At 52.8% G+C, this 134,014-nt stretch overlaps 3 protein-coding genes across 9 annotated transcripts; all 3 read left to right on the forward strand.

The window, feature by feature from the left end:
- The first annotated feature begins 8,989 nt into the window (after window positions 1–8,989).
- Window positions 8,990–71,552, forward strand: PIK3R5 (phosphoinositide-3-kinase regulatory subunit 5). 6 transcript variants are annotated; one of them, XM_087751157.1, is made up of 19 exons: window positions 8,990–9,111; window positions 43,293–43,402; window positions 51,860–51,960; window positions 53,428–53,496; window positions 54,266–54,404; window positions 56,943–57,012; window positions 58,479–58,653; window positions 59,204–59,357; window positions 59,880–59,963; window positions 61,146–61,905; window positions 62,005–62,158; window positions 62,342–62,467; window positions 62,719–62,844; window positions 63,672–63,765; window positions 65,038–65,114; window positions 65,647–65,740; window positions 67,228–67,310; window positions 67,518–67,630; window positions 68,663–71,552. In XM_087751157.1, the coding sequence occupies exons 2-19, from the start codon at window positions 43,306–43,308 to the stop codon at window positions 68,802–68,804; spliced, it is 2,658 nt and encodes an 885-aa protein (XP_087607283.1). In that variant the 5' UTR covers window positions 8,990–9,111; window positions 43,293–43,305; the 3' UTR covers window positions 68,805–71,552. The 6 variants fall into 6 exon arrangements, with proteins under 6 accessions (XP_087607283.1, XP_087607288.1, XP_087607286.1 ...); XM_087751162.1 differs by having other exon boundaries at window positions 67,521–67,630; XM_087751160.1 differs by lacking the exon at window positions 8,990–9,111 and adding an exon at window positions 11,314–11,334.
- A 13,352-nt stretch (window positions 71,553–84,904) lies between these two features.
- On the forward strand, window positions 84,905–123,139 carry PIK3R6 (phosphoinositide-3-kinase regulatory subunit 6). Of its 2 annotated transcripts, XM_087751221.1 has the most exons (21): window positions 84,905–85,081; window positions 85,185–85,361; window positions 98,801–98,933; window positions 102,131–102,214; window positions 103,349–103,440; window positions 105,839–105,907; window positions 106,394–106,526; window positions 107,872–107,941; window positions 108,350–108,533; window positions 109,323–109,470; window positions 110,686–110,772; window positions 111,228–111,684; window positions 112,365–112,464; window positions 113,243–113,365; window positions 113,869–113,979; window positions 115,561–115,651; window positions 116,364–116,434; window positions 116,681–116,771; window positions 117,255–117,325; window positions 118,426–118,538; window positions 120,186–123,139. In XM_087751221.1, the coding sequence occupies exons 3-21, from the start codon at window positions 98,921–98,923 to the stop codon at window positions 120,340–120,342; spliced, it is 2,265 nt and encodes a 754-aa protein (XP_087607347.1). In that variant the 5' UTR covers window positions 84,905–85,081; window positions 85,185–85,361; window positions 98,801–98,920; the 3' UTR covers window positions 120,343–123,139. The 2 variants fall into 2 exon arrangements, with proteins under 2 accessions (XP_087607347.1, XP_009461497.2); XM_009463222.2 differs by lacking the exons at window positions 84,905–85,081; window positions 85,185–85,361 and adding an exon at window positions 93,555–94,009.
- Window positions 123,140–126,951: 3,812 nt separating this feature from the next.
- MFSD6L (major facilitator superfamily domain containing 6 like) lies at window positions 126,952–130,097 on the forward strand. Its single transcript, XM_009463365.2, has one exon. The coding sequence runs from the start codon at window positions 127,077–127,079 to the stop codon at window positions 129,075–129,077; it is 2,001 nt and encodes a 666-aa protein (XP_009461640.1). The 5' UTR covers window positions 126,952–127,076; the 3' UTR covers window positions 129,078–130,097.
- Window positions 130,098–134,014: the final 3,917 nt, after the last annotated feature.

Below are 134,014 nucleotides of genomic sequence, written 5' to 3' on the forward strand. Positions count from 1 at the left end.
AAGGTTTGTGAGATGCTCTTACTCACAGTTTGCTTTCCCCAAAGCTCCCGGCATCCTTTAGAATCATAGAATCATTTAGGTTGGAAAAGGCCTTTAAGAGCACCAGGTTCAACCGTTCACTTGCACCGCTCCAGAAAAGCCCTTAAAGCACAAACTTAACATTAAACACATGGTCGAAGGCATGTTGAAGTCAATGAGATTTCAGCAGTGGCTGATGTGCTGCAGTGGGAGCGGGATTCCCAGCACGGGAGGGTCTCGCCGCCCGTGGGAGGTTTCCCCTGGGGATTTTGCATGCCGAGGGCATGTGCTGGGGGCTGCTCAGGAGATGGGCACCGGCATTTCCCTGCCTCCTGCAACCCCTGCCTATTCCCAGCCACTGTCAGGTCAGGTCCTCCCCAGACCTTTGCTGAAAGCGTCTCTGGCTGATGCTGGCATCAGGACTTTGTCCTTCCAGATGAAGCAGGATGGCCCCAAACCTTTCCCATCGAAGACAGCAGTGACCTCAAAAGGCATTGCTGCTACCTTGGTCTCTCCTTTTACCTGGCTCACCTGGCTCTGTGCAGCCAGGTTGCTCCTGAAGGCCGTCGGGGCTATCCCTGCGCCGCAGAGACCTCCCCTGGCTGCACAGGCCAGCTCTGCCCTGCTTTGGGCTTCTTTTGGGCGGGTTGGGTGGGATGGCGTGTCCAGAAGGTGAGATCTCTGTCCCATTTTTGCCATCTACCCGAGGGTGAGATAAACCCTGCCTACAAACACCGTTTTCTCCTCACCGCTCATCTGGGCACATAATTCAGATGCCTGCAGAGGACGTTGAGTTTGTCACCTGGATAGGTGACCGACCCAGCTGATCGGGGCAAATGTCCCTCTCCCAGTTCAGCTTATCTCAAGATACATCTGCAGTGGATTTGCATGGGGTGGCTATTTTTATTTAAAACAAACAGAAAAAAAAAGAAATTCATGAAAAAAAATCCATCGAAGCTCACCCTGAGGCCCTGCTGCCATCTACCGGGGTCTGAGCACCGAGGGACCCACGCCAGCCCCGGGATGGGGACAGGGCCTGCCGGGGCAGAGGGGCCCTCCAGGGTGCTGGGAAGGGGGGGAAGCTCCCGTCCTCGCTGTCCTGGATCAGGCCCTCTCCTGCTGCAGGCTTATTTGGGAGCAAAACCGCTGGAGAGCCCCAGCAGCCCCAAGCATCCCAGCTGAGGAGTTTGGCTGTCCCCTGCTCCTCCAGGCTGGGACTTGCAGAAGTATTTTGGCACCTGTATTTAGGGAGGCAGCTCCCGAGGGATGCAGGCACCTGTGGTTTCTACTCACTGATCTGATTTTCCGATTTATACCTGATGCCTTGATTTTCTATCATAAAATGTGCTTCCAAAAGGTGCCTCTCCCTTTGGGCAACAGGGATGACAGGGACGTGGGCACGGCTGGGTGGGCACTGCCTGGAGGACCTCGTGGCTCCCCGGGGTGGCAGGGCTGTGAGCCAGGGAAGAAGCAGAGACTGCAGCTGCTCCAGGCTTGCAGCATCCTTCGAACGCTGCCACCTCCACAGCTGGATGTGTGGGCTGCCCGGGAGCGCGGCACCAGGCCTGGGGGCAGCACCGCACATTGTTCATGTGCAACCAGCTCTGGCGGTTTCCCAGAAGGTTTATTCAGCCCCGTCATGACACGGAGCAAGGCCCAACTGGTTACGGCCATGTCTTCAACTTCCAGTGCCCAGAATAAGATCCCAAATCCAGGCTTTGACACCTGAAGGCATTGATCGCTGCTGAGGGGTTCACCGGGAGCTGTGATGCTCTGGTGTGTGGAAGGTGGTGGTGGCTCTGGAGGCTCAGAGGTGGCTGGGACAGAGGGTGCTGGGCTGAGGGTCCCCATGGTCACAGCTATCATGGTTCTCATCATCTGCACGCCATCTCTCTTCCAGGCTGGCCCCAGGAAGGCTGCTGGAGGCAGAGCCCTCCCTGGGAAGGTGCTCTCCAGGGGTGCATGGCCCAGCTGGGTGCAGCCAGGGCCTGAACTGCCCCCCGAGCGGTGCTCAGCCCCAGCCACCGCTGCAGTTCTCCGGGAGGACACAGGGTGGAAACCTCAGCCCATGCGAAACCTGCTCCCAGCCCCGGCTCCTTCCCAGGGCTCTGCCCCTGCCCGGGGCCACCTTGCCCGGGCTCCTTATGGCCCCGGGGGGATCCAGACCAGGCATCACCCTGCTGCAAAGCCCTGGGGAAACTGAGGCAGGAGAGGAAGAGCTGAAATATGAGGAACGGGGTATTCCAACTTCGGGAGAGAGGTTTTTGTTCAGGCAAGGTTGGGACAAGGCCAGCTCTCTGCATGTAAGCGGACTTTTTTGCAGCAGCATCTCACCTCAAGGAGTCATTGAGCAAAGCCAGGATGCAGCAGGCAAAAAGGTGGCAGCTGAGCATGCACAGCCGATGCTGGAGCAGCTGAGCATCTTCGCCTGCTAAAATGTGCTCTTGTGCAAGGGGGCAAATACCCACCAAGGTGAAAGGAGAGGCACGATGAGGGATTGTGCAAACCAACCCCCTGCTCGGCTGGGTGCTGGGGAAGGGTCCCCATGGTGCTGCATCCCATCTGGGGGCTGTGGCTCAGGATACAGCAGGCGAGCAAAGGGCTGGGAAATCCAGCAGCGCTGGGGCTGCGTGCTTGCGGGAGGACCGAGCCACAGCAGATATTTTGACACAAAGAAAAGGTCGTCACGGAGCGTGATGAAGCGGTCCTCTCCATACCCCACTGGCAATAAGAGAAGTCATGGGACTCATTAGCATCAAGGAGGTTAGGACTGGCACTGGGAAAGGCTTTCTAGCAGTAGGGACAGAGCCATGCTGGCATTGCCAGGGATGCTGCAGGTCCCCTGTCCCCAGCAGGCTCCAGAACAGGGCAGACAAATATCAGGGATGGCTACGTAGCAGTTCTACCATGGTGCAGGGAACGGTCCCTTGCATCCAGCTGTCCCCTCGGTTTCCATCCCAGCCATGATTTCTGCATCCCTTTCTTGTCCTTCCCTGTTTCTTCTGTAGGAAAAGAGCTCCCCGTCCTCTTCCACAGCTCTGCCTCACCCACTGCCAGCTACAAACCGGGTCTTGGAAAGAGCACCGGCTGCTTGCATCACGATGCACAGCTCACTTGGAAACCCAAACCCCAGCGTGATGTGGCCGTGGGGGCAGGAGGAGAGTGCGGCTCCTTCTCATACAAGTACCGCTATAATTGTTAATATTACAGTGGGGAAAATGTTTGCTTTTACTGCATCAAAGTTTTACACAGACTTTTACTCACCTCGCTTCTCCCTGTGACAAGCATGGATGGCTTCCAGCAAGCATCCCTGTGGCTTTGAGCATGCAAAAGTCAGAGACTAGAATAGAAATGGCCCTGAGGGCTGCAGGATGGATCAACCTGCTGCATCGCCCTCTCACAGGTGGGAAACTGAGGCGCGGAGGGCTGAGTGACCTGCTCATGTCCCCCACGGCATCAGCGGCAGTGCAGGGAGCTGAGCCATGGTCTCCCAAGACCAGGATCAGCCTTTCTCTGTGGAAGAAGGCACCTGAGAAAGGAGGTGGAAGAGAGCCAGGAGTTAGCGTGGGTTTGGTCCAGGCACCCCAAGCTCTTGCACAGGGCAGGAGAACAGAAAAGTGTAGCTCAGACAAGCGTTCGCCTGCCGAACGTGTGACAGCTCTGGAGCCCTTCCACCCCCACGCCGGCCGGAAAACCTGCAGCGCTTCGCCAGAGTGGGTCATTTAAGGTTATATTTTTACCTCCCGCATGGGAGGTGGAAGGGGATCATCTGGGGTCAGATCTGCCATCACTGAAGTCTATGGCCCATTTTCGTTTCTCAAGGGTCGGACTCAGGTGGTGTTGAGCAATCTTTCAGTATCCTTTGAGTTGTACCAGAGAAATGAAAAACACAAGTAGTGGGGGGAACCAGTGAGAAAAAGCAGGTTCCCTTTTCAGGGGATCCTGCTTCCCCTTCCCTCTGAAGCTGCGCAGGCAGCGGGGAGAGGCCGCAGAGCCGCTCTGCCGGGGCTGCGAAGCTCCGTCATTACGTGAACATGGGGAGAAGGAAGTAATGAGCACACCTAGAGCCGTGGCGGCTGAGCCTCTGCAGCCACGGGCACAGCAGCACGCGATGGCCTTGGCGTCCATGTAAGGACAGACTTAGCCAGCCCGAATCTGGGGGAAACCCACAGTCAGGACAGCAGTGAAAGCATCCCAGGAAGATGAGCCAGATGCAGTCTGCAGCCGTTGGCCCGTGCCTGGACCTGATGCCTTCATGGCATTTTTGGCGAGCTGAGTTACCAGATTTCCAGTGTGTGGCTCGGTCTGAGCCCAGCAAGGACACCCCAGCACCTCTCTGCCTGAGAGGGCAGCCTGTAGCTGGCCTGTTTTGCTCTCTCTTCCTCCCCATTCCCTGGATGATGTTCAGCTGAGTCCTGCATCCCGCTGCCTACTGCATCCCGGGAGGTGCTGCCAGGCTCCTGTGCAGTTTCTGTGCCTCCTGCCCAGGTCTCCAGACAGCAGCGTATCCATGGGGAGGGCAGCGGGCCAGGGTGGATTTGGGGTGAGGGAGAGGTTTCAGGGCAGATGTGGACCCGCATGGGGGAATTTGACCTGGCCAAGGGAGATCACAGCCCACGGAGGGAGAGTTTCTCTGCGCGGCCACCTCTGCAGAGGTGCTGCCCGGGGAGAGGGGACCTTCCACCGGGCTTCCTGCGAAGGGTCAGCAGGGCCAGAGACACAGCGCCTGCCTGCAGAAACCCGGTGGAAAGAGGGGGAAGCCTGCGTGGGATTTTTTGGGCACTTCCCAGCTCCTGAGCCTGCTGCTCCCCCCTTGTTTAGACACAGGGACCCCTTTGCTGGGTAACAGATAAGTGAGGAGCACTGACTGAGGCAATGCCGCCGTGTGAAGGGGTTACCCCGGGTCAGCTTTGCCCCACGGCCTCCCAGCACGTGAGAGGGGCCCAGCAAGGAGAGAGCTGGCGCTTCTGCAAACCCCTGGGGAGATGGGAGGTTGCAAAAGGAGCTTCCTCCCCGCAGGCTGCAGCGCTGGCTCAAGCCGCCAGCAGAGAGGCAGGGTCCTCACCGCAGCCGCAGCGCTCCTCTGGGGCAGCGTCCCCATCCCTGCTGTCCCTGAGCTGGATGGGAGCTGCTGCTGGAGGGGCTAAGGAAAAAAAATCTTTGAAAAGATGCATTTGCAGAAAGTGGTAGTTGCTTGGTTTGTAACCTCACAACATTAAAGCCTTTCCTGGTGTTGCTGTGGAGGATGTGGAGATGGAGAGCAGGAGTTTGTGAGCCCTCCGACGACAAGCTAGGCAATGAGTCTTTACCCACAGGCTTCTTTTCTGCCTTGATTTTAAGCGTTTTTGTCAATGGGACATTCCCAAGTGAGCTAAATACTCTGACTGACAGCCATCGTACCCTGAGCACGATTCTATGTTCGGCCTATAAATATGGTGTTCTAAGCAGAAATCTGTATTGCGAGATTTGAGACAGAACTCTGTTCTGTCTGGGAGCAAAACGCAAGTCTTCCAGGTATTTATCATAGAAATCTGGAGGTACTCCACTCTGCTAAGCCTGACTCAGCAGCACGTTGTTGTTCAGGAAAATGTATATGTATATGGTACAAATACAGGTTTTAGAAATGTGTTGAGTAGAGAGGAATGGGAATGTGACCGTGATGAATTTCTGAGCATCTCTGCGAGTTAGGGGTAAGTCCCATTTTCAGCAGCCATCTAAGAGGTGCCTTTGTGCTGATTTGGAGGAGGAGGAACCAAAATAAAAGCCAGGCAAAGCAGATTTGGGTTTGTGAGTTCACATTCCTGGAAATGAAAAAGGATTTGACTGAAGCTGAATGACTGGTCTCATGGGAAATGTTTACAGCCCGTCGCCCTCGTGCACCCCAGTCCCTTTGCATACATCGGAAACCCGATTTGCTTAATGTTCTCTATGGAAATCACTTTTTATCACTAAAGGGGGCTTTGTGTGGCACGCACTTTCCTCTTCTCCTAACCCAGTGTTTCCACAAGTCCTTCTGCAGTTGCTTGTGGAAAATTTTCACTTGTACCTAAATAGTTTCCAGTCCTGTATGGGCTGTTGAGCATCCTTCGGAGCAGAGGTGGTGTCTCCTGGGTGCGTGGAAGCAGTGATGCGGCCAGATCTCTGCCCTCTGAATTTGCACGGGCGTGGGCCTTTCTGCCCAGTTAGCTGGAACTCGCAGTTGGGTATTTGGCTCTTTTTATCTTGTTGCATGAGTTGTGGAAGGGCAAACAAGATGGGGTGAGCACGAAGGCAGAGCAGTGCTGACAGCTCACGCGTCTCTGGCGCGAAGCTTGCCGGTCGGAGCTGGCAGGTCCCATGTTTTTCCTGGCAGAGGGAGTTTACCCCAGGTCAGCGTTTCGCATCCTGTGCCACTGGCGTGTTTACTCCAGTACCGAGAACCCGAAGGTCTAAATAAGCGTGTTGTCAGAGCGCAGCCTCAGCTTCCTCCTCCCCTCGAGGAAGGAGCCGAGCTCCGGAGCCGCGCAGCTGACATGCGCCCAGCCGGCTGGAGCTCCTTTGGCTTTGGCATCACTGCCGGTGTCACCGCAGCCACTCTGAACGCAACCTCGCCGCGTGCATGGGAGCGACTTGGGCTGTATTCCCTGCTCTCCCTGTGGCCCCTAAAAGCCACCTGGGATCCCTTCCTGCTGCCCTGCTGTCACCCCACAGCGTGGCACCATTGTCCCCAGGATCTCCTGAACTCAAATGAGAAAAACTGAGTGATAAGGCGGAGCGCAGCGCCCTGCTCCCAGGAGCTCCCACGAGCACGCTGGTGTCAGCAGTCCTTGGGAGGTGCCTCTGCTCTGGAGCCCTTTCCCTGAGGTGGCTGCTCCAGCCCGGTGGCCACCACGCTGCTGTTCGTCATTCTTGTCCCTGCAAGCTGCAGCCGCCTCCTTGGCGACGTCTGGGGCACGGCACGGCACGGCACCTCCCTGTGCTCCTCCGCTTCCTTCCGCCGGCATGAGCCCCCTGAGCCACCATTTTTGGTAACTTCCTCAGGCCGCAGCACGCCCAGGGGAGCAAAACAAGCAGCTCACAGTACGTCAGGTGGGGAGGGCATGGGACGGGAAGGGACACGCCGCAGCTCCCACACCCAGAGAAGTTTGGCCCCGGCAAATTTAGCCCCTCTGACACATCCCGATTCCTCTGGTTCAGAGTTGCACCTGAAAAGCTGGGTCTGAAACCAGGAGGTGGGAATGGGGCAGAAGGGGTGGGAAAGATCAGGTTGGCATCCCAAAAACTGAACCCAGTCTTTAAAGTTTGCGTGAAGAGCCCAAGCCAAGGAGAGGCTGCGGCACAAAGCCTGCTCCACCTGCATATTTGGCTATTTTGTAGGATAGTGCCTCGGGGCAGGTGGCACCATGGCATAGACATGAGACTTTCCCCTTCCTGCTATTTTTGCTGCCGGAGGATTTCTTCTGAATTGCTGGTGGCCGCTCAGCTGGCGATGGTCGAGCCCACGTCCCCCCTCCGCAGGGGTTTCACCTGGCACAGGGCGCTGCCTGGCACTGCAGCCGGGGCTCTGGGCACCGGTGTCCCATGCGGTTTGCACGGCGGGTGGTTGTCTCAATGGGTCACCAATTAAAGGGGATTTTGGTTCTGACTGGGTTTGCTTTTTTTAAAATTCACTGGAATCTCACTGCGAAACCCACATCTATTTCAGCCCCCGAGCAGCTTTCGAGTCTCGGAGCAACAGTAGCAGCGGTCACTCTCTTCTGAAAAACCGAAACCCACAAAGAAACCCAAAGCCGGATTCTTGCCCTTGCCCATGATATCAGCTGGGCTGGATCCGGCCGCAGGCCCCATGTGGCAGATGGGCCAGCGGGAAGGCCTGGGGGGCCAGCGATCGAGGTGGCACAGGCCCTTTCTCCAGAGCAACCTTGAAGGCAGCAGGAAAAGGCCATTCCCAGGTGCCACCCGAGCAGAAATCAGCAGCATGTCCCCAGCCTGGTGTCACCCAGTCCAGGCTGTGGGTGGCTTTGTGCTGTCGGGGAGGTGCTGAGGGCTCTTCCAGCAGAGACAGGGTAAAGGGCTGCGTAGGGAGGGAAGGAAAACAAGCTCACGTAATACATGGGGTGGAGGCGTGGAGGGAGGGAGAGAGGGATGGGGGAATGGAGAGGTGGATTGCTGGAGGGATGGACAGATGGATGGAGGGAGGGAAAGATGGAGCGGTGGATGGAAGGTTGAGAAGGTGCATGGATGGAGGGAAAGAAGGAGAGATTGGTAGAGGGAAGGGTAGATGGATAAATAGCAGGATGGTGGGATGGATGAGTGGATGGATGGGAGATGGATGGATAGAAGAATGGAGGGGTGGATGGAACAGGTGAATGGCGGAATGGCAGGAGGAAGGGATGGATGGAGGGGTGGACGAGTGGAAGAGTGAAGGGTGGAAGGGAAAGTAGTAGGGGGACAGATGGGATGGATGGATGGATGGAGGGGTGGGTGGTTGAGGGGATGGCTAGCTGGATGAACAGCAGGGTGGTGGGATGGATGGATGGATGGAAGGATGGATGGATGGATGGAGGGGTGGATGGAGGGGTGGGTGGCTGAGGGGATAGCTAGCTGGATGAACGGCAGGGTGGTGGGATGGATGGATGGATGGATGGATGGATGGAAGGATGGATGGATGGATGGATGGATGGATGGATGGATGGATGGGGGGGTGGGAGGCTGAGGGGATGGCTAGCTGGATGAACGGCAGGGTGGTGGGAGGGAGGGAAGGATGGAGGAATGGATGGACAGCTGGCTGGATGATGGACGGCTGGCTGGATGAGGGATGGATGGATGATGGACGGACGGATGATGGACGGACGGAGGCAGGGTGGCTGGCGGGTGGCTGGCGGGCAGGGGAGAAGGCTGTGACGGGGTCCGGCCGGCCGGCGGGGCGGGGCGGGCGGGGCCGGGGCCGGTCAGCGCACCCGTGCGGGGCGGGTCCCGCAGCAGCCCCGCCCCGGGGCCGCCGGTGCCGCCCGCCGGGGAGCGGAGCGGAGCGGGGCGCAGCGGAGCCCGGCGCGGAGCCCGGCGGGGCGCGCCGAGGATGGGCAGGGAGCCCCGGCGGCAGCCGCCCTGCAGGTGGGGAGCGGGGGGTGTCGGTGCACCCGGTGTAAGCGGGGAGCTCCGTATTACCGGGGTGGCCGTGTAAAGGGCGGGGGGGGGGCTCGGTACACCTGGTGCCCGTGGAGGGGGTTCCTTATAACCGGGGTGTCGGTGTAACCGAGGAGCCTGTGCACCCAGTGGGCGTGGGGGTCCGTGTCGCGGGAGGGCACCGGTGTGCCCGGGGGGGCTGGGTAACTTTGGGGTGTCCAGGTAGCAGGAGGGGGAATGAAGCCGGTGTGATGGGGCGTCCCGTGTACCTGGGGACTTCCACTTAAACCCAGCAGTGGGGGTGTCGCCAGCCCCGGGGTGGGGGGTTCCCCTTGCAGCCTGGGAAGGGGGCACCCTGCACCGTGTCTCTCTCGGGGTCCCCTTGCAGCCCAGCGTGGTCTGTGGGCCATGGCCCTGGCCAGGAGGAGCCGGTGTCACCCCGTGGGTGGGGACGGGGCCCTGCTGCCGTGACTCATTTCTGGACTGCGAGCTTGTTTTCCTCCGTGCCGCCCCACAGAGTTGCTGCTTGGGGCCCAGGTGTGGGGCCCTGCCCGGCCCCGGGGGACCACCCTGCCGTGCCTGGGTCCCCGGGAAATCCCGGGGGCTCTCCCGCACCCGCCTGGAGTTTTGACAGGGCCGCTGGCGGGGGTGGCAGTGAGTCACTGGGTGTCACTGCCGCAGGAGCTCTCCTCGCCGGGCTGGAGGGACCCAAGGGCCACGAGTTGCCTGTTGCTCCCGTCACCATCGGCCGGGTCCCCGCAGCCAGAGGGGGTGGAGGTGTAACCCCTGGGAGGGCTCTGCTTTGGCAACAGGATGTGGTTTGGGATGTGACAAGCCCAGCGGCGTGTCATCCCTCCGGCATTGGAGTCTGGACGCGCGCCAGCCCTGAGATGTCACCGTGCCACTTGGTGCACCAGCCTGTGCTGATAGTTGTGCCTGTGAAGGAGCATCTTCCATCAGGTGCTTCTGTGGCCTTACGGTGTCACCAGTGGCTCCCATTTAGTGGCCAGTGCTGTCCGGAGGGTGCCCAGACCCAGCCTGGCCTCCTGCTACGCTCGCTGCTGCAACAACCTCCCCGAGAGGATGTTTAGCTGCTTTGGACCGTGTAAGCCCTAAGGGAGGAAAAGGCTAGGCTGATTCAAATCACTAACGAAAGCGGGAGAAAAGAGATTTCAGACCTTTGTTTTCATGTTTATTAAAATCTCACTGCTGTCACCCCAGCACCCGTTGACTTTGCTAATGGCATGTTTTCGGTGCTGCTGCTACTCTCAATGCAGCGAAAACGTGCTCAGGCAGCTGCAGGCTGGTGCTGCTTACCCTCCTGGTGAAGAGGCTGATGCTGAACAGCTGCAATTTCTTTAGTTTTTCTATTTAGATTAATTTTCTACATCTTGGTTTGATGCAGAGCCTGCAAGCTCCAGAGATATGCAGGATGTCAAAGCTTTAATTTTCGTGTGTGTCAGAGGGGTCCGTTTTTTTCTTTTCTTGTTCAGAGCAAAAACTTGGATGAAGTTGCAAATTGTTTCCGAAACATGATTGCAAAGTGTTTTGGAGCTTCGGGTGTTGCTCAGATTAGAGCTTAAACCTAGAAAGATGAGAAGATAAAGCACGAGAGCCTAGGGGCGGTGGTTGCAGTGGTTACATCCCTCAGCTGCAGTGACTCCGTAAGGCTGGAGGGCTCGGGCAGTGGCTGGGTGCATCCTTTGGAGCTGGGCTGGGTGAGGCCCTGCAGGGTTCTGCAGGGAGGTGGCTGGGCAGCGCAGAGCCAGCTCTGCTGCACTGCGAGCCAGGGGTGCGTTTGGTCCAAGGCTGGCTGCAGCCTCCTGATGTTGTCCTGCCGAATTGAAGCGGGGGGAGCTCACTGGTCTGCCATCACTCTCCTGCTCTCTGCAGCTCCGTAGCCCGGTCGGGGTGAGAGGAAAGGGGATGAAAAGTGTTGGAGGTGCTTGTATGGCGGGAGGAGCTGTAATGCCAGCGTGCATTGATGTGGGGTAGGTGGTTAGGGCTCCTCACCGGCAGCCCCGCGGCTCTGGTGCTGTAGGGTGGTGCAGCGGGGCAGTCCCTCCTCCCCCCTAGAGATCAGGGCACCCCAATTTGGAGAAAAGCAAACCAAAACTGTCGCCTTGTGCCTTTTGCTGAACGTGAAAATGAAGACATGAATTTTGCACCGAGAAAGAAGAACTGAATCTAGATGAAAGCGTTGGCAGAGAGGTACCATGCGCTGCTGCGGCGGGGTGTGCTCCCCGTGCTGCAGCAGCCCTGGGGGCTCAGGGATGCCAAACGCGGCAGCGACTTTTCCGTCGGCACGGTCCTGCCGCTGTGGCGGGGACCAGGCCGTGACACCCGCTCGGTGGCATGGGGACCGCTGCGGCCTTGCCATGCTGCAGCTCACCTGGGGTAGTTTCGACTTCTCTTTTTTGGGTGACTGCTGAGCTGTTCCTGGCCTGACGGGGCTGCCCATTTTTGCATTATTATTTTGCAAGTGGAAAATTGTGCATGAGTTTGGTGGGGGAGAGCCGCTCAGGTGAGTGCCCCAAGGTTGTTTTTGAGCAATGGGAGGCTCCTGCTGCGTCTCAACACTGCTCCCATCAGCGCTTTGAACTTGTGCTGGGCAGTAGGTGAGAGGATGGGGGACGAGGTTCTGATGGAAACTATGCCCCCCTCCCTGGGCATCGCACTGCAGCCTGGCAGGTCTTCCCTTGCTGCAGCTCTGCACTTTGCAGCCATGCTCAGCTGGGGAGGTGTTTTGGGCTGGAAATGTCACTCCTGACTGCAGTGTAGGAAAACATAACCTGTGGATGCAATCCAGGCTCCATAACTGCAGTTCATGCGCCTTCCCACCTTTCCACAAGACTTCCCTTCCGCTTCCCTAAGAGGCCCGGTATTGCAGGACTCCCCATAGTTGCCTTATCTCTCACGGCCGGAGGCGGTGTGGGAACATTTTTGTCACCGGTCCGCTGCCAGCCCTTTTTTTGTGAGGGTCCCACCCATCCAAAGCCATCGTCGGGGGTCTTCAGGTGACCTCTGCGAACCACCCACGGTTGCGTCCACCTTGCGCTGTGCGTGTTGGGTCGGGGTTGTTCACCCTCCCGAAAGCACCACCGGTGATGTGGGAGTGATACAGCCCGGAGGGGTGGACAGGACCCTTCGCCAGCACTCGCTGCTGGCACCGAGCCCTCTTCACCAGCCTCCTGGGTGGGAGACTGGGGACTGGCTGCAGCTCCCGAGTGCCTTTCCCAGCATGGAGACCAAAAACCGATGTTCCTGTTTTTCTGATCTCGTCTTTGGCCGCCAATTAGCACGACGTGAGAACTTGTCTCCCCGATGACGCGCCTGTGTGACTCCTCAGATGCTTTAATTGCAGGGTTTTCAGCAGCCAGAGTGCGATGAAATGGTAATTGTTGTGATTGTATGCTGTGCGGTAGCTAAAAGACGTGGCTCTTTGGCGAAGCTTAATTAGGAAATAGGGACACTGTTGGGAATGGCTCTGCGATGCGATTTTCCTAATGAAAGCTACTGAATAGGCAGCCTTGTAATGAAGAACAGGCTCACGAGGGGCACTGCCAATTGCTCTTCTCTAGTGTTAATTTTGTATTTCCTCCCCATTGTTTCTAATACCCTCTTGGAAAAGCTTGAAGATAAAATGCTTTATTTTCTTGCGCCTCGTATCCTGTTTGGCAAGCTGCGATTATAGCGTGTGCATCTGGAATACATGAGTGGCCAGGCATGAGCTCCTTCAGACTTGTTAATCTCTGATTTCAAGCTCTGCCACTGAAAAAAAAAAAAAAGCAGCAGCCACTTCGGCTTGCGGTCGGACGATCCGCTCCCTCGCTGGCGTGGTGCAGTGGGAGATGCTCGGCTGAGTTTGCAGATGCATAGCTGGAAGAAAGCTGGCTCCGTCGAGTGTGAAGGCAGCGTGATGCTACGGGAAGCGCGGTTTGTTTGGAAACAGCGTGGCGGGGTTTCGTGTTCAAGGCTTGGCTGTTTTTGTCTCAGATGTTCTCTCCTTGCAAGCGTGATTGCTGTATTTAACCGTAACCTGCTACATCTGAGAGTTCACCCAGGTTTGAGTCTCCTGCTGGTAAGACAGAGCCTGGAGGCCGGATCCTGCCCGGGGCAGCTGTGTGGTTCAGTGCTCCCACCTGCGCTGCACCATTCCCGTAACGGGGCTGGCGAACCCTCCGGTGCGTGCCCGGGGAAGAGCGGGCTCCAGCGCTCCCTCCCCAGCTGTGCCGGCCTGGCTGAGCAGTGAAAAGGGCTGCAGATGTTTTTTGCCAACAGATGAGAGTACGAGCCTCTTGCTGAGTTAAAAGGGGACTAGGAGAAGGCTACCTGGCTGGGTGGGGCGGTCCTGTGGCACTGTGACAATTTTTAATGACTCTTGGTGCTGCAAGGGAACCGTCTGTATTTGTAGGAGAGACAGGGATGGGGCTTGGCTTTCCCTCAAACGCTTTGTTTCATTGCCCAAAATTCCCGCAGTGCTTGGGGTGAGAGCAGCTCGGCTGCTCCTAAAATGCTGCTGGTCCTTATTTTGGGGTGGGTTTAAGCAGAAGTGAGCAGAGCCTGGCGTGAGCAGCTCATGTGACGAGGGCTCCTGGGAACGGCGGGGCACGCTGGAGCATCGTCCCCCTGGCACGCTGCTTACGGCTGCCCGACGCTGCTGTGGCCGAGCAGGAAGAGCTCAGCTTCGACCCGATCTTGTGACTGTCCTTAGCAGCTGCTCCGGTAGGGAATTCGTCATCTTTTTTTATCCTATGTTGGAGGGTTTTGTGCTGTAACATCAAGGTATTTTCAATATTGTGTTAACGTCTGTTCCAGTGCAGCACTGCCTGGATGGGTGTACAGCTGGTGTGTGCACGCTTTAGGAAAGACGGTGTTGTCTTGAGCTTGCAAAAGTGTTTTTCATCCCTTCCACAAAGGCCCATTCTTTGTTGTCTCAAATTAGGATGAAACGCTTCCCCTTTCAGCTGCTTCCCCCATCGCTCTATGTCTATTTAAACCCTCGGCTCAGAGGCTTCTCTGCAAACAAGCTCTCATCCTTTCAGGTGGCATTTCCCTTTTCTCATTGTTTCTGGCAATCTGTACACGAGAAACTTCACAAATGTTTCTTCATTCTCAGTGTCTTTGTGTTGATAAACCTTGCAAATCGGTACACACACCGTGTGCAGCCTCCCACCGCCCGTGGCTGCGTGATGGAGTTACGGAGGCTTTGCAGTTCAACCGAGCAAACTGCAGCCTTGCAGACCCAGGCTGGGCAACATCCCTGCTGCTCCTCATCCGTCTGTGTGAATCCTGCTCATCTGAGAGGGTTTCTGCTTCAGGTTTGCCTCCCTGGATCAATTAGCTGGATTGCAATCAAAGCCAACAAGCGTAACGTTCCCAAAGGACTGCTCATTTAATGCAAATTGTTCCCAGGTTGATCTGGCTGCCTAATCCTTTAGGGAACTTAGGCGGAGTTGAGGAATGGCTACACGGGTCTAAATCCATGTCGGCTGGTACAGAGCACACCTGGAGCCTGGAGACTCCCTTCGTGGTAGGTCCTGAGCTGCCGGATTGTGGCGCTGGGTTTAGAAGTGATGGCAGGATAGCGAGTATTTAACAGCATCCCGGCTACTCCCTGTGGTCTCCAACCAGAATACCACCGTGAGCGTGATGCTTTAGGATGAAGGGAGTAGCCTCTGACTCTGTGGAAACTGGGCACCTGCAGTCACCATCCTGCCAGTTCCCAGGACCTCAGCTCCTAGTGAAGAGCTGAGCCAAGGTTCTGGGCCTGTTGGGATGAGGGCCCCATGTGCTGTGGTGCTCCTGCCCATCATGGGAGGAACCGGGGGCTGGAAGGGGTTCAGGCTGCGTTTGCTGCATGGGCTCTTACACCCCTTGCTCCTGTGACTGGGGGGATTTGGAGACCAGCTGGTCGGGGCTGTGCCAGCCTGGCTGGAGGCACTTCAGGGATGGGGTGCTCTCAGTGTCCCTTGCAGCTGTCATGTCACCATCAAATGTAGTCACTGTGCCAGGGAGAAGGGAGGGAGAGTGGTGGATAGGGCCTTCACGTGAAGTGGATACCTTTCAGCTTGTCTTCTCCATGGCTTTTTGGGCTGATAGGGATGTAGCTCTGGTACTAAGCCAGGCCAAAGGATGGTCCAGCTCAGGGTCCTGCCCTCAGCCAGGGAGAGCCCAGGGGCTTGGACCTCACTCGTTGTGATGGGACTGCCCGGAGCTCTCCAGTCCCAGCATCTTCCCTTTGTGCAGCCTGCCCTTCTCCACATCTGCAGGGTTTGGCACATCTGGGATGCAGTGGTGGCCTGAAGAAGAAGAAGGTGGCTCTGCCTCAAGCAGAGCTTGAGCCTGCTTCTTCCTGAGGTGAACACAGGGTTTGGAAAGGTTTCATGCCCTAGGCTTGTCATTCCCCTCTCAAATGGCAAGTGTGCACGCTGCTGTGATATTTCAGTGCTGTGGGCTGTTTGAAGATGCTCGGGGGCTGAACAGCCTGGTGGGGTTGGCCACTGCTGGTCATCCCACTGTTGGATGGATGCCCACCTCTCCTTGGTCTGTCTCCTTGTTTGGAGACTTCCTTTCTTCTCATCGATTATGATGGTGGTGCTGTGGTTGTACCGAGTCCTCTGGTCAAAGTGGGGCTCACACCCTTCTGTGAGCTTTGGAAGTGGGTGTGAATCACAGTCCCGCTTGCCCTTGGCCTGACGGTGATGGGGATCAGCCAAAAACGTCCTTGCCATCATCTGTCTTTTGTGGTGCTGCAGCCAGCGGTGCTGGAAGTAAATTGAAGGTTTTGGGCAACCAAGCCAGGGACTGAAAAGGCTCCTGGGTTCCCAGCAGGGCCTCCACAATGGCAGGAAGCAACTTCTAAAGCTTCCTTTGGATACGCAGGGCCTTGGGGGAAAGATTTACTTGCTTGTTTATGCTGTAAGTTAATCTATTTAGTGGGTTTGGCATTAAAGCTCACAAAAAGCCCTCTGAAATGGTCATGCTGCTTGTTTGTAGTGCTTTGTCTCTCACTTACTTTGTTTCACAGCTGGAGTAGTTAAGCAGAGACAGAGCCAATTGAAATCTCACGTGTAAACTTGTTTTTCCGAATAGGCTGAAGAAATTAGCATCAGCTCTCGCTGTCCTTCATCGCAAGGGAGCTGCGGGGGGAAGGCAGCGTGGGGCAGAGGTTGGGGTCCCCTCTGGGAGGGACCCTTGTTTGTGTGTGCTCTGTGCCACTTCGCTTGGTTGCAGGATGGGGATGGTCCCTGGCCCTATTGAGGCTAATAGATTATTTTGCAATAGAAAAAAAAAAAAAAAAGGAAAAAAAACCCAAACCAAACCCCCAAAACCCCAGCACCCCTCCCTGTGAACCTGTGTAGCAGAGTAGGGAGCAACATGACATGTTTTTTTGGGGGGGCAAGAAGTCTTAGGAAGAGTTTGGAGAGGCACAGGAAAGTGCTGGGTCAGTGGAACAAAGAATAGCTGATGAGAATTTTTCATGATATCATGGTATCACTGTTTCCCTTCGCGTTTGATGCTATCCTAAATATGATGGTGCCACCCACGTGTAACCTTGCACAGTAAAAATGGATTTTCCCCAAGGGCAATGTCCAAAGAAGCCCCGTGTACACAGCAACTGCCGTAGAAAGCACGTGGGACAGGTGGAGGTGAGGTCTGTGCCCAGAGGTAGTAGGTGCACCTTCAGCCTCAGTGAAGTCTTCAGCTTAGGAGGGATCTCGGCACCTGCTATGTCTGGGCGTGGACCTCAGCCCCAGGTGTCCCATATGCTTTTGGGAGGGTGTCTGCTGCTGAGCATGGAAATACCTGGAGTCTTGTCCCCTTTGTCCCACGTGAGTGGCCGTAAGACCCCACCAACAGGGATGTCTCCTTGCGGTCTGTCCCACCAGGTTGAACAGCCACCCTAGGGAGCATTGGGAGGAACCATTTGACGCTCTGCTGTGTCCTTCACTTCCTTCTTGGCAGAGTCAGCTTGGGCTGCTGCCTTTATTTTGGGAAACACCTTTTTTTTTTTCCCCTCTAAATTATGCATTTGCTGAATTTTTTATTTTTCCCCTGGTCCTCTCCTGTGACACACAGCCACTTCTGCTGAACTTCCACCTTCCCTGAAGAGCAGCCCTGGAGTTTCCATTACACACTGCTGACGGCACCCAGCACCCTGGTGGGCTGTGCCAAACACCATCGCTATCTCCAGCTTAAATCTTCTTGGGGCTTAACTTGGCACTGAGCTTGTAATTGGCTGTGGTGGTGGGTGAAACTTTAACCTTCACTGTTGTGATAAGGCTGATAAAGCTAAAATTAACTCTTGCATCATGTGGCGAAGGGTTTTCATAATTGGTGCCAGGAACAAGTACATTTCCTCTCTGAAAAGTGAGTATATATAACTGGTCTTTTCTTACTCAGATCAGGTATGTGTCATTTCTGTTGTTTTTTGAGGAGAAAAATAGAGGCTTTTCTTACCCTGGCTGAGTTTTGCCAAACCCACATAGCCCGTTGAGTGGTTGTGGATGGGGCTGGGGTTGCTGATGTCCTGGGTCATCTCTCCGCACCCATCGCAGGCTGGCTGAGAGCGGTGGTTGGATGTCAGGGAGGTGCGGAGGTGTTGCTGGCTGTGTGGCACTGGCAGCAGAGCTGCTATTGCCAATGAGCGCGAGAGGAGATGGGCTTGGCTCTGTGCTCCTGGCCAGAAAGCGAAGCACGGGCTGCTGAAACCTGCCAGCCTTAGTCTGGTGTGTCGGAAGGTGAGCAAAGTGTTAATGGAGGGGAGATAAAAAGAAGCACGGGGTAGGGCTGGATTTTTTTTTTTTTTTTCTTCATTTGGTATTTTTTAGGAAGTTACTGGTCAGCGTCAAGATGTACTTTACAATGGTGAAATCTAAGAAATTCCCACAGGCCTCATTAGCTGTTCATCTGCCTCGAGGCAGGAGGATTGAAAAGGCAATGGGGACGGAGGAGCGCAGGACTGGAAGGGCCAGCAGGACTGGAAGGGCCGCTGAGGGTCTCTCCCTGGCCTTGGGGCAGAGACCACTCTACCTCCGTCATTTGATTTGAGTCTTTTGCTGCTTGTTCTGCCTTCAAGGACATGGGCACAGATAATTCTCTTCCTCTTTACAGTGGCCCTTCTGTGATTGCGTTTATCCCATTTCCCATCCCCAGCAGAGCAGGGCGTATTTTCTCCCTGCCTGTCAATTTGAAGCTTGTCTTTCAGCATCTTCAGGAATGGGACTTTCGCAGTTTCCTTCAGAAACCGTTGCAAAAAGTAATACACCTTATTCTAACAACATCAGGGAGACACATTCTTCCCTCTGCCTTTCAGTTCCCAAAGCCTGACACTTGAACAGTTCGAGAGCATTACGGGAGCTAAAAATAACAGAATATGGAGATGAAGGGTGCAGCCCGTGTTTTTAGCTGGAGGTGGAGATGAAGGCAGCGTCTTGCCAATGGTAAGCGCATCTCTGATTGAAAGAACCTGCAGTGAGTCACTGGGGTTGCATACAGAGAAATGTCTTTTTGGAGAAAGAGAGAAGGTACCATTGCAACTGTTCTTCTCGGTGATGGCTCGGTGGGACTAATTTAGAGATTCGTATTTCTCGGCATCAAAATACATCATGGCTTTAAAGGGGGTAGCAAGCGGAATTCCCCTGTTATCTGTTTGTCAAGAATACACTAGATGCTGTCCTGAAAAATGATAAATGTAAAAAAGAACATTTTAAAAATAAGTCAAGAGGAAGTCTCAGTTTGCAGAATGGGTGGTAGGGAGGTTTGCAGACAATTCTGTGCTGGACACTATTGTACTGTTGTGGTTTCGGTTTCCCCTAAGTGTTGCTGGTCTAATGCTGGTCCTGGCCTCCGCGTAGCTGCCCCGTTCACATTGCTAACCTTGCAGCAAGGGAATCACTCACTCACAGAAAGTCCCAGAATAATTTGCAAGTGTCTTCTGCTTGTATAAGTCTGCGATGCATTGCAGGCTACTTCTGTTTCTTGAGGAAATGCATAGTTAGTCTAAAATTCAGGCCTGAATGTGGAAGCAACAGACCTTCAAATGACTGGTTTGAGCTCAGGTCAGTTGGGATGCAAAGCTGATGCAAAATGTTGTGATCCTCACTCAATTACTGTTGCATATCTGTCTCTGGGAGGTCCCTTGGCTTCCTAAAATCTACTACTGGTCTTCTCAGTGTCCAGTGTTAAGAAGGATAGGTGCTGTGCCCCCACTGCAAATTTGGTACCCGAAGGGCTGAACGTGACACCCACAACTGAGGAGCTGCTGCTGTTCTTATTCTCTCCCACCAGTTCCTATGAGACCCCAGGACTGGAAAAGGGGTGTCCGTTGTTTTCACCCAACACCTTCACGTGCTGCCAGCGGTGCTGATGGGGATGGTGGTAGTGATGCTATGAAACCGGCATGTACTTGTCTTTAATCCAGCTCTTGGTGAACTTGGCTGGATTGCAATTTCCAGGTTGCTCTTAACTACACGTTGCTGAGGCTCCTTTTCCATTACTTTATCCAATTGCAGCTATTACTTCACAGGGACAGACTCTGGAAGGATCAGAGGGATTTTGAGGGATATGAGTGCCAAGAGTCTCATGAGCGGCACATGGTCTCCATGAAGCTGATCCCATGGTATCCCCTGCAAATGAGGGAGATGGTGGTTCATACACATCATGCCAGATGCCCACTGCCTTGTTTCTGTGATCACCTTGTTTCTCTCCAATAGCTAAGAATTGCCTGGGGGTTGCCGGCGCTGCCCTCAGCCCTGCCACCTCCAAGGCTGCTGGTCCACATTCAGGTTTTGGCTACCTGCTGTGACTTCCTGGCTGAAACTAGAACTGGTGCGTTGCTCTGGACTTGTCCTGGTGTGGCCAGAAGTTGAGCCTGGCTGCAAACTCAGCCCCGGGTGCTGTGGCAAGAGCCTTCCAGCTCTTGCACTGTGTTTTGCAGTATGCTTTACTATGGTATCTCTGGTCAGGCTTAGGAGGAGACTGTCTTTCCTGCTTCATAAAGTGGAAATAAACTCGTGGAGCTGGAGTCTAGTCAGTAATATTGTGATGAGAAGTTCATTACCAGGATGATAACATGATGGCGATTTCACTCTGAAATCACTAAAATTTTGTTGTGGTTGCATTTTGTACATTTTAGGGGCAGCCTCACCTGCTTGTCTAACTTTTTCTTATTAAAAACTGATTGAAAAAAAAATGACTCAAGAGAGGAGAGCCAGTGACAGCCCCAAACAGCAGCATTCGTGATGATCCTCCCACGGGTGGTTGCATGCTGGAGCCTCGCTCCTCTGCCATCACTTTAAATCCTGCTTGTGTCGGTCAGCCTTAGCAGGTTGGGTAAGAGACTGCGTATTCCCCCCAGGAGTGATGGGTGCTTGGGTTTAGGCACAGTTCAGTTGACGACTTCAACAACCTCAGCTGAGGGTCCGTGACTGGTCCTCTCACTGGTGCTGGGAATTTTGCTACTGACTTTAGTAGCTCCTCATGTCTCTGGCCAAAGAGCTAGTGCAGCTTTGGTGTGGAAATGAGACCTTCGCTGCCTTGTCCCACACGTGCTGGGCTGTTGATATCTATGACTATCTGTTGCTAGCTCTCATGTGCTCCAAATAACTGAGTAATGATGCATTTATTTTCTCTTATTTGTCTGTGTTTTCTGGATTAGCAGTACTCTAATGTAGTTCATCTGTGAAATAGCCCCATAAAATCGACCTTAGGCAGTTTTAAAGCGCACACTCCATCTTCAAAGGTGGAAATAACTCTCTGTTTTTACAGCAGAGACTTTAAAGTGGCACGCTTGTAAACCTTTCTTGGATCGGTGGTTTATTGAGAGCTGCTCGTTCCAGCTTCTGGCACTCTTCCTCAGAGCTTACACCTGGCTGTCCAAAAGTGGAAGTCTAGCGAGGAGTCCTGGCGATCTTGAGCAGACAAAGTCACTTGCAAAAATGTTGGCTTCTGCTTTTGTTTGTTATGAATCAAATTTGGGGGTGCAAGAAGTGAAAGCTAAACTAAGTGAGTCTATTGCAATTTCCGTGTTCCCTTTATTGCACTATCTGAGCTTCTTACAGGCTTTGAAACGTTTGGTTGTGCAATTGCTGGGTAAGGAAGGAAGTGTGATTATTCCTACTTTGCATGTGGGAAGCAGCTTAGGAGAATAAGGATGGGAGTTGTCTTGCTTAAGGATGCCTGCCTAAAAATTTAGGCCTCTGATTTAACTTAGTCTGCAGGCTCCTCCTGAAGAGGGGTTCAAGTTGGATGGGATGAGCTGACCTCCACACCAGGTGCTCACTCTATCTGTAGATGTTGATTTGCTTAGAGGTTCACCTCATTTTTGCATAGGTAAAGTTGGAGGCAATGAATTCTACCCCTGGAATGGACCCAGTGTCACCATGGAGCTTTACAGCAAAGCAAATAGTTGATGTGGGTTCTCCAAAGTCAGCAGCTCATTATTTTTGCTCAGTTATCTTGCTTCATGCCTTGGACTCCCATAATTTTTTTTTGGCTCTGGATGATAATCCTGAAGTTGCCAGCCTTAATTACACTGTTGTAACAAACAAGATACCAAGAGTTTTGGCTGGTCTTTACATTGATATGTTGTTGGCTGTGCAGCAGGTTCACAAAGGTATTTAGGGTGTTAGAGGCTTTCTTCATTTCGCTATGCACTTTGGTGTGCTGGTAAGAGCCTTTGTGGGCATGCCAGCAGGGCTGCTGGTGGTTCAGGGTGTTCAGAGAAGAAGGTGTAAACCACTCTGGCAGCAAGTCTAACTGAACAGTTGTCATGCACATGAATAAGCCCCTTCTGGACCTAAGCACAGTGCACCTGACCTGGCCATCAACCAGCTCATCTGAATGCTTGTCATGATCAAGCATTTTGTAGGCAAGTAATGGCACAGTTTTCTTCTTTAGATGGTGGTATCGACTTGCTGTCAGCCTTGCATCCCAGAGTGGTTCTCCCTCTCTGAGCAGCTGTGCTTTGGGGATTCTTTTGGAGGGGAACTGATTTATCCTGCTTAATCCACTCATCTAGCAGGGTTGTCCAGCTCAGTAGTGGAGAAGCCTGAGTGATAGCTTCTCTTGGTCCATTGCTCTGAGGTTGCAGCTGGGTCTTGCTATTGATGCTGTTCTCTGCATGCAGTGGGAAGTGCGGGAAGTCCTGTCGCAGCCTGACTTACTCTGACGCTTCCTTGCCAGTAACTTTTACCCAGTGGAGGAAGCTCTGGAAGAAGAGGGGATGGTTAGGGTGGGGTCAGGTTATGAACTTCTTGAGGAACGACCTAGATGGCTTGGAAAGTGAACTTGCCTATCTGCATGACCAATCAACTTAAAACTTTCCCTAGTCTTAACTAGGCATTCAAAAAGGCAGCTCCATCTCTCAGATTCAAGGTACCTCTGCCATCTGAAAGGCTGAAGCTGCGTGTGCCTGTTGAGGAGCATGAATGGCCACTGATAGCAAAATGCAGACAAATTTTCTTAGTGGTTTATCCCAGAAGAGCAAATGTTGACCACCCTTTATTTTCTTTTCCCCAAGCCATCAGACTTCAGGACAACGGCCTTGCAAACCCATGAGTTTCCTTCTAGGGATTGACTCAACATGCCTGTAGAGCCCCCACCGAGATTTGCTGTCCATGAGGATTTGGTGCCTCTCAGAAAGTAAATTTTCCCTGTTTGTTCTGGGGAGATGCAAGCCTCTGTGCTCAGAGCCCCTAAAGATGGTAGATCTTGTGATAGCTCTTGTATGTCCTGTTTTCTCAATAACTCCCAACAAGGTGTAAATTATGGATGTTGTGTTTTGACCTTGTGACTGTCAGTATGCATCTCTCTGCTAATTAATGCACTGTAATTCCTGTGCTAGCAGATATTACCTCTAAAAATATCTAGAGGTGCCTCTCTGGCGATAAGGCTATGGCAATAAGTTTTAAGCAGGGAATACGTTAAGACCTGATCTGCTCTTTAGCTGTGCTGTAGAAAGCTTCTGGTAATGGGGCTTATCAAACTCCCTTGGGAAAGGGAGGCAGGAGATTTTGCCCTCTAAATGGGAATAACATTTCCGTTGGTGTCAGCAGAAACCCAAGCTATTATGCCTGTAAGGACAGCCTTCTATGTGTGGAGTGATGCTTGAATCTGCCGTCCAGGCTGGGAGGCAGAGCCAGGCTGCTTGGGGGAGTGTAAGTCCCGGCCTCCGTGCCCACACTGAGCAAATGGGGGGAAACCCTGGTGATATATGGTGGAAAGAGTCTTTCCTTCAGGTGTTTGTCAGTAGTTGGTTGGTACGTAGCTGTTCCTCTAGCATCAAGATGGGAAGAATCCAGCCCCATGAATGTGCGGGGAGGAGCGGACCTCTTGGTTGCTCTGGATCTGCTCTTTCCCCATCACAAGACAGTGCTGCATGGCTGTGGGAAGGGGCCAAGGGAACTGACCCCCTTCGAACAAGAAGAGAGGACCCCAGGATTGCTCAAACCCAGCCTAGCCATGTGTGTCATCATTTAAGGGAGCACAGAAGGTCATGGCTTGGACCTGGACTGCTGCTTCCACATGTCTTTCCTTCCCCAGCCTCTCTGTTGCTGAGCCGCACGCCCTGCTTTGGTATCTTGCAGCCTCACGAGCACCAAGGGGTTATTTCTGACCGGATCATTTGTGTGTGGTCTTTATTTTTGTATTTTCTTGAACACGACTGTTGAGTTTCCTGGAACTGCTTGGCCCAAACCAGAGCCTTTTGCATGTTAACAGCCTCACAGCTCGTTTGCGCAGCGTGGCGGGTGCCACGTGTGGCTCTCGGATGTGGCAGGAGAGTGAAATCATTGTCCAGAATAGGAAACAGTGGCACAACTTCCCCCCGGCTCCAGAGCACTTCTCCTTTTGGCACCAGCGCGCGGGAAGGTGAAGTAAGATCTCTGTCGAAAATGCAGAAGTGCACGTTGCTCTTGGAAACCATTTCAATGGGCCAGCCCACGGCGGAGCCCTTGGCCTCGGCTGGTGGGGAGGGGTATGTTTTTGCGCAGATGGATTCAGCCCCATGGCTTGTGGCTTCCTCTTCAGACGGGAAGTCTACTCGGTGCGTAACGAGAGGCAGAGGATGGGTGGGCTGCAGGCTCTGCAGTCTTTGCTCCAGAGAGTTGCCTTCTTCAGTTCTTCTGCCCTTGGAAGCTAGCAGTCCGTGTCCTTGCTTGCCCGTGCGTTGTCTTAAACATCAGCCCTGCTCGTGGCAGGTTGCTTAATCCCACAGGATTATTCCCACTTTCTGTGATGGTTTGTCTCGTGCTCCCAGAGAGGGAGAGCCATCGTCCAAGCCTGCGCTGTGCTTGTTTGGATGTTGTTGGCTGTTTGCAATGGCTGCTGCTGGGGAGGGACTGAGGCTGCCGGGGTTTTGGCTGGAATTTTCTTTGACCTCATTTGATTACTGAGTCCTGTGTGCTCAGTAGTAGGGCAAAAACACCACAGGGAAAGTAGCTTATGCAAAAAATACCTAGAGCCAATACATTTCCAGATACACAAATGACTTTTCAAGGTCACACGGCAGATCCTGCAGTAGACCACAAGCCTCACTCGCAAAATCCTTGAGAACGACTCAGCCGTGGCATAAGGCAGCTGATGGGCTGTGCGAGGCCATGGGGGGAAAGTAGGCGTGGACACGTCAGGGAAAGCAGATGTGGTTCAGGGCACGCTATGGATGAAGACGACTGAGGGTAAGTCACTCTGCCTCTGTGGGCTCCTGGGTCCCACATACAGCCATAGCAGATCTTTCCTCCCCCAGACTGTGCTGGGCGCAAGCATTGCTGCTGCTGCAGCTCCAGGGGCTTTGGTGCATTGGTGGAAGGAAGAGCGTGCACCCCCATGAGGAGAGCAGCCTTTGCATCTTTTACCCCAGCTCTGCTCTCTGCTGGAGCACGATGTTCTCCGGCTATTTAGAGGGTGAGGTTGGGAGGGGCTAGAGGAAAAGCTGGGAGTGTTGTCTAGAGAGGAGGTGCTGTCATGAGGGAAGTGTCTGTAAGTGTTGGCAGTGACAACAGGCAGAGCGGAGCGGTTGTGAGTCCAGCACTGCAGCTGGTGCAGGACCTCCGTCGTCTCTTCCCAGATCTACCAGGGGCTTGCCCTGACACCTTGGGTGAGTTACTTTTTCTTCTCTTGGCTCTTTTCAGCCCTTTTTCCTACCAGTGGCACATTGGAGCAGCGAGTCTGCGTGTTTGGGGCCATAGCACAGGCTGCCACCACCATTTCTGTCAAGGAGGGATGTGAAGGGGGGCAATCCACAACTGACAGTGCTGGGCTGCAAGATGTCCTAGTGCAGATGTGTTATTCCTCTAAACTGTGCTTCCTCTACTTGAGCTTTCTGCAAGAAAAGGACAAGATATGATTATGGACTATATACATACACACCCACACCCCAGATGTAAGAAGTTTGTAGCCCTGGTTAGAAGTGTCTGGCCAGTCCTGTGTGCGTCACTGACATCTTCCAACATGCAAATGGAGATCAGCTGCTGCTGGAGGACTGAACTTCTACAAGTAGGACTGTTCCACTCCATGCTGAAATGGCCAAACCCAGGCCATGGGCTAGAACATGCTCGATTTGGGCAGATCATAGAGTATTTTCAAGTTTTGCCTGTCTCGGGATTGCTAATATGAGAAGCTGTGGTTCAGCTTCTGCCACTTGCTTGGTTGGGTTGTGAATCTCAAGCCATGACAAACGGCTGCAGCTTTCTGTCTGAGTGGGTGGGGGTAAGCTCCAGCATGAGGAGTATCTCCTCAACTTGAACTGGAGCTTTTGTCTTTGAAAGCCAGAGCAAAACCAGAAGAGCCACCTCCATCCCGTTGTGGCAGTGAAGTCCACGTGAGCGTTGCTGTCGGTGTTTCTGCAGGGCCAGATGTCCCAGCTCTCAGTGTAGCTGCAGCAGGGTTTGTGTCGGGCTGTTGAGCTGCTGTGGTGCACGTTAGGTTGCAAACAGGCAGAGCAGCTCTGCCGTGATGCAAACACAGTTATTTGGACTGTTTAGACACTGTTTCTTAGTATTCAGATTAATGCTGAAACTGCTGAACTTCTAAGAGGACATGTCCATTTGTGATGCTATGAAGGATCATGGACTTCTAGCACTAAGTGACAAATGTTGGATCACTTTGACAGTAGATTTAAACCCAGATCTCTTGTATCCCAGCAGGCAGCTTCATCTGCAAAGCCGTTCTCTCCTTGCCAAGGATGCTGCAATGGTTTAGGAGTGGTCCTAGGAGTTGAGAACATCAAAAAGATGAAGAAAAGGCTTTGTTTGACACCAAAATTTTCAGCGGAGAACAGACATTTTCGTGTATACGAACTGAATTTTTTCCCCAAACCAAAACAGGAGGCAAATGCACACACCCTGTGTGCCTGCCTCCTGCCAGCATCCAAGACCCCGGTGAAGGCGCCGGCAGGGGAGGTGGCAGCCTGGAGCGGGTGCTGCTTGGGTCCCCTTCGGCGTGAGCATCTTGTCTGCCAGGTGATGAGCTCTTATGGGAGTGAGAAGCTCTTCCAGCCTGGGGGGTACCTGAAAGTTCGATGTTTCAAAGGTTTTTTTTTTTCTTCCGCAGCTCTAATTTTAATGGCGGTGCTTGGGATAAGTACTTTGAAGCCTTAATTGCAATTATGAATCTTCCTCTGTTCCCAGGTTTCCCCTAATTGGCTTCCTGTGAGAATTTACAAAGATGGTAAAAACAAAACTGCTGTTTTTGTGAGGGAGTTGGTAGCGTGAGATTCCTGAGCCCAAATAAAACTCAGCTCAGCCGAGACTTCTCGTGCGCTGCTGTGCAGTGCTGTAATCAGACCCATGGCCAGACGCTCACAAGGGTGGCATTATATAAAACGTAAGCTGATTTACATGCTTGCATTTTGAAAGTGCTAATCTATTTTGATTTTTATTCCCCCCCCCCCCCTTTTTCTTTTCAGCCTTCTCTAATCTTCTGCGATCTCTGCCAGGTTCCCAGCTCCTTTGGCTGGAATAGGCCCCAGCTAAATCCTTTATCTGTCTATTTGGCAACCCTGGGCGAAGTAGTTAGCAAACGAACGGCACTTTTCCTGGCTCATTAATTAGATTTACTGAGCTGAGTGGTTGCTGCTGCCGCTGCAATAGTCTGGGCAAGGCAGTTCTGTTATTTTGTTTCTTAGGAATTCGAGTTTTAAAAAAATAGAGTTCCAAGGCAGTTCTGGTGCTAGCGGTTGAATCCGCGGCTCCCCTGCGTGCGCTGCCATTGAGGACACGTGTTTTTCTCATGCGTAGCTTTATTTCTGCAGTTTGCTGCTGCTTGAGCAGTTCTGATGGTGTGTCATTGTTTTACTGCTTGAAAAGTTTGAGGATGGCTATCTGGTATTCTACTCTTGAGGTGCCCGTGGCAGGATATCTCGGTTAAGGCAAGTGGTTCTTGTGGGTTAGAAACAATCTCTGCAAAATATTAGTATGTTTTTATGTATAATAAATATGCTTTTTGATATGTCCTGCTCTGCCAGCCTTACCTGCAAGGGTTATAAATGGGATTGTGAAGGCTACATTAGGAAATAAAAATAACAGGATGAAAGAAAATGATGCTTTCACCTTTATCTGCCACTGCTTCGCAGCCAGCGGCTAACGGAGCACGCTGCAGCAGAAGCCCCTGCCTCTGCTTTTGGAGGAGGAAACTGAGGCACAGAGAGGTCACTCACCATGCCATGGCACCGGAGCTCTTGGTTTCTATTGCGGACTTTCGGTTCCCTTTGTAACCACTAGACAACACTGTCTTTTTTCTCGGCTTGATGTCTGAGCAGCCTGGGCAGGAGGCAAGCGTTGGGGGTCTTGTCTTGTGTTGCAACCTGGGAACCCAGTGCCAGGGCGCTGGGGCACCCTGTGGATGCTGATGGATGCTAGCGATGTTGATGTGCTGCTGTTGCTGTCATCCCGTTTCCAAATGGGCAATTCGGACATCGAGAGACCAAGGTGGGGGTCACTCAGCCTGTGTTGGGGACAAGGGGAGGAGAGTCTCTCCAGAGAAAGAATGGGGCAGTATTTAAGCTCCTTGTGTATAGGGCACTTCGTTTGTTGGTATAAACATCTAAAACTAAAATTAATGACTTGCCCATGATTGGATGAGGTGATGCAAAAGACTGATAGATGTGTCTTGTTGCCTTGTGCTCCTCCAGTCCTGCAGATGCACAGGGGGTGGCTCTGCTTTGGCCTCCTGTTCCTCAAGGTTGCCATGGCTTTCCCTATAAAGGGGACATAGAGGAGAAGACTCGAAGTCCCTTTGCCTGCATTCAGTTGAGCATTTGACCCAGGCAGATTTGCAGTGGCTGGCATGGAAGGGGTGCTGCATGCTGTGAAATGCCATCCCGGGAAGGCGATGCTGCTCCTCGCCTGGGCACAGCCCGCAGCGATGGCGGCTCAGTGCAGACCCGTGGCTGCTCCAGACCATGCCCAGTGCAGGGTCTGCCCCGTCGGCTGGTGGATTGGACCTGAGAGGGTCTGGTCCTTCTTTCCTGGTCATTGCATCCCTGGTCACTGGGCTGGGAGCAGTGGGGTGAAGCACTGCAAATCCTGTGCTCATGGAGAGGTCAGTGCTTTTAGCACAGGCTCCCTAAAGCGACTATCCGTGTTAATTTTTATTGTGTTGTGTCCAACAGGAGACAACTATTGGAAGGCTCTGAAGGGAGGAGGATGTTCAGAAATTTTTGAAAGCCAAGGTTGGTGCCAGCTTCAACAGACAGACCCAGACAGGCTGCCTGTGCTGTCAGGCATCTCTCCCTCCAGGAAAGGGCTGGTTTGGTGCTGCGTCCCTCAGCTCCCGGACCCACTTTGCCCCTGCAGCTCCAGGGGATCAGAGGGTGGCTGCAGGCAAAACCAACCATGCATGCTACGTGTACCCTCTCATCTCATTACCCTGCCTGCTAACTCATTTCAATTTGGGCTGGGTTGTGCCTAGGCTGATAGAAAGAGCAAAACCCTATGGTGATTTGGGGCTAGCACCGCTTGTGCTTGCAAAAACTATCACGGTGTGTAGAGACTGCCGCAGTTACTGGAAGGAGTTTTTTAGGCAGAGCTGGGGGAGGAGAGCGAAAATAGCTGCAAAATGTCAGAAAGCTGTGACCAAAGGCAATTCGCACTTAACCCACTTGAGAATTGCCCTCCCAGAAAAGTAGCAATTGTTTATCTACCAAGGACCCACCGCTGCTAGAGGCAAACTGGCTGCTAATTGGTCTTTCTGCTAAAGGCGGAGCGGTCAGGCTGGCTAATTAGACAGTCTTTACACCTCCCCAGTTAATTTGGAGAGTGGAGCATATTCCCAAAGGGAGGTGGGCTTCCCAGGGAGGTGACCCCGTCGGTTCCCTGGGTCTTTTGATCCCTCCCGGTGGCGAGCGGAGAGCTGGCAGATGTGAGACACAAGCTGGAACTCTGTCTGTCAAAATAACCTCACAGTTACTTTGAGTTAACATTTTGAAGTTAAAAGCAAAGAAACAACTCGAAGTCACCCTGGAGGTAGGGGAATAGGTTGCTGCCAGCCTGGGAGCGCTGGGGTGGGAAGCCCGCAGGTCTGCTCCGAGCCTCCCAAAGCCATGGGCTGGCAGAGCAGAGCGGCCTTGCTTTGCTGAACCTGTGCTGTTTCTTTCTTTCTTTCTTGGTTTTTTTTTTTTTTTTCAATTCTTTTCAAAAACACCATCTTGGCACTTCTCAGAAATAAGAAACGGTCCTCGAGTGACCAGCTGAATTCCAGTGTGACCTGAGCAGTGAGTGTTGCAGATGAAATAGAAAGGGTGGAAAAGCTGGGAAAAGCACAGAATAAGCGTGGTGAGTGGGTTTTACAGCAGCTCTGAGGGTGAATGCTCTGGGTTTCAGGTGCTGTCAGGATACTGGCGTGGCCCTTGTCCTGCCACAGTCTTCCTGGGTGACCTGGACAAAGTCACTTTGCCTTTCCCCATCAGCCTCAGTTCCCCATCACTGCATGGCTAGTAGTGTGTTTTTCTTCCTCGGAGGAGTGATTTGAGAATAAGGGCATTAAATAATGTCTAAGTCTGGTGCTGAGGGAATGGGGGGTGAATAATTCCCAAAGATCGTGGCTATTGGGGGGAGCTGGTGCTAATCTGGGCTTTGACAATCAAGTATTTCAGCCTTAGGGTGGTGACACGTGGTTTTTCAAGCACAGCCTGGAAACTGTAAATCTTTTAAACTCTAAAAGCCATGCAAGCGTTGGGGCTGTTTTCTCTTTCTGCAGCTCTCTAATAAAGTGGGATGTGTCCAATGTCCCATCGCAGGGGCTCTGTCTGGACTCATGCCCCTTGCAGGGCTCTGCCACATCACCCCGGTTTGAGGCTGTTCCGGGAGGTGGCTGTGGTGAGCAGGACTATAGGAATCACTGGCCACGGAGGTGGGAATGGAGGAGAAAATCATGGGAAGGGAGAAGTTTGAGGCTGGCACCCATACTGTGAGGGTGCAGATGGAAGTGGGGGGCCCCACAGGCTTGAAACCAAGGTCAGAGTCTTCAGAGCCAGGCAGGGACTGCGTGGAAAGGAGTGCGATTGGGCCACCATGGGTTTTAGGGGCTTTGTCCCAGTTTGCTAAAAATACAGCTTGTCATAGCCCAGCCCCTCCTCAGCGAGCGGCAGGACGTGTGTTTGTGAGCTGCAGCTGGAGGGTAACTCATTCCCATCTGTGCTTGTGGCTTGGGGCTGCGAGGGCTTGTTCTTTCAGTAGCTGAGAGCTGCCGCTGTCGCAGGGTGCGGTCAGCCTCAGCCCTGTGCTGGGCTGCCCAAAACGGGCTCTGAGCCCTTCTCTGGGTCCCCTGGGGAAGGGGATGTGGCTGGCTGTTCTCGAGGGTGTCAGTGCTGCGATGGGAACGCAGGGTAAGCAAGGGGGAGCCTGTTGTATCAGGATCCCCATGTCCTTCAGGGGTGCTGCTGTCTCTGGGGGCTAAAGGGCTTTTTCTGGTCTGCTGGGACCCAAAACCAAGGAGCATCAAATCCCCAAGCTGCCCACGGGCCACCTCTTAGACCACTGTTTGTCCCTTTGTCTTGGTGAGAGGAGAAGGACCCTGGTGATGAGCCCATGAGGGGCATGACCAAGAGGTCTTTGCTAGCAGCATCCTCCTGATGAAGCCCATTGACATCCGCCTCGTGCTTGAGACTCGGAGGAAACCCTGGCAAGTGGGACCACAGGAGAATTTGGGTGCCCATCAGCAGCAGACCCTGTGTCAGCTCCAGCGACACCCCCGTAGTTACCTTTTGCAATGAGGACGCACTTGGATGACAGTTGGCTGATCGGCTCCCTACCCCCAAATAGATGCAGGTGGCAAATCCCATCATCGCTTGAACTGGTCTTCCAGTATGGAGAGCCTGTGGCAGCCCTTCTTCATCCCAGGAAACGTATTCCTGCTGGCAGGCCCAGATTTGGGGGGATTGGACGTGCATGGGGTGTGCCTTCATACCAGAGGCTCCCAAGCACCGTTAATCTCTGCTCCAATTCAGCTTAAAAACAAAGGGTGTGGGGGTTAATCTGATCATGGTTTGCTTTGGGGTTGGGACCTCTGGTTTTTATTAGATAAGAAGATTCAATGGCATGAAGCGTTGGGCTGGTTCTTACTTCAGAGCAATCCCCATGTCATTCAGACCAGGTATCGCCATTGCAACACAATTTTAGAGCAAAGAAAGAAAACAGAGACAAAACTAAAAACAGGAACCAGCAGATAAACAATACTCCGGTGCCACTGGCGCTGAGCTGAGCTCCTTCCTGCTCTCAACCATCTGGCAAGTCAGCGGCAAGGCTCGGGGGAGCCCAGCTCTCCCAGTCGGCTCTTCCCAGCAGGGAAATGATTGAAAAGCTTTTCCATTCATAAAAAAATTTGTCAGGGTGTGAGCTGAGCACTCGGCTCTTCTCCTCCGAGCATGCTCAGCTGGGATGCCCCATGTTTACTGCTCTGACCTGGGGCAAGACGTTTCGCCTGCCTGTGCCACGGGGTTAATGCCTTGCCCCAGCTCTGAGGAAGCCACAAGCATTTCCACAGCGGGTGAAGCGTTGAGTGGCAATGGCCGGTGAGCTCTCAAGGCGCAGGAGCGCAGTCAGCGCTCGGGGTCATAGCTGCCTCAGGGATGCCGGAGGTGGGCGAACCAGCACAGAAGCACCCTTGGTGGCAGGTACCAGCCTGGGTGCTGGTTTTCCTAGGCAGTGTCATTGAAAACTGGTGCGATGCTGGTCCCAGGGAGAGCCGGCTTGGTGGGGGCTTGCTCATTGCAATGTGACCCTAAACACTGGTGTGTGGAGGAAAATGTCTCATTTGATCAGAAATGAGAAGTTTCATTTTTTTCTGGCTTGATTTTTACTTTTTGAATCACAGTCAGACGAGTGCAAACACTGTTTCGAAATGATGAGTCGAAAGGTTTCATTCTGAGTCCTCGAGACCCCCCTCTCTCTGCTCCTCTCCTCGAGCACCCTCCAAGCAGATGCATTTTGCTGAAATCCAGTCCAATTCACTGAGGAATTTGCTTGCCTCGAAACAGTTTCTCCGATTATTTTGTTCTTTTTTGCTGTTTCTTGCAGCCCCGTTTTTACTCCTACTGTGATTTAATTTGTTGCTCTCCTTGCACGCCTTTCTGAAAACTTGACCCTAAAGCAGCATCTCCGTTCTCATCGGGGCTGGTCCCAAGGCCCCCCCACGTGCTGACCCGCAGGTGGGACATGGCAGCGCTGCACCCTTGACAGCCAGTACGCGACGCCTGGAGCACGTACGGTCTTGCTTCTAGCTAGCTGCCGGTGAGCGGTGCGAGTCCTGCTCCTGGTGCTGTAAAACACGTCTGGGACTTTATCAGCTCAAGGACAGCAGATCCCAGAGCAAAAGGCAGCTAAGGTGTGCAGTACGAGGACCCTGCTTCTGCTATTTTTAATTTTTTTCTTTCTTTCTGTGGAGCCTCTATCCCTGAGTCTCCGAAGCAAAATGTGGTTGCAATTTGGAGTTGCTGTTTGTTTGCACCTCTTGGTTTTATTTTTTTGGTGTTCGCAGCGTCTTCATCTCATAAGTGTTAGCCTTAAGCTCTGGCTGCTAATGCAGGTAATCTTGGAGACGGAATTTGGGAAATCTCATTAAATAATTCCCATTTGCAGCAACATGAAGAGCTTGGATGGAGGTGTTTGTGTGGAGCTGACATGTCTTAGGCATTTCTCACTTTGCTGTTGGCTTTCTCTGATCCCCTGAGCTGGGGGTACTTAGTGCCAGCTGAACAGAGCAAAGCTGTACCAGAGGGAGCTGGGGCGATAAACCACTTGTGATTACCACTGAAAAGCGCTGGTACTGCGGGATCTACAGCCCAAAACCCAGTTGCCCTACTTCACCGGAGGTTCAAAATATTTATCCCCAGCCGCTCCGGAAGCCTCTCCTCCTGCAGCTCTGCAGAGAGGTGTTGCTTGTGCGGCAGAGCTGCGGCGTCCATGCAGCCCTGCACCCCGGGTAACCTGCTTCCCGTGACCGCAGCAGTCCCGCTTTCTATGCACGGGGCGTCGTATTTCTTTTTTTTTTCTTGGTGGTGTCGCTCAGGGCTACGTGATGCTGAGCGCTGCCGGCTCTGACGTCACACGTGTGTGTGGAGGTTCGTGGTTGTTCTGTTCCCCTCTCCCTTTCTTGTCCTCCCCCAGGTCTTGCTCCTGCCTTGCGGCACGGCCTCGCAGCTCACTGGGTTCCCCCCTTCGGTGCGTTCGCCCTTCCCTGAGAGCAAAGCATCCATGTGGCCTGTGGTGCCAGGCTGGGAAAGTCACGCTGAGCAATCAAAAGTCAATCCTGCCCTGTGCTGGGGAGAGTCCCTGTCTGGATTTGTGATTTCTAGCCCCCCTTGGCTCCCCTGCCTGCAGCTTTTCTTGGCAGCACGGCCCTGGGGCACACACTGCTCCCTATCTCCAGGTTTTAGCTGACATCTGAGATGCTTTTTTGGTGGGTTTGCTGTTGCAGGCAAAGTACTAGACACAAAATTGATCACCAGAGGCTGCTTATTACAGGAAGCTCTTTTCTAAAGCGGAGACCTTTCCCCTCTGACCACAGACATTTCTTTCTGCTGCATGCTGGTGTGCTGTGTCCATGGTCAGCAGCCTGACAGATGGAGCAGCAGCAGAAGTGACCGTACAGACGTCTAGTTGTTAGGTGAGACTTAACTTTCAAACTGTCTTACAGTCTGCTGCTTAGGGATGCTCTCTGTGCCCTGGCTGTGGACTGTACGAGGGCCACCACTGTGCCTTCCCACAGAGCCATTTTCTTTCGTGAATGTGTACTGTGAATTAATTTGGACTCCTTTCTGCAAAGAAGTGTTTCATGGTCTAAGTCCATGGCTGGGCTCATCCAGTCCAGCTCTGCATAGCCACGAGCTGGGTGGCTGCGTTGCAGCTAATCGCCTTGTGTTTCGTGGAGAGGGACAGGCATGTCCTGGCAGGACACAGTGACCATCTTAGATACCCCTCGGCACAAGCTGAGCAGCCCCAGGTAAGTAGTTCACAAAGAGGTGTCTGAATTTAGCTGTCGGCAGTTTGGTGAGATGAATCACATCTCATGTTTCGATTTCTTGGGCTGGGCTGAGCCCCCCTTCCTGCACCGCTGCCAAGAACCCCACCAGTCCCCGGCCCACCAGACCCGCTGTGCCCGCTGTGGGACCGGACCAGAGGCAGCCACACCTGGACATAAAACCTGGGTGCTGCTTTGCCCCTTTTGCGTGACCTTCTGGAGGTGCTGTTTGATATTAAAAGGACTCCGAAACTGCTTTTGTACGTTAGGTGCTTTCCCTGCTCTGTGGTGGGAGTCTCTCGTTCAGCCCGGTTCTCAGACGCAGTGAGAACAAGGAGCGATCTCCGCGTCTTAGTAAGCTTTCCAGTTCTCACGTTTTCTGGTGTAAATGAGGCTTTGCAGTTCAGCAAGACAACATTGCCCTGCTGCTCGAGGGGGACTCGAGTCCCCTAGTGCTGCTGTGCACTGAAGATCTTTTTCTCAAGAGAACTGCCAGGCTGGTCCCTCTCTTCTTCCCAAGAGAGCATTTACCGCTAATAAATCAGATCTTCATTTCCTACTGTTAGCACGTAGGGACGACCTGCGCCATTCCTGTAGTGCAGTAATGCCCCGTAGCATGGTTATCCTGTAGGCCCAGACGCTGGTAGTATTGCAGACGCCGGTTTTCTTCTTGTGCCATGAGTTTTATCTTCCACTTTACGGTGAAATCACTGTCTAAACCTCTCTTTCCCATTTCACTTCCAAATCCTGCAGTTTTCTCAGAATCCTGCATTATGTGCAAATCCCCCAGCAATTTTAAGGTTGCTGGTTCACGTAATGGCTTGTTGCTCACCTATTACATTAAGACTTTCCACGTGTGCTGCTCCAGCCGTCCCAGCGTAGGGGGCTAATTGCTGTGAAAATCTTCCTTCCAGAGCAGTTCAAGAAATAGGTTGCATCAGTTGCTGGTGGGATCTCCCAGTGAGCAGTCTCATCCTTCCCAGCAGAGTTGCATCCCTGTAGCTGGACACCTCGAATGTGGAGCTTGCCAGTGATGAGCAGCGTGGCTCATTCCTGGCTGTAGTTTTGCATTTCGATGGGATTGCTGAACCCCCCAGACACCCTGTGAGTCCAGGGGGCCAAATGCTTTCCTGTGTTTTTTGTTCAAACCAATACCCAATTGACTTTTTGGTGGTTTTGGTCTTCTGAAAACACACCTCAGTCTCGATGTCTTTATTACGAGTGTGCCACTCAGTGCCTTTCTGTCTGGATGACTTCTCCTTGGCATGTGTTGCTTCCTGCACACTTGTATTGTGGATCCTCACCACCAGACCCCTGAGTCTGCATGGCTTCTTGGAGCTGTTTCTGCTCTGGTTCATTCATTGGTACCCTCATGGCAGCAAATATTCACAGCATTGGCCCCAGCTGTATTTGTTCGCCCCTTAGCGTGCCTTTCTAGCCGTGTGCAGGGTGATCCCGTCCTGCTGCCCCTTCCCAACAGCTGTGTGATTTGTTTACCCCCTAAATCCTGCTCTGGATGTGCCTTGCTCAGAGACCCATCACTGAGGTCTTCACGTCCCACTTTGCTGTAGAGCATAAATGAGATGTCCACATGCCCTTACGCCTCTTCTGTGCCTGCTGTCAAACTAGATGGTACAAGGTGATAAAGCTGGGCTTATACAGACAGCATTAAATTACAGTTTTTTGTTTCAGATTCTCCTTTATGTCCTGGAAGAAGACGCTTAATTTCTGGTGTCCTCTTCCTTTCCTTCCTCCACACCCCAAGAAAAGGAGGAAGGTAACAGAGGGGGATAATATCTCTTTTCCTATTTTTGTTTGCCTGTTGGTTGTATTTTGCTATGTGTAAGGACAGCAGTACCATCATGGGGACCTTGCTGTGGTTCACGTTTGTAATCTGTCCTGTTCCAAGTAGTCTGGCTCCTCGCTTTATAGATGAGAAAAGGGGGCAGTCCCGCAGGGTGCCCAGGCGCTGCTATGACCGACTTCTCAAGAAATCGGACCTAATAACAAATTTTTCAGTCCTATCTCTTGCTCTCAAGCCTGTATCACTACCTGGCAGTGGTAGTGGTGGTCATCTCAGCAAGCCAACATGGCTTGGGTGGGTGAGTAGGTGTATGGGTGGATTTGCAGAGAAGTGGGTGCTGACACCTAAGTGGATTTCTCTTGCATTTGCCCTCCGTGGCCTCATTGGTGGTTGGTTTTGGTCTGTACTTCCATGGCCAGGTTTCAGTAAGGGCTTGGTCTGGGTTTTGCCAGCTGGGTTTTGGAAAAGATTCTCCATGTTGCTTCTCTGCTGCCTGTTCCTCTCTTGGTTTGGGGAGTGGAGACTCCCTGGAGATGAGGTTTTGCAGTCCAAGGAGTGAAGGTCACTCATGGTCCCTGCCATGGTTTGTTGTGCTCTTACTCCTTGGGGTAAGAGCAACTTTCATCCTTGCTCAGCGGGACAGGAATCCGAGGCCCTATAAGGAAGTTGTGTGGTGCTGGGGTGTTTGGATGGTACGCGTTCCTTTGCGAGCACCCTGAAAGGATGTTTGTCAAACCAGTTGCCTCCTGGATCTTTTGATATGCTGCCTTTGTGTGGTTTGAATGAACATCTTATCACCTTCATCTCCCTGCTCTTTGCAGAGCACTTACTTGAGTAGTAAACACACGAAGGCTTAAGTTTGAATCTTAAAAATTGCAGGTTCCTCCCCTTGTTACCTCGATTTCTACAGAGACTTCCTCCAGCTGCTCCCTCTCTCGGCTCTAGTTTCTCTCTTTGGCTCCCATATAGGGTGTAGAGGAGGCAGTAAAATCTTGCAAGCTAAGGATAGTTAAAAACCAAGATTTCTCCTGTAATGTAAGAAGAACAGACACTTTCACTGGAGGAGCAGGTACCATGCGTGTGCTTGCTCCACTGCATGGCACAGCTGTGTATCCAGCTACTCCACTGCAATGGGGATGCATCTCCCAAAGCTCCCGTGCTGCCTGTTGCCCGCTGCCTATTTTGAGGATGAAATGGAGGAGGCAGAAAGCTGAGGTGTAGCTCAAGGGAGATGATGACCTTGCTGGGATGCTTGTATGAGGATCTTGCCCTGAAAAAAACTCTGGTTAGAATCCATTTGCTTTAATTCCCAACTAAGTAGTTTTCCTTCTGTTGCAGCATCAGCCCAAGCTCCGTTTTTTCTTTAGCCTCATCAAGCTTCTTGCCCTTTTCTCCCCAGTGCCCTAAGCCCTACTGCAGCAGCAAGCCAAGTGCTGAGCCACCTCCTCACACTAACCCGTGAGTTAGCATCCCTGCAAGGCAGTCCGTGTCCCTCCACCCATTGCGATTGCCAGCAAACCTGGGCAGCGTGTTCATGAGCTGATCCCGTGGGCAAAGGGGCTTGTTTTTCCTCTCCCGTTTCCTTCCCCGGGATGCTCAGCCAGCAGCCTCAGAACAATCGGGGCAGGAAAGGGCGTTATCCTGCTGTCAAGATACCCAGGGGCTTTCTCTGGTGCTGATGGAGTGGTGCCTTGCTTCCCTGCTGCAGGGTCCCTGCTGGGAAGGTAGAGGACTTTCAGCCAGGTCCTTTCCTGCCCATGGGTGTCTCGAGGAGATGCTGCTGGGCTTTGCTATCCTGGAAGGGGAAATCTCAGCCTATTACGTGGCTGCCTGGGTTTCCTCTCTTGGGAGGAATGGATTAGTGCAGGGCAGGATACTGGCTGGGGTGGTGCCTCCCCAGGGCATCATGATGGAGCTGTCTGGAGTGGGTGGGCAGGGATTTGCCTTGCTGGTTGGATTGGAGGTGGCTGATGTCCCGGGAGGGGGTGGTCTAATTCCTTTCACTACTTTATTTGGGAACACCAACTTTGGACTTGATCTTTGAGCTCCTTCCCTCTGTTCTCATCTAATGGTGGTTGTCCTGGGCTCCACCACTACAGAAGGAGATCAGAGAAGTCCTTTGGATGTTGAAGATAGGACTCATGTGGACCTTAATACAAGAAAAGTGCTCCTCCTTGCAGAAAAGTCCATCTGACTCTCGATTCAGCTTCTCATGTGCCCTGTCCTGACTATGTGGGAATCGCTGGTGACCTTGGTCATCTCCTTGACTTGGCTGCTGTGTGCAGAGGGACCTTCTGCTCCTGGGGCAGCGTCATCTGGGCATGAAGGAGTTGAGGTGTTCTCCTTTGCTCTGATACTGAGCAGGAGAAAAGGCGTGCAAGGTCCCAGGGCAGTGAAGGCAAGTGGGGGAACCACAGTCTGTCCCAGCTGAGTGGAAAGCCCCTGTCATGGAGCTCTGACACCCTCAGGGCTCCCCATGGCCTCGGGCTTCACAGCTCAGCAGGAAAATATATTCCTTTTTGTTGGTAGTGGGTTTTTTTCATATTACTTGAAAACTTTGGGATTTTTGCAAACCTTGTGTCTCAAAGCAGGACAACAAGTGAAAATCTAAAAACAATGATCAGCAAATTCCCTCTTTCCACCAAGGGATAAATGTTTACCTGTTTGATGTTAGTTAACAGGAACATTGTAATTTATCTGTCCACCTTTTTGACTGTGACAAACACAGATGAATGAAGACTTCTAACTAAGCAATCTCAGATGGAAATTCTCCAAAGATCTTGCATCCATGCAAGGTGCTGGGACAATTTCACAAATACTCTTAAGATACTTTCCAAACTGAGCTTTAGTGTGCTAAGCTTTTTCTCACTCACTTTAATCATTATTTTTTTGCCTTGTTAGAAAATTATCAGGTGCCTTTTGGGCAATTGGACCTTCTGAGCGGGTAGGTTCAACTTTGCCCCATGCCCACGATGTTGCTAATTGTTGGCCATTTGTCAAAAACGGGGCAAAACCTTGAGGCAAATTGGTTTCCCTCAGGATGTGGGATTCTTAAAACCAGAGGACTTAAATGTCGTCACCGCTGTGGCCGAGAGTGCTGTAACATTATCCGCATCATGTAATATTAATGAGAGGAAGCCTTGCTTTCTGCCTGACTCGTCCTGGAGCTGTTTGCGAGCCGGCCGCCTCCCTGCACCCCGATCCGTGCGGTTGTGGTTCCCGGGTTCCCAGTTCCCTTCTCGGTCTCTGTCAGTTCCTCTTGCCGCCTCCGTCGGGGCAGTCTGTAGATGTGCCCTGCTGATGGCGAGCGGCCGTCCTGTGTGGGAGAGACAGAGGAAGGTGTTTCTTGGGACGTGCTATGGTAGATGTTTATCTTGGTCAGCTACATGTATGGACCAGAGCGGTGTGAGGTGATGGGGACTCTACCTAAGTGAGATCTAGCTATCTTCTTGCAAGAAGTCCAGTCCTTTCTGACTATGCTGATACTGCAGGTGGCATGGAAGGTAAGGAACGTGCCTGGAGAGCTGGAGACTTGCCTTCTGCTCTCAGCTGTGCCACAAATCACTGTGGGACAGCAGAAAAATTGCTTTACTTTTCCAAACATTGTCTTCTCTGCCTCTTAAATGGTGACTGTATGGTTTGCACAGTGTTTGGAGGCTGCTTTTAAGGTGCGAAGTTACTGGAGAAGGGAAACCAATCTCATCTTGGAGAACATCCAGGGCGCGAAGTCCCATAGCTTGATTTTCGGCTGGGGTCCGATGCGTGAGCGAGGCATGGTGGGATAAAGCCCTTCTGTTTGCTTTGCTCAGCTCTCGCTAAGACTGCAGAGCAGGGGTGGCCGTCGATCTGGCCACACTTTTCCGTACGCAAGAGAGGTAGTTAATGCCTTGTCCAAGGGTGGTACTCAGTCGTTGCCTGAGGACGTTCCTCACAACTACTGTGGTGTCCCCTCTATTCCTGCCTCCTAAGAGCAATATCTCTAGATGCTTCACATAGGGGCTGAACAGATGTGTGGGCACCGTGTTGCATTGCCTGCAGAGCTGCTGTCAGGAGATTTGTGGCAATCCGATGTCTGAAGGTCTCTCGTTATCCTTCCTGCTGTGTTGTCTCAACTGGTCCATCAAAACCCTTCTGTCTTCCCTGGGTGGTGGTTGTGCTCTCTTGAAAGCGTTGCTGACACCTGGGGAGAAGGCAGGGAAACCCACATCTTTTGCAACATGTTGCTCTGCTTGGAAATGTGCAGAGCAGCAGCCGGCTCCGTGATGAGGGTGTCCCCGAAGGGTGCTGGGGCATTACCGCTCACAGCGTTTGCTCCGCGTGTATTGTGAAACATGACCACAGGCAGTTCACCACACAGCGACTGCGCCGTCCCTTCCACCTGCTCAGAATACCTCTGCTACTGGGAGTCCAGCTGGAGGGAGATGATGAAGGGACACATCATTTTTTTCAGAGTTGTTCAACACCCTCATAAACCATTGCAAGCATTGATTAAAAACCTTGACCTCAACACTTGTTTTTTCTTGTGTGTTGAGATGCTTAACAGAGCTCCTTGGAAAGTCTGATTACGTCCTCTGGAACTGTCCCTGCCATGTCATTTTGCTCAGTGTGGGTGGGAAGGAAGGGAGAGTTTGGGGAATAAACAGTCAAAGAGGTTGAAAAATTTCTACTCGGTTGTGGTGGACAAACTCAGTTCTCTCCCATGAAAGATGCTTCCATAAGCACTGCCTTGGGAGAGGAGGTTTAGATTCATGTGTGGTCTGTAGCACACCAGGAAAAAAAACACAAAGTCTTTGTGCTTGTGGTTTGAAAGTTATGGTAATATCTTTGTCATATTTTGTCCTTAAATTCCCTGCCTGTTCTGTGCTGGGATATGAGAGGCATTGGGAAGGGATGGCTGGGCCAGCACGTGGCTTGCCCCGAGCGTGGGGTGAGGAGCGTGTTCCCCTCTGAGGACCGAGCTGTGCTCTAAAACAAGCTGACGTGCGGGGAGGTGTATTTTTGTGAGCTGGGTGTTGTAAAGGGTGCTTATGAGTCATGCTGTGCTCTTAGTCACTGCTTTCCTCTTGCCACAAGTCATGACTAAGGTGCTGATGTGCAGCTTCCCCGCTCATTCAGTCCCCGGCACCACGGCAGAACGTTTCTTGGGTGTTCCTTGTGCACGCACTGTGGATGGATAAAACTTTTGGTGAAGATCATAATAACAGGCTGTGGCAGTGGGACACAAGAGGCAGGAGCCCATGAGCCTCTTTGGGGTAAAGGAGAGAGCTTGCATTTGGCAGGTCAGTGGTTCCTCATTGTGCGTTTGCTTTCACCTGTTTGGAGGCATTGGTGGCTTCTCTCCAGCATAGGAAGGACCAAGTGGTGGGGCTGGAGCCAGCCTTGCCGCTCCCTTGGCTTTTGGGGAGCCCCAGCAGCCGCACATGGCTTTACTGAACCCTTTTGGGGGAGTTGCTTGTAAGTAAGTGTGGGTGGAGGTGGCCACACTGAGTGCACCAAGCGGGGGGACTGGGTGGAACCTCTGCCGAGATCACAGCAGCTTTTGCTCCTGCCATGGTGGAGGTGGGGAGCTGTGATGGGCACAGCCACCACTGAATACCGAGCGTCAAACGTTGTCCAACTAAGCAGAATTAAGCATTTTGGGGTAGTGTTGGGAACCGCATGAGCGTGTGGCATAGGTACAGGAACGTGCTGTCCAGGATGAAAGCAAAGGCCTCCTCGGCAGGTGTTTTTTGTAGTATTAGCAGGTTTTACTTCTTCCTTCTGGATTATTTTTAATGCATTTGTGTTGCCTCTAATCAAAAGGCAAAGAGTCTGTGGGATGAACCCTTCTCTGTGTGTTGGGAGCGGGGAGACACCTACCCCAGGCTGGCACTGCAGGAGAGGAGGGAATCTCTGCCCGGGCACCCTCCTTGATTGCCCATGGTTGGGGCAGATCTGCGAATTAGACCTTCTGGGCAAGTTGCTTTTATTTTCATGGTGTCTCAGACAGATGCATATGGATTGAGTGGGATAAAATCTTCTTCCCCCCAGCACAGTCTCTGCCAGCCCAAGGTTTAGGTTTGTACCCTGAGCCATGGCGGAGAGGTGAGATGCACAGAGCCGCGTTGTGAAAAGGTTGCAGCCAGGCATGCAATCCGCAGTTTCACAATGTCCTCGGATGTTGGGGCTGAGGTCCCCTCTGTATTTTCCTGCATTGCCGCAAGGGCACATGGACCTTTTCTTCATGTTGGCTGCGTGGCAGCAAGGTGACAGTACCGGAGGCTTTCCTGGCTGGTACAAGGTTAGCACTTGGGACTGAGTTTGTGACCATCGCCAGTGGACACTACAGCTGTCAAGGACAATCCACGCCTAACGCAAGGAGTAGGAGGTGGGGCTCTGCCCCCGCTTTTCCCAGGTTGGACCAGATGATCTTTTGAGATTCCTTCCAGCCTGTGCCTTCCAGGCTGTTCTATGATTCCCATCGACCCTGTTGGAAGGTGCTGCAGCTGTAATCTCTTGCAGTGTTATCTTCGATGGAAGCTAACCCAAGATTACCTCCTTGCCACAGACACGTGAGCGAGACTTGATCTGTCCCGCAGACGGAAGTTGTGAGAAGGCAGATATGCCTGCAGCAGGTTGGGGGAGGGTGCCTTGGCCCCACAGCCTCTCGTGATCGGGTCGTGGATGTGTGCGCCTCCTTTTCTTTGCCATGGTTGGGAGGGGTTGGGGGAGCAGAGGGGAAGATGACAGCTAGCAGAGTGGGGTGCATCTCTGGCTTTGGGGTTGGAAAGGGGGACAGGAGGCAGTAACGGGGTGCTGTTTCACTAGGAGCATCTTGTCTGTGCTGCAGAACAAGTGTTGCAGTGCTCTCTTCCTTGCACTTAACTAAGGGCCCAGTACAGTAATTTTCTTCTTTCTCTTTCTTTAGGAGATGAATTAAAATGCAGCACACCACGTGCACAGAGGACAGGATCTACCACGCACTGGAAAGATGTCTACATGGGCTTAGCAGAGATGCTGTCTCCAGCAGATGGGCTGGTAGGTGACCTGTTAACCACGAGCTTGTTGGCCACGAGCCTGACACCTGACAGCCTTGATGGGGTCAGACTCTTCTGTTCTTCTGTCTCTGCATGATCTGCTGACCTACCTGGGCACCTGGGTAAGAGGGAGCTGCTGGTGCTACTGGAGGCTTGGGAGGCTTTTTCTCCCTTCCTGTGTTCAAAATTAGAGGTGGGATCCAATGTAGCCAGTTTTCCTGAGCCTCTCGTTGCAGTAGGAAGATGTACCAAGGTGCTGAACAAGTCATGTTAGGTCTTACGTAGGTAAAGCTCAGCAGAGAAGCTGTGCGCCTTGCCAGTTGTCCATGCATGAGGTGGAAAGAGGAGGAGTCTTCATTCGCCACGAGGCAAGACTCCTTTGTGTAATCAGCCAGCCTCGCCTTGCTTTGATGCGTATAGTCCTCAAAACCTACGGGCGTAATCTCTGCTGCATTGTCAGAAGCAAGTGTGGAGATATTGTTATCGACTTTATTTAAATCTAGATCAGATACCATGGTGGCCATAAAGATGTGAGCCATGTTCAGAGGGCTGCAACAGGATTTGGGATGGCAGTGGTGAGGGCAAAGCAGCAATGAGAAGCAGTAATTTTTGAATGTCGTTTTGACCTATCTTCCTCATACTCACACTTGTAGGCTGCAATTAAATCGCTCCCAAATTCTCTTGCAGAGGAAAGAAATGAAGTGAATTTTTGGGGCTGTCAAATCCAGATTTCCTTTTGTCTGTGCAGATCTTTCAATCCCCTCTGCTTTTCCATTTACTTATAAGTCAAGAAAGAGATGCAAGTGGTATCCTACCTGCTGCCAAATACTGGAGTAATCCCTCTAGCCGTGCCCGTTTCCTCGCGCCCACTGGAGTGATGCCAGCTCCCCGTGCTGTAGCATCACCCTGTCTTGGTTCATGCAGCTATGACCAGGACTCCTGGGTCCTTTCGGTCTCCCCACGTTCTGGGAAACAGGCCCTGAAGTGTGACCTACATTCCCGGTTCCTGGAAGCGCGACCTCGCGTTTGGCACCGTTACAGTGTGTGTCCAGAGGAGTCCACCTCGGCAAGCGATTCCTTGTGCACCTCATAACTCACCTCTTCCTGTAATTATAATTAATCAATTCCTGTGTCACTCACAAACTGCCCTTCTCTAATCCCAGCCCCTCAGCGCTGGTGTTTGTGTTAGGGTAGCCTTTAAAAAATGACTTCATAATTTTTCCAGCTCATTAGCAAAGACAAGACTACGGGGCAGGGGTTGGGTGGTGGTGGGCTCTGCTGGAAGCACCTGTGCTGCCCAGTGATTCCTCATTTTTAATGATTTTCCCCCATGTCTCTGCATGCTGGCTTTCAGTCTTCTTCATGTGGGTTTTGTGGGGTTTGGCAGAATGACCTGGCATTCCTGGGAGAATCTCAGGCGTTTTACACATCAGAAAGTTCCCTTTCATCAACAGCATTTGTGCTGTTGCCAAAAATCTTCAGCGTGACCGGCGAACCCCTTTCCGCAGCGGTTGGTGGCTGTGATGTTAATAGCTTTGCTGTGCCCCGGGCCCAGGGTACCGCTTCTGGGCAGCCCCCGGGGCAGCGCTTCTTGGCCAGTGCCTTCAGTCCTCTTCCATGTGGGCTGTCCAGCCCTGCTGATTTTTTATGTTTGCTTTGAAGAGCTGCTGTTTCACATCCTACCCCTTTGCAGTCGGAGTAGGAAGTATTTTGTTATTGCAGTAACATAAATGATTTAGGGAAAACAGAGCAGAGTGCACAGATATACCTACCCCCCTTCACAGTGTATCCTATTTCTTTTCAAAAACAGAGCAAAAATGTTTTCATATTCTTCTGCCTTCCCTGTGTTACAAGCAATGGTTAAATTATTGCTGTCCTGTGTCAGATCCAGGCTGTTATTTATGGCAGGGCTTTGTTCCTCATATAGTCAATGAATCCCTCCATCTTGTTCTTAACTGTGCAGTAGCCTTCTCCTTTCTCTTTTTTAACTTCTTATATCACTTCTATTTCCCAATTTATTTGCTTTCCCCTCCTTTTTACCATTTCCGTACACCAAAATAACACGCACCACGTCGCAGCTTTTTGGGCTGAGACCTTGCTAGAATTTTGTTCATTTTCAAATTATTTAATGCTTTATTTTCACATGATAATTTTACAGGAGGTTGCTCCAGAGTGGGTGAGTAATCGCTTCCGATGTGTCGTTTTCCCCCCGCGTAAGTGACTGAATAGCTGAGGTCTGTGAAGTCAGCAAAGAGGAGAAGCGTGAGTGCTTTGGCCATCACAAATTTATACCCTGGATAAGCCCGTGGCCGGCTCTGGGGTCTAAACGGAAAGTCTTTCCTGAACTGCAGCGTTTATTGGAGGAACCAAATTAAAATTAATGGTCTCTGAATCACAAAAAGCCCTGTTAGAAAAGTGCCAGGGAGGAGAACCTCCTTTTCCTTGTGGAGACCCTCTTCAGAGAGTTTGCCTTCCTCCATGTTGCTGGAGAGAGATGACAGTCAAATCGGAGCATGCTAAAGGAAGAAAAATATTTTATTTCTGGCTGGTGAGCAGTGAAATGGGGAGCCTTTGGTGAAGGAGAGTGCTGGGCTTGGGTCTGGCTGCTGGCAGTGCTGGGGATGCGGTACTGGGGAGCCGGAGGTGCGCGAAGGGCTGGAGGATGGCAGTGGATGGGGAGCTGCTGGGGGGCTGTAGGGCAGCCTGCTGCCTGAAAGGTCCCCGGGGTGGAAGGAGCCATCGTGTCTCTGCTGCTGGGCTGCACGGGAGTCAGAGAGGATGAAGGATGCCGGTGGGGGAGGATGGATGAAGGCTCTGGTGAGCCAGAAAGGGAGAGGAGTCTTCAATGATACATGTTATGTGATGCTGAGGGAGTTCTGTCTGCTCAGCTCTAACAAAGGGAAGCTTAAGATCCTGCTTGATTGCAGTCATCTAAATACCTTCATGGGGAATGAAGAGAAGTCTGGTCTGGGGATCCTCCAGCTCAGTCACCAAGTAGCGAAATGCAATGTCTGCAATACTGCCAGCTCTAAGCGCAGAATTAAGGTGTGCTGGTTACTAAATCTTGCAAATTTTAACCTTTGAACTGATTTCTCCAGGTTTGTGGTGGGTTTTCTTGCTGAAATCACTGCCCAGGCTGGGGGGAAGCGCTGGGGTGGCTCCAGCCCTGGGAGCTGCCACACGCCCTGCTCAGGGGGCTCTAAGCAGCTGCTTGGAAATGGGAGCTGCAGGTTGGACTCCAGTGTGGTGCAGGATGCGTCCCAAGAGGATGCTGGGACCGTGGGGCTCTGCTGTGCCCTGTGCTTTGGCTACCTCCAACCCCCCTGCTTACGAACTGCTGCGAGTCGGCCCTTCGTCTGGGCAGTCCCTTGGAGAAAACCACCTTATTCTGGTGAGGGTGTAGTGGAAGTGGTGGGAGCAGGTCTGGGGGAGGGAGGAAATGGAGACATCTGCTTTTCACCCCTCCAATCTTGTCGCTTCTGACGGCACTGGGAGCTGATGCCCAGCCTGAGCACCGTGGGCGAAGGCAGCTTGGGCATGTGGTATTTCTGCTTTATTTCTTTTTTTTCCGACTTGACAGTTGCCCCCTATGAAGAGCGGCGGAGGGGAAACGTCAACCACCGAGGTCAGGAAGGAGCCGCTCTGGGAGGACGGTGTCTTGCTGCACTTCTCAGAAAAGAAATCGCGAAGCCTCATCCTTCCGAGGCCGCCCACGGGGCCGCTGCCACCCGGCTCCCGGCACGCTGCTGGCATCTTCATCGATGCCGATAGCGATCAAAGCGAGAGCGTGCACAGCACCAAGCTCCCTCCCGGTGCGGGGGTCTTGGTGCAGCCTCTGCCCAGCGCTGGGTCCCTGCTTGGAGGCTTTGCTGTGGGTTTTGTTCTCCCAAAGGGAGATTTTTCTTTCGGTCTGCATCACGTGGGGCTCAGACTGAGTGTGATGTGCAGGATGCTGGGATAAGCACAGCTTAGTCCTGCTTCTGCTGCAGCTCCATGTGTCGCAACCCCAGCATCCTGCAGCCGGGGCCACGATGTGCTCTGGGCTGCCTGTATTGCTGGCAGATAAATCTGACTCATTCTCCATGTATGAAAAAAAAAAAAAAAATAGTGCTGGGTCGCTGTTCTAGTGGAGCAAAACCGGATGGATGAGCATGAGGGCAGGGTGGATGTAAGCAGTTTTTTTAGCTGTGGGGCTTCCCGCTGCCCTGCTGGGAGGTCTCCGGTTCCTCTTGTGACAAATTCGTAGGATTTACGGGCTGGAAGGTGAAGTTCTGGTTTGTGCTGCCTGCACAAGGTGCATCTTTAAAAGCTGATCTTGACACCTCCAGAGCCAGAGATCACCCCGCAGCTCCCGCGTGGACCGCTCTCCTTTAAGGCGTTGAGCGGTTTGCGTGCGTGATTTTACTTCCCACTTCTCTCGGCCAAGAGGCACCTGCCTGAGCTCTGCAAACCCTGCCTTGGTATGAGTTTAGGTGAGCGAGGTGAAGTGTTTCCCCACCAACACAGGACTTTCCAGTGCTTGCACAACTCAATAGAGAGGGTGTAACGGGGCGCACAGCCCCTGCTTGCAGAGATGGCAGGGAGCACCCCTCCGCTCGCCTAGGGCTGTGCTCTGCATGCAGATTCGGGGCCTCCCTTGCGTCCCATAAAATGTGGTTTTGGGAATTAAAGAGCAAGTGCAAAGTCCAGGAGAAAGCCTGGTTCAAGCTTGCTGCATGCCCTTGGTGCACAGCCTGCCCTCGTCCACCCTGGGACAGGGAGCGTGCCTGGAGTGGTCTGGCGCTGCCGGTTTTGAGCGTACCTGGTACGGTGCAACGAACCCAGCTTGGACTTTGTGCTCTGTGCTGCTCTGACCCGCTGCTGAGTTGTCACTGTGATTTGTGGCCTGACCCAGCGTGGTGGCATGATTCGCCATCGCAGCAAACCAGCAGCGGAGCATCTGCTCAGCTGCGCTGAGACGGAGGAGTGGCTGCAAAGAAAACTTTCTGGAGTTGGTTTCTCACCTGGCTGCAGCCTCTCCCTGGCCTGGGAATAAACCAAGTGCTGCTCTGCAGTTCATTAAAGTCCCCAGGTGCTACCGCAGCACCCAGCTGTGTCCCAGGCGGGTGCAGGACATCTGCAGAGGGACGGAGAGGGCGCTTGCAGGTGGGTGGCTCCTTTCTGCTTTTAATGTCACCTGGGGCTTTTATTCCTGACCTGTGCGCATTAGGAGCATCACCCTCCATGCCCAAATAACCTTTTTAGTCTGGATACAGGGGGTATGGCTGCAGGGACTAACTCTGCTCCCAGCGGTTGGAAAGTGGATGCTCGTGACCTGGAGCGTGTGCGGAGGGACGGGAATTCCTACCCAGGTTGGATCCCCTGTCCTGACTGATGCCTGGCAGTGCCGGACACTTTGCCTTGCTGTGTGGTCTTTGTTTATTGTGTCCAGGATTTCTGAGCTGCATTTTGTGCTTGAGACTATTTTTAGCAAGGATGCAGCTGTTTTGGTGTGTCTTTGGTTAACGCTGCTTTGCCAAATCTAGGAGCTCAGACCCTGGCAGCCTGCTGCCTCCCAGCATTGCTTGGCTTCATTCCAGGGTCATCCCAGTGCCTTGCTGATTATGAGTTAGACAGAAATTCTACTTATAGTGATGTTACTCAAATACACCTGGCTGCATCCTTGTGCTTCAGCTCACAGTTTCTGTAGAAGACCCCAAAATGGGTCAGAAGACCTCAGGTCTAAATTACATTTGTAAGACACTTCCCTGGAGCCCTGCCCTTGTCCCTGCTACCTGCCCGTCCCCCCGGCCCGTTCACAGTGGGTTTGCCCCCGCTCCTCCCCAGGGAAGCAGCCCAGCGCCTCTCCCTCTGCCCCATTCAGCACAGAATAACGCAGCGAGCCGCTGCCGCCGCAGTTTCCTCCTCCCTCGGTAGAAGTGAGAGGAAGGAAAGAGCCCGCGTCTTGCTGGGCTATTTGTATTTGTGGTTATGCTCACGCAGGAAGCGGCGTTCTCCTCGTCTGGTGATGCACCCCGATGGAGCTCAGCTCCGCTGCTCTTGCGGATCCTGCCCCGCACGGCCAGGCTTCGCCCTGGGCAGCCGCAGCGGGGCCGGGCTCTCCTGGGTGAAATGATCCTCGTGCCCGAAGCAGGACGGGTTGTTTCAAGGCACCGCGTGAGCCCAGCTGCTTCTTGCCGAGGTCAGCAAAGCTGCCAGCAGCTCTGACCGCTTCTGCTGAGCCGGTTGCTTTCTTGACTATCTCATAGGTGCTGGAGCTTTCCCTGGAGGATGCTGCGCTCTGGGACAATATTGATTTATTTGAGCAATCTGCTGGAGTCCTCTTAAGCAGAGCCATGGCTTCGTGCCATTGCGCTGGCTTATGGGAGTGGCTCAAAGGCAAACTGGAGCGTCGCTGAATTACCGGGTCGCTGTGGCTGTGCCCTCACTGACAAGATAGCACAATCCAAGGTTGTGCTCTGGGTGTCAGCAAACCCAGCACGATGCTGGGACTACCAGCGGCAAATTAAAAATTGCAACTGTAATTACCAGCAAGTGCATCTGAGCTCCTTGGAAACTTTCCAGCAGGATCTTTCTCCGCTGGAAAATGTTGATTCATAGAAAGGGAAAAGTTGCATGGGAGCGGGGGGGCTTTCCTGTGGGGGAAGGCTCTTGGCCTGTTTTGTTCAGCTAAAAGTTAGGCATAGAGCCACAGAAATAGTGTGGCTCGTGGTGAGCAAATGCTTGTCCGTGGGGAGGACAAGCGAAGGCTGTTTTTGCAACCCGAGCACTAATTTTGCTTGTCTTGGCATCGGCCTTCTCCCAGCTGGACCACAGCATACCTCTCCCTTGGTTTAAATCCATCCTGTTTAACACCTAGAAGGTGTGTAAAGGTGTTTTTATGGCATGTATGTATCTGTGTGATGAATTTGTAGCCTCCACAGCTGGGAATAACTTTTGAGGGACAGACGGTGTGACCTGTAGATTTGTGATGAATGCCGCTGTCCCCTTGCCAGCTCACGGCATTGTTTCCTCCTTGTTACCTCCAACGCGCCAGCCAACACGCATGGGTTGGTGTTTGTTATGTTTCTGTGCCACTTAATAGACCATGTGAGTGAAGAGCGGCTGGATTTATATTTATATTTCCTCTCTGATCGTTAGCCCCACTTCCTTGCAGTGAAAGATGCTCTGTTTCTCTTGGTTTTGCTTTTGGACTGAGCTTGGAAGAGCCCCGGTGCCAGCACCCCCTGAACCCTGCTGCGGGCTGTGGCTGAGCTGTGCGATGTCTGCACTGCGTCTGCTCCTGGTCATAAAATCCATGGCAATGTGGGATGGGGGCGATGCAAACATGGACCCTTCTCAGATGTTTGTTGGGCCGTTTGCTTGAAATTTCCCTGTAACTTTTCTCCACGGGGCTGTGTGCAGTGCCTGGGTCCCTGGGGGGGAAGAGGAAGAGGAGGAGGTGCTAATCCCTCCTTGGACTGCAGATCCTGGTCCGCCGGAGCCAGTGAGCGCTGCCTCCTCCCCCGGGATGCAGGGCTGGGATGAATGGAGGCACCCGGCAGCCTTTGCGCAGATCATTTCCTCTAAGACCATCTGGGAAGTGGCCCTGACCGCCAAGAAAAGCGACGGCCTCGGGAAACACCTTGGGCCATTGTCACCGGTCGGGTCCCAGCAGCGAGAGGCAGATGTCTGGGGATGCAGGCCAGGGGGGTTTCAGTCAACTGGGGTGAAGGACCCTCCATCCCTTTGCACGGCAATTCTCCTCTCTCAGCATCTGGGTAATCTCCTGATGGGATTTTAATACATTTAATGAAAATTTGAAGGTGCTAAGAGATGGAGTAAATGCTGGGCAAGCTTAACAACGAAGCTGATATGAGCCCTGACTGCCGCCATGCTGATGTGATGGTGCACCTCCAGGGCGTGGGGAAGCGGCTCGGGGAGATGCAGCATCTTCCCTCGGGTGCGATGCAGCTGGAGGGGGTTGGATGTGTGCCTGGTGGGGAGCTGAATTTTGCAGCGTTTGAGTGAGTTAATAGTTGGGAGAGTGCATCGGGGGCGTTTGGGCTGGGGGGTGGCAGGGCAAGGGGTCGCACTAGTGGGTTTTCTGTGCTCAGCAGATGGAAGGTGGCCATCCCCCTATGCCACGCACATCCCTCTGGCCTCTGCAGCGGGCACGTGGCAGTGCAGGCATGTCGGCTACCCAGTCTCCCTGGGGGAGACGCATCCAACCCAGCTGAGCATGTTGGGCTGCGTGAGCCAGAGCATGAAGGCACTTGGGTACAAAGCGATGCCGCTGAGATAAGCACTACTTGGCAAGGTTAGATCTGTCCAGAACAAGGGTGTGAGGTTTTTTTCCCTCTGCCGTGATCTGACACAGGCAGCAAACACCTTTGCCCTGACCCCTTCCTGTTGTTCATCCCTCCTGTGGCCTTCTTGAGCGGGGCTGTGAGTGACGGCGGCTCTGTCTCCCCCGCAGCCGGGCTGTGCCTGAACTGCTGGAGCCTGCAGGAGCTGGTGAGCCGAGACGCCGGCAACTACCTCATCCTCGTGGAGAAGATCCTCGGCAAGGCCAAAGAGGTGAGTCGGGGGGCTGCCAAGGAGGGCTGTGGGCTTTGAGATGGTGTCAGCTCCGGGGCTTGCCCGAAGTGGAGTTTTGCAGAGCTTGGTGGGTGATTTTGGGTTGTGGTAAGGTATTGCTGGAGCACTGGCGCTTGGAGGTGAGTGATGCTGGGTTGGCAGGTCTGAAACGCTGGTGGGAGCAGCCCTGTGTATCCTGCCAGCTTTCGGCACATGGGAACTGCAAGGGAAAACCCCAGCTCCAATACCTGCTCTTCAGGCAGCACCACAGATCCATGGGGAAGGGTTTTGATTTCCTAAAGCGCTGCTCGGTGCCATGCAGGGGCAGCCCAGGTCGCAGGGCTGTGCGGATGGAGCCAGCCTTCCCCAGACCTTCCCCCGGCATAAGCTGGGAGCTCCTAGTCCAAATCAGAGCAAATTGAAGGTTTCCTGTTGTTTTTTGATGGAAACTTCGCTGCGGCTCTGCCAGGCTTCCTGCAGGGCCAGGAGCGGAGCTGGGACGCTGGGGACCACGGGCAGGGTTTGCACCGTGACAGTCAGGTCAAGCACAGCGGGAAGGCGAAATGGCAGCGGGGCCGATCGGATCGGCCTGCCGCGGTCCCGTCATGTGCCGGAGAAGCTTGAGGCATCGTCAGTCGAGCAGGGTCACCCTGGGCTGTGGCTGGGAAGACCTCGGAGGAATCCCTTGATGTGGCAGGAAACGGTGATGTGTTTCCTAAATCCTCAGCGCTGGGATTCATGTGGTGGGCTAATTGCTGCCTTTCATTTTTTGGGAAAGAAAGGCTGTTTAGCTGCCAGGCTGCGGAGCAGGTACAAGTTAAGATTAGCACAATTTGATTTAATCCTCTTTTTTTTTTTTTTTTTTTAAATGGCTAAATTGATCTAGTTGCAGATAGTGTTTTATTACATTAGGGTTTACGTAAGGGTTTATTGCACTTTGTGGTGTGCTCATAAACAAGGGAAGACAGTGTCTGCAAGCGTATGCTTGAGCCATCACTATGTCCCTCGGTGAAATAATTCTGCCGGCTATTCACTGGCAAAGGCTGGGACAAAGATAGGTGGTTTGCACCGTGCTCCCGAGCTCTGCAAGCCGCTTGCAGGGGCTGGGCTGCCTGCTTGCCTCTCCAAACTGCCTGCTTTGAGCCACTTTCATAGAATTTCATGCAACTCTGCAAGGATCAGGGGCATCGGAGGGCTGGGAGCTTGGCCAAATCCAGCTTCTCGGGGCTAAAGGCAGAGCAGCAGTCTGTGCTGATCCGCCTGTCCCACTGGTGTGGGTTACTGGGGCTTTAGGGGTTATTTTCCCATGGAGACAAGGGAATCTGCTGGGGACGGTGATGTGATGGTGCGGGTCAGGCACTTGCCTGCGCTGTTGGGGAGTCTGCCCGCACCTCCAAGGATGCTTTTGGGTAACGCTCGTGGTGAGCAGCCCAGCTCATCCCTCTGCTCTCGGGCTGTTTCCTACAGGTGCAGGAGAAGTGCGACTATGACCTCGTAACGCCCCTGGCTCTGCTCTTCTACTATGCGGTCCTGTATGTAAGTCCTGAGGCTGCTGCACGTAGCTTGATCCCAGCCCCCGGGGAGGCATGGGGTGCGGGGCCCCATGGAGCCATGCAGAACAGGCACTGAAATCGGGGTGGCTTTCGTCTGAAACATCACGATCTGCTTTGATCAATTCATCTCAAAAAAAGATCCTGTATGAATCTACAGGGGTCAAGACCAAGCAACCATTGCACAAGCTGAGAGACCAAAAAAATGAACTTCAGTGTTTTTAATCTTTTTATTTGAAGATGAGCTAATCAGAAAGGGAGACGGACAATATCTCTGTGTAGAGAAGGCAAATTTTTTTCATTAGCTTTTATATTTGTGCAAAATATGTGGGCAACGCTAATGAAAAGAAGGAGCAGAGCCTTCACAGGAAATACTTTTTTTATTATTATTATTAGCACAATGCATCATTATCCCAAGGAAATCATTGCTGCCAGATCTTGCAAAAGCACAGGCTGTAATGCGATTCATCTGTGTGAATCTGTGGTTGTTAAAAAGAAATTTATATATAGGCTTTGGCACGTGAGCCACAGCCGGGAGGTTGGGAAGGTACAGAGCGGATGAAGCTTTCTCGGAGCTGTGCCCAGTGGGGATCCTCTCACCCTTCCTTGGGAGAGGACGGGGTGTCACAGGGTGAACCTCTGCTCTGATCCGTTTCTCCTCCTTCCACTTCCAGCCTAAACCCTCGAGTTTTTACGCAGCGCTCGAGGCCCGTGTCCCTGCTCCCTTTCTAATCGGGTCTCCCCGTCCCCCGCAGGCTCCCCACTTCCCACCGGGCTCCGACCTGCTCCTGAAAGCCACCAGCGTATACCACAGCTTCCTGACCTGGCCCGTGCCCTACTGCAACATCTTCCGCGAGCTGCTCACCTTCATCAGCGACGAGCTCAAGGCCCCTGGTAAGTGCTCCTCCCCTGCCGCGGGGTTTTCATGTACTGCTGGCGCTGCTTCCCCAAAAACACCCGCTGCTGCGACCGCCCAGTGTTTGTTCCCGAGCCTCTCCTGGTGTTGCTGTCTCCTACCCCACTTGCTTCATGAATCCCTTGAGCATGGTGTCCATATTTACCTTGTGCATCCCACACCTCAGCCTTTTCAGGAGGCAAGGACCTCTGCCCTCCATCCTCTGGATGATTTTCCCTGGTGGTCCAGCACAGGATGAGACCCGATTCCTCTGGAGCAGCAGGCGGGATGGTGGGGTTGTGTTTTTGGTAGCTGCCTTGTGTGCAAGGTGGTGGGAGCATCCCAGGGACTCTCAGCTCCGGACCAGCGTGAATTAGCAAAACACATAACTATTTCCTGGCTGCCTTTCAGTCTGAGGGGTCTTTTCCATGGCAAAGCACGTGCTGGCTGCTCCTGCCCAGCCCCGGCCTTTGTTCGAGATGCTCAGTTTGAGATGCTCAGTGGTGTAACTGGGGTGATAACAGTGGGTCCATTCATCGGCATCAAGGTGGCTGGAGCCTTCGAGCCTGCCCTTGCGTGGAGATTTCCATAGGGCTGAGGGACTCCCTGGCTCTTTCTTTACAGCCGAGACACTACCTTGTGATACAGCTTTGGGCACGTCTATCGGCAGCAGCAGCGCTCCTCTTAATTAAGGGCTCCTTGTAGATGTCCTGTTGTTCCCAATGGAGCAGCTTTTCCAATTATTTCTAAAAGGCCATTTCTCCTAATCTTCCTGTCTTTTGGTGGCTTATGGAGAGCTGTTATCACACAGAGCAGATTTCAGCCCTTATTTAATCCTGCGCAGGGCCATGGCAGTAAAGACCGGCTCTAAGCGGGACTTGGGAGGCCTCAGATGGGCTGTGGCTGAGGCTGGGGATGCCTCCCTCCTGCCTCAGACCAGGCAGCTGCTTTGGAGAGCCCTGATGGGGACATGGAATGCAGGGTATCCGTCACGGCAGCAACGTCCTGCGGGAATGGGAGCTTGTAGGTGTAGATGGGATGAAAGATGCTTTCAAAGGAACAAAACAAAAAGATTTAAAAAAACCCAAACCCGCTGAAGTGTTGGCACTGGACTGGCTGATTTACTCCCAGTTCAAGGCTCCACCAGCATAAATGGCCCTGGCCACCAGGCAAGGTCTGGCTGGGCTGTTGTGCTGCGTCCAGCCTCCAGCTCGGAGCTGCAGGGCCAGCACAGATGTGGGGCCGCTCATCCCATGCTGCTGCAGCCGCGGACTTTCCCAGCTCCTTCCTGGTCATTTATTGCTGTGACACCGGTCAGGGCTGTGTTTTACAGACCACTGGGAGAGCCCCAGTGCTGGGGATGGTTTGCTACATCCTGCTCTTGTGCCACCATCACCAGTGCCCAGGGCTCTGTGAGCTGGGAACTTTGGTCTAAAAGCTTTTCCCCTCCTACAAGCATATGAGATTCCCCCACCCCTGCCAAAAGATGCTGAGTGGGAGGTGTTGGCCTGCTGGGACTGGGGAGCCCAGTGCTGCCCCTCACCATGGCCTCTCCCCCTGCAACTGGAGCCAAGAACATCAAAAACGTGTCCTCTGCTGGTAAGCTGGCCAGGACCTGATACGCTTGTTGCATGGCCTCCCTGACCTGCGGCGAGGCTGAAGCAAAAGCTTCTTATTGAGACAAGGGTAAATATTAACTGAGAACAAGCTGCTGTCAATATTTGCCAAGAATGCAATAGCTTTTATCTGCAAACTGGGGCTGATGTCTCTGCAAGCGGGGTGAACGCTGCTGTAATCGGAGGGCCTGTGCGGATCAACATGAGCTGCCCATGGGTGCTGGGCCCCCGGTGGGTGCTGCTCCTTGGCTGCTGAGCAGCAGCTGGGGTTGGGATGTTGCTGCCTACAGCAGAAAGGGTGCTGGATCTTGTTGACACCGTAAGATCTTTCCCAAGATGTACCCCAGTCCTTCTGCCTTTTGGGAGTGATGTGGGCTTTGCTGTTGCCACCCAGTCCAGGTCCATCAGACATTGCCCAACGGGATCCTGGGGATGGTCCCAGGGAGGCATCCAGGGACGTGGGCTGCTCATGCCAGCCTCGCTTCTGCTGGGGCCAGGCTGGGCTCCATCTCTGCGGGAGGGAAGGTGGCAGTGACATGCTGTCCTTAAGTGAGATCCAGGGCCTCGGGGGGCTAAAATAAGTGGCAGAAGCTGCTAAATGTCACCCATGCAATTCAAAGCGGATCCCACATCAGCAGTGGGGCAGAAGGGACTGGGGATGGAGCAGCTCTCCCTTCCCATCCTCTGGTTGCCTTCCCATCTCCTTGGCCTTTCACCCTTTCCGTCCCAAGGCTCCCTTGCTCTTGGGCTGGTCCCCTTGCATGTTGCCTTGTCCCCATAAGGACTTTTGGTGCTGCCATGCCCACTCCAGGCTGTGGCTCAGCCAGGTCAGGACCATGCTGGGAGACAAAGTCTATGTGCTCCTGAAGCAGAGTGGTCTGTGGTGGTGCGATGTCTCCTGTCCTCTGCTCTCTCCCCCAGGGATCTCCTTCCAGAGGCTGGTGAGGACGGAGCAGGGGCTGCCTGTGAAGAACTACCAGAGCTCCACTGTGTAAGTGTGGCCATGATGCTGCTGGCATCTCTGTCTGTAGCATCCCCACCATCTCACGCTGCTTGAGCAGCATCTCAAAGGCGTAGCCGTGGGTGCCAGGGAGAAAAGCTGGATAGCGGGCTGAGCTGTGGGAAGGGACAAGGAAAGTGGCTGTGACATTTCCACAGCCATGGGTCTGTGGGCTCCCCATGTCGGTTATCCTGCAACCCTGCTTACTGCAGGGCTGCAGATCTGGGTGAAAACAGCTGGGGAAGGCAAAGTCTCCTCCGCAGGGAGCTGCTGATCTTGGCGCAGGCTGGAGACCAGCCAGGAGATGCTTTGATCTGCGTGTTTGGGAGCCACCAGCAAGAGAGGGGACAGAAGCGAGTCCGTCCCAGTGCAACAATTAATGAAAGCCTTGCAGCTCTGAGTGTAGTCAGACTTTGCACCTTATTTGAGGGCTGAACCTTTCCTTCTGCCAGGGCACCTCATTTGTAAATAGGAAAATGAGCCCGGGCAGTGTGTGCCCTTCCTGGCTGCAGCGCCAGCCCCAGCCCCAGGGACAGTCCTTCGTGCACAGCCACCTCCACTCCGTGCAGGAGGGGTGTCCTGCTGTTCTGCCTTGTCCGCTCATGCCCTGCAGCTCCGGATCTGCACCCATATCCCACCCAGCTGTGCTGGTGCTGCTGTGTTGCTTTCCCACTACAGCTCCCCAGCTCTACACACTTATACTGGTGCAAGTGCAGCCACTGATGACTTACAGCATGATGGCTAGATTTGCATAAAAAGCCCTGAAAATCTGGCACAAAGCTGCACACAAGCTGAACCTTGGCCTTATTGAAAGCTTGTGCCCATTGCCTGAGCTTTCTAGAACCAAGTACGCCAGAGCACATCCTTAATTTAGAGCCGTTTTTGCTCAGTGAGGTGGACTGCTCTGGTTAATGAACGTAAGCACATGCCTACATGCTCTCTGGACTACAGGTTTGGGAATTAAAAGCCTGTGGATGTTCATTTTGTGGTCCGGAGCAAAAATGCAGCTGAAGGATGTGGCTCTTCTTAAAGCCCAGAAGCGATGCTCTGACCTGCACCTTGCAGGGGGAAGATGTTTTGGGGGCCCCTCTCATTTTCTACCCCTCCTGCTTCATTGCATGTGCTGGATGTCCAGTTTGGACAGCTAGCTGCTGGGCTGGAGCCCTGTCTGGGGCTGGTTGAACAAGTATTGGGCTGCTGATGTGGCAGATGTGGCAGGAGAGATGGTGCCGGGGATGTGCCGAGGGGCAGGATGGAGGATGCTCATCCCTTAGCTGCTCCCTGCCCCTGGCTGGCACTGCAGCGGGGGTCTGGCACCCCTGCACAGCCCTGACACCCTCCAGCTGTGACTAATGTGAGAGGACACTGCCATCTAGTGTGAAATTGTCCAAGAGTTTCATTTGCCACCAGCATCCGATCCTGGCTGCCCAGACTAACCACTGTCCCCTTGTCCCCAGGACGGTGCTGCTGCTCAACCGCTCCGAGGTGCAGAGCGAGTTCCTCTCCATCGCCGAGAAGTTGAGCACCAGTGAGCACCCGCAGCACGCCACGCTCGTCCTGCTCCTCGAGCACCTCTACCAGGCCAACTTCGGCACCCGCTGCGACCTGGACAGCCTGCACCACCTCCTGAAGGTAAGGCTCAGAGAGCTTCAACTTCGGTGATGTCATGATGCCACTGGGAGCAGCTTCATGCAGTTGGCTGGTGGATCTCCTGACCAAAATAGTATTTGATTCACAAAAAAAAAAAAGTATTGAGAACACTTCTTGTAGGAAAAATGCACGTCTTTCCCTTCTCAGGCTAGTCCTGAGGTCTATGTGTCTGTTTTGTGAAGTTTGGTGTGGGGGGTAACTCGCCTTTTACCCTTTTATTCCTTTCCCTATCCCTAAGCAGAGAGAGGAAGAGCCCCTGGATTTGAAATGTAGCAAAAATGTTCATTTGAGCAGAGAAACACTTTGCTTTGGTGTTTGGTGGGGACAAAAACTTGTGAAGAAAACCCCTTAGGTTGGTCAAACACGTTTTTTTTTCTTTGCAGAAGTTTTGAGGGGACTTGAAGCAGGTAGGAGGTAGGGGAGGGAGAGAGATTTGCCCAGTGGTGTAGTTAGTGACCTTCCCCAAAGACCTGTGCATTGCCTCTGCGGAGGGATCCCCCTCAATCTCTCATCTTGGCTCTGCTCCCCCCAGACCAAGACATTGGAAGAGCTCTCGGAGATCTATGCCAGTGCCGCTGATGCACAGGAGATTGCAGCCGCCAGCAGCGACCCTGTCCCGGCCCGGGAGCGGCTGCAGTCCGTGCTGTGGGACATCGCCGGCGCTGCATCCTTTCCTGCCATCACGGGTGAGGAACCCCCCCTGCCCCTCTTTCCTCCAGGGTTTTCTACCGCTCAGCCCCTGCAGTGGCGACGAGCTCCCCTGCGCTGCGGGTGCTGGGAGCCAGCCCTTTGAAGTGCAAAACCCTCTTTCGTGCAAAGTTTCAACTTAGTGCAACAACAACTACAACAAAAAAACCACCAACCCAGGTCCTATTTCATAACCGTGCAATGAGCCAGAAGTTGTTTCTCATCTTTCATTAAACAAGCAAAAAAAAAATTCTCCAGCCTTTGTGGGTGAGATGAAAACATCAGATCAGAAACCAATGACAGCAGTCATGTCTGATGGCTCTTAGAGGTGTGAAATGTCCTCTCCTGCCAAGTGCACGTGACTTCACAGGGATAATGACAGCAGCATCAGTGCTCTGCATGACCTGGGCTGCCCAAAACATGTGCATGGGGCGGGCGGCATCTCCCACCAGCCAGGAGAGCTGTCAGGAGTGGTATTGGGGTTCCCTGCAAACTAACTTCTCTCCCTTCTCTCTTCCCAGGCGAGGCTCAGCCCCGAAAGCTCCACACCATCCCCATTCCTGCCGCTCGCTGCTACACTTACAGCTGGGATCAGGATAACTTTGGTAAGCGAGGGGGTCCCCCATCCCTCCTACTGAGACTGCAGCCCTCTGCTCCCTGTCGCAGGGGTGGCTGAGCAGCGTCCCAGCTCCATGTGCAGCCAGGCGTGCGGCACAAACTGTGGCCGGAGCCTGAAGGAGATGGTAACAAATTGTTGGTGGTGATGGGAGAGATAACGCAGTGGGCACCGGTGTCCCCTGGATGGGAGAGGACATGGGCGTCAGCTTGGGCATGATGCCTGCTGTGATCCCGAGCAAAGCCCTCATCCGAGCTGTGGGCACGAGGCACTGGTGGCACCAAAACACGTTGTGCTGCCGGAGACAAATCAGGCAGGGCTTGATCTCCTGAGAAAAGTTGTGCCTTGCATTAAGCTGGAAGAGATTTGTCCCACCCATGTCTGTGGGGATATCGGTAGGACAGAGACCTTGTTTGGTAGAAAGCTTCTCTGCAAGGAGTAAACCTTGCTCATGCCCTGGAAATAATTGTTGCTGGAGAAGACTGACCGCACTGAGATGTCGGGGCTTTGTGGGGTTGAGACCCCTTGGATGTTACAGCTCTTCCCCCACCTGCAGCAGGGATGGCCGAGGAGCCGGTGCCTTTCCCGTGCTCTCAGCCCAGCCGCAGCAGTTTTGCAGGGGAAACGGCGGCTTCCCCTTCTGCTGTGCTTGTCTCTCTGGCTTCCCCATTCCTGGAAGACCTTTTCTGTTCCCGTGAAGGTTTAGTGTTCGGTGTCTGCTGCTCCCAGCGAGCTGGACCAGAGCTCTGGCTTGGGCTTTGCAGCGAGCCTAGCCTTGCCAGGAGGCCACCCCCAGTGGGGCAATTTGGGGTTTGATTATCAAAATACCTTGCTTTCCTCCTGCCCTTTGGTTAAACCCAGATCAGACACGGGCACATTGTGAAAGCTGTGTAGGAAGGAAGCAAAACCCCAACTGGTGTTTGCCTTTCAAGAACCCAAACAGAATGTGACCTCAAGGAGAGAAACATGTTTTGTTTTGCCATCACATCTGAGCGCCTTATGGCAATCTAAAAACCTTCAAGAGGAGGTTTGCAGCTCCTTGTTTGAAACCGTGCAGGATCAAAGAGACCATTGGCCATGCTGTAGTAGTGTCATTGTCTGGGGTCATCATATTTCCAGTGGCTGTGCTGGATCCTGTACCAGACCCGATTTCCCTCCGGTTGCCTTTCAGATATCCTCAATGATGTCCTCAGCAAAGAGTGCAGTGTTGTCGAGCCCATGGCCTCAGAGAACGAGGAGGAGGAGGAAGAGGAGGAGGAGGAGGAGGTGGAAACCGATGGCTGTTCTCCCGAGCGGGACTCGCTGCTTTCCCCCATCTGCACCATTTCCAAAGACTCTGTGTACTCGGCACTGTCAGAGGAGGGATCTAAGCCCTCCCGAGTGTCCCTCTTTGCCACCTCCAAGGACTCCATCTCGGAGCTGACGGTGGTCTCCAGAAAGTCCCTGAAGTCGTTCGTCTCCAGCCTGAAGGACTGCATGGACAGCGGGTACGCGGAGGACAGCGACGAGAGTTCCCTGGACATGGTGGGGAGGCCGGAGCTGAAGGTAGAAAAGACCCACCACAAATACAGACACACGCTGACCAACAAGATCTACAAACTGTTTAAGAGCAAAAGCCAGCTGGTCTTGAGGAGAGACCTGAAGGACTGCTCAGACACGGGCTCGCTCTCACTGCCCCTGCGCCGGGCCGAGAGCCTGTGCACCCCCCAGGCCAAGCACCGTGTCCCGGCGCGCTCCCGGCGTGCTCACTCACTGCCGCAGCACGTCCTGAGCCAGCGGCTGCCGGCCCCGCTCGCCCCGCGGCACCTCAGCCTCCACCGACGGCCCTTCCTCAGCTACGATGAGGACGCCAAGGTGTCCACGCTGCGTGTTGTGGTCTTTGGCTCTGACCGCATCTCGGGGAAAGTGGCCCGAGCCTACAGCAACCTCAGGTGAGCTGAGCGGTGCAGGGGACCTGGCTGCAGGTACCTGGCCCTGCTGGGACACACTGGAGGGTTTGGCTCACCCAGCCCTCTCCCACCTTCTCCTAGGCTCAAGGAGAGCACCTGCCCCTCACTGACAAGGTACTTCAAGCTGCAGTTTTTCTACGTCCCTGTGAAGAGGAGCTGCTTGGCTCCATCGACCCCACTGATGCATCCTTCCCCGTCCCTGGGGGACCCGCAGCTCCGGGCCTCGGCACAGGCGGTAGGTGTGCTGCTCGCTGCGGAGCTTGCGGTGCCACCAGTGCTCTGCTTGGCCCCGAGAGCGGTGTGTGAGCAGGCTGGCAGGGCAGGCAAGGGGAGTGTTGGTGTCTCTTCCACCAGCCCCAAGTGTGGGGTGCGGAGCCTGGGGGGGGCCCTGGTGTGACCCCTGTGTGTCCGGTTTCAGGATCCCACCTTGGCCGGGATGGAAAGCAGCACCAACGACATCTCCCACTACATCGGCATGTTGGACCCATGGTACGAGCGCAATGTTCTTGGGCTGATGAACCTGCCCATGGACGTCCTGTGTCAGGTATGTGCATGGCAGCTGGTAGGGCTCGGCGTCCCCCTTCCCTGAGGTACAGGGCAGCTAAGCAGAGAGCTTTTGCTTAGCACTGGGCCACCGCGATCCTGTACAGCAGGCTGTGCTACATGGACACGGGATGGAGATGAGTGGTCAGGAGGAGGGCTTCCGTCCCCGGCAGGGTGGGATGGGCAGTTCTTGGCATCAGGCTGTGGGTACCACGTATCCCATCAGGCTTGCGACTTATTCTCTCGCTGCAGTCTGCCAAGCCAGAGGCTGAGCCCCAGGAGGACTCCCAGGAGCAGCTGCCCATCCTGGCCGACATGATCCTCTACTACTGCCGCTTCGCCACGCGCCCCGTCCTGCTGCAGCTCTACCAGACAGAGGTAGGCAAAGGGGCTCAGCCCCATCTTGGCGAGAGGGAAAGGGAGGTCTTCTGCCTGTGCCACCAACTCAGGACCTGCCTGTGAAGCAGATGGAGGTATGACACAGCCACCATGTGCTGGTGGGGCAGAACTCAGTCTCCTTTTATCCCCTGGGTGCCTGTGGTGCTTTGACTGATGCTCCTGGCTCAGGGACTGAGAGCATGCAGGGCCTGCCCAGACAATCCTTAAGTCACACAAGCAGTTTTCCATCCAAATACCTTTTCCCCATGACACAAAGTGACTCCTGTCAGTGCTGACACGTTATTCACATCACTGGAAGTCCCTCCAGTGCTCTGCTTTCCAAACCAAGCCCCTTCACGAAGCCTATTTTCCCCGCCCCGCTGTGTGCACAGGGGAGATGTGGTGGGGAAGGTTGAATGCATGGCTGCAACGACTGCTGTGGTGCGGTGGCATGGGACCGGCTGCAGTGGGGCTGTGGCTCGCAGAGTTGCTGCTGTTCATGGGATTTGCGTCGCCCAAAGCGATGATCAGACCCTGCTGTTAGGCTCATCGTGGGTTTTCTTTCCAGTGGGTTGGGGAGTTTTCTTTAAGTGAAAATTAGTTTTCTGGGTTGTTGTACTTGCTGGTGGTCTGTTAAAACAGCTGGAAATGCCCCTAAAGGCAAGTGCCACCCAAGGCAGTTGTTGAAAGGTGTATTTTGAAAACATGAAAGGATTTTCCCAAACTGACCTGTTTTCTGTGGAAAGGAGTGAGGGGGTGAACGTTGCCTGGCTCAGGCTGGGTCTCCTCACCACCATGTCTTCCCTCTTCTCTCCCCTCCCTGGCAGCTCACCTTCATCGGGGGAGAAAAGGTGACCGAAGTCTTCATCCATTCCCTCGAGCTGGGCCACTCGGCGGCCACGCGGGCCATCAAGGCATCAGGTCTGTAGCTGCTGCTGCACCCGCAGCCTCGGGGTGGAGGTCTGCAAACCGCTGGGCTGGGAGATCAGTGGGAAGAGGGGCTGGAGGGAGCGCGGGCTGCAAGAGGTGTCTGAGCCCAGGCTGCACCATGAGCAAAGATCCAGACATCTTTTCACAACTTTGGAAGTGAAGCATCATAGTTCTTGTGTTCCTCTTCAGGACTGAAGCTGTGGCAATGCCTTGTTGTTTTTACTGCCATTAACTCTAAAACGTGTTTGCAATAACACAGCTTCAAGCCCATTTCCTTCCTCTCATCAGCACCTGGCCAAGTGCAGCTCTTCATCTTTTCTTTTTGCTGCTTTCTGTTTTTGCTTTGTCCAGGAGTGTCATTTATAAAAACCCTCTTTCCCTTTCCTTAGTTAACTGGGCAAAGCAAGATTTGTGTGTGTGCTTGGAGCCTTCCTGCAAGGGAGGTCCATGAGCTTTTACACTAGGAATTTATAAAATTAGTAGAGACAAGAAGCAATGGCAGAAGCATCTGCCTGCAGCGTGGTCTCCAGCTCACTCCCTGGTACCAAGGATGACATGCTGTCTGATGCGGTGCAGCTTGCAGAGACATCTCACGGCCAACCAACAATACTGCATTTAAACACGTTGCTTAATTTTTTTAACCAATTGCTTTTCTGTGATCTCGCCTTGTCTCTCTAAACAGAGCTCGTAAAGTATCTTGCATATGAAGTGTCACCACCCCACTCCCCCAAAATACAGGCTCGGCCAAGACCTCTTCCCAATAACTCATGAAACTGCCAATCCTTTCTGACTTTGATTTTTTTTTTTTTCCTTGGGTTGTCTGGCAGCACACCACTTAACATCTGCAAAAAATTATCCAGGAAAAAAAAAAAAGTTAGTAAGTGTCCGGCACAGTATTTCAAGGCTAATTTACTGTGGGCACAAATATGCCCGGAAAAACAGGAGCTTGGTTAGCAATGCGGCCTTTTATTGCTTTGTGTTCTCCCTGGGGCACTGACCCCTCTGCACCGGCTTAGCCAGCATGGCTTTCAGTTTTGCAGAGCTGCTTGTTGTCCTTTGTGTTGAAATTTCTGCACTGGATTAATTGCTTTCTGGCAGCTTTTAAGCCACCTTTTCTTTTTGCCTTTTTGCTCCGTAGCTGTGTTCAGCAAACCATTTTTTTTCCCCCTTTCTGTAGGTACGGAGTGTGCTGCTGTATCAGTAGCCAGCTGAAGGACAGGGATAAAAGGCCTCCGTGTGACATTTGCTCCTTGTTTTGTGCAGGTCCAGGCAGCAAAAGACTGGGCATAGATGGAGACAGAGAAGCAATCCCGCTAACACTACAGATCGCCTACAGCAAGGTGAGGGCACGGGACTTGCACAAAGACAAATGAGGCAGAAAACCACTTCAGCGGTGGGCAAACGTCCCTGAGCTGGGGGCTGAGAGAGGCAAATGCTGACGGCCTGCTGGAGGAGCCTGAATCTAAGCCCAGATGAGCCAAACTCAAGCTAATTGTCTACTTACTGACTAATTGGAGGTGGCTTTCCACTCCTGTTCAGCCCAGTAAAATAGGGAATGTGCAGCCAGTTTCCATAGACTGGATGTGTTCTCAGTGTCACTTTACACTGGTGAACTTCGCTTCCAGGGAGCGATCTTCCGCTGGTCATAGCAGTCCTCCTATTTTGGTGGTTCCTTTGCAGATATTTACTGTTAAGCCTGGGGAATTTTTGTAAATCCAAGGTTAAATGAATTTTAGTGCTTACTCAGACTTTGTCTGTGCAGCTCCAGTTGAATCCAGATCTGAGCTAGTCCAGCCAGATGGTTAGGGGTGGGAGGCAGGGTAGCACCAGCCTGGAGTGTGGCATCTCACGGGCTTTGGTTGGTCTCTGCAGACAGCCGTCAGTGGAAGAAGTCACTGGAACGATGTTGAGAAGGTCTGCACATCCGTCAACCTTAGCAAAGCCTGCAAGAAGTATGAAGATCTAGGTGGGTAGAGGTGGTCTTTGTGGGTTTGCGTGGGGAGCAATGGGAGGGACTGGTGGAGCAAGAGGACAGCGTGCATCTTCTAGCTGGAGCAAAGCAGAGATGTGTGAATGCAGGAGAAGACAGATAGAAGGTGCCTGGGGCATACTGTAGTCCTTGGCTGACCTTATCACCACATCAGGGACGAAGGACATTTGATTTCCCATTGTCCTAAAGCTTCCAGCCAGGGTAATAGGATGTCCATTAGGGATGGAGCTGGGACAGTCCAAACAGCAGGATGATCACTGGAGAGTGGTGCTTTCCAGAACAACACTTGTTTAGTAAGGAGAACGAGAGACAGGTAAAACTGTTGTTAAGTGAAGTAGGACCAAGGGAGGGTGCTTGTCCTGCCGTCCACAGCCGCTGTGCCTCGCAGCCAGCTTTCAGCAGGCTCTCGCTAAGCTGCTGCTTCAGCCTGTTCCTTCCTGCAGCTCAGGGATAGCTGGCTGCCACATGGTTTTGCTTCATAGTTTTTTTTTTCTAATCAGGTTTCCGATGAGGTATTAATAAGGCTTTGAGCCTTTTAAAAGCAGCAAGACTTTTAGCCTGTGTGTGTATTTAGAAGCAATACCTGTTCATTCTTGCTTAAGAACTGCTGTTTTGGCAATCAGACACCCAGTTCTGAGTAAACGGAGGGGGTTTTTAGTTCCTCTTTCCTCGTGTGCTTTGTGTCTGGCAGATGTGTGGTTTGCGAGCGGAGCAGTTGGGGCAAACGAGTGATCTACCAAATAGGAGACAGCTCCTACATGTCCCACAGAGCTCAACCTAAACCTCTATCCCTTCTGTCCCAGCTGTTGCTACCCCATCCATGAAGCCATGCAGACAACCCTGGAAAAAACCCAGCAGGAATTAATTTCTCCCCTTCTCTATATATTTTGAGTTGGGTGTTTCTGCGCTAGTTCAGGAGCTTTGCTTGTGCTGCCTGCGCTGTGGGTTTGCTTCAGGGGGTGTCCTCAGTTCCACGCTGGGGAGAAGCTTCTCCTTCATGAATCTCCTTCCTTCCAAGAGAAACCCAGTCCCCTTGATTGTCACCGTTGGTTTTCACATTCAGCAGTTTGACCACAGGATGTCACTGTAATTCCAGACACAAAAAAGCATCTCCAGGTGGACTGCAAGAAAGGCGAAGCTGGGAGAACTAGAATTTCCTCATGATGATGGGGCAATGTTTTTTTTCTTCCTGTTTAGGTCCTAAGATAGTTAAATGTCCTTTTCTGCTATGTTCGGAAAGCAGTTGGAAATTACAGAGGACGTTTACCTCTGTGTCTCTGGTTTCTTTCCGTGTGGGTTAGCATGAGGGAAGTAAAACTAGAACTGTACTGCATTATCCCCAGTGGTGGTGGGGTCCTGCTGAGAGCCACTGGCTCTGGGATGCTTTGAGGGGTGGAGGGACCACTTGGATTCCCACCAGTGGCCCAGAAACCCCAAGTGATAACAGTTTTCTTTCATTACAGCCTCAAAGACAGAGTGTCTCAACTTAACCATGACAGAGGTGGTCAAAAGACAAAACTCCAAATCCAAAAAAAGTTTCAATCAGGTAACTGAAATCATGGTGCTTTTACATTTGGTAACAGGAGGTCAGCCCGACTCAGCTGGGAGGGAAGCAGGGCAGGAGACAGCAGCTCCTTGGGGGATCCGTTTGCTGGTGGCCTGCCTTAGGGATGCCCAGCTCCCCTGCTCCCCTTCCCTGCACAGGGAAACGCTCTGAGCCTGACAGCTCCCTCACTCAGACTCTTTCTATCAGCAGATCAGCGTGTCTCAGATAAAAGTAGACAAGGTCCAGATTATCGGTGTCCAGTCCTCCTTTGCCGTGTGCCTGGACCAGGATGAGCAGAAGATCCTGCAGAGTGTAACCAGGTAGGAACTGCAGTGTGGCTGGCTGCAGTGGGCAGCCCACCTCCTGGGATGGTGCGTCCTGTGTGTTAGGACTTGTCCATGAAGCGTGGGTGGCCATGGTGGGGATGAGGTCCTAAACACCATGGTGGATCTATGCCAGATGCCCAAGCTGGATGACATAGCTCCAAGCTTGTAGTGCAGCTGAGCTTGGGTGGGATGGATCAGATCCCAGCAGTAGTTTACCTTCATGACTGCCCCAGCCTAAAGGGTGGTCCCCAGTCAACTGTTCAACTCTGTAAAGATAGCTCTTTATGCAAGACCAGTCATCAGCCAGAGGAAAGCTATGCAACATGAGATATTTGGAGAGCACTGGGCATATGAGCAGAGCCTTCAACTTCTAAACCTCATTTGGGTTCTCCACCACCTTTGGCATACCCATTGCAGAAGGAACCCATGATCTTCATGGGAGACACTGGCGTAGAGCAAGAATTGTTCATTTGACTGTGCATCCATCAGTCACGTCCCCAGGACACCAAGGTGGCTCCACGGGTGATGGAATTTGAAAACTCACTGTAGACAACGTACTTCCATGAGCACAAAGAGATCAAACCAGTTGATCCATGGGTCTTAAAAATGTGCAAGCATTTTAGTTTCTCCCTCAGAGAGAGCAGAACTCTGCAAGGTTATACTGCCTCCAATGGAAAAAGATTTCAGATCTTATTTCTTAAATAACCCTAAAGAGAAGTGTTTTAGTTAACTTGTTGTGCAACTCAAGGGGCTAGTGGGAGAGTTCAACGCACGAAATGGAAAAGGAGCTACTTCCCTCTCCCCAAAACTTGGGGGATGCAAAAGTTCTTGTTTTTCCTAATGAGTTTCAGAAATTACTCTTTGTGGATGCTTCTGCTCTACGTCCCAGTCTGAGCCAGCTTAAAGACCTGAACTCTCAGCACTCAAACTCCAGTCCTGTTTGTTTGCAGATATTTCTGCTGCACCTGAGGACCATGATTCTCAGCCACACACCTTATAACTTGGTTTCTTTTTGTTCCCCTGCAGGTGTGAGATCTCTGTGTGCTACAAACCCAGGGACAGCGATCTCTTTGCACTGAGAAGGTCGTCTTTGCCTTCCCAGGACTCCTCCGAGTTTCATTCTCTCCTGTGTTTACCCATTGCCACCTTCAGTGGAGCACTGCCGTAGAAGAACCCTGTGTCCTCTCAGGCCAGGCTCGCATTTAACACCAACATAGCCTCAGGAAAAGGAGGCTGACTGTCCTCCTTTGGGCTGGAGACCGATCCATTCTCATCCAAGACATCCTGTGGCCCGAAGCGTTAGCATGGTGGCTGAGCTGCTCCTGGTCTGGGCTTAGTCCATCCTTGGGAAATGGGAACATCGGTGATGTGCTCTGGTATCTCTCAGGGTTCCTCAGCAATGGGAGGAAAGTGGTTTCCCTGAGATCTCCACCTGGTTCAGCAGACTGACGACACCTGGATTGAGAGAGCAAGGCAAGGACAGTGATCTTCCTGCCAGCAAATGGTGCTCTGGCTGTATTTGACAGTTGCTGCAAGGACAGTGTGATCTGGCAGGAGCTCACGGGGGGACATTTTGGAAAATGAATGTCCTTGGCTGAGTGGTGGTAGGTGGCCTTCAATGCATGTGGAGTTGCAAACCACCCAAAGCATTTCACCCGTAACAGGTCGAGGATGCTCAACATAGTTCTTTTGGGCTGGGGACAGGCTTTCTTAACGTTTCCTTTAAATTACGAAGGTTGGGTGTCTTGCAGAGAAACAGTGTAGAGCAGACTGACCCAGCTGAGGCCCAGAAAGACCCCAGCATGAGTTGTAGACTGCTGCTTGCATTCCAGTGAACTGAGTGCAATAGATCATACCAGGGCATGGACAGCTTGTCATGTATACATGCATTTACTGTAAATGCAGGACCTGCAGGAGATGAACTTCCGATTTCTGCAGAATTTCAGAGTTCACCCAGGAGATGTACTCCCTGTTCAGCCCATGTTCTTGCATCCTGCTCCCCAGCACTGCATACTAGAGACATCCCAGAGGCTGAATCCTCAATAGTTGCTTGAAATATGGCAGGAACAATGCTTACATTCATAGGAGGGAGGGAAGTACTAGGAAAACCACTAGGATTGCCTAAAGCTTACCTGAGGAGGCAGCTTTGCTACAGAAGGACCCAGCACCAAAAACACTAGTGACACTTGCTAGCGACGATGGGATTTGAGACTCCCTCTCCCCTGCAAAGAGGCTTTCCATCCTCTTCATTCTCTCTGCAAGGCTGTAGGTACAGAAAGGTGCAATAGTTGGGGGTATTTAGAGGTATTCTGACCCCAGGAGCAAAAAATGAGACTGGAAAAGCCTTGCCTTTCCAGCCTTTCATAGCCCTCAAGCTGTTTCTCGGTAGTTTTTGGTGATTGCACTAATGATAACAAGGCAGAAGAGCATGCTGTCTGCTGCAGGCTAAAAGGATCCTAATGCCAAGGACATGTGCTCCCTGGAAAACATCTGGAAGGGACCCCCAATACTTCTGGGGGGCTGCAGGGCTCAGCCACGGTGTGTGATCAGATCAGTGTGGGTCTCGATCCTCCAGAACATGGGACCTGGTCAGCTCTTAGCATTAGTTAGAACAAGGTTGGGCTCTGTCCCCAAGGGCTGGTGGCACAGCAGCAGTGCCGTTTGAGGTTAAATTTGCCAGGAAAAGGGCCAGAGCCCATGGGGGCTTCAGTTGTCTCTGAGGAGCGTGGGTCAGGCTTGTCTGCTGGATTCCTCCACATCCCTCCTGGAAGTGTTTGGGAGATCCCTCCTGTGCCAGTGACTCTGATCCTGGCCCCACTGGCTGCTGGACCTGCTTTCTGTCCCCACTGCCTGTGTTGTTTGGGGACAGCTTGGTCTGGGCCCAACGGTGAACATCTCGGGTTGAGAAGGTGCCAGCTGGCTCTTTGGTGTCCTCAGCAGCTCTCGATGCAGCTTCTGCCAATGGCCAGAGATGAGCAAAAATGAGAGGTGAACATGCTCCCGAGGCTTCTGCACTTCATCCTTCTACTTGAATAAACCATCCCAAGGCCGGTGTTGCCTTGTGGACTCCAAGAAAAGACCCTGATGTGGGGCAAAGCATCACTTGAACATACACAGGCACTCTGGTTCCACCATGATGCAAAGCTGGCTTGGACTCCGGGCAAGGACCCACCTTTCCTGGCCACACACCGACCCTGGGAGCACCCACCTTTTCTTACGTGCATGGAGCAGTGGCTGTCCCTTGCTCACAGCACGGGCTCGGCAGGGACACCAAGACACTGCCAGGCCATGGTGGGCTGTCCCCTCTCTCACAGGGTGCCTGCGGGACGATGTGGGAACGCGTGCTGAGGTCGCTGCTGGGCACTTCTGCACGTCAGTATTTGAAGTCCAGTAGGCTCCAGGGATCAGAAATAGATTTTAATAGCTCTTTCCATGCACTTGGAAAAAGTTTTCCCACTGACTTTTCATATCCCAAACAGGTTTGTGTGCATCTTCTCATATGGGGCTGAAATTTGACAGCTGTGTTTTTTGTTCAACACTTTAAAATAGCACCTTATCCTGTCAAAACATTGCTATTTGTGGTCTTGATATCCGTGGCTAAATATATCCCTGCCGCTGTTAAGGATATAAACCTCTTCGGTTTCAGCTGGCCCTACAGAAATACTAGAGAAGAGAATTTCCATCTCGGAGAGGAAAACAAGCACAAACTCTAGGGACTCATAATCCTGGCTAAGGTTTTGACCTCTGATGCTTTCTGGAAATGAAATAAGTCCGAGGTTCTTTCAGGTCATCCTTGTACATATGTTCAGTGTCAGCAAATCTGTGTAATATCTCTGCTGATCTGTAAAATACTTTTCAAAGAATTTTTATGGTAATTTTAAAATATTAAATTTGATTTATTTCAAGTACAAGTACAGCATTTGAGTCGAGTAATTCCTGAGCCGGCGGGAGGCACGGGAGGAGGCTCCGTATCTCCACGAGGAGAGCAGGGAGCACCCGGGGCCTCTGTAGAGTAGCCGACCTGAGAGCAAGAAAAGGCTCATAAAGTCATTATGTTCATGGGCTTGATCCCAGGGGGCATGACATGGAGACCAGCAGCGGTTAATTGAGCTGCTTCTGTTCGGTAAGTAAAAAAAGCAGGTTTTGATGCTGTAAATCCAAAATTGGTTTAATACTGGATTAAGGAGAAAAGAAACTAGCAGAGCTCATGTGTGCAAGGTGAGATCGGTGCATACCCTTCCCTTCTAGGAGGCTCCTTGACCTTTGCTGTGTTGCTTTGCAGAGAAATATGAGTTACGCCGCGAGCTGAGCACCTGGCAGCTCCTGGGGCCGTGGGCAAGGTCCAGCCCTGGGACGAAGGGTGGCTGCTCGGGGTCGGCAGGCTTTTGCTCAGCAGCTGGGTATTGGGGTATTTCTGACTTGGAAACCTCTTCTGCATCTTTGGGGATGTCGACTTTGCAGATGGAGCTGTTGCTACTGGAAGTACTCTAAAATATGAAATGGCACTTGCAAATGTTTAACTGTCTCAAGCATCACCCTTCTTTTCCTTCGAGGAAAGAGGCTGAGTTGGTAGGTGTGAGGGCCAATGTGTTGTAATCAAATAAACAACGTGGGAAAAGTCATTTCAGCTCAGACAAGCCAAAAACCAGATGAGAATAACTTTTGTTAATCAGCACTTTGTTATGTATTAGCTATCAATTTTTTTCACTGTGACTAGAGAATAATAAAAGGTATTTTTTAAATAAAAAGAAAAGGGCCTTTTGAAAAGGCAAATAAAATGCAAAAGGGAAATGCTTTATTTTCTGAGCTGGAATGATAATCTGCTTTTGTTTGTTCTCAACAACAAAAAACCCCAAACCCTAAACCACAAATCCCCCTTCCCTGTTCTTTTCTTTTTAAAAAGAAAAGTGGAAAGAGGAACACACATGCTTAAATCCAAGCAGAAAGAAGGTACTTTGTTCTAAAAATGTGCATGACGAAAAGTTTAGGATCAGGGCTCAAGTCTGAGCCTTGAAGTGCTGCATAGCTGATGGTTTTGTTCTTGTAAATACAAAAGATTTAGCGAACAGCTGCTGATAAAATAAGCAAGGCCGGGTTAAGGCTAGACTATTTAAGAAAACTAGTTTTGCCTCTTGTAGATAGGGTCAAATCAACTCGAGGGAGCTTTTTGCAGCTCTCACAGCATCAAAGCTGAGCTGGTCCGTGGCCTGTCTGCGTCTGTGAGGGATGGGAAGACAGTGAACAAGGTGTGTTCGGCGTTTCAGGCTGGGAACACAACTTACGTTGGCTTCCTGAATGCGATAGGTTATACCAAAAAAAGTGCCTTGGGTTTTGGTATGTGTTAATTTATCAAGGTGCAGAGGCAGTTTGAGGTGGTCCTCTGCTCTGTCAGGGGTTGTCATCCCACAGCCACCTCAGCCAAAGCTGCTGAGCTTGGCATAGCTGGAGTGGGACGCGCTCCACCACCGGTGAGGTGGGATGTGGCCATGTGGTGTGGGAATGCACTATGGGGTGACTTCTCACCACCCACCACTGGTGGTGACCCTCCATCCTCTGGTCTTCTCCAATGGCACTTTGTGCATAGGTGTTCCTCATCTTTACTGGTGTGATCCCCACAGCTTCGCTTCGCCAGCACAACAAGGAGCATCCCAGTGTGGATGCTTGCATCAGGTGCCAGTGTGCCACAGGAGTTGGTTGAGAGCCAAATCTGCCCCCCCAGAGCTGCCGTGGCTCGGGGCTGGCAGGGAGCAAAGAGCTTAATGCACGCAGGCAACATCAGTCAGGTTGCTCAGGGTCCAGCCAAGGTCTGAATAGCTTCAGGGATGGCGATGTTCGAGTGCATGAGGTAGAGAACAACATAAGCCAATAATCATCCAGAGAAGGGGTCCTTAAGTGGCCAATCCTGAACTGGTGGCTAATTAGGAATACAAAATGAATTAGCATCAATAGGCAGGAATGAGATTGCCTGTGCTGGATCCACTATTAAAGTCGTTAAAATACTCCTCTGAAAGGTAGAAAAAGCAGGTGCCATCCTCTTCTGGCAGGTGGGGCAATAGAACCCACCTTACATGGTCTAAGTAGGTTGTCATCAGGTTGTCTGAATGGAGACATTGCTGTGAGGCATGGCGAATTCTCCCAAACAATGACAGTTGTATCTGGAAGCATTTTGGGTGAGGGAAAAATACATTCGCTCCTAAATACCATATTTGTTTAGACTGACTGTTCTTTAGCTTTACTGTCATGTTGGGGAAAAAGTTTGTTTGCGAAGTTCTGCCAGAGGTGAGCAGAGGTCTGCCAGGCCCAGGATCAGGACAGCTGCCTGGAGAGAGCTGGAGCCTGGGACAAAGGTAGCCCAAGCTACCTGGTTGGTGACGGGGCCCTTCGCCTGGGTGTAGGGACCTGCCCACAGCCTTGTGCGGCTCCGCACCTCTGATCCCTTCCTCATGCTCACCAGGTTGTTTGTCAGAAGTGCCAGGGCAAGCTTTCCTCTTGAAATTTTGCTTCCTGGTAGACAAACGTGTGGTTTCATGAGTGGCGTTTCCAGACGCCCTGCAGAGTGAGACCAGCAGATACGGGGGATGACAGGGGGTGTGGAAGCCCACAAGGACCAGGGGATTGGGGTCATGAGACCTAAATTGGGCTGTTTCCAGAAGAACTCTTACAAGGAGGTATTTCAAAGGTGCTGTTCTGCTCTTTCAGCTGTAGCAGGAAATAGCAGAAGCAGAGGGAGGCTTCCCGGCAGCTCTCAGTCCCTGCATACCATTGCAGCATTCGGATTAACGTGCCCAGGGTGTCTCCTTGGTTAGGGGTCACAGCCCCACAAGCGCCATCCCCTCCTTTCTGTCTGCCTGCTGCCTGTCTGCTCCCATCGCTGCATCTCAGATTACCTTCAGCCAAAGCAAAAGTGCCTGGGGGACGGCTCAGGTCCTGCTGGCATCGAGCCCCGAGCTTGGCTTCCTGCCGGCGGGTTGGTGACTGGCTAACTGAGCCACGGCACGATGGCCAAATTCACCCCTCTGCCAGGGACAGGATCTGCCTGACCCAGAGGGGTTTATCGAGAGCCCCACTAATAATCCAGCACTTTCAGAAGAAAATCCAGGGAATACCTTCTGCCAAACTCCCTGTCCTAGTTCCCTCCTGTGGCTGCAGGTTTCTGGGCTGGTAGATCAGGCTCTTTCCCATGTGCATGATTTAGCTGCTCTTACAGGCAGTTGTAAAGTAGAAAAGATTGGAAATTTCTGTGAATTTTGCTAATTCCTTAAGAGTTTTGGCCAGCACTCATGACTGAAAAGGGCATCCAACTCCTTGTTTGTCTCGGAACTGATCTTTGCTCAGGACTAACGAGAGTGAAGCCGGACAAGTGAAACATTTCTGGGCTGCAGGCGGCTGTTTATCTCCCTTGGCAATGCCTGCTACTCCACTGTCCTTATGTGGTGCTAATTAAGGAGCAATTAAAAGTTAACAAGGCTCCCTGTGCCTGCATGAGGAACGGAGTTTTCCTACCAGGAAAAATTCACTCAAGAAGGGTAATGGTGTGCTAACGATTCAAAGTTGCATAATTATTAGTATGTTCAGATGAAGCACACATCCTATACCCTGTACGCCTGTGCCAGTTGGTGCAGGCAGCTGACTGCGTGAGGAACGGCGGGGGGATTTTCTGTGCTGGTCCCAAGCTCATTTTCTTCCTCTGTGCCCTCGTAAGCCCCTCTCCCCTCCGTAGGCGCCTCCCTGCAACACTCACAGGAAGACATGCAAAAGCTAAAGGGTTGTAGCCAGAGCAAACACGTCCAAAAACTGAAAATCCAAATCAAAGCAAGCACAAAAAATGTTTTGTGGTGTTTACCCAGCTCTAGGGTAACCTGGACTTGGTTTTGACTGCATATAACTTTCTGGACAGCAATGGGCAGTGTAATGCAGTGTATTTAGCTGGAGTTTCCATCCGCAGGGAGGACCTCAGGCAGGGTGGCTCAGCCAGTCAAACACTCTCTGTTCTCACAAGGACTAGTCCTGCTTCTGGCTGTGTCTGGAGACTTTCTAGGAGACACCTATGAACTGCAGGCTGAGATGTTGCCCTTGTAATCAGAAATTTGTGGATGGATCTGTTGGGATACCCAGGACCCTGGGTCCTCCACACTCTGGTCTACCGGGAGATCTTTGCTGATGGCAGGCTCTGTCACATCTCCCAGGAGTGGCTCACACGGTGCTGCCCCTCTGCACTGTCCGTGGGCACCAGCTGGGTGCTGACTTGCAGGGAAAAATGAGACCCTGAATCATCAGTACTTTCCCTGTACAACAGCGCATGTTTTTTCCCATAGTTGGTCTCTGTGGTGACTTACTGTCAACAGTGGCCCAGGTTAAACCGCTTGAGGACAGGGTGCTCTTGTCAGAGGTTCCTAGAAGAAAGGTCAGCCCATTGAGGGTTTTCCTGCCCAGGTGCCCAACTGAACTGTAATCCTAAAGTTGCTGATTAAATTTTTGCTGCTGTTTTATGGCTAGGTTTAATGGCACACTGGGTACGGGAAGCAATGGGGTAGTTCCAGCTGTGGTGACAAATGCAGCACTCTGCAGCCAGTCCCTGGGAGACTGGGCAAGGGATGAAAGAAGGGATGGAGTGCAGGCACCATTTCATATCTCTACGTGCTCCAGACCATCATCTGAACCCCTTCCTGCCGTCGACTGGGTGAGAAGGCATGTGGTTCCTCTGAGATGTGATATACTGGGACCATCATGAACAATCTGGGTAGGGGTGAGATAGAGCGATAGCTGAGATTCCTCCTCTGTTTAACTTCACAGCTGTCACAAAAGGAAATATGTGCTAATCTTTAGTTAGAAGCCAACCTCTTCCTGTCCTAAGGAGCCATCTGTACTTTAACTTGTGACTCGAGCCTGTGTGTAACCAAGACTACTTACAGTAATTGTGCCAGTCCCTCAGGCTAAAGACAGCCCGCACGCTGGGGAGGGTTGAAGCTTTAAAAAACTGGGGAGATGCTGGTGTTTATGCTGCTTTCTCTGCTTGCTTGCTGAAGGAAGAGCAGAAGAGGCATCTATCCTGATTGGAAATTGCCCAACGAAAGACACTTTGGTGAGGAGAAATGGTGCCTGTAGCCTGGGCTGGGTGCAAGCAAGGATGGAGACGTCTGGCTTCTAACTTGTCTCTACTCTTCTGTTTCCTGGAAGCCATCAGTAAGGAGCAATGTGCCTCATGCCTCTCTGAGTTTTTGTGGGACCAAGCTGAGGTGCTCCGGCAGCCTTCCCATGCTGTCCTCTGCCCAGGGATGCTCAGGACAAATTACCTCTGTTGCAGTGAGTAGCCTGGTGGGCTGTGTGCTGAGGACTGGAGCCCATCACTATGGCTGGGCTACAGGTCCCCTTCTCCCCTTCCAGCCCCAACTTGGCGATGGTGGCTGGGTTGAGCAGTGGGGCTCCTCCCCCCATGACACAAAGCATGCCCAATGCAGGATGGAGGAACAGACTGAGCCTACGTTTCCCTCCATCCCCTTCTCCCCAGGTACGGCTCTCAGGGACCATGTGAATATTTAGCTGGAGCCTGGAGGGGCCTGGGTGGAGGTGGGCACCCGCAGGGTGGATGCAGCCTGTAACTCATCCCCTTCACTGGTGGGCAAAGTGGGTATAGCTAACGGCTGTTGATCGGTGATTGTAAAACACAGCCAAAAGGAGGTTGTGATATCTTTGTGTTTCTCACTTTCTATTGGAATGTGTTTACAAATAGTTTAAGATACCGAGAGATGGTTTTTGAACTCTCCTGATATGACTAGTCTGTCTGAATACGCAAGCTGTGGGACGTGGGTTTGTCTATTAGTAATTTTAAAGCCTTTGAATAACCCTTGTGTGTACAACCATGCCAGGAAATACACAAAACCGTATTTATCTGTCTACCTGCTTATCTCTCTGTATCTATCAGTGAATCATTTGTATAGCATACATATTCAACTTGTGTGTATGTATGTGCATGTATGTGCTGTGATGTGAATGACAAATAGAGTACAGATGTGGGCAGGTGGGTGGATATATACCTACACACTGCACATTTCTTTTCAGCGTATAAAATAGTTCCACATACTTTGTACGGTAAGAAAGTATAGATATGTGTGCGGCTTGGCGTGCAGCGTGAATCTTTGTTACTTAAACAGCTCCACCCCTGCCAGGTGTATTATTAAATATAGTAAGCAATGTGATATAGATATGGTTTGGTTATTAACATATAACCTGGCCAGATGGAGCAGGTAGGTGCACGTGCATATGCATGCTCTTTACATAGTTTCTCTTTCGATAGACACATGAAAACAAAAACCTGTGAGGAGCCACAGCCTGCAGCCCAGCAGTGAAAAACCTCTGACCATGAAGGTTTTGCTCCAGCACACACTCAGCTCTCCGCGAGGCGGGACGTGGGTGGGGACCGTGGGTGCTCGGGGGCAGAGACGCCTGCAGCCGCTGCCCCGCCGCCGCAGCCAGCCCCACCTGCGCCGAGGCCTGGTGCTTCCTCGCCCCGCGGAGACGCCCTGGAGGAGCCGTCTCGCCTCCTCTCGCCAAGGCTGCTAGGGTGTTCCCACAGTCGAGGGGAAGAGGAATTTTGGCTGCCAGCAGATGGAGTGGACTGAAAAACTGGGAAAATAACTTATGAGTAAAGGTGTGATCGTTACATTGCAGGGTGCTAGAAAGAGGTGCTTCAGCTATTGCTCCCAAATTCTGTTTTTTCTCTGGTGAATTTTTAAGCTTTGTTTGTCGTGATTTTTTATTTCTCCTTTGTGGTTTTGTCCTGTCTGTCTTCTTTTCCCGGCTCTCCATCCCTGGCTTTAAAAAGCCCAATAAAATAAAATCCCTAAGGTGCTGAACTTTGGGGAAAAACGATCCCCAGCAGTGAGGAAATGGGAAGAGAAAAAGGAAATAGTAAATCAAGAAAATAGTTTGTCATGCTGTTGATGTGGTTAAAACAAACCTGTTGTACCTAGTTGTGATGTCCCTGTTTAAGAAATGAGGAGCTGGTCTGTGAAGCAGAGACAGACCCAATAGGGATGCGCCAACACCAATGAAGGGACTCCAGTAGGGAAATTCTTCACAACTACAAAGGTAAGAGAGAGAGGTTGGTATCAGCAAACACTTCTGCTTCTCCAGGAAGCAACCTTCTATATCTCTGATAGCATCAGCTATCCCTCATTTTCACTGGGTGACACCAGTTGATCTCCCCGTGGTTCACCCAAGAGGATCAATATCATTTTCCTCACCCTACGCATGCAGATCATCCCATTGCGGAGGAAAGAGAAGACGTACAGTCCCAGACCTGCCTCGCTAAGCTGCAAGCTCCTCACTGACCTGCCACAAGGAGGACACGGCTGAGGTGCTGGGATGAAAGCAGGTGACAAGCAGCAAACACAGGAGCATCTCAGCATTAGGAAAGGCAAAGGAGGCACTGGGCTCCAGGAGCACGACAGCATCGTACGCTCGCCCTGTGAGCATGTTACTGGTGAGAGACAGACAAGGAAAAGCTGGTCGAGTCCTTGCTGGAAAGCGAAAGCTCTCCATGAACGATGTTGAAAGTGTTAAAGACATGTTTGCATGAACTGGGAAGAGCCCAGCTGGGAGCTGATGGCTTCAGTGTAACTGTCAGACACAGGGCCAGGTCCCCTTATGCAAGGTAGGCGCACTCAGGAATGGTAAATGCTTTAAATCACCTGACATGAAGAAATTCCTGCCAAGGTGCTTCAGGATTCAGCTAAGGGCTCCCTCTTGCAGTGACTTTTGGGAATGCGTAGAGAAAAAGTGAGGTTGTGAGACTGGAGAAGGACAAGTGGAGGACCAACTTTTAAAAAGGAGGAAAGAGCTGGAACTCTCAGCTTAATTCAACTGCTGGGAAAATGGCAGCGCAAACAAACCAACCCTTTGCAAGTACCTGGAAACAACAGGGAAGTGAGGGATTTATCAGAACCAACCTGGGGATTTTTCAGAAACAAACTGAGTTAAACCAATGTGGTTTTACTCCTACAGCAGCACAACAAACCCCGAGGACGTTGGGGAGCCATCTGAGCGCAGTGGAGTTTCTGCCGCCGCCTCTCCTGTGCCGCCTGTAAGGGAACTGGGGAATCACAGACCTGGTGCATCCACCGCAAGCTGAATGGGAGGCCAGCATCCATGGTCTAAGCACAGGCTCATTGCCAAGCTGGGAGGATGGAGGAAGGTGGCTGTGCAGGGTCTGTCCCACTGCTGGGGCTTTCCAATCCATTCATTAATGAGATGGGAGATGGAGCAAAGAGCATCTGAATTGCCTTCATAGGTGAGGCCGAGTAGGATGGTGACTCCAGTGGAGAACTGGAATTTAAAGTGAACTGAGCTGAGTCCAGGTTTTTTGCCTCTCTATAGGTTGCCGTTCAACAGGGACAGGCGCCAAGATTCCCCGTGGGGCAGGAGTGGCAGCTACATGGTAGGGGCTGGGGAGCGGCTGGGGAGGCGGCGGTTCTGCTGGAAAAGCTGTGGGGACACTGGGGGTCACAGGCTGGCTCTGAGCTGCTGCATCCCACCTGGGTGTCACAGGTCAGGCTTCACAGGAGGAGCACCACTGGCATGAAACAGTCAGGTCCACCTTCTTTCGTCTGCGAACTGCCAAACGATGGACAACATGGCCTCTGAGGGGAGATGTAACATTTAGACTCAACTGGAGAAGGCTGATGATAGGGGATGTTGCAAGAAACAGTCAGGTTAGGCAGGGTGAATGGGCAGGGATGGCCACACAGGGGGAGCAGAGATGGTCGTCATGCACTGGGGCTGGTTCCTGCGTCCAGCCTTGACCCAGGATTCTCCAAAAAAGCAAGCCTTGGGATTAAGGAACAACCTGCCTTGTGCAGCAGGTTGGAAGCTCAAGCAGCATTTTGAAAGCCCTGCTTGTCCATCCTGAAAAACAACTGTAGAAACAGCTTCTCCACTCAGCTTATCAGCTCAATGAGTGAAGTGGAGCGGAGTGACTGTGATTAAAAAGAGCTGTTTCCTGTTGCATGCTATGGCTGGCAGAACCGATAAGCTCGAGGATTTGATCTCATTCCAAAACTGTCACCTTGGTACCCACGGGAGAGCCATAAATTCTGGGAAAAAGATCCTGGGAGGTGTGAGCAGCGGGAAGTGGAAACCTATAGCCCTTGGCGTACGTGCATGCAGCACTTAAGATTTTGGACAAAAAGCAATCTCTCACCATTTCGAGCGGCTGATCTCCTCCTCAGCACTGGCAAGTCACTGACAACCCGTGCAAGCACAGGCACACTCAGCTCATCGGCACGAGACGGCTGCAGCACCCACCGGCGGCACCGGACCCGTTTCCTACAGGTGCCTCAAAGGTTCTTGCTCACAAGCGGGTAACCTCAACTCGCAGCGGGTTTTCCATCGCCTGCACTGCTGGGCGGTTGTGTGATGCCAGGCGTGTAATTGCAGCCCTGAGGATGGTGGGAGCTGGTCTCTGGACGGGATGAAAAGACAAAGCTTGCTGGTTTCTTAGCAGCTGTTTGCTCATGCTTATTGAAATCTATTTGCTTGGATTTTCAAACCTGTAATTAACCTGTAAGTAAGCAGTCGTGTCTCCTGGTGCTAGTACCTGTACAGTCTTTATAAAATAAGATTGTCTTTTCCACCTTTGCAGGACATACCGAGATGCTGCTCAGACTTGAAAAGTCCATGACTTATTATCTTCTGCTGCTGCTATCTCCTTATTATGGATTTTTTCAAGACAAAAAAATAATGTTGGAGATGGCTTAGTTTGGAGAAATGAAGAAGTCAACTTAAATACCATCAAACTGTCTGTTTGCTTGGCTTTCCCTCTCCCCAGATCCCCCCATCTTCTATATTTGCTAGAGATGGAGTAAAACTAGAATTGGGCTGAATTCCAGGGTGGAAAATAGAGATGCGACATCAAAATATTGCTTGGTTTGTGACCTGTTCCCTTATAAACTGTAAGAAAATCATCCATTGACTAAAGTGTTGGGCATTTGGACATCTGCCAGGAGGAGGTTTCTCTGAAGGATGGGTGGTTTAGAAGGAGCGGAGCTCAAACAAACAGCATAATTTTCTTTGCACAGTACCTTTGCTTCCCTCAGAAACTTGGTTTACTTGCTAGGTATGTTATTAAAGCATCCACGTAATGATGGAAAATTAAAGCAGGGAAAACTAAACCATCCATGAATAGAAACCAGGGCAGGATGAGAGGTGTCCAGAGCTCCCCTTCTACAGGAACCTTCGTGCGTTTGCAGGGTGTGGAGCAGTGGCGAAAATAGGAACCAAACATCAGCATCACAACGGGGAGGAGAAACAGCCCCATCTCTGCTGGCCCCGCTTGCTGCCAGCCCTGGCATTGCCACCAGTGTTCCTTCAGCCCCACTGGTGCCGGTGCCGAGCGAGGGGCTGTGAGGCACGGGGGCCCCGCGTGCAGCTGCAAGGTGCCGAAGCGTGACCGCCAGGAGGGAGCCAGTGCTGGCTGGTGTCGGCGCGTCACGGCCCGGCGGTTGTGCAACGTGCTCTCCGGCGGGGAGCTGCTGCTGCTGGCACGGGTTCAGGCGCCGGCGGCTGTAGTATCTGGAGAGGAGAGAGGGCTGCATGCTATCCCACAGCCCGAAAGCCCCTTTCTGGGCAGTAAGTTCCTCTCCAGGCGGGAAAGCCCCTCTTGAATTAGCACTTCAGGTGAGCTCTTTCTGTTTATTTTGGGAGACAGACTTCTTCCACGTGAGGGAGGTTCAGACCAGTTCAAAACTGGTGTGTATCCCATTCATGCACAGAAGCATACAGGCTTGGCCCTTTATGGTGCTCCTGTAATACTCGTAATCACAGAGGACAGTGTTTGCAGGGACAAAGGGCTGTTTTGTACCTGGTCCACGCTGCTTGCAACACAACAGGTTCTCTCTCTACTTTATTTTGGTTCTTTCCTATTTTTTTTTAGTCTTCTGACTGAAGCCTTTGTTTGAGCGGGGTCATACTTGGCCGTTCCTCTCGCCGTTGCCAGCACAGGTTGGCAGAGGCACGACATTATCTGGAGTGATTTGACAGTTCCCCGTCCCGTTCTCAGGGTGACAGTCAGCTGGGTTTCAGTGTCTAATGATATCAGCTGCTAGCTGGCAGCTCGTTACAGAAAACACGGAGAACCAACCCCTTCCACCCTATTACATGTGTTGTCACAAGAAAATATGACCCTACACTCGGAGGAGGGCTGATGCTGAAATCCAGCTGCCGCTATGGCTAAAGATGGCATGTACAAAAAAGGCAGGAGAGGAAGGTCTCTAGAAGGGCCCTTCAGCTAAATGAATTTTGGGTTAGGATCCCGAAGTTGATGGCAATGAGGGGGCTGCTGGGTGTGTGCTACGGGAATGGTCTAAGGAAGCCCACTGCCATCCTCCTTCTGTAGCTGTGCACCAGGACAGAGTCCAATTCTAGTGAAAAAAAGGGGGAGGGTGAGGGTTTGGGACCTGCAGAGGCCAGCTGAGAGGTGAGGAGTGAAAACATCCAGCAGCAAGTGGGAGATACCGGCCTTGAAAGGTGCTTGTGAAGCATCACCAAAGCATGAGCACATCCAACAAAAGGCTGACAGGTAGCTGGTGCCACCCTTTTCCCCTCCAATGCAATTGTGTGGGGCTCATACCCCCGCTTGTGTTGGTGCATTGGCTTCACAGCTCACTTTCCTCTGGCATTTGCATGGGAAACCGTATCTGTGTGGTGGTTCCTGCCTGTGGCTGGAGCTCCTGCGCGCTGGGTAGCTCCCGCTGAGGAAGGACAGATACAACATGACATCAGAACTGATGGACAGGCATGGGACAAGAAGCTATTGAACAGTGATGCCCAAAACCTTAGCCCGGGCATGTTGAAGAAGATAATTCTGATGCTAGCAGTGACAAAGCTTTTGCAAACAGGATCCCATCTGTATATGCCACAACCGTGCTGCCATAGGTCTGGGGTCCACCGGTGCCGCCGTGCTCTGCAGCGGTTCTGTACCAGGGCCAGGACACGTGTGCGTGTCCTTCATGAATGGGAGAGAATGTGAATGGAAACAAGACAGGGAAAATGAGGATGTTATCATCTGCTGTTGTGTGCTGCTGTTGTTTCCCTGGAGCCTTCCTGCCTGCAGGGTGGCTGCTCGGGACGGCGAGCCTGCCGGGGGAAGGGGATGCTGCTCAGCGCAGCAACTTGGCACCAGTGCAACGAGTGGGAATTGAATGCAAGTAACGCTGACAGCCAGTTAAACTGCCTCCTCTTGCCTTTCTCTCCCAGTCAGGAAGGAAGTAGGTTATTTTTAAATCTGGGGCCCAGGTATGTAACTATACCTAATGCTTTTTCTCATGTAAAAGAAGATGGGAAGGGATACAGTATCAGCTGCAGTTCCCACGCTCCCTCCGTAAGTACTTTCTCCCCCTAACCCACTTACCCCAGAAAAGCTCCATACCTCAAGCACTGCTCTTAGATAACACTTGGGGTGATGAGCTGATCTAGCAGGGCACTGGCCGTAAGGGGGGATGGCACTGGTTGTGGCAGTGGCCGGCTGGAGGGGTCAGCCAATGCTATTGAGCTTTCCTGAGCACTTTGCGCGGTGAAGCGCGAGGGCATGCATCCATCAGCTGTCTGGACTGACGGAGCTGGTGGGTTCACCCCAGCCCTGTACCCACACCCCATAGGGATGAACATTTATCTCCTGATTTGGGCTGGGTCTGCCGGATCCACGCATCCCTCCCATGTGCCAGCCTGGGCTTATGCAAACGGGTCTCAGCCCTAACTGAGTGTCAGGGCACTGGTAGACCTCGGCAGCCCTGAGCAGCCTCACTTGGGGCCCCGTTTGGGCTCATCCTGGGAGCTGCGCTCCTGACACTGAGTCACAAGCGGTGCCAACGTGACGCCCTGCTGAGCACAGCCAGACCTGCTCCAACCAACGCGCAGCCAACACCTCTGCCAACGCAATGTCAAACTTCTCCACGAATGCATTCCAGATGGGGCCGGGCATCCCCTGCCCAGGCTGTGTCCCTGTGCTGGCAGCAGGCAGGCAGGGGCTGCTCTGGGCAGCTGCAGGGGCTGGCATTGAGCAAAAGCAGATGTGCACGGGATGCTCCGGGTGGGAGGTGCTGGCAGAGGCACAAAATGCTGCGCTTGGAACGGGGAGCTGGAAAAGAAGTGTCTCCTTGGACAGACTCCTCCTTGTCTCTCGTAGCAACACTGTTTATTTCGAGGTGCTGGGTGTGCAGCCTCAGGCACTCTTTCTGCCTCGGCTGGGAGGCAGCAGCTCTGGAGGAGTTGCCCCTGCGCGGGGTGGTTGGCAACACGGCGGAGGCTGGGCCAGCGCCAGGGCTCACTGTGTCTGCCCTGGGACAGGTTCGTCCCAGAGCAGCCTGACCTGCATGGCTGGTCTTTGGGGATTAGAGGCAGGGCAGAGCTGAGCCCTCTTCTGCCTGCTCCTGCACGTCCGGAGAGCGCCCGGTAAGCGCGACCCGTGTGGGGACAGCTTTCTCCTTGAGGGACTTCTCTATGAAAGAGGAAGTTGTCTTGAAATAACTCCAGCGCTTCCCTTTTCGCTTTGCAGACTTTGAAGTGTGCTGCAGACGCCGGCAGCTGCCTCAGTGCTCTCCTGGCACCCACGGACCTTCTTGCCGGGCAGAGCAGACCCTGCGATGACCCTGCTCTGTTCTCCTGCACTGGATGGGACATCGGGTGCATGTGTGACTCGCCGGGCTCCCCAGTGCCTGCCCTGAAGAAGCAGGTAGAGTCCTGGAGGGTGCATTGCTCCTGGGTCCGTGCATGGGAAAATGCTCATCCTCTGTCTTGTCTTCTCTCTGCACCTTTGAGGGGGACCTGCTGCTCTGCTGGTCCCGTGCTGCGCTTTTACTGGGAAATGCTTTATGTCTTAGGGGTTGGCAGTGTGTGTGTGAGTGCTGTATCCCTGTGGGTGAACGACCCTGGAAAGCCCCTGAATGGGGTTGGTTTGGTTTCCTTTGTCAGGGTGAATTAGGGGAGGGGGCACTGATGGTGCTGGAGAAGAGGAAGGTGCTGCTTCTCTGCAGGAAGGGAATATTTGTGCAAGCTTCCCCTCCTGCACCTGGCCAGGGAGCAGGATCCTGATGGGAAACACAGGGTTTGCCCTGGAGCCTGTCCCAGGGAGGAGTGTGGGGACTTTGCTGCCTGCACCCCTGGAGAAGACGCGGGTAGTTTTGATGCTGTTACTGCTCTGGCACTCGTTCAAGGCCCCCAGCCGCTCGCTGCACACACATCCCCCGTGCACGCCCTGCAGACAGCCGGCAACTGCTTGCTGTTCAGCCCAGATGGGGTGAGTGAATTACATCATGGACTTGGGGCTGGTTCAGCACTAGCTCATGCTTATTCGTTTTGCCCTGTGTGAAACAACTCCCAGTTGCAAGAGACAGAGTCACCTGCCCCAAGACGCTCCCAGCCATCGCCTGCTCTTGCACCGGCATTGCTGGGGCTCCCCCCTTCCAGCTCCTTGCCCTGTAGGGCAGGCAGTGCTCATGTATCCATCCCTGGGGAGGCTGTGCTCTGGATTTTGCTGTAGCCTGGGGGTGGCTGGGGTGGTGCACGCACCGGCGCTGGCTGTTTGTGCAGTCGTGTGGCTGCCTGGCTTCCCCTCCCCTTGGCTTGGGGCCTCATCGGTCCCTTGGGGGCCCTGAGCACTGCAGCAGCGACATGGCAATAAACAGCGATGGTAGTGGCGATAACGAGGAGAGTGCAGCAGCCCCGTCCAGAAAGGAAACGAAAAGGGGAGTGCTTGGGGCCCGAGCTTCAAAAAAAATGTAGATGAGCCAACTCTGTGCAACAGGCAGGTTTTAGTTGTGCTCCCCCCTGTGCCCTGCTGAGCGTTTTCCTCTGGCAGCTTCCTCTGGCTGGATCAGAGGCACCAAGCCCGAGCTGTCGCACTGTGGCCACTCACCTCCCTGGGATGCTGTTGGCCTCCCATGGGAGCTCTCTGAGTGTCTATGCAACATAGCAACAGTTTTTCTTTTCTGCCTCTTAACTAAGTCTGAACACAGAAACAAATTCTTCTAGGCTTCAAGGGCTGATTTATCATCTCTGAGTATTACACAAACTTTTAGGCGTGTACTTGTCTGGTACTTTGGTCGTGGAGTGAGTACGTGGCTCCCAAGGCTTTCTTGAACAGTTTCCGAGTTCCTCTGTGGATGGCCCAAATCCATTGGACATTATTCAGCCTTTACAGCTTAACATCTAAAGGTATGTCCTACATCTGCGATGGAAGAAAACATGGGTCAGGCTGGTGAAATATATGGCCAGCCTCTGCTCTGTCACATGAATCTGTTCAAACTGCACAGCTTTCTCTCAAACATTAATTTACCCCGAGGAAATAACTCAGCTGTTCTGGCAAGACCTGGGCTTGCTGCTTGCAGCAGGCACTGGCCTCCGCACGGCTCTGCCCTGCAGAGCCAGCCGTGAGACGCTGGGGCTCCAGTGCTGGCACAGGGCTGTCCTGACATCGGGTATTGGAGGGCTGCTATGAAGCTCAGCTGTGATGGTGTTTCTACCCCAAAATAGCTGGCCATATGTTTTGGTTCTTTTAGTCCTGTTTCCTAAAGAGACAGAGCTATGAGACTTCACTGTCTGTTGCCTGTCCATCAGCCTGGGATAGCCCGTATTCCTGGCTGGCTGGCCCCAAATAGGACAGAGGAGAAGATGACTTGGCGCTGGGCGAGATGGCACAGGGCAACTAGCAATGGTTTTACTGGAGTTTCTTGCACCTTATGGGACAACATGCTCGGGTGGTTGTATGACAGAAACATTGCTTTCTTTTTTGCTACAAAAAATAAAATAACCTCTGCTTCATGAAAAGGCCATGGAGGAGGCAACTGGCCACTGTTCCCCATTGCCAGGCACCAACTTGCACATCCCCATTAGAGCAGTTTCCATTGTCTCTTTTGTGTTCAGATGGTTTCCCTCTGGGAGTCCTGTGAACACTGTCTCAGAGCAGTCCTGCTTGTGTTGGACACGGTCTAGCTCCACTGGTGACAGGGACCTTGATGTAAAACCTGTCTATGGCCCCTTTGGTGGGGATGCCCTGTGCACCATCTCCCTGGGACATACTGAGTTCCCACCTCCCCACCACCCTCTGATACATGGGGTGGGCACGGCTGCTGTGGTGGTAGGGCCATAAAGCCCTTTTATCAGTCACCACCGTAAGCGTTTGCAGCCGGCCCCTGGGATGTGGGCAGCGGCAGCACCCCTCCCCAGCATCCCCCGTGTGCCCAGCCTTGATGGGGATTTGGCAGAGGGGAGCTCTGATTTTCACAAAAATGAGAGCTCCTCTGCTCCAAGTATTTGGGAAAGAGCTGACCCAAGAGGGCTCTCATTTTGGTTGTGTCCAGCCTTCCAAATGCTGACCACATCTCCTACCCAGACGTGGGGGCTCTTGGGAGTTGCTTTCCCAGTTGCTTTCTTGCTTTTGTGCACTTTCCTGGTGTTAATGGCTGTTCTGAAGGCAGATGCCGTGTTGGCTGAGTCACGTCTTTCTATTTTGAGGTGTGACACGCCTTGAAGACAGCACCGTCCATCAAACACGGTTTGGGCAGGAGCTCCCAAAGGGAGCTGTTGTCGTGAGTGATCTGTGCTGGGACAGGTTTTGCTTGTGAGTCTCTAGTGTGATTCTTCAGTCCAGACTGGTGTTACTGGGGTGTGTTCTTGGTCCTACTGGAAGCAGTGGTTTCTGTTGTTGCCCATGCCGTGTAATTAAATCTTGTTACTGACCTTGTCCTCCTGGTGCAACCTTATATACGCGCCCCTTCCTTGCTAACCTGCTTCTCTTCCCACTCTGTCTTAGCCCTGTTGGCAGTTGTCACGTTGTTTGTTCCCCACTGCCAGGGCGATGCCAAGCCCACACCACTAGCCTGGTCATCTGCGGACACTGGGGGAAGGTGCCACGCACAACATACTGGGGTCACTCTGGCTCTGGTCACCCTCCCCCAGTGACCCCCCCCCCAAGCCCATGGGCAATTGCTCTGTGCCCTTTCTGAGCCCCAGTGGCCTCCCCTCTGCTGTCAGGAAGATGTGGCCACCTGAGTGCAGCTTCCAGCAGGGGCTGGGTGAAATCTCCTCCACGATGGAGGGGAAGAGCAGTGTGTCCCTGCGCAGAGCCGGGCACCGAGACACTGTTGCATCACCTGGGGCAGAAAAAACTAAGTTATAAACAGTGCTGGATTCACCACTGAGGGTTCTGGATGCAGGTACACCCATGGTGGTCCCTCATCCTCTGGTTTCCAGATCGTGCCTGTGGTCAGGCAAGGCAGATGGGTACCGATGTGCTACCACCAGCCGCACTGCCGGAGCGCTGCAAGGAACAGCAACGTGATGTTGTGGCACCAGCTCAAACGTGCTTGTGAACTCCTGCCTGAGCACATCTCACTGCAGCCCCATGGGAGCTGCTGGCTCCACAGCATGAGATGCTGAACACGCCCTGAAACCGCTGTTTAAACCCCAAATTTCTTTGCGAGGGGTAAAGGATTTGCTGTCAACATACAACTGCTTCCCCCCAGCTGGGGACACAGAGCATGTCTGATGAGTGAAGGGGCTGTGCCACCAGTGACTGTGGTGGTGAAGGTACTGTACAAAGGCGGTCTTGCTCAGGGAATGGCACTGTATGGAGGCAGGGAGCGGTTGTGCCATCCCACAGCCCCTTCCATCTCAAGAAAGTAGCCGGCTCCCTGCCTGGCCCCTCCCAGGCTGGCCACATTTGGGAGCCTGAGCTCTGCCTGCTTTTATTTCCCCCTCAGGTGGACAGCACTTGCCTGGGCTGTTTGTGCAAGTAAACCTGGCAGCGGTTTTCAAAACGCACTTATTTTTTCCCTCTGATTGTTTTTTCCAAAGCCGACTCTGGGAATGGAAAGAGAGATGCTAAATCTAAAAAACTGATGCTTCCGGAAAACTCGTTTCTTTCCTTAGAAAGAATGAAATGTGACGTTGGCGAGGAAGTCTCCAAAGAGTCGTTAGTGTCCAGGAAGCCGCTCCACTTCCACGCCAGCTTTAGCAAAGGGCTACGGGGCTCATTCAATGCTGACCGGCAGATGAATGTCTGCTGCAGTGTGAGCTGCGAAGGTGTTTCATTAGTGAAATGGCTGTAAGAGCCATTCTCGCCTTCTCCCTCCATGGGCATGAGTCTCCTGGCAGGGACGTGCCTTGCCGGAGCAGCCAGCAGGCAAGCAGCGCAGCAAAGTGTTGCTGGAAAGCAGATTCTGAGCGTGAGATGCATTTCCTTGGCAGTGAGAGCCTGGGGGAGAGCATCTGGTTTCATATCAGAGCTGTCTGAAACCACAAGCCCTGCCAGGTATTGAGCTGAAACTGAAAATCAGTCCAGAAGGGAGGCTCCAGGCTGGTCCACAGGACGCGTGGTCCCCCCGCCTCGTCTGCAGGTCTCCTCTGCCCTGGCAGTGTGTCCAAACGGGGCCAGAAATGAGGCTTTTAAAACACAATCTGGCAGGTGATCTTTATGTGGTTTTTTGAGTTTCGCAAAGGAAGTTTTGCTTAGTTTTCATTTTAACTGAGACACCTTGCTCTGGGGCGGCTGATGGAAGGTGAGGTGGAGCCAGACCCTGCCCTCCGTGTTTATCCTTGGCTGTGGTTCAGGTCCTCAGGGGAGCCTGGAGCTGCTGTTACCTGGACAGTAAACAGGGCTGGAGGCTGGAAAGCTGCATTTGTCCCCCTTTCCCACCTGAGCTGTGCAGCTGGGATGGAGGTCAGGATCAGGGCCAAAAATAGCAGCTGCTCCACTGGCAGATGGGCACGGTTTAAGAGGAGGGTGCAAACAGGATGCCAACCCTGCTTCTGATGGACTCACCTGGAAGATTTTGCTGTAGCATCAGTTAACTTGTCCTGGTGTAAGTGGCGACCCTGGATCCCAGAGGAGCAGTTTTGAGCAGCCCAGAGGATGCGATGTCAGATACTGAGGTCGGCTCAGGGGAAACGGCCTGCTCGAAGCTGCCCTTCAGCTCATGCAGTGAAGAAATCCCCACTTTGGCTCACATTTGAAACTTGTGCTCCAGCCGCTCTCACTAGAGCTGAAAGGAAACGCGGGCTGGGCAGCCGCCCCGGAGCTTTGTAACGTTAGACGAAGCCTCTGATGTGCTACTTTCATAACCGATCTCGCTCAAAGGCAACTGCAGGGAGAAGGGGGAGGGCAGCGCGAGGGGGTGGCAAATTCTGGTCTCCTCTACAGGACATCTGTCATTGCCTGACGAAACGCTGTAAGTACATGTGCTCATGTGTCTTCCCTACAGCTGAGCACTTGCTGTGTCTCCCTTCAGGACGCTCCGGCGCTGAACAGCTCGCTTGCCTCTGCCGATGGTATTTGTATGATCCTTCCTCGCACCGGGAGCAAGCCGGGGTGTCCGCTGCAGGCATGGGAAGAGTTGGGGTTGGGGTGGTAACTGGTGGTGGGATGGGGGAGACGGGAGAGGAGGAGCATGGCTGGGGGAACAGCTTTCCATGCTCCGTTCCTGTGCAATACGCGGGTTTTCTTTGTGAGCCTCTGTAGCCGAGCTGATAAACAACCACAGGAAACCTCAGACGTACCCGTGTAGTGAATTTGTAACTAAATACAGGGCTGCAGAAGGCATGGAGAGACTGCCTTTGGAGCAGGACTAAATATAACTCGGAGAAAGCAAGCGTGCGTGCACCATGGGCTGCGCTTGCTCTGCTGTGTCACTGCTGTCCTTGGGCGAAGCGGGGAAGTGGGAGAGGGGACATCCCCCAAGGCTGGCCATGGTCAGCACAGCTCCAGGCAATGGTGTTCGGGACCCAAGCCAGGGTGTGCTGGGCAACGGAGGGTGCCCAGGCGCATTGGAAAGCCAGGGCAGGACAGCATGACCGGGCTTCCCAAGGGAGCTCGCTCGTTTGCTGCTAGTCCAGCTCCCACCGTCAAAGGGCTTGGGTTTAGGTTTTCTTTCACGGCTTCAGATATTTCTGCATCGCTCGCTCTGTGTCTCACCTGTTTCATCTAGTCTAGAGATTTTGGGTTTTGGTGATTTCCGCCAGCTTTTGATCCGTGAGACAGAGCAGCATGTCTTTTGGTTAGGCTGTGCATCCCCATGTTGAATGTCTCCAGGGGACAGCCTGAGTCACTTCTCTCCACTAAGTATGATGGGGTTGAGATGGACCCATCTCCATCCTTCTGCCATGGGATTTTCAATCCCACCCCAGCGTCCTTGCATACTGAGGGCTTAAAAAGGACTGAGCTTCAACTCCTGCCATGGATCAGAGCTAAGAGGGAAATATCCTTTTCTTGGGACAGGGGCGTGCTTTCCTGTGGAGCTGGACTGTTCCTCCAGCGGGTGCACCAGGCTGGGGAGGCAATCCCATCGCTGTGCCATGAGCTCGCTGGGAAGTTTGCCTGGCTGGCCTTTGTTGTAATAGTCAGAAGAATGGAACAGGCTGGGAGAGCTGGGCTGCTGTGGGGTGGGACAGGGCCTAGGTGGCCTCCTGGGACTCAGCTCCGGTCCTGGTCAGGCTGGACTCCCCTGCAACTTGTGGAGGCTCTTGGGTGTTTGCTGGCAGTGTGTTAGCAGCACTTCTGAAAATCCCCCGGCTCTCTTGGTGGTGAGGCTGTGACTGTGCAATGCCTTGCTCTGACTGTCTCTGCTCAGGCTACAGCTGCTCAGGGGTGCGTGGAGGCTGGTGGCCAGGCGAGCCCTCCGCTGGCGTGGGACCGCATAGTGCTGAGCCTGAACCAGGGTCCTTTGGGACTGCAGGTGACATAGCCTGACACCTATAAGGCTAATAGCCCATGTTCTAATTAAAACAATCTAACAAGGGCTGAGTGACCATGGATCCTCCTTCATGGAGGACAAGAGCAGCCAATGCATCCCAGCCTGGTCTCTGCGTGCTGTAGGGACCGATGACCCTACAGGGACCGATGACCCTACAGGGACCAATGACCTTCTGTCTGTACAGCCTGGCGGTGCTCACCCAGCCATAGCTGGGACCCTCCAGGCACATCCAAAAAGCAAACAGGGTAATGCATGATCTGCTGAAACCTTTCCCAGAGAAAGGAGAGGGCATCGGTGTGGTCTCCCCACCATGCCTCCCTGCCTGTAAGCACCAGGGAGGGAACAACCCTGGAGGAAGGTGACTATTTCCTTGTGCAAGCCTGGGCAGGCCGCAAATGGGGAACCTCTGCTCAGGAGGAAGGGGGTTCAAGGGGGTGAGAACTGGGAGGATGGAGAGGTGAGAAGGGAGGCAGACTGGAGGATCCCAGCCCCCGTGGCCTCAGCTCCATATGGGACTGCACTTCGTCTTGTATTAGCTCGGCTAAAATAAAGCAGCTGTCACAAACTGTTCCCCACCTCTGGGTCCCCAATACCTGATGCCCTGCAGAGGAGGGACACTGAGGATGGGTTTATGGGGTGCTCAGCACCTGATGCTCAGCCAGGTCCTGCTCACGCTCTCACCGCCACCCTGGCAGTTTGGAAAAAGAGGATGAGGTTGCAAAGCCCTTTAACCCATGGTCTTATCTGCCAGTTTCCAGGGTGAACTGTGCTTTCAGTGCAAAGTTCTTCATTTTTAAGAATATAGAGAGATGGTTCCCATAACTACCCCAAACTCTTGGGAGAGATGGCTTTTAAGTCACTACGGCTTTTTCGCTAAAAAACCTCATGGTTATTGAAAACTGAAGGGAGGAATGTGACTTCCCTTCTCGCCCTTCCTTTTAAATTTTTTTTCTGCAAATGAAATAAAATACAGCTGATGCCATGGGTATTTTAAGAATTGCAGAGAGGAAGCGGGGATTTGCAGCTCTGCAAAGAAGTGGGATGAATGCAGAGAAGACTCTGGTCTTGCTGAGCTGGCAGACAGCAAAATAACCAGTTACGGGATGAAATGTGTCTCGTGTCTGCTGCAGGGAAGGGAAAAGATCCAAGGGGGGAGGAGGGGGACAGAAAGCGGAGGAGCCCTCACGGATGTGGATCGGGGAACTGAGTGGCTTCTGCCTCTTGCCAGCACTTTTGCAGGGCTTGCTTTTGCGCCCTGCACCGTCATATTTGCCTTCAACTCATCTATCGTCTCCCCACGGTCATGTGCGTTGGCTGGGGCCTGTGAGCCCTTCCTGTTTCTGGGTAGAAAGCTTGTGGTCACCGGCGAGCTCAGACACATGCACATGGAGCAGAAGCGAGCTCCATCCGCGTTCGGCAGCGTTGTGCGTGGGCTCTGGCGCAGATGCCGTGGGGATTGCTGCTTCACCATCTAGCTCACACCTGCTGCACCTCGGCCAAGGAGCCGGTGCCCTTCAGCTGCACCTGATCCACCGCCACCTCCTCCCTCCTCCTCCTCACATTGTGCCTGCTGGGACAGTCTTGTGCCCCAAAGGGAGCTGTGATCCTGGGAGCTGGAAGGACGCAAGGGAAGGTGAGTGCAGCCCGGAGCCGGGCAGGTTTGGGACAGGGTCCTTCCTTGTGTGGTCCCTCTGCTCCCACCCACAGCAGGGCTGGTGCAGGGGCAGGGTGTGATGGGGGATCCTGTACCCAGCCTTCGGGGGAGCGGGACAGGGGTTCCTAGGCGAAAGCCTGTGACCTCTCTTGCAGGTCTGAGTTAGTCCACCAGGCACTAGGACCAGTGCAGAGTCCATCCCCAGAAATGGGGACAATATACCCCTGCTTGTGCCAGGCATCAGTTGTTTTGGGAGAGATAAGGCAGGCAGAGAGGACTGTCTGTAGTGGGAGGCTCTGATGTCTTGTGCTCCCCTTCCTCTGGGGACTGCGCTGACACTTGCTGTCAGCAGCAACCCGTCTGCTGTGCTGGGATGCAGGGATGTGGCACAGTTAATGCTGAGGGTCTGGTCCTAGAGACTCAGTGAAGTCCCCTTGGCTGAGAGTGTCCCTGCATGAGACACCAGGCCAGCACTGCAAACCTGGGAGCGGGGACCTGGCTCGCCCAGATCCCTGGGAGAGAAGCGAGGGCTGCAATGCAGCTCAGTCCGTCTCTGCACCTGCCATCCCCATGCAGTGCCTGAGCAAGCCGTGGGCATGGGGAGCCCCCCAGCTGGCTCACAGCTCGTGGTGGTCAGGGCTCGACGGGCACAAAGTGCAGAAGTGGCTGTACCCAGGGTCTTTAGCCCCACGGTCTGCGACCAGAAGGGGTGGCAATGGCAAAGGGCTCAGCACGAAGAGACTTGTCCCTGCATGCAGAGGAGGCAGGGACATCCCTCTGCATCCTCTCCAGGGAAGGAGTGGTCCCAGCATCCTATCCCAGTGTGTAGCATCTGGTCTCCCAGGGGATTTATGGCTGCTGCGTCCTGTGAACAGCCTGGCAGGCACAGGAGCACAGCCTGGGTGTTGGGGACTGATCCTGTCTCAGCAGGACAAGAAACAGCCTGGTGCAGTGACAGGGATCCTGTTACACCCCAGGTTTCTGGGTGCCAGTGGGTGACATCTCCCACTGCTCTGACACCAGCACTGGGGTCTCCATGGTGTGTGCCTGCACTTCCACACACCCTCTGCTAAAGTGCTTTTTCACCCAAATCAGCAGCTCTAAGTGTGTCATCGGAGCTTCAGAGGGTTATTGTGTCCCTGAAGTGACACATGGCTGCTAGCTGGTGTTCAAGGAAGCTCTCCTGCCAGGTGATGGGCTTCAGCCCTTACGGTCAGCCTCTGCCCAGAGCAGCGTCACTGCCAGGGCAGGGGCTGGCAGTCTCCTTCCCAGGGGTGTGTAGGTTGAGTCTTTGCTCCCTGGCACTCTCTGCTCAGCCAGAGAGGTGTCAAGGTCAGATCATCTGCCATAAATCAGCCTGGCTTCATTAATGTCACACAAAAGCTACCCATGCACCTTGGCTGGGGAGCAGCCTACATCTCCACGGGCAAGGAACTGTCTGTAAATGCTCCGCGCAAAGGCTGAATTTAGTCCTTGCTTACAGCACAAGCTCTTGCATCTTCAAAGCCTTCCTCACCATGTTACGGGGTTTGCATTTGTGTCAGGGTGATTGCAGGGCCAGCTGCTCTCTGGAAAGCTCTGGTGAAGCCCAGGAGGGAAGGGCAGGCAGCATCGTCTGTCATGGCTGAGGAGGGTGAATGTGGTCCTGCTGCCTGAGCTGCTCCAAACTGGGGCTGTTCAGCCCTTCCCATCCTCAGCCCTGCATCCCTCCTCCTCCTTTGGTAGCCCTGGTACCCTCACCCCTGGGGAGCAAAGCAGGCAGAAAATGTCCCCAGCGAAAATGGGTGATTTTCTGCTCATTTAAGTCCCTGTGCTGGTTATGGCCAGGCCAAGTGAGAACCAGCAGCTGGTGCCTGACAGGAACCAGACTGACCCCAGTCTTCCCCACCAGCCTGTTTCCATGTATGTCCTTTCATGCCTCCTCTCATACGACGTTTACCTGTCCTCCCGCAGACGGCGTGACTGGACTTTGAATATGCTGGAGACCAGTTTTTGGCATTTTGTGTTGAATTTTCTTGGGAGACCCAAGCAGGCAGGTGCACTATGGATTCAGTCTCAGCTCCTCTTTGCCAACAGTGAGGAAAGCCAGCAATTTCTAGGCAGACAGGTGAACTGAGAACCAAAGTTTCTCAGGCAGGAGGAACTCACATCGCTCTGGCTCTGTTGAGTCCTTTTCTAAATCTGGAAACCAAGCAGGTTCCACGTTTCGTCACCAGTTCCCCTCCCACGCGCGGGCAGGTAGGATGCGGATGTGGAAAACCACCAATGCGATTAGCAGCGGGCTGCGTTTCGCTTTGGCAGGCAGCCTCTCCAAGCCCCGAGGCAGGTGCGCCGGAGGAGCCCGGCGTGCAGCCCCGGCTCTGCCACTCACCGTGGGTCTCCCATGGCATTGGGGACCCCAGCACTTTTCCCAGCAGGAAATATCATTTTGAGAACCGTGGTGCCAACCGCTCACAGGCTGCGTAACGCTGCAGTACGGTATTTGGTGCTCTTATGCGTGCAAGGGATTAGGAGAATCGTTCACTTTCCTTCTGTAGCCAATGATTCAAGAGGGTGATCTGTAATTTTTGAAACTAGGAGGATTAATTGATGTTCTCCTCTTCTGGCCCACACCCTGACATACCAGGAGGCACAGCCCATGTCTGCCTGTGGAAGCAGAGCCCCCTTTGTCCGCAGACAGACGGCTGATGCTTGTTGCAGGCTGTCAGTGCTGTGGCTGGCTGTGGCCAGGGCGTGAGAGCATCCTTCCCTTGCTCACCACCCTCCACCCACGGTGCCGAGCATCTCCGGAGGGTCAGCCGGTTCCCGGCCAGGGGTGGCAGCATGGGCATGAAGGGGAAGGCAGGAACAACCTGTGGGCAGCACCGCGATTCACCCACAGGCAACGCTGCTGCCATCAGCATGGTGGAAATGGTTTGTTGACCTTAGTAGACACACTCTGCCTTGCTGTGCCCTCCTGGTACACCCCAGGGTGGTCACCTTGGAGGAAAGGGCACATCCATTGCTGCAGCAGTATCCACATGCCTCAGAGATGCGATTCCAACGTTGTTATCAGGCATGCAGCTGAGCTGGAGGAGGGTTGGCATCTCCTCCCCACTTCCAGCCCTGGACCAAGCTGCCTGCCAGCTGGGCAAGCAGAGGCACGGATTTTGCTATAGTAAGCTCCTGACCTGCAGAAGGACCCCTGTCCTCACCTCCCTTGTCCTCTCCACTTTCAGATGCAGCCAGGAGCTGCCTCCGCGGCGCTGCTGCCCAGCAGGCGGTGGAAATCCGCCTTGGTGGCTGGGTGCCAGGCCTTGTTATCCAGCCCTGGGGCCAGAAATAGAGGCCACACGGGTCTGGGGTGGGTTATGAAAACTTCGCGTGCTGCAGGAAACCTTTAATGAGCTTCTGAAAGCTGCTGAGAGCAGGATGCTCTCGGGGCTCGAGTGGTGCGTGGCAGGGGCATTCCTGCACGTGTCCGTCCATCTCCCCCTGCAGCAGCAGAGCTGTTGGGTTTGATGATGGATATTTATAGGTTTAGGACCTACCTGGGTAGAGTTAGGTCCTAAATCTACAAATTAAATAGAGTGAATCCTAAATAGAGCAAATACATGAGCACAGGCGTGGGCTGATGGCCTGACTGTGCTTGGAGGGACGCAGAGGACTGACGGGACTGTGTTGTTATTGCTGCCCGTGCTGGTTCGGGGACTGCTGGAGGTGGGCTCCCTGTTACCAGCCACAAATGTGGGTGTTTCAGGGAAATCACAGAATTCAGAGCTATGAGCTGGGTTTTTTTCCATCCCTAAAGGCAAGAAGAGAGGGCAAAACCTGTAGGCTGGAAAAGCCTCTATCTAGAAATGCTGAAAGTGGTGTTGCAGCTCACTCAGGCTGTAAATACAGGCAGCACAGCCCTGTGGTTGCTGCTGTGCCTATGGATGGGGAGATGGGAGAAGGCAATGCACTGGGGGAGACTCTGCCTCGCCGTGGGCACTGGCGGGGCAGGACCACAAGGCCCCGGAGCTGCGGGCCAGGAGGGACCCAGTTGTGGGGTAGATCGCTACAGCTGAGCATCTCAGCGGTGGTATTTCACACAGAAGATTCCGGCATCTCCTCTGCTCCCCTGCAGCTGCCCCATGCCGGCTCCCCAGCCTGCCTGTGGTCGTGTCACAGGCAAATCTCCCTTCCTTCCTCCTCAGCTCTTTGGATTATTTTTTTCCTCTTTCTTTGGAGAGAACAATGCTTGAGGGCAAGGGAAGCGTCTGGCTCCAGGTTGGCTTCCCTGTGCAGTGTAACAGGCTCCCAAGCTTTCCTCGGGGTTTGTTTCTCTGGGATGCTGGATCAGGATGGCAGCAGATCAGCACAAGAGCATAGAAACCTGATGGAAATTTGAGGTCTTTTTTCCTTCTTTTTCTGGTTGGACTTTGCATTTCAGACTCAGTTTGACTTAACCTGAACACTTCTTCTAAATCCTGGGGAGGATGAGGTTCCCGATCCTGCCCTGCTTGGTGGTGATGCTGATGCTCATCCCCAGGGGCCTCCTTGCTGTGGGAGGCTTTGGGGGCCAAGTGTTCAGATGAGTTCAGCTTTGAGACGAAGCCTTCTCCAGCAAAACACAGCCCCCGAGACATGCTGTGCTCACCCTTAGGGCTCTGCCTCCCTGCCAGACATGCTCCATGCTGGGATTCCATGCCCTCGGTGTCCCGGTGGCTTTGTGGTTCCCCGCTGTCGTTCAGGCTGATCCTGATCTCCACCACCAGCCTGAGCTAAGCATGCTCTATTTTTTCGCAGGCAAGACACAGGACCCAAGGCCATGCCCATGTGGAGTGAGGAGCAGCTGCGCACTCACCCCATCATTGCAGACGCTCCGCGGCCGCCGTGCCCACCCCGTGCTGCAGCCTCAGCCCGGCCATGGAGAGCACAGGTGAGTGATGCTGAGCACCCCGGGGTGCCGGGACAGGGAGGTCCCAACCGAATGAACTCACCTCATCCACCTCTTGTGCCTCAATTACCCTCTGATAAAATACGTGGATATCTAAGGAGGATTCAGTGCCGCTGCGCAGACCTTGCTCTTTGCAAGGTGTTGGCAGACCCTGCTGGATAGATGAGAAATGAGGCACAAAGCAATTGAGGGGCAGCCAAAAGATTTGCTGTAGAGTGGCACTTCGAAAGCAACCGTTCACTTTTGAATTTTAAAGCAGTTTCATGTTTTATTGTATTTTTTGTGTCCATTTTTTCCCCATCTGTGTTTTATTTTCACGCTGTTTCACAAGGTGGTGTTGGTGTCCCGGCACCCCAAGGTCAGGATATCAACACTGAAAAGTTTTATTTCATTTCTAAGCCACTACTGTTTGTTGCTGGTAGGTTGAGACTGTTTTTAGATCAAAGTGCCTCTTGTTTGTGTTGGAATGAACGCTTTGACGCTCTGCTCCCCATGAAAAAACCTCAGTGTATCATGGCTGTAGTCACTTTGATTTAGAAAAAGAGGACAGTATTTATATCTATGCTCAGGAAAAACTTCCCCTGGTAATTAAAAACATACACAAATGAAAAGAATAGGAAATTTCAAATAGTCCATTATTGTGTAATTCCCTAGTGCAAAACCAATGAACATAATAGTGAAATTGAGAAGCTTTATAAAATCACTGGAGATAAAACAAAAAGGAGAGAAAATACACATTTCCAAAGCAGAATTTTAACATTTCCCCAAATTACACTTCCAAGCTGAGAAAAATCCCGTTTTGAAGGACATTTCTGCACTGTAGTTTCTCCCCGTGCAGGTATGATGGCAGAGACGGGACTTCCCATGTACGCACACACAACTGCACCAGCACGTGCGAATAATTGTGAACCCATCTGTGTGGTGGTTTTCTAACATAGCTTCGACTGAAGCCACAGCAGCAAGTTCTCCTCTGCAGAGGAAGCCTGAATTGAATGAATTCTCCATACAAGCGTCCTTAAGGGGATGTACTTCCCGGGGTCAGTAAATAGGAGAACTATTTCGGCTGTTGGGGTGTACTCAGGAATAGGCCATCTCCAATACTTTAAATTTTGCTTTTCCCAGTTGTTTTTTATGCAGGGTTTGTGGCTGCTGCCCCTATGCCCTGGTCACCATCTCATTGACCCATGGCACTGCAGTCTTGGGCTTGGAGAGGGCAAGGGTGGCTTGTCATGACTCTGGCCATGCTGCCTGCCCTGCAAGCTGGTGACAAGGAGGCAGCAAGGGTGCTGCGAAGGCCAAAGTGCTCCTGCTCTCTGCTGTGCATCGCCAGAGGGAACGGTGGCAATTCTGGGGTGCCATGTCCACTCCCCTGCATGATGACCCTGGGCCCACACACCCTCTAAAAGACACAGTAGAAGAGCAAAAAAATCGTCTCTGGTTTTTGCTTCCAGCCCATCCTGAGACGGTGCATGGGTCTGCATGGGACGAGGGGGCAGAAAGTCAAAGCTGCACCATCTCCTGCATGCTCATGTCCTGACGGTCCTCTGCCCACAGGAGCACTCACTGGAGATGGCCCTGTTTGCCCGGCCCTCCAGCTGAGCTGTGAAATTCCCCCTGTATTTTCCTGTTTCCCTTCCTGTAGCTCTCAACCAGCCAGCTCCCATCCCACCTCCCCCAGTCACTGTTCCTTGTAAAGCCCGAAGCACCACCTGCTCCACCAACCGGACTCAGCCCAGTTGGCTTTATCTCCTTCCAGAGCCAAGGAAGGACGTCTGGGGGCTGTGGTCCTTGAGCACAGCTCTTAAATACAGTCACCCTGGCTGCCTCCTCTCTTTGTTGTAGGTAAAGATGAGTGCCCACCACTGTCCTCTCGCCATCTCTCTGATGTTAGGGAAGATGGAGCTGTGGCAGAAGAGGGTGTGGAGGGAAGGAGCAAATTGAGGAGCAAAACTGGGCGGGAAATGTGGTGGTAACGACACCAATCCCAAAAGGCAATCCCATGTGGATGAGACAACTCAGATCGGGCAGTATGTGTCTGGAGCTCCCTTAGGACCTGGATTAATTGCTCCTTGCCTGCATTCTTGCCACGCAGACAAGACCCTCTCAGCCACTGCTGGCAATGGTCTGAGCCCCGACAGTGAACACAGAGGCAGGAACCTGCCCCAGGAAAGGGTCCTGGGATATGGTTACCACAAACATCTGAAACCATGCCCTGGATTGGGCCATGTTCTGGCTGCTCCAGCCTACAACTTCCCGCAGAAGGAGAACATCACCTAATAATACCCAACTTTATATAATGCTTTTTTTTATTACGAGGGAGCAAGAATCATTTTGCTGATAGGGAAATTCTCTTGCCCAGGGCAAGAAGGCATGCAAAGACAGGCTGTGGTGCAGTAAAGGGACCTTGCAGCTTTCCCGGCAGATAGCCCACATGCTTTCAGGGCCGACTTTTATTTTACATCTGCGATGTGTCGGTGAGCATGTCCAGCCAGCTGTCATGCGAGCTCACTCGTGACCACAAGCCCTCACCCCACATACGAGTCATACCCCAAACTGGGTCTGAGGTTGTCAGACTTATTTTTGGCCAAGAGCAGGATGCAGTTTGGTTTTGATGCGTACGAGGTGGATGTGGTGGTTACCAGGCAGAAGCACCGACCTCGGGTCCCTGCCTGGGGGAGCAGAAGGTGCTCGGGCTCGCGGGTGGGTGGTCACACATCAAGGAGAGGCTGTGAGGGGTCGTGGGTGGAAGGCAGGAGGTGACATGCCCAGCCTGGTGGCTCTGCCTGGATTTCCTATGAGGGGTGAGCTGCCGGTGTGGGCGGCAGACCTTGTTGCAAGAGTGCTCCTTGCAATGTGTATGAGGTTGAGGCCGAATCCATGCAGTGCCAGGTGTTCGTGCTCTTTCACAGTGCCAAGCTGTGGTTTAATTTCGTTAGCTTCTATATTTAATGTGTGATTTTTTTACTGAACAAGGGGAGAGAGGGGCTTTGCAAAGCTCATGCATAGGCAGTTCTTTGCAGAGCTTCCCTGCTGCCATGTCCCTGCAGGAGCACTTTGCTCAGCAGTATGGCTCCAGGGTCCACCAGTTGGTGGGGTGACATTTGTGGGGTGGTTTGTCCCTGGGTGCTGGTCTCCCAGGGGTGCCAACCTGGCTGCTCACGTCCTCTTCATCCCCACAGAGGTGGAGTCGGACATCCTGCGCCGCGTCCGCACACTGCTGCGAGAGCTGGACGGGCACCACCCCGCCTGCCAGTGCGACCGAGGTAAGGCAGACCCCGGCACGGCTCCCGGGGTCAGCACCCGCCGTCCCCAGCGCTGCCTCGCTGGGGCATTGCTTGGCCCCTAACCCCCCACCGCTCCCCTCTCTCAGATGGCGCCAGGGTTGGGGGGACACGGGGTGACCTCACCTCCCTGGTGCTGCTCTGCCTTTTCTAACCTGCTTTTGGAGGAGCTAAATATTTGGCAAGCTCCTGGTGTCTGCTGCGTGCCAACCTCAGCAGCTTTCATCCCTCCTCTGCATGGCCGTTGCATCCTCTACACCCTTCACTTGCTCAGAGGGTCCAGCGCTGAGGTGGGACATCAAATGCCAGAGGTTGTGATGCTGTTCCCTGCTCTGACACTGACTGCACAGCCCCGTCCAACTCCTTCAACACCTCTGAGCTGGAGTCTCCCCGTCTCTCCTTGCGGGGGTATCGCTTTGCCGCGCACTGCTCAGCTCCTCGCTAAAGAGTCAGTTGAAATCCCCGTGTTACAGTTTTGGAGAATAAAACGCTGGTTGACCCAGCAACCGGACTGCTACAGCCTTAGGAAACTTAATTGATTTTGAAAAATTGATTTTACTTGGAGTGAACAGAATATTTTACAGTTAATTAAATTTGATTTTGTCTGGAATGAGCCTTGACATCTGCAGGACTGAGCTGCTTTGTGGTCCGTGCTCTGTGAGCTATTGGCAGCCACATTCAGGTGCTGTGTGCTGGGACCAGCAGGAGCCCAAATTCCCAGGGGCAGGTGGTGAAAGCAGGCCGTCAAAACCGGAGCAACAGAGGGAACAGGAAACAAACTTCATGTCCATTGCCCTGCCTTGCTTTTCTCCAGCCCCCCAGTCCTAGGATGTCTGGGACCTTTTTCCAATGTTTTCCCAGTGTTAAAGGTACAATACATCAATGCTGCGTCCGGAATCAGGGCAGCAGCATGACTCGTCCCTTGCAGAGGGTCACTGATTGAAGCAGAGGGCAGAGAAGCCTGGTTTAGCTCTGATAGTGATGTCAATGTAGCATCCCAGTGGGCGACTTTTGCAGCAACAGTGCCCAGGTCTGCTGATTCCTCTGTCAAACGCCGTTCCTGACCCACCGCTGCTCTGCTCTGCAACCTGACCTCTCTTGGCTTTCACTTCTCAGGGATGCTGCGATGGACCCTGCATAAAAAAATCGACCAGAATCCCAGTAACAGCTCCATCCTGGTCAGGATCCTGGTGAAGGAGTTGGAAAGGGTGAGTGCTGCCTCAGAGACGTCCCCTGAGTGCCGGGCTCAGCCCCTCTGTGGCGTGTGCCCTGCTGCGGGGCCCGGGGGAACAGAGGGATGGGGACTCAACTCCACCTGCGGGGCTCTGCCTCCCTCATGGGGCATCCCGGGCTCGAGATGGCTAAGGGATTTTTGGGGGCCTTGAGCCTAACTGGGGACTGTGGCTCATAGCAAAGAGTGGAAAACTCTGTGGGACACCAGGGCAGAGCTGTAGTTTGTCCCCAGCTGCAGGGATCAGGGTTTGCCCCAAAAGTGACGGCAAGGCATGGGCAGAGCAGGGAACCTCCCCAGGCTCCTCGATGCCGCAGCAGCCAAAGGCAGCTGGCCTTTGCAGCTTGCAAATAGCACAGTGCGAAACACTTCCGACCACCCCCAAATCTCCCTCATCCCACCCCAGCCAGCTGTAGTCACAGGTAGAGTGGAAATTTCTCCTCCATGTCACTCATTTCCGTCCCAGAGGGTGTCAGAGCAGAAACATCTAACCCAGCATCCTGTCCTGAGAGCATCTGACGGAAACTTTGTGACGGATTTTTTTTGCTTCATTAATTTGTCTTGTCATTTTTTGGTCTCATGTAAACATTTAGCACCTTCAGCATCCTGGCATGACCTGGTTTGATGAGATATCATGTGTAGAAGTAGCACCTCTTCTTTTTTATGAGCCTGCCTCATTTTACCCAGCGCCCTCTCATTCCGGTGCAGGGAGGAAGAGCTCATGTCCCCCTCCACCTCATCCTCCCCACCCCGGTGATGACCCCCTGCTAGTCATCCTTTGTGCAGAAACCGCCCCGTACCATTTTCTCTGCATCTTTGCTATTTGTCCTTTCAAGCTGGAAGGATGGAGCCGTCTTGCTCAGCATTGCTCGGCTCCGGTGTCTCGGGCCAGCTGCTGCTCAGCCCCAGGGGGGCCAAGCACCCTCCGCAGAGGCTGTCCCCTCCCTCCGTCAACCCTCCCGTATCACACTTGAGCTGTGTCAGGCCGGCACGGACCCCTGCGCACACATCGCAGCACTGGGAACATCGAGCAGTTATTCCTAATCTTTTTGTTTCCTGCCTTTTAAGCAGCTCTGAGGCTATTTGCAGGATGTCTCTCTCATGCTATGGCAGTTTAACTTCCATCAGTGCCTTGGGGACGGATCTTACCAAGCGGCTTTTGCAAATCCAGACAGACAGGAGCACCCACATCACCCTTGGCTATGGATGCAGGGATGCCCCCAGAGGGCTCAAGGTCTGCTTTCCTCTGCAAAAGCCATGTCAGGCCCTCCCTGTTATACCTATTATCACTCTGCTACTCTTATCTCGCTTTGCCCAGGAGGGATGTCAGGCCTCTCGGTCTGTAATTCCTTTCATTTCCCTGAAGCTCTTCCTGGAAATCAGTGTCACTTTTTTTTTTTTTTTTTTTTTTTAATTCCTCTGGTACTGCAGCAGCTCTGAGCAGTCAGTACCAACCGCAGATAATAATTTAGCAATTTCATGCTTGAGTTCCTCCGGGGCTCTGGGTAAATATCAGCTGGTCTCAGCAATTCAGGATTATTCATTTTATTGATAATTTCTAAAGCTTTGCTGCCATCAGTTCCATTTAACTCAGATCCATCAGCACAGCATCCCTGAAGAAAGGTGCTGGAAGTATCTTTGGGATGGAAATATCTTTCCCAGGTTTATCCAGGGGCATTCCCGTTGCTGGAGCTGTCAGTTAGAGCCAGGCTGCAGGGAGGGGCCAGGGCTGTGTCAGCTTGAGCATCCGTCTGTCTTCCCACAGGCCAGGATGGGGATGCAAAAGCCTCTCCTCCCTGTCCACTCTGGTCCCACACCCACCAAATGTAAAACAGGCTTTTTCCAGAGGGTTCCCAGTGGTTTTATATTTTCACATGAATTTTTGCAACAGAAAGGAGCTCCTTAAAGAGCTCAGTTAGAAACTTTTGCTCGCTCTCTCCCACCATGACTGCTGCATATGTGCTTCGCAGCTCTCGGTGTACAAATCATGCTCCACAGCAGCTCCCAGAGTCTTCACATCTCTACAACAATCTCCAGCCCTGTGATGCGGTGGTGGCCATGGCAGCGTGGTCCATGCCCCCACACCCTTCCCCAAGGCTTGGCTTGCATGGGATGCCCTGCGGGCAGGACCTGTCTGCCCAGGGACATCCTGCCCACCATGTGGAGGGACCCCAAACCCCACCTCGACCTGGGGAGCATCACTGCTGAGCCAGGGCAAACTCCTGTGCTCTCCCTGTGTGCCTGAGCCGCTGAGCAGCCGGGACCCAGCACATCCCAGGGGCTGTGCTGGCTCCCCCGGCTCTGGCCTCCACTGCTGCCCATCCCAGCGCCCTTCCCAGTGCTGCCTGTGCTGACTGTGCCTTTTGGTCCCACAGGCGGAGCGAGGTGACTTCAGACATTACATCATCCCCTTGCTGCACACGCTGATGTACACCTTAATAAAGGTAATCTACCGTGGGCTTTGCTGGGGCAAGATCCAGGGAAATCAGAAGCCACAGGAGGGGCCACCTGAAGTCACTCAGCACCTATTCCTGTGCTGAAATATCCCAGTACCAGCCCAGCGAAGCCCTGGGACTACCATGGGTGGACTCAACCGTGCATCTCCCAGTGTGCTGTTTGATGGCTGAGACACTGGCACCTATGGGAGCGATAGGTCCTTTCAGCTGAGCCCCTTTCCTGGAGGTGTTTAGGTGCCTGATGGTGCAGGAAGCCACAACTTGGCAAAAATGTGTGCCCAGAGCCCTTCAGCAGATATTGCTGGAGGTTTCCAAACCATTTGTAGGGCCTGGTTCTGCTTCATATATTGCATTTAAATCCAGATTGAATTTCGTGTAGCTCCGTGCCCTCCCACCCTGGGGTCTGTTGTGGGAAGAGCACCGTTAGGGATCACTGCCTGTGGCATCTCCTTATCTGCCCCTTTCTCGCTCCAGGCTCCTTGCATCTCCGACGAGCTCTGTGGCAGAGTGTATGATTTCTGTAAGAAGCTACTCACCCTGCCCAAGCCTTTCTGCACCATCGGCTTGGACTATGCCATCAGGCTGAAGATGGAAAGGATAGCACCGGGTATGAGGGCTTCTCTGCCTGTGCATGGCACGGTGAACGGCTTGGGTCCTTGAGGCAACAGCAGTGGGGGTTTTGGGGGGTTTCCATACCTGAGCTGGCCTTTGCCTAATCCAGTGAGCCATGGCAGGGATTTCTGCAGGGTGCTGGCCAAACGCTTGGGGGTCTTAAGGATGCATTTGGACGGGAGGGTTCCCCTCTCGTGAGCTCAGGCTGCTGAGCCTTAGTTACTAGCAGAAAACCTTGGGGTCCTCCTGCTGTCAGTGTAGGCACCAGCAGAGTCAAGTCCAGCCCATCTAAGGCAGGTGTATATACACCCTCTGTCTATATGGGAAACAGGGTGGTTATGCTCCCAGCCTGGGCATCTCAGTAAATTTTATGGAAGTCTCCTTTTTGCAAAGTGAAGTCTCCATCTGAGATTGAGTTGCAGGCTGTGCAGCACGGGCTCTCCATTCAATACCTGTGCAGCAGGTTTTAGACATTAAAATGTCAGTTTCTGCAGAGAACAGTCCCTTTTAGAAAGCAAGCCAGAGGACAACTCTATTTTCCTTTTTCTCTATGTTGCTCATTAAAGTTCTTCTTGTTAAAGTTTTCTTTAATAAGAGTCTTTAAAAGCAGTCCTTTAAAAGAGTGCAAGATGCAGATACCTTGTGAGGTGGAGGTAAAATATAAGAAACCTGGTGGGAAATTAAAGAGAAAGTGTCATTCTTGGTAGCCTCAGCCCATCACCCCAACGCTCTTCCACATTACCACTTCGTCTGGAGCTCCAAGGTCCACCTTTATCTCACCTCACTTGGGGTAAAACAATGATTCAGTGCGGAGAGATGGGGATCTCCAGTGGGGCCTCTCTCAGAGCACCACGAGGTTCACAAGATGATTGCACCCGAGCAATGGGGGGTGGATGTATCTTCCCTACCCCACAACTGCGTGAGGGTAAAGTACATCTCTCCTGATTCAGAAACGGGTTGTGCTCTTCATATCCACCCAAATGGTGTCCCCCGATGTGGTCCCGGGGACGGAGGCTGGAGTCAGGCTCTTCCTCCTGCTTCCGACTCCTCTCCCGAGCTCATAATCCACTAAACAAAGGAAGGGAAATACAGGAAATCGTCCCTGAATAGAAGGGGTTTTCTTTTTATGTAGCATGGCCTATGTTTGTCCTTGGCTATTTTTAACTCTGGGCCCGATTCTTGGCTCTTTTACATCATCTCTCCAGCAACGGGTGTTCGCTGACTCGGCAGACCCCACTGTCAGCCTCCACGACTGGGAGCAGCACCAAGCTGCTCGGGTGAGTTGTGTTGTTATTTCTCATGCTCTGACTCCTCTGTGTTTGCCTTCTTGCATTTGCTAGGTATGTTGTACCAAAGAATGGTCATTTCTGAACAAAGTCTTAAAAGCGACCCGTACCCTTATCAGGAAAAGTGAGTACCACCTCTTCTCATGGGTTGTTACTTTTATTTCTTTTATAGTGTCATAGTGAAATCTGTCCTTTTCCTGCCCTCTGAATTAATGTCGGATGGAACGGACAATCTGGACATAAACCACGTGGTCTTGGGGGACACAGTCTGGTGGTAGCCAGTGCTGTGCTAAAATGAGCTTTGTGTTGGGAGGAGCACCTTCCTCCCATGTGTCCCAATTTATTTCTGTGGTCCTGGGAGGCAGGAAGCCTCCCTGGGCAGGGAGTCAGGGCGGAGAAAGGGAATATCAGCAGCAATGCTTTTTCTGTGCACGGGATAATGGAGATGTGAGCTGCTCGTGCCTGCCCTGATGTCAGTAACAGGGAATCCTCATCTCACCTCCCTCTTTTCCCATCCTCCTGCCCCACTCAGGATTTTCATCTTTGCCGATCCGGAGCTGCTCTCTGAAGCCATCTGCAATGCGCTGGTCACCGACACGGAGGCAGCTCAGGTCTCCCAGAGCCCCCGGGCATGCATGTGCTATGTGATCGTCCACACCATGCAGGCGGCCCTGGGTGAGGGCTGCGATGTCAGTAGCTTGAAGGGGAGCCTCCAGGTAACCGGCACCACTTCTGCAGCACCACATACAGCTTTCCAATTGTCCTGCTCTTGCTGGGCACCGTGGAGCAGGGAAAGGTTTTTTGGCAAGTGGAGAGGCCCCCCCCAGCTCCTCACTGCTGGTCTCCATCCCCAGTAGTCCCAGTGTTACTTGCAAGGCTGGGCTACAAGCAGAGCTGGTGTTAAACTAAAAAATTCTTCAAATATAAAATATTTGAATATAGCAGGACCTAGAGGTTTTTGAATCTTCAGTTTGAGTCTTCAGTTTTGCACAGCAAAGCTGGGCTCTGCAGCTGAAATACAGGCTCCTCTGTGAGCCACTGGTCATTGCAAAAACAGCTCAGCGGAAACGTTTCAGCCAGTTTTCTCCAAAACCTCCTTCAAGGAGCTGCGGGGCCACAGCAAGACAAATGTCTGGTTCAGAAAGGCAATTTTGCAGGCCCTTTCAGTGATTTCCACTCCTAGGACACCTTTGTGTGTCTGCAGTCCCCATCTTCTGAGGGTCATTTCAGCTGCCAGCTCTGTTGCTGACTCCCGAGCTCATGGCAGCTGGGAGCACAGTGTCCATCAGCTGCAAACCTGCCAGAAAAAAGCTTTAAGCAGACAGTACAGCCAGCATCTCTGCTCCTCCAGCCTTCCCCGGGGACAGGAGGACATTTGTGCCCTCTGCTGCAAAACAATTTTTGCAGGACTCATTTGCCCTCTTTCTGCCCCTTCCCGCGGCCCTGCCTGTGGATCATCTCCTCTTTTCACACCTCCGGGTGTTAATAGCTGCTCCTCACGACAGGATATGCCCACGAGGGACGTCGAGCACTGGTTCCAGCAAGTGGTGGCAGCAGTCGAGTGTGCAGGAAACGAGGCGAGCGCAGACCGCGGCCAGCACACAGCGAGGCTGGAAAACATTTACCGTGCCATCCTCAGCTCCTTGCAAGCAGGTAAGCTCCTGGCCAGCCATGCACAGCGGGCTGAGGGAGCCGTGCAAGCTGGCAGACCCCTGCCTCACTGCTGTGTCCTGGCCATTGCCCTCCTACATCTGTCCATCCTCACCTCCCGTCTGCCTCCACTTTAGCAGCATCCATCACCGGGATCAGGTCCTTGCAGCCTGGCTCCTTGCAGTGACCTGATGTCCAGGATGGCAAACTGCATGTGGCAGAGGAAGGTAGATTTGTCACCTGAGGCATTTGTCACCGTGGCAATCTCTGCTGCTAATTCAGCTGCCCTGAGGCCCAGGGACATGTCTCTGTCGTTTGCAAAGGGTGCCATAGGTGTCAACGAGGGAAGGCTGGACAGACTCTCCAGTGCTCTGCTGGTGTAAGATACATCCTGCCATGGCCTAGACTGGGGATACACTGGGCACCACTCCCTGAAACCTCCTTGCACTGATGTGGTGGACAGTGGTACTGCCGTGTCCTTCCATCCCTGGCAGTGCTCGGTTCCAGCCTGGTGCCATCAAGGCTACACGGACTATAATGAATGTCCCCATCCATCACCGCTCCTCACACAAATCTGGGGTAGACCAGAGGGAAATGGGGATCATGCTTCCCTCTTCCTGGCTACTCCTGGTGGAAGGTCCCTGCATCCCAAGCCCTTCCCCAAAAAGAGCTGGAGACTGTCCCGCTGCAAGATAGGGGGAGGAGCGGTCAGTGGTGCAGGGAGCAGAGTGGGACCATCTCCTTTTGGTGGCAGTGAGCTATTGAATTGTCTCCCTGCCTCTCACAGAGCCATAATGGGTTAAAAATAGCCAGTGATGGTGGGGTCAGAGAGCTTCTTTGCATCTCAGCTGAGATTGCCAAGGCAGGTCCTGCCACGTGCCTTGGAGGCCCAGTGCTCGAAGAATGTTTTACTTATTCTGCAATCTCTCTGCTGTCTGCAGCAAAGCAAGGTCCTTCACTTGCCCGTGCCTCTTTCCCCGTCTTCATTTCTCCCTTTCATTGATGGTGTAGGTACCTTCTTATGGCTCAATTTGTGAGAGCAGAGGTCTGTGATTACAGCCTCAGGTCTGGCCAGAAGGCAACCAGGGTAGGAGAGCCCTTGGGGTCAGCCCAGGCTATCTCAGCCAGTGTCTGAAGCACAGCACCGGTGGGGGTTCACGCACCCGTGCAGGAAAACAGTCTGCTCCTGTGTGTTACAAGCATCCTTGTTTCCCCCAGGCGATGCTCCCTTGGGAGGGCTGCAGGGTACCCCTCTGCCCAACCCCAACATCAGCTTTCACCTCTGGATGGAAGACGACCAGCTCTGTGAGTGCCCCAGGGGGCTGTGGCAAGTTTGGACAGTGCCTGAGGCTGGGAAGCCTGAGCAAAACATGTCTTCAGCCCTGATTCTTGGGCCATGACTTTCATAACCATTGCCCAAGGGCCAAGCTTGTGGAGGCTCATGCTGACTGCACCAGCCTTCCTTCTTGTGGGGTGCTGGGGTTAGATCAGGGGATTGGCAGGGAGAGGGGTGAGGGAGATGGGGGGGGGGGCCCTGTGGGACAGGCTGCAGCAGGATGCACCCAGAGTACCCGATTTGAGTGATACTGAGCTTTCTTCGTGGTGCAATGTGAAATGGGACTGAAAGACTGACTCCTCTTGGACCTGCTGGTGGAGATATTGGCCCTCCAGTTGGCATGAGAAGAGGAGAGCTGGGGCAGGACTAGGGCTCAGCCTGGGTTCAGTTGTATTTCCCTCCTTGAGCTCCCTTCTGCCTGCAGGGAAGGAACTGGTGCTGTTCATCCGCCCGCTGTCGCAGAGCTGCGAGCCCGATTGCCTAAGCCAGGACCTGGACAACTTTGAGATCCAGGACATCATTTCAGACTGCGAGTGCTGTGAGCAGACCCGCTTCTCCGTGCTCTCCACCGACAGCGGCATTGAGCGAGATCTGCCCGTGGCAGCCGAGGAGCTCTTTGCCCCTTGCAGCGCCGAGACGGAGCAATCCCGGCTCCAGAGGAAGGGCGGCATTAAAAAAAAGCCATCGCCACTGGAGAGCGTGGCCTTCCTGCAGGCTGGTTGCAACGGTCCCGGGGCGAAGTCCCCGGCGAAGCTGCAGAGGAGACCGGGCACCCCTCTGGAGCCCACAGCCCCGCTCCAGAGGCTGCACACTGCCCGCATCGTGCTGCTGGGGGACGACCGGATCCTGGGGCGCCTGGCCCAAGCCTATCACTCTTTGAGGTAACTGGTGGCCACAGCCTCTTTGGCTCTGGGGGTTCGGGGAAAGGGAGGACAGAGTGGGGGCTTGGCTCTTCAGCCTGTTGAAGCAGCCATGATGGCTGGGGACGGGGCTGGGCTCCAGTGTCACCTGGGACAGGATGGGACCCAGGTGTTTTGCACCCAAATGCATCTGACTTCACTGGCTGCATGGCATCGTTTGGCTCTGTTGGCCCAAATGATGCACACAGGGAGTTTTTCCCTTCTGTCCATGGAATGAGTTAAATGAATAATAAACAAGGCAAGACGTTTTCCTATGCAAAAGGGAAAAATCCTTAAGAAAAGATGTTTTCCAGCTGGCTCTTCCCAGCTGGTTCACCTGGGCCAGGAGAGCAGCGTGGGGTGGGTCTGGGTCACGGTGCAGGCAGCAGCCCGGGGAGCAGAGCTGGGTGCAGAGGGGACCACCAGTCCCAGCCAAGAGCCTGTCTGTGGGACACCCCTTACCCCCATCATTTCCCCTTGCTCAGTTTGGGAACCCAGGGGCATTATTGCCATCCTGTCACACTGGGCAAAGGAGGAGTGTGAGGAGGGCGCGTGCTCCTGTTGCAGAGCAGCTGTGGTCTCCTGGCACTCCCAGCCTTGGCCAAGAGCTGTTTCTCTCCACCTTCTCCTCGTGACGTGGCTGTTTATTTTTCCATTTCAAGGAAGCGAGAAACACGGCGAGTTTTCCTGACTCCCAGGCTGAACCTGCAGTTCTACCACATCCCGGTTGTGACGGGGCAGCCAAACACCTTGGCCGTTTCGGTGAGTCTGGGCTTGGCAGCTCCGGGTGCTGCCACCAGCTGCCAGCGGCTGACGGCATTTTTGGAGGAAGAGCAGGGGGGTTTACAGGAATTCACATCCTAGTTCCTATTATTCACAGCCTAGTTCCTAGAACAAGGAGGATGGGAGCCAAGCCAGGCTCAGTTTGCAGATTGGCTTCGGGAATCCATCAGCTCCAGAGACAGTCAGGTTGCTCCAACCACCCCGACGGGTGATAACTCACAGCCTAGAAATGGTATTCAGTTTTGCTGCTGTGCCCCAGCTATAGGAGGATCGAGGGAGCTGTAGCAAAGGACTGATGCTTTTCTCACCTCCCAAATGCGCAGTGGGAGCGGTTGCCCCTTACTGAGGGCTTTGCCTGCTTGATCGTGGCACCAGTTTTAATTCTGCAAGTCACTACCTTGCAGTTTATCTTGGGCAAATCTCTTCCTCTCTGACAGCCTCAAGACAGTGATAAATAAACAGCCACACTTCTCACAATATTTTAAGCTGGCCTGGAGCTGGCTGTGAGTCCTGACAAACGTGCCATTATAAAAATGAGTATTTCTTCTTTTCATTCTTCACATAATTTTTGTTCTTGAGCACCTGCTAAACGAGTGCTGCAAGAAATGTTTTGCCATCTTCTCTGGACCAAGCAGGGAAGGCAGAGGGATGGGGGAGCTGCTCATGGGGCATTCGTGCCCCGGCTACCTCTGCCTCCTCTATGGCTCCCGGTATTTTGAGCCATGATCGTACTCTGAGCTGTGTGTTTCTCCCGCAGGACCACGCTGCCGCCGGCCAAGAGGAGCTCTGCGAGGTGGCCGGGTACCTGGGCAGAGCCGACCCGTGGTACGAGAGCAACATCAACACGCTGTGCCACATGATTCCCAAGTTGGCCACCATGGTACGAGGGAAACCTTCCCACCTCCCCAGCCTGGCCTGTTTCCCAAACAGGTCTGCAGTATCTGAGGATGAGCTCGTGCCCTGCAGGGCTCCTCTGTGACCCAGATAGAGGCTTTCTCCCTGGAAACCCCTCCCTGGGGCCCGGCAGCCAGGAAGGTGCATGCGGCTGACACTGCCCCAGCCCACAAGACCCATTTGCTGCGATGGGTTTTTTTGGCCAAGGGACAGGAAATGGCAGATTTCAAAAAAGAAAATGTAAATGAGGCATTTGCTGAAATACCCCCGGCTCTCATTTCCTGGAAGTTTGAGCCACCATCGATAGCCTACACAAAAGGCTGGTAGGTGGGCGCAAGCCTTCGCTTCTCCCATTCGCTTTGACAAGTTACGGCAGAGCAGTTCAGCGCTGCCCTGGGCAACAGCTCATATCTAGGAAGGCGTGAGGGTTTGTGGCAGTGTTTTTGAGAAGTGACTGTGGCTGATCCATAATGTGATTTGCCCCCCCAGCCTTCCTCTCCAAGCAAGCATCTTGTGACTGATCTGTTCATCACTGATGTGATCGCTTACTACGTCCGCATGGGCATCCAGCCCGTCTGCTTCCAGGTCTATGCTGTGAAGGTGGGTGCCACATCTCTTGTGCCTTCAGGTGGCCCTGCAAGGGCTGGCAGAGCCCCACTGCTGGCAGAGCTGTGCAAAGTCAGTGGGGTCCGGGGGCTTTTGCCAGATCTGAGCCTGGATCTCCGTGCTCCCCAGCCCGCCCCCTCCTTGCCAGGCTCCCGGATCTAGTGACTCCCTGTAGCACAGCTCAGCCAGTCAGTGATCCTGGGAAGGCTATTTCAGGATCACACAGGGCAGCAAAGTGAACCCTGGAATTACCCCATAAGGCCACAGGTTTCCTGCTCCGCTGGACTCCGGTTTGCTCAGGAGCTCTGGCACCTCCTGCTGCTTTAGATGCTGTGAGCAAACAGGGGCTTTCTGAGTGGCTTTGCCAAAACATTCCTGTACCTTGCAGGGGCTTTGCACGGCTTTCTGAAACACAATTTTATTTATTTCCTGCCAGCTTTTCTCTGAAATGGTATCAGAGTGAGACCTGGCATTTGATACGAGAGCAAAGAACTACTGTATTCGGTCATGTAACATCAACCCCCACCTGCCCCTCTGGCAGTTTTCCCCCTTCAAGGCTTAGAGTGGCACTGATGCACATATCTCCTTTTAATCTACCCGTAGCCCATGTGGTAACCTATTGCAGCAAAGGAGCAGCCATTACATGAGCAAACTGGCATGTGGCTTGCAAAGAGCTGGAAGAGCTTCGGTAATTACTGATAGAGCATCACCAGGACTTGAACTAATAACATGTAGCTTGTAAACACTTGGAGCGTCTGGTCCTCAGCTTGTGGGGCTGGGGATTTTGGTTTTTTGGTGAATTTTTATTCCACTCATTTCTCCTCCAAGACAAAAATCAAAAGCAAGAGAGAGAGTGGGTGACTCAAGCAGGGGAAGAGGAACTGACTCCAGATGTGGTTTTCAGATAGAGGCACCTCACCTACCCTCTTGTCATACAGGGTGTGATGTTGCTTCATCTGGAAACACTAAGCCTGTTTTGACTTTTTGGTTAAGACCACGCTGTTCCTCTTTGACTGCAGAGAGTTTTCCTGGAAGTGAGGGTCAGCTCCCACAGGAGCTGGACGTAGGGCTAGGAGGGGTTCTCTGGGACCTTATCTTCACATTTTGCTCAAAAACAAGCCCATGAAAGGAAAATAAATAATTAATAGGTCTGAAGTGGCCAGTTGATTTAGGTGTATCAGGTAGAAATTACATGCTGTGAAGCTAAGCTGGCATCTGCAGTCAGGCCTGGGAAGCTGCTCCCCTTCACCTGGGTGGCCTCTGGGTGGATGGCTGGGAACAGACCCATCCGTGAGCGTGCAGTGACACCCAGTGGCAGGGGACACTGCCCGTGGCTCTGCTGGCCAGGTCCACCGGGCTCCTGGCAAGGCCTGCCATGCTCCTGGGCTTCAGAAAGCAGAGCAAAAGCAGTTCTCTCCATCCCACAGGCCCCCTGGTTGCCATGATGAGGTCATAGATTCCCTTTGACGATGTCACACCTGGGTGCTCTGGAGAACCTTTTGATGTCACAAGCCCAGTGTGACATCACAGGGTGACTGAGGAGCAGCTCTTCTTAGAGATTTTCCTCTCTTTCAGATTTTCTTCAATGACCCGGCACAGGAGCCAGCCGAGGACGTGTTCCTCACGGAGCTGCGCACCCAGGTGCAGGAGAGCATCGCCCACAGAGGTGCGTATGTCCCGCTAGGCTGAGCCCTGCGGCAGGAGCCGCTGCCATCCTGGGCAGGGCTCCTGCCGGCCCCAGCTCCCACTCGCCCTGTCCCTCAGCCTGCAGCAGTCAAGGCCATGCCGTGGGGCAATAACCCTTGTTCCCTGATGAGCAGGAGGTCTCCCTAAACGTCTCCATCTCCCTCTCGGGCACATGACACCAGGCTAAGTGAGAGACCTTGTGGTCACTGGCTCCTGGTCTCAGCCAGGTTTTGTAGACTGTGGCTTTGGTTGGCTCCATGACCCTCTGAAGTTGGACCAGCACCATATTTTTGTTGAGGAAACAAGCTGGGCTTTACAGCCATCCCCTTTGCCAGATATTTTCCTTATTAGAAGCCCTGCTTCCTTGAGTTGCCAGTGATGGGACAAGAGTGCTTGAAGGCTGGACCGTTGCGGAGGTCACATCCAGCCCTTCCATCAGTGCACCCCAGTGTCCAATCCAATGGATGCTGGCCATTGCTGTTGGGCACAGACCCTCAAGTGAGTCCATCTCACTGGACCCATGAAGTGCACAGAGCCCCAGCTCCCACAGACAAGGAGAGAGGGGCCAGTGCGCCAGCTCACGACTGCTGTGTGGTGGAGGGGGTGGCTCATCCCATGGGAGGACCCTCTCCGCTGACCACAGACAGGTGGGATGAGTGAAACCTCAATCCTACCTGGTTCCCTTCTTGCAGAGTTAAGCACGACCAAGAAGAAAATGACCCTGGATGGCCCTGGCATAGATCTCACAGTAACATACAGAAAGGTAAGTGGGGCTCTGGGCAGCCCAAAATGTCTCTGTCCCCAGGGACCCCCAGCACGGCACAGATCTCCCAAAAGGAGTGCTCTGGCCCTCCTTTTTTCTTCTGGAATTGCACTGCAGGAGAGGGCAGAGAGGTCGTGGTGAATTTTAAAAGTCTGTTAGCTAACCCTGCATTTGTGAAAAAATGCCCCCAAACCTCTCCATGTCTAACCTCTCTGCCAGGGTGAATTAACAGAGCCTTTCCTGCAGGTTGTGGTGAGCGACCGGGTGAAGGAGCTGGCAATGTCCCTGCGCTCCACAGGTCTGGTGATGAAAGCCATCCCAGCCGACGAGGCTGAAGGTGGGTTCCTCCTGCTTGAGGCCTTGTGAAGAGGGTTTGCTGAGTTTTCTGGTGCTCAGTAGAGTAAATCTGACCATAGCCCTTAGTGCTATGTGCCTGCGCTGTGGGGGTTGAATCAGTGACGTGCATATATTGGTGTCACCACGGTTTGTGGTTGTGCATTTTCTCGTGAATGACGTGCCTGGGGCTCCCTGTAACGTGGGGTTTCGCATAACCATAATCTAGGCTTGGAAGCGTCTTCCTCTTGCTGCAGCCTTCCTCTTTCACCTTGCCCTTAGCATAGCCTCTGAGGTTTCCACCCTGAGCATGATCCCACGCAAACCTTTAGCCCATGGAGCTTGCTAGAGTCCTCCTTTTCTGCTGTCCTATGCATCCCACAGACCTCTGGCAGTGCACCTGAGTGTGGGAGCTGGCACCAGCCCCACTCAAAGCTGAGCTGAGATCATGCCATGGTCCAAGTCTAACATGCTGCTTCTATTGCAGATCTGGTGTGTCTGAATGTGCACATCACCGAAATTGTCAGGATCAACAATTTGTCAGGACGAACATTCTCAGTAAGTAGATGTGGATGCTCATGGCCCTGGAGGGGTTGGCCAATGCATGGAAATCCCTTACAACAACGGTGAAAGGGGAAACCTTTCTCCTCTGCAGGGGAGGAGAAGGCTTTGGGGTCACCCTGCTCAGAGAGTGATTTGCAATTACCTTCCATGGAAAAGTCTAGATTTTTGAGCCAAAGCCCCAAATGCCACCCCTGCTGCTCAATGCCACATTGAATCCTGTCTCAGGAAACCTTGAAGGACTGAGCTGCTGCTGGGGTGATTCTGCAACCCCAGGGATGAAGTGGAGAAATACAGCTTAGCCCTCGTCATCGTGGCTCCGCTTGGGTACAGGAGAGGGTCTGTAGTTTTGCGATCAACTCCATTAGCTCCACATCTCCAGCAGCAGTGCCCTCGCCAGACCCCATGTGTTAATCTCCACAGAGCTTACGAGAATAGAGGCCATTGGAGAAATACTTTAACAAAGCATAAACAAGAAGCAGGAACTTCAATGAATCTAATTACTGACTCAGAAAGATGGATATGCAAAGACAGGACTGCAAACTTGGGCTCCTGTCCTTTCTTTTTTACATGAGAGTTCAAGTAGACCCCAGAGGACACGCTGCCCCATGGGAGTGTGTCACTGCACTTTGGGTGGCATTAAGTATTATTGTGCCTCGGTCATTTGGGGTTGCCCTGGAGCCTCCAGTCTCTCAGCTGGTATTTGTAGCTAGCCAGCACACTTGTGCTTATTTTCACCTGGCTTTTGGAAACACTAAGGTACTGAAGCCCGTGCTGGCCACCAAGATAAACTACCACCCTGGAGAACAGGCCGTGCCCCACATCAGACATCCCAAACCCGGCAACCTGTGCAAGCATTGCCAGCTTGGAAAGTTTGCCCTTGCAATATTTGATTAGGTTGTGATTACAGAAAAAGGACAAGAGAGACACTTCCCTCCTTAAAGAAGTCACCTTGTGTCACATCCGAGGTTAAAAAATAAAGAGAAATGTCATCGTTTGTCCCTTTCATACCCAGTATGAGCACACCACCCGTCACCATGCAGCCCAGGGAAGGGAACTGAGGCACTTACTGGGCTCTTCCTCCTCTCTCAATCCAGGCTGTGGCAAACAGGCTGAAAACACGCAATATCAAAATCAGGAGCACAGAGCAGAGGCCCTTCACGGTGTGTCTGGACAAGGACAGCAGAAGAACCTACAGAAACGTGATCAGGTGAGAATGCCCCACAGGGCGGGCTCTGAACATCTCTCTGGTGACCTTGCATCCCTCCCTGGAAGGGCTCCCAAGGTGGCAGAGCAGTTTCCCAGGGAGTCCTAGTCCTGATTTTCATACAGGGCAAAAGACCCATGGGCAAATACATTGCTTCTCCAGGGAAAGCAGGGCAGAGTGGTGCTCTCCTACCTTTGTGTTTTGGGTGAAGCTGTGAAAAACAAAACGGTTCTTCCATATTAAGTAAGGTGTTGTCATTAAGACAGTAGAAGCATAGGTACCTCCAGGGACAAAGTGAGATCTTAGACACTGAGATCAATGATACTAAACTAGGAGGAGCTGTGGACTCCCTCGGGGGTAGAGAAGCCTTCAAGAGAGATCTGGATAGGCTAGAGAGCTGGGAAATCACCAACTGTACCAAATTTAAGAAGAGCAAGTGCTGGATTCTCCACCTGGGACGAGGTAATCCTGGTTATACGTACAAATTTGGGGATGAGAGGCTGGAGAGCAGCTCTGCGGAAAGAGATCTGGGGGTTTGGGTTGATGGCAAGTTGAATATGAGTCAATAGTGTGCCCTGGCAGCAAAAAGGGCCAACCGTGGCCTGGGGTGCATCAAGCACAGCATAGCTAGCCAGTCGAGGAAGGCCATCGTCCCACTCTACACTGCACTGGTGTGGCCCCACCTCGAGTCCTGTGTGCAGTTTTGGGTGCCTCACTATAAGAAGGGAATCAAACTATGAGAGTGTGTCCAGAGGAGGGCAACCAAGGTGGTGAAAGGTCTCGAGGGCAAGAGGAGCGGCTGAGGTCACTTGGCTTGTTCAGCTTGGAGAAGAGGAGGCTGAGGGGTGACCTCATCACTGAGGGTTGACCTCATCGCAGTCCACACCTTCCTCAAGGGGGGCAGTGGAGGGGAAGGTGCTGATCTCCTCTCTGGTGACCAGCAACAGGACACGAGGAAATGGAATGAAGCTGCGTCAGGGGAAGTTCGGATTGGCCATTAGGAAAAGGTTCTTCACTGAGGGTGGTCAGTCACTGGAACAGGCTCCCCAGGGAAGTGGTCACAGCACCAAGCCTGTCAGAGGTCAAGGAGTGTCAGGACAACACTCTCAGTCATATAGTTTAGTTTTAGGTAGTCCTGCGAGGAGCAGGGAGTTAGACTTGATGATCCTTATGAGTCCCTTCCAACTTGAGGTATTCTATGATTCTATGATCTCCTTAATTATACCATGGAGCTGATGCTCTTTGCACTGACTGCATTCCTCACCAGGGTATCTCAACCATACGATGGTGCAGGCAAGAGAGTTCAGTCCTGTGAAAACAGCAGGGATCAATGTGCCTGTAGTCATTGTAGTGGCATATGATGTGTTGGAAGTCAACAGACAGGGTCTGCGGTTCATGGCCCACGAGCCATGTGGAACATACGTAAAATGTGAATTTCTGAGAATCTAACTGAGCCAGGCTAAGGACACTGGTTTTGTGGTCAAACACTCATACACGTCAGCTGAAACAGCATAAAAGCAGCTGTACATCTCAGTATGACAGCCCTCCCTTGGCAGCCAGCGGAGAGACCTGATGTTTAGTCTGAGATCAGACTCTGGCTGTCAAGGGCAGGTTTGCACATTCAGTAAATATGTTCTTGTGCTCTTGCAGTGTGGAAGTGTCTCCTTGCCTAGAGCCCAGCTACTGCTTGCAAAAGACAAGGACAATGAAATTCAGCCTGCATGAAACAGAAGATGTGGGGCTTGTGAAATACATGCCCAAGTCTCTGCTGTTGCCTATCAACACATTTGCAGGCATCATCCAATGAAGAAAATGAGAAAAAGCTGGTGTGAGAGATGTGACATTGGGTCATCACAGAGGAGATGGAAAAAGAAAACACACTAAAAACCACCAACAGTGATTTTACAACGGTAATGGTGTGAAAAGCTGCAACAGCAGAGGTGGATAGGGATCTGGGAGGACAGCCGGGCCCTGCTGAATGCCAGTGATGACCACAGCTAACACCCCCCTGCCAAGGGCAGAGTGTCGCTGAAAAACGGAGTTTTAACCTTTTGCACAAGTCAGGGAAAACCTCTGAGCTTCTTCATTTCAGGAAGACTGGGGAAAATAGAGCTGAGGTGATGGTGCTTGCTGTGTTTGCGGATCAAAGAGCAGTTGCTATCAGTACTATTTATTATGGTGATGTCTTACAGCTCAGCAGGGGATCAGGGCCTGTTGTGCTGGGTTCTGCACAGAAAACTCTTCATTCTGGCACAGGGTGATGTATTTGGGCAAACCAGCAATTATTCCCCTGACTGATTTACGAAACCTCACTGTAAGCCTGACCACAACTGGGAGAACATGTGTGCTTAATGCAGCTTCTATGGAAGTCAGCGGAAAACCTGCTGTTGTTTCAAAGGGGCCACACAAAGTAACGATGAATGGTGTGAAAGAGGGACATGGGAAATCCAGTGCAATATTTGACAGTGGCGAACAGCTCAGGCTGCCTAGGCAGTGCTGTGGGATATGCTTGGCTGTGAATGGTATAGATCTGCCTGAAGAAGAAACCTTTGAGCAGACAACAGAGGCTGCACAACAGCTCTTTAACATCTGAGCTGTACCTCTGAGTCTACCTGGGATTTCACTATGGCTTCGCTACGCAACCTCTCCGCATCTGGTCTGGAGCCTCGCGAGCACTGGTTGTGTTCCTCCAGTTGTGCATCCCGGGAACAGCCACCTACAACCCTGGCAGCAGCCGACCTCCTCCATGAGGTCAGCCAGCACTACCTCTGCATCCCAGTCGGCCTTGCAGTCCTGATTTGGGCTGTGTCTGCTGCGCGGGTAAGAGGTGTAGAAGAGCGGAGTAGTGCTCCTGGGAATGATGGATGGGCAGGATGCCTGCAAGACTTCTCCGTTCCTTTGCTTTGCTGCTTGCACGGTGTAGAAACCCTCCTCTGGTTTGCAGATGGGCCAGGCTGAGCAGTGACAGCACAGGTCTTGCTTCCACCCAGGCTCAGACTAACCCGGTGTTAAGGATGATCGTGTAGGAGGACCCTGTCTTCTTTCCAGTTTGTGGCTGACTGAAATAATGAAACAAACACGGTGTGTATTTATTGACTTTCTGAATGTGATCTGTGGTTTCTGGGGTGTCTCCAGGGAGTCTTCCCTAAATTCACGTTGGAGAGGATTTGGGGGCATTCCTTCCATGACACTATCATTTTTTTATTCTCTCGGCTCCCAGACAACTTATTACCTGGGTTGACTTCACTCAGAGGTGCTTGCTTGGATCAGCAGCCCAAAAAAGTGTCCCTTAGCTTTGTATATGTGCATAGGAGCTACTCCCAGTCATCTCTGGCTGTCACTGATGGGGAGTCCCTGGAGCCAGCTCTGTGCTACAGGGTGATGCTGACCCAGCTGGAGCGGCACTGGCAAACCCCTGTGTGAGCCCCGATGGCTGGGGACAAACCCACCCCTCTGTCCTGTCCGTGCCAAGTCTGCCCGGCCCTGGGGAGCTGCACCTCTGGAAAGTCACTTCTGTTTCACCACCCACACCTGGAACAAGGAGTCTCCAGGCTCACCTCCAGGTATCCCAGTCTGGGGTACTGGGGAGGATTTTCCCTTCCACAGAACTGCTCTGAGCTTGTGGGTTGTCTTTGCTGGTTAGGCCCCACAGAAATCTTTCTTGTATTTCTTGCCACGGGCACAAGGCTTTAGGGGTTCAGCCCTCAGACTTCGCTGGCCCCTCTCTTTGCCAACAAGCACAGGGCTGCCGTATTCCTGCTCCTGTCCTGCGTTGTCACCTGGCACAGCAGGCATTTTTGTTTCCTGTACCCAAGCTAAAGGTTTATTCACTCTCACCTTCAATGTGCACAAAACAACTGCTGCAATACACTACTGGGAGCACAGCAGCTCTAGAGCTGTCGGCAGGTGATGAATTATTCAGCAGTGTAAAAAGCCTCCAGGTCCCAAGAAATATTTAATCCCAAACCAGCACCGACAGTTGAAAGATCATGCTGGGCAACAGCAACATGACCATTTCCTACGGAAGCTACCTTGAAATGCTGGCAGATGCAGCCCCTCGCTCCCGGCTGAGCCAAGCACAGTCCCCGAGCCTTAATAGCCCCCCGTAGGAGTCAAAAAGCTGCAGGATCTCAGCAACAGCATTTGGTTCTTCAGTACTGTTTTTCACCTCCATTTGCTCACAAATAAAAGATTGTTGACACCCACCAATGCCAGACTTGGGCAGCAAGCGTTTTGGCCCTGAAGGAAGCTGAAGTTAGACAGGAGGCTCAGAAACAAGTCAGGGAATGCCTGCTTGCACCAGCTGTTTTCCTCTGGGAGCTGCTGCATGGGGTAACAGGGGGTTTAAGGGGTGACCCCACAGCTCTTCACACCTCCGCATCCTTGGGGCTTCACTGGGAGGTTCGCGTACCCTGGCACGCAAGCCAGATGCTTACAAAGCCAAGAGACCATGCGCTGGGTTGGAGCGTGGTCTGCGGTGTCCAGAGTTTACTCTGTACAGTTGTAAATTATGTAGATGGATTATAAGTTATTTGTATAGGTTTCAGAGATGATCTGTATCAGAAGGTGCAATCCTTTTAATGCCAATTAAAAAACAATTAGAATAAAACCAGCAGAAACTGTCAGTTTCGGGGGTTTTTTATGTTTGCGTGTGGCTGGGGTGGGTGGGGAATAAGCTGGTAGGAACAGAAATACATCAGTGTCGTTTGGCCCTCTACGGCTGATGTCTTTTTCCTCCCCACCTTGGGGCTACGTGCTATGTTACACAGAGAGAGACTTCATGGCCAAAGAGCTCTTTTGTGAAAGGATGGGCAGAAATGGCTGAATTGCAGGAATTTGGAAGCAGGAGTCTGTAACCCCCATGCCTGCTGCCCCTCTATTCCCCTCTGTCCCCGCAGCCTGTTCCCCTCAAAGTCTGTCACTTCAGAGCACCCCATCCCTTTAGCGGGGGCAGCGCCTGGCCCAGCACACGTAGGCTTGGGCTGGGAAAGGCGTCAAACACTGGCTGTCTCCAAGCATCCTCTAGAGCCCGCTGGTCCTACTGACCGCAGGAGCTGCTCATTGATACAGCAGAAACAGTTCATGAACTCGTGTTAATAAATTAGCACAGCTGTGAGGAAGAGAATTTCATAGGTTCTTTTGCTTACCCCTTGAAATCACAGGCAGCTAGTACAGATAACAGAGCATCCATAGTACAGGGACAGTGTTCAGATATACCCTGTACTCAGGAACTGCCGCCTTCAAAGCAGCTCCATCTTCTGCACAGCGTCTGGGTGAAATGCCTGGAGGAACGTGGCAGTGGACCTCAAGGGTGGACACAATTGCCTGGAGACTGGGAGAGCACAGGGAACCTGAATGCAGGGTGCATTCGTACATAACCGAGCCTGGAGGCAGGGCTTGCAGGCACAAATCCTCCTGGCACAGCTGTGTGAGGGGTTTGACCTGGCAGGATCCCCCACCTCCCTCCAGCTCACTGGAGAGACCCCCAGCCTTTCAAAGTCCCTCCTGAATGCGTTTATTTAAGCCATTAAGCGTGATTAAGCCATCACGCTTCTCTTTTTTACACCAAAATGCACCCAGCTCTTTCTGCGTGCCCAGCTCGATGCCGAGCAGAGACACATGCAGCTCTCCAGCGGACGGTGGCTGATGCCGAGCTGGCTTGGCCAGAGTTCACGTGTGTCCCGGCGCGGTGGCTTCCTCTGTCACCCCACGGTCCCGGCTGCGTCACGCCAGGTCTGGCTCCCAGCATGAGTCACCGCCGCCTCCTCCTCCTGCACAAACCCGGACCAGCCCCGGCGGCGAGCAGCGCTTCGGCACTTGCAGGTAGTTAAGGCAATCCCCAGCCAGTTGCCTCTGAGCTCTGCATTCTGAACAACCTCCTCCTTCCATCACCGCTCCCGAAATACCGCCTAGGACAACCTGAAAACACCCACTGGCTGTAAATTATTAAACACTTTGTGAAAAAAAGAATAAAAATCACCTCTTTTCCACGGAGCATTCTGCTCCAAAATTAAAACATTCAGAGGCAGAAGGAACCCAGCAATAAGAAATCCTGCTATAGATCACTTTTACATATGGAAAGAAAATTCATTTTCCACCAGCTCTGTGTGAAAACCCATTGCCTGGTCGAGGGGAGGACAACGCTGTGTGGCCACCATTAACAGTGGATCAATGTGCCTTCGTCATACGACCTCCCCAGCAGCACCGCTGCAAGACGCCGGGAATAAATCAGCTCTAACAGCAGCGTTCACAGCCCCATCCATATTTCATATCCCACTGGGGGGATTTCAGCAGCTCAGGCAGCTCTTTTCTTTTCTTGGCTAAACTCGCTGAGCCCTCAGCGGGCACCCAGCGTCCAGGCGGTTCTGCCTGCCGTTGCCCCATGGCACTCAGAGGACAGACAAGAGCAGCCTTCAAACACTGCTGGGATAAATGCAGAATAGGGGAAAAGCCCCTCCTAAAGGTGTTTTGAAGCAAGGAGAGTGCGATCTCCCCATGTCTTGCTTTGGGTTTATTAAAATCGAGGCTCTGCTGGTTTCTGTGCTGCGCTACGCTGTTGGTGTGTGTTTTCTGGGTGACCCCAGGGGCTGGAAACAACTCCATGGGATATCAGTGCTACAATGGCTCCTGTGAACACCATTTGCATGAACACACGGCACGGCACGCAGAACAGCTGGCTACGAAGCACTGTAGTAAAGTTAAGACTATGAACGCATTACTCAACGCATGGGAATAAAAACGAAGAGTCTGTGCTGAAAGAAGCGTATTCCCCATCACAAATGATGATTTAGGAGATCTGACTGCACTGAGCTGCTGAATTCAGTGATTCATGAGCCTATTTTCATGTGTTTCCTTGCATCTTGCCCGCTCTGCCACAGCAGAGGCATCGCCACGTCTGCGGCGACTGCTGGAGACCACCGGCACCTGCGTAACTGTTCCCTTATGGAGGCGCACGGTGTGCGTGCTCGGCAGCCAGCCCTTCCCGAGCTTCACAGCGCTTGAAAGGAGAGGAGCAGAGCGAAGGCGTTAGCACCGAGAGGAGCTGTGAGCAGAGAGCTGTGGGGGCCCGGGGACAGAGCTGCAACCCTGGGGCAGCTGCCCTAAAGCAGCTTAAACTGTCAGGGAGTGAAATTCGCTTGGGAACACTCTGGATAAGCTGAAAGCCAGGAGTGATGCGAAAAGGGATCGGTGCTTGCTGTGGGATTAGGATGTAAATTTGTTTTCTAATCTTCACAGAAATAAGTCCTAACAGCCCTGGGAGCCAGACTGGCTGTCTTCTACGAGGGAGTTATGGGGTTAGATCGCTGTCGCCTGTGATAAGAGGGGAGTGGATATGGCTGCCCAGGTGGGCCAGTTACCTGTGAGCGGGCGGGGGATCCAGGCCAGCCCTGACGGCGATGGGGAGCGATGGAGGGAGACTGACACCTGAGCAAAGCGTCTTGAACAAAACTCCGTGGCGGACCGATGCCCAATTCCCCTGCTGCGTGGCCCAGCCAGGTCAGCCTGTCCCCGTGGCGTGGGGCTGCAGGCAGGAGGGTTATTCTGCAGGGGCAGTGGGCTGGGGAGCACCCAGTGCCAGGGGTTGCCTTGCTTGGAAACACGCTGTGTGGAGCTGATGAGAGTTTATATGAAAAAGGGAAAGCGTTTCCTCTCTGCTTTGTGACCGCCATGGAAGGTTTTGGTTCTCAAAATCCACCCTGACTCTGAGTTGAAGAGTTTAGCTTTTATCTTTCCACATGCAGCGAAACGTGCAGCAAACGACCTCTCCTTTTGGGACCTGGACCAAGCTGGAACATTCCTGCCACCACTTCAGGGAAGAACGTCCCCCGTGTCCCTTGTTCGGTGTGTGTGAGGCAGCAGAGCCGCTCTGCTCCTTCTTGCAGCGGCTGGGACGCTCCCGCACGACCGCCTGGCAGGGAACCACCGGGCACCGGGGCAAAGCCCTCGGAGAGGCGGCCACAGACACCCGCGGGCATCTGTGCCCTGTGCCATGGCGTCCTGGGCCTTGACCTTACCCACGGCCTGCTACCCTCATTCCCTCCAGGATAAGGATAAAAGTAACTAACTGCAAGGATGGAAAACAACCGTTAGTCCGGGCAGGGAGCACGAAGCCCGGGCTCAGGGTCCAGGCTGGGGCTCACCGCCAGGTCTCGCAGGCCGCTGCCCCTGCAGCAAAGCCTGGCTGCCCGCCCGCCGCCCCCCCAGCACCCTCCCGGGGTCGCTGCCCCAGACGGGGCTCCTCGGCCCCGCCGCGGCCCGCCGGACCCCGCTCCCCCCCGGGCAGGCGGCGGGGCGGAACCGGGGCCGAGGAGGCGGCGGCGGGGCGGGCGCGGCCCTTCCCCTCCCGGCCGGGCGGCGGCGCTGCCCTCCCCGCCGCCCGCCGCCTCCTGGCAACGGGGCGGGCCCGGGGCGCGGCCCGCGGGCGGCGGCAGGTGCGGGCCGGGGCGGAGGCCCGCGCCCTGCAGGTTCGGTCACGGCGGCCCGGAGGGGCGGGGAGGCTCCCGGAGGCCGGTGCCCGCGGGAGGAGCATGCGGCGGCGCCATGAGCGAGCAGTGGGACGTCGGCCGGGCCCTGGCCCTCTCCGGCCTCTTCCGCCTGCTGCAGGGCGCGGGCAGGGCCTGCGCGGCCCCGTTCCTGACGCTGTACCTCCGGCACCTGGGGCTGCCGGCCCCGCTGGTGGGCGTCGTGGCCGGGGCCAAGCACTTGGCGGCGGCTCTCTGGGCTCCCCTCGGCCCCCGCTGCCCCCGGGGCCGCGGGAAGCGGCGCCTTCTGGTCGCCAGCTCCTTGCTGGGCTCGGCGGGGGCCAGCCTGCTGCTCACCCTCATCCCGCCCGCCGGCGGGGACGCGGGGTACCGGTACTGTAACGCCAGCCGGCAGCCGGGGGACCGAGGGGCCGCCACCACGGTGCCCGGCCCGGGCACGGGCAGCGACCGTGTTTTAAGCGTGAGCGCTATTACGAACGCAAAAGCGGCGCTGAAAGAAACGACGAAAACAACTGCTGATGTTTTGATGGCGAGCAGAAAGCCGACACTAACCAGTTCAGCCTTCCAGGGATACCTGGGCGATCTACAGACAGACGCTGGACAGATCTACCTGACGGAGACGCTCGAGAAGAAAGGCAGAGGGGGTGGTGAAGGCGCTGCAAAGACAAATGGCTACTTGGATGGTCCCTCCGGCTGGACAGCTGCTGTGACAGCAGGTAACTGGGAGACCGGAGAACCAGAAATGCCGGCTTCTTACAGACCTCCCGTACGTGGACTGGAGAAGGAAACAAGCAGTCTGGGTTCTGCCGCAATAGATCTTGCTGATAATGCTGAAGAAAGCCTTTATGCTACTGAAAGGAATGAGCTGTCTTTGTTTAAAACAACTCTTCCTACTGTTCGAGATGCTTATGTGCCTGGAAACCTTTCCGACCACCAGAGGGATGCTCAAGATGTCAGCTTCGAGGCAGTGCGAAACATCTTTCAGGACAGAGAGCATCAGATTTTTCTTATGGTACTGGGTGCTGTCGTGCTTTGGGAGCTGTTGGCTGCTTCTCTCGAGTGCACAGTGGATGAGAGTGTCTACGAATATCTTGACTTCGTTGATGCCACTGACAGGTATGGCAAGCTGTGGATTTGGAGTTACCTGGGTGCATCTGTAGGTGCCTGCAGCATTGCCATATTCGTGGATCAACTGAATTGCTTCCTCAGCAGTACAATCACCCGCCTCGCTGTCCATTTCTATGGCTATGCTCTCCTGATAACACTGTCGTTGCTTGTTAGTGTCTTTTTTCCTGTCCACATTCCTAGGAAAACCGACCGTGTTAACAAAACCGCCAAAGCCCTGGCCCTGCTGTGGAGCGATGGCCGAGCAATCCTGTATGCCATCACCGTCTTCCTCACCGGCGCAGCTGGGTCTGCGGTGCAGAACTTCCTCTTCTGGCAGATGCAGGACCGAGGCAGCAGTGAGCTGTACATGGGGCTCTCTGTGGCCGTTGGGCTACTTGCTGAAATTTTGCTTTATTTCTTCAAAGGGAAATTGCTGAGGACTTTATCGAGCAGCAAAATTGTTGCAGTCAGTCTAAGCCTCCTGGCAGTACAGCTTCTGTGCTACTCCTTCTTGTGGACTGCGTGGTCAGTTCTCCTTATCCAGATTTTATCCGCCTTCAGTAGCGGTGCTTTGTGGTGGGTGGTTAACATGACAGTGGATGACATAGCCACTCCGGGCATGGAAAGGCCCCTGCATGCAGTTCTCCAGGGCCTCTGCTACAGCGGAGGAGCAAGCTTGGGCAGTTTTGCAGGAGGATTTGTTGTGAAGCACTTTGGCCTGGCGGTTCTGTACAGGGCATGCTGCGTGTGCCTGGTGCTGTGGCTCTTCTGCTTCTTAATTGTCCAATCTAAATTGCCGCGGCAGAAAAAAATTAATTATTCTCGTCTCCTGGCTGCCGATTCCAGTGATATGAGTGACTCTGACGAGGAGAACGAGAGGGACTGGCTGGTAAAAGCTATGAAGGATGAAAGCTTTAATAGGAATTGGTCACAACAGCACGGGATCAACTAATCCGTAGATGAATGGGTGCAGTGGTAACATGGTATGATGATGCCCAGAAATGGCCATTAATTCTAAAGTGCTAAATATATATAGTATATACCTGACAGGACAGATTGTTATTTAAAAAAATTTATAAATCTTTTTATTTTCTTAATTTATAGCATTCTTGTAGTAATTTTTCCTTTTTAACTTAATGATTTTGCTTCCAAAATCGTAACAAGGTATTTCAGGTATACATTTGCTGAAATGAATGTAGCAAAGTTTTTAGTCAAAAATCAAACTTGAATTGAGTTTTTGCTCCCCAGAGCTGATGCTGTGGAAACTGTGAGCGAAAGCTGTGACCTGTACTTCCACACAATGGAATGAAAAATACTGTAATGCTAACAGCACACTAAACTTTTTTAAGGTGCTATGTCTGTGAACTCCTTTCGCTGAATAAGGGGTGTGAATAAAAAAATGGTTCATTTGCTCTGCTTTCATTTGTAAAGCCAGGTTTTGCTACGGACTGTCTGTCTTCTCATGTTTTGGGATTTAAGTGTGCTTCTGCATCGGCATCTATTGGAAGACACCTGCCCTGTCTGCTCACAGCCAGTGCCTGCTGGCTGTCCAGATTCAGCAGAGCAGCCTGTGGACTTCCTTGTGTTTATTTACCTAAGGTGGCACCCAGCACCCAGGGTGACCAGGAAGCCGTCTGCCCTCCTACTTTGAGTAACTTCTGTGGGCTGGGAATTACGTAGGGCAATACTCCTTCAGCAGGAACTTGGCTGAGTTGATCCGATTGAAGTTGGTGATCCTCCCCGGGTCGGTTTGGCCTGAGGGCAGCCGTCTTCTCACATTTCCTATTTAGAAAACTAAATCTGTGTCCTGAACAGGGGCTCCTAAGTCCAGAAGGATCCTCGAGCTGCCTTATCTGCCTTGCCTTAACCTCAAAAGCACACAGATTTCAACACCTCTTCAATAGGTAAGATTTGCTTACAGATGAAAAATTGGTGGTCTGTTCTCATTAAAAGATCTGTGTCAGACCTTAAACGGGGCTCACGGGGAAGCTTTGAGCCTTAGAGTCCTTTGGGCTACCATCAAAAGCTGCTGTCCGTTTATTAGGTGCTCCCTTGGTCAAGGAACTACATAATTCCTTTGCAGAGGGGTAGATTTTAATAACATCTTCCCAGTGTTTTACAAGCCATGAGGCAGGCAGCTGCAAAAAGCAGAATATTTATTTAAATGCATATTTAATATGTAATATGCAAATGGAATTGCAATCTGTCACCCCGCTGCATTTTGGACTCGGTAGAAAGTGGTTGGAGACAAGGAAAAGCAATGCCATTGAAGATAATCCCTTTCTCTGTAGGCATCGATTCCAGATTATCTGTACATCAGATGCTTTCAGGGTAATTAGCTCGCTCTTTTCCTGGCACAAATCCACTATGCTGTACAGAATACTCTACTAGAATGACTATAGATAGAACTGTCCTCGTACCAAGAATAGCTGGAACTTTTTATTAAGATGTTACCTTCTCCCAGGAATTCAAACTCAAGTTGAGAACAATTTTAGTGTCAAGAATTTATCCCAGCCTTATTATCGTATAATACCTCAGGAACTCTAATTACTTGTTCATAGAGTATCTGACTTCAGTCTTGAGTAGCATAACTGCAAGCAGCACACCACACAGCCATCAGTGCTTTTGCAAGATGAACGCTGCCGAAATAGCTGGAATGGTTTAAAATGGGCTTGTTTCTTTAGCTGGAAGTGACTGCCCTCATTTGAAACCAATTAAATGGGTGCCGTGCTCTTTCTATCTGCTTCAGCACAAAATCAGCTGCTGTCATTCCAGGTTTGCAAAGCGAAACCTTGAAATGAAAAGTGCTTGCGCGATCCGTCCTGCGACCGTGGCGGAGGGGTGACGGCGGCTGCCTGGCAGGGCTCTCACCTCCCTGGCCGTTTTGGCCATGGGCGTTTAGATGTGCTCAGCCGCTGCCGCTATGAAGAGGGAGGATTTAAGGTATGGCCCAAAGCTTAACTTCAGTGTAACAGTCTTGCATAATAAGATTTTTTTAAAAAGTTATTAATCCAATAAACACATTTGGTGCTGATTCAGGGGAGAATTGTATTTATACAGTTTGAAATTTGTTCTGAATTACAACCCACTATGGAAGTGGATGTGGCAGAGAGCTCATTTGCTGAAGAAATTGCACCACTTTGGTTAAATGATTTTCCACTGGGGTTTATACGGTTTCTGTGTGTGAGTTCTACAACGTCGGTGACTCAATTTCTTCTTCTCTGGTGGTTACAGACCCTGCAAGCCAAAAGGGTAAGTAAGGAGGTGGACTTAAATTGTTCTGGGTGAGACTTTGCTCGGAGCACAGCTTTATTGTTCTTGCAGAAGTAGGAGCGTGATAAGGCATTTAATGGCATTGGCAATAAGATGTAACAGAGAAGAACCAAACCACCTTTGGGGAAAACAGATTCCCACGATGTATTTCCAACCAATTTTTGCATTACTTTCCAACTCTTTGCCAAAAAATTGATGTCAAAACTTCTGTTTCTTTAAGTTTCTATTCTTAAACAGCAATTGTAAGGTTAAAAGTGATGATAAAATCACGTAAGATTTTACTGTTTGCCTATGTCACAGTGAACTTAAAGCAAATTTCAGAGGCTTATCTGTAGAAATACTTTTTATTTTCCCTTGTCCAGGGTCTTAAGTTGAGCTGTGTCCTTCTCTGAATACAATGAGATTTAATTGAGCTCAGGAGGCAAACCATAGCGCTGCGGAGCAAGTTCCGCACGGTGATGGTCTTTGTAGCTCTTAGATTTTAAATTTCACGTAATTCAATGTATGTGTACTTGGTGAGAGGTTTCAAAGGGTCTAAGTGAATCAGCTTTATTAGACGAGACATCATTTGCCAAAAAATGACAAAGGCCTCTTTGCGTATCGCGAAGCCACTTACAGGCCTCGCAGGTAGTTTCGGTATAGAGCGGTATAGAGCAGCTGAACTGGGATCTGAGCAACTCACTGCGTCAGACACCTCATCGTGCTTTTTAAAAATTTGTTCCCAAGTTATAAGGGAACTAAAATGGCAGATTCTGTCTTTCTGGCAATTATTTTGTGATGAGATACTGCAAATGTTTCCTTCAGCTCCTCTCTGTGTGCATCTCACATCACCGATTGACTTAAATAGTGTGGCACTTTCAGAATATGAAATTAGGTAAAACTCGGTTGGCGCTGATCTCTAAATGTTCTTTTTTCTTGTGGATGTGATCGGCATAGTAAGATCCTTTCCAGTCTTCTCCAAAGATTTCTATAATTCAGCAAACAACCACAGCATGTTTCTTTGTGGACTGTAGTGAAATCTGCCCAGATGAATTCACAGAGGTTTTTGTGGTTTTTTTAATGAGTCGTTTCCAAAAATCGTAGATATGGGCCAGTTAAGGTCAGCCCACTTAGCTGTAGTTGCACGAGAAGGGGAGGGTGATGTTTTTGAGAGCTGTGGAGTTATTCTACATGTTCTGAATCTTAAAAGCAAGAGCTCTTGACTTGTCTTTTCTTCCGTGACAGGGTGTAATGCCTCTACGGCACAATCCGTGCAGTCTTGGGTGCTGCTAGTAAAAGCGTGTCTCGTTTTGTTCATCTTTAAAGTACAGACGAGACACTCCCACTCTGATTTGAACTCTTAGGTGAATTATGATTACAGCATGATACTGAAATCCTGTGCCTTTATAATATGGGTCCCATATAGACTTCTTAAAAGCATTATCATAGAATCATAGAATCGTGAAGGTTGGAAAAGACCCTTAAGATCATCGAGTCCAACCGTCAACCTATCACTGCCAAGTCCATCTATACCATATCTTCAAGCACTGTATCTATCCGTTCTTTAAATACTTCCAGGGATGGAGACTCAACCACTTCCCTGGGCAGCCTGTTCCAACGCTTGACCACCCTCTCGGTGAAGAAGTTTTTCCTAATGTCTAACCTAAACCTGCCCTGGCGCAGCTTGAGGCCGTTTCCTCTCGTTCTATCACTCGTTACTGGGGAGAAGAGGCCGACCCCCACCTCGCTACAACCTCCTTTCAGGTAGTTGTAGAGAGCAATAAGGTCTCCCCTCAGCCTCCTCTTCTCCAGGCTAAACAACCCCAGCTGCTCCTCATGAGACTTGTGCTCCAGACCCTTCACCAACTTCGTTGCCCTCCTCTGGCCACGCTCCAGCACCTCGATGTCCTTCTTGTAGTGAGGGGCCCAAAACTGAACACAGTACTCGAGGTGCGGCCTCACCAGTGCCCAGTACAGGGGCACCATCACCTCCCTGGTCCTGCTGGCCACACTATTCCTGATACAAGCCAGGATGCCATTGGCCCTCTTGGCCACCTGAGCACACTGCTGGCTCATGTTCAGATGGCTGTCAACCAGCACCCCCAGGTCCTTTTCTGCTGGGCAGCTCTCCAGCCACTCCTCCCCCAGCCTGTAGCGTTGCATGGGGTTGTTGTGACCCAAGTGCAGGGCCTGGCACTGAGCCTTGTTGAATCTCATGCAGTTGGCCCTGGCCCATCGACCCAGCCTGTCCAGGTCCCTCTGTAGGGCCTTCCTACCCTCCAGCAGATCGACACTTCCACCCAACTTGGTGTCATCTGCAAACTTACTGAGGGTGCACTCAATCCCCTCATCCAGATCATCAATGAAGATATTGAACAGGAGGCAGCTCCTGCCCATTACTGGCATGAGCACTAAGTGGTACTAATGCAGGGGAGAAAAAAGAGTCTGTCTTGAACTATCTTGACACTCTTGGCTTGGCATCTGTATTGCTGTATTCATCAAGAGGGAGCCAATGTAAAGGAATCTGCTAATTTAAACTGTGCATTTCGCAGGGAAATGATAATTTTTTTTCTGCGTGGTTTCTCCCTGGGGCCTGGTTTTGCTGTAATATAAATGACTTTTCTGGCCAAGGGCAAT

This window comes from Nipponia nippon, unplaced genomic scaffold, assembly GCF_047370975.1.
Source record: "Nipponia nippon isolate SJK-2023a ecotype South Korea unplaced genomic scaffold, ASM4737097v1 scaffold_14, whole genome shotgun sequence".
Taxonomy (NCBI): domain Eukaryota; kingdom Metazoa; phylum Chordata; class Aves; order Pelecaniformes; family Threskiornithidae; genus Nipponia; species Nipponia nippon.

What these genes read in the sequence shown, in the direction of transcription:
- PIK3R6 (XM_087751221.1), top strand. An exon ending in GCTTGAAGGGGAGCCTCCAG is followed by an intron (nt 108,534 to 109,322) that starts GTAACCGGCACC and finishes TCCTCACGACAG; the next exon opens with GATATGCCCACGAGGGACGT. An exon ending in TCACAGTAACATACAGAAAG is followed by an intron (nt 116,435 to 116,680) that starts GTAAGTGGGGCT and finishes CCTTTCCTGCAG; the next exon opens with GTTGTGGTGAGCGACCGGGT.
- PIK3R5 (XM_087751157.1), top strand. Translation starts at nt 43,306, where the DNA reads ATGCAGCACACCACGTGCACAGAGGACAGGATCTACCACGCACTGGAA. An exon ending in TCCGGGCCTCGGCACAGGCG is followed by an intron (nt 62,159 to 62,341) that starts GTAGGTGTGCTG and finishes GTCCGGTTTCAG; the next exon opens with GATCCCACCTTGGCCGGGAT. An exon ending in ATCCTGCAGAGTGTAACCAG is followed by an intron (nt 67,631 to 68,662) that starts GTAGGAACTGCA and finishes GTTCCCCTGCAG; the next exon opens with GTGTGAGATCTCTGTGTGCT.
- MFSD6L (XM_009463365.2), top strand. Translation starts at nt 127,077, where the DNA reads ATGAGCGAGCAGTGGGACGTCGGCCGGGCCCTGGCCCTCTCCGGCCTC.